Below are 141,415 nucleotides of genomic sequence, written 5' to 3'. Positions count from 1 at the left end.
TCCTTTAAGGCTTTTATGTGGATGATTTACTTTTATGTGGATGGAATTATTTTATGTGGATGATTTCAGTGGACCTTTGGAACTTTGATACTTTCAAATAAAGTCCATTTGGGAACATCGTCACTCCACAGAGTTTTTTTGGTTTTCTCTAAATTTTTTTCTTTGTGGATATTTCGGGGTCAATTCGTTTTGTTTTTTTACAAAATGCTATCAACAATGTACAAGGTCAATGAACGTTTCACAACACCAGTGTGTCATGAAGACCAGAATTTGTGTCAAGGGATCATCAGGAAGCTGTTCTCTCCTCTTCAACCAAGGTGGCAATAGTGGTGTCAACAGGCTAATAGGAGTTCAGCAGAGGTCACTGTTGCACCAACCCTAGCAGCAGTAGAGAATGTGTGCTGCGGCTTCAAAAAGTTTGCGACACACTGTAATCAACACTTATTTTCCTGCTCATCAACTGCACAGTTTAGGTTGTCTTATGCACCCTCATCTGAAAGATAATCCAATTACCTTTCAGGATAATGTGAAAACATAAGGAGCTAAATCTTTGGGAAGGGTGTAAGAAAGCCAGACTGAAATGGAACGCTCTATTTGTGATGTACACTTCTCCCTCCGTATTCGCTGTGATAGGGGATTAACAGAACCACAAATACAGAAAAACCGCAAATAACTTTTTCATATGTTATTCGCTGTTTTCTATTAAAAACCATCGTGAATATGGTGAAACCGCGAATAACCTAGTGGGAGACCTGGCCTGTTCCTGAAGGAGGGGCAAAACACGGTGAAGAAAGTGCCGGGAGTCGGCGATTTTCTCTGCAAACGCTTGGAATCAGCGATTTCTCTATGCAAGCCGATGTAATTTGGGGGGAGGAGCCAGCAAGCTAAAAACCGTGAATAATCGAAACCGCGAATGCTGAAACCGCAAATACGGAGGGAAAAGTGTATAAACAGTTGTACAGAATGTTATCCCTTTATATTTTAATAAAAAAGATTTAAATATAAAATCATATGGGGCTCAACATTGAAATGGAGACGTCTAAAATCCCGCCTAAATCGGAATCCCTATTTCCCTCTCATTACTCCCCTTCCCTTTATCTTTATTTATCATGGTAATTAAAAGGGTGGTTGACCGCTGGAATAATCTTCCACAACAGGTAATTGAGGCCAGCAGCGTGCCAGATTTTAAGAAAAGATGGGATTGGCATGTGGGATCTCTTCATGGAGGTAGTTAGGGGGGTGGGCCATTAGGGTGGGCAGACTGGATGGGCCGTGGCCCTTATCTGCCGTCATGTTCTATGTTTCTATTTGGCATGTGGGATCTCTTCATGGAGGTAGTTAGGGGGTGGGCTATTAGGGTGGGCAGACTGGATGGGCCGTGGCCCTTTTCTGCCGTCATGTTCTATGTTTCTATTTGGCATGTGGGATCTCTTCATGGAGGTAGTTAGGGAGGTGGGCCATTAGGGTGGGCAGACTGGATGGGCCGTGGCCCTTTTCTGCCGTCATGTTCTATGTTTCTATTTGGCATGTGGGATCTCTACATGGAGGTAGTTAGGGGGTGGGCTATTAGGGTGGGCAGACTGGATGGGCCGTGGCCCTTTTCTGCCGTCATGTTCTATGTTTCTATTTGGCATGTGGGATCTCTTCATGGAAGTAGTTAGGGGGGTGGGCCATTAGGGTGGGCAGACTGGATGGGCCGTGGCCCTTTTCTGTCGTCATGTTCTATGTTTCTATTTGGCATGTGGGATCTCTTCATGGAGGTAGTTAGGGGGTGGGCTATTAGGGTGGGCAGACTAGATGGGCCGTGGCCCTTTTCTACCGTCATGTTCTATGTTTCTACGTTTCTATCCCCCAAAATCTCTCGTTTCCAATCAGTCCTAATTTGTCATAGTTTTAGGTTTATTTTACCCCACCTAAATCAAAAATGGCGTTTTAGGAGGAGTGGCGAGGGCGGGATTTGGGTGGGATGTGGGCTGACCTAGACTTAGATCCTGCTTTACAAAGCCATGCGGCATCAGCTCCCATGCCCTTTAAATCTCTATGGGTTTCGGGGCCGTTACCGCCCAGCAGCCGCTAGTGCGGCTTTGTAAAACAGGCCTTTAGTCGTACTGCAAGTATAACTGAAAGTTTAATGAGGCTGCCTGGATGGAACTTGTACGTTGTGATTTAGGCCAGTGTTCTTCAACCAGTGCCGGTCCACAGAAATGTCCTGCCGGTCCACAAGGCCAGCACGTGCATCGGGCCCAAAACAGTGTTCGTCAACTGCTGGTCCACGGTGCGATCGATGCGGCGTTATCTTCGAGCCAGCTCCCTCTTCCTAACTGATTCAGTGCACAAAGCCACGGGCAGCGGCTTCTACGGGCATCCTGCGCCTGAACTGGAAGCCTTCTCTCTGACGTTGCAACGTCAGAGAGAAGGCTTCCAGATGAGGCACGGGACGTGCAAGGTGCAATTAGTACTATTATGGGGGCGGGGTCTGGGGTGGAGATTGGGTAGAGATGGGCGGGGTCTGGCTCACAACTTAGTCCCGCGTTCTTCAACCGCCGGTCCACGGACCGATGCCAGTCCACAGAATGATTCTTTTATTTCTGCCGGTCCATAGGTGTAAAAAGGTTGAAAACCACTGACTTAGGCCATGTGAAACCAGGTCTAAGTGCCCAGAAGGTATGCAAAGTGACCAGATAACCACTGCAGATACAAAGTACAGACCCCCACACACTGCCCCAGTGATCACTGATTCCGCCACAACAACCTAAAAATCGGAATAAAAACGTGCATGTCTGCCAACAGAACATAAGCACCTGACATAGGAAAGCCTAGTAAAGCAGCACAGAGGTGGCTTAAGTAGTCTGAGGCTATTGGGGTTTTAGACAGGTGGGTCTAGTAGGTTTTGGGGAGCTCACCATGACCTATTCTGGTGAGATGTTTATATGACACCCTTTTTGTGAAGTTCACAGCAGTGCCCACTAAGGTGCCCCACTACTGTGTTGCCATGTCTGGGTGTCCAGTCCATCACTTTGCTGGCCCCTCCCACATCCAATAGGTCTTGTTCTAGGCGTTTTTGACTTGGACAAATTTTGGGATGAGAATGGGGTATAGAGAGAGAGACGACTTAGCGGTCTGGCTGAACAAATGGCTGGACGTAGACTTAGACGATTTTTGAAGACAAAAAATATTTTTTGGGAATGGACTTTAGACCAGGGGTGCCCAACGCGTCGATCGCGATCGACCAGTAGCTCAGGAAGGCAACGCGAGTCGATCGCGGAGCCTATCCCGGGCTCTGTGAGAGACTCGTGTTGCCGTCCTGATCTACGGGCCGATCAGCCTTCCTCTCCAGTGTTCTTTCTCCCTAGGGCCTTTTAGCTGGGCGATCCACCCAGCTGTCATCTGCCGCTGCTGAACAAAAAACCGGCTTGGAGATTTCAGCCCGTAGCGAACTTATGCTCCGGGCTCTAACGTGTGCGTGCCGGCTTCTCTTCTCTTCCCTCCGAAACCGGAAGTTATGTCCGGGGGGGGGAGGGGAGAAGGGAAGCCGGCGCGCACATGTTGAGAGCCCTGAAGCAAGTGTTCGCTACGGGCTAATGCGGGAGACAGGTTAGTGAAGCATTTGTTCTTGTTCCTGCCGGGTCCTGCCTACTTTCTGTTTCCGCGAAGGCAGGACCCGGCAGCATTTCCCCCAATAGGTTGATCATGATCTTGGGCTGATCAGCCTTCCTCTTCCCGACGGAAGAATTGACATCGGGGAGAGGAATGCTGGTTGGCCGAAGCAGGGAGAGCTTGGGGCCTGTTATTGGTGGCGTTTGGGTCCTGGTCCCCGATGGTAATGGCAGTGGCAGTGGCTTGGGGGAGGGCAGGGAGAAAGAAAGAAAAAGGGCAGGCAGGGAGACAGAAGGAAAGAAGAGAAACAGAAAAAAATGAAAAGGAGGCAGAGAGAAAGAAAGGTCAGGGAAGAGGAAGGAAAAGTTGGGGGAAGGAATGAGGTCTGGAGGAAAAGAAGCATACAGGCTAAAAGAAGGGAAGAAAGATTGTATGCACAGTCAGAATAAGAAAGTGCAACCAGAGACTCAGGAAATCACCAGACAAGGTAGGGAAAATGATTTTATTTTAAATTTAGTGATCAAAATGTGTCTGAATTTATATCTGCTGTCTATATTTTACACTAAGGTCCCCTTTTACTAAACCGCAATAGAGGTTTTTAGCGCAGGGAGCCTAGGAGTGTCGAGAGCAGCGCTGGGCATTCAGCGCAGCTCCCTGCACTAAAAACTGCTAACGTGGTTTAGTAAAAAGGGAGGGGGGTATATTTGTCTATTTTTGTATGGTTGTTACTGAGGTGATAGTGCTTAGAGTCATCTGCTTTGACCTCTTTGAAAACCCTGGAATAGGAATGATGATTAACATTTTCTATGCGTACAGTGTGCGTTGTGTTTTTTTAAAATTTTATTGTTGGTAGATCATTTTGACTTGGTCATTTAAAAAGTAGCTCGCAAGCCCAAAAAGTGTGGGCACCCCTGCTTTAGACACTGCCGACTTTGCGCGACTAGCGATTTAGGCCCCAAACGGACTTAGATGCTTTTTTTGATTATGCCCCTCTAAAAGGCTTGTGCAAATGAGGAGTGAGTCTATGGGGATGGGGACAATGTCCCCATATCATTCTCTGAGTATGCGTCAGCTCCAGTTGCCCTGTAGGACCAACGCTATTGAACAATAGTGAATACATAGGAAAAAAACATCCCTATTATCCAAAGCCATCAGTCCTATTTTGAACAGGTTCCCCACGCTATCTTTTTCCTCACCTTGTTATTAGAAATAAAATAAAACTCGGTGTTTGAAAAGCAAAAGGAAAAAGAAATCCCTGGCAGTATAATGCCAATATTTACGTCTAGCAGGAAAGACTGGCGAGTGGTTATAAAACATTTTGACTTTTATATCTGCTCCTGATGAATTCTCAGTGCTACCCATGGACTCTTTGACAGAGCTGAGCATTTTGGGCAGAAATAATTATACAATAAATAAATAAAGATTTTCTGAATTGGCAAGTAATCCCAATGCAGTTCAGTCAGCAATGAGGCTTTATTCCAAGTTATTAGAACATAAGAATTGCCAGACTGAAGGTCCATCAAGCCCAGTGTCCTGTTCCCAAGAGTGGCCAACCCAGGTCCCATGTATCTAGTTAGATCCCAAGTAGTAAAACAGATTTTTATGCTGTTTATCCTAGGATTTCCCCAAGCCATCACAATAATGGCTTATGGACTTCTCTTTTAGGAAATTAGCCAAACCTTTTTAAAACCCTGCTAAGCTAACTGATTTCACCACATTCTCCAGCAACAAATTCCAGAGCTTAATTGCACATATGAAGAAATATTTTCTCCGGTTTCTTAGTAGCTTCATCGCATGTCCCCTATTTCTAATATTTCTGGAAAGAGTAAACAAGCAATTCACAATTATCCTTTCCACTCCACTCATATTTTATAGACCTCTATCATATCACCCCTGAGCCGTCTCTTCTCCAAGCTGAAAAGCCCTAGCTGCTTTAGCCTCTCCTCATAGGGAAGTCATCCCATCCCTTTTATCCTTTTAATGGCCCTTCTTTGTACCTTTTCTAATTCCGCTATATCTTTTTTGAGAAACAGTGACCGGAATTGCATATACACTTCTCCCTCGGTATTCGCCGGGGTTAGGGGCAGAGCCGAACCGCGAAGTGTGAAAAATCGCAAATAACTTTGTGCTGGCTCTGACCCACCCCCGGACCTTACCTGGTGGTCTCTGCCTCCGATCGCCTCCTTCCGTGCGTGTTTGCAGGGGCCAGTGCGGGTGCTTCAGTCTCCTCTTTCCCCGCTTCGGTGTCGGGCTGGGCAGAGTGAAGACTAAGACGGGAGCTCACGGCAGCCATTTCCTATTGGCGATCGGCACAGGGCAGGAGCGTAGGAAGATTGCTCCTGCCCCAAAAGCCTGCTAGACCACCAGGTAAGGCCGGGATGCCGGGGGAAGGCGGAAGGGAGATGGGGAAGCTTCTTTCCCCCCCCCCTAAAAAAAAAAAAATCGCAACTAACCGAATCTGCGGATGCTGAAACCGTGGATTTGGAGGGGAAAGTGTAGTATTCAAGGTGTGGCTGTACCATAGAACACAATACAAGGGCATTATAACATTTTCCTCTTTGTTTTCCATTCCTTTCCTGATAATTCCCAGCATTCTATTTGCTTTCTTCGCTGCCGCCACACATTGAGCTGAGGGTTTCAATGTATCCTCAACAGAGAATCATTAGGAGGGGGAGGTTTTTGAGCTCACAAATATAGCCTGCTTGAAAGCTAATGAGCAACGGCAGGGGCCTGAGGCTCTTTCCTCCCTCCCTCAAGATATTCTTTGACCTGAATGAAAACCTTAGTAAAAAATTAGATTCCTTTTGCGTAGGGAACAAGTGAATATATACCCTGGGTTTGGGGAGTGTTAAAGTCACTTAATCCCTCATTTCCCCAGGTAGAGTGTGAGCCCCCCGGCACAGATAGGGAAAAATGCTTGAGTTCCTTAGGCTTTAAGTAGCATATAATAGAAATACTAAAAATAAAATTAATGCACACTTACTGCCTCTAAATCCTCCCCAGGGCCAGCTCAAGAGATTATGGTGCCCTGGCCCATGCCATGCCCCCAGTTCTCTCCTCTGATGCTACTGCCTGGTCCTGGCAGGATGCAGCTTCATGGGCCAGCATCAGGGTCAAGCAGTAGCGTCGGAGGAGGGAGGATGGAAATACTGCTTTCCTCTCCTCTGATGCAGGCCCTTCCCCTCACAGAAGCAGGCCTTTGAAGCAGCACCCTCCTGGAACCGGGCAGCAGAGTCTAGGTAGCTTTCAATCATTATCTCTACTCCTCTGCCCTCCAACCCAACCAGCTGATTAACCGTTCCCCTGAACTGTGTCCATGACATCCTGTTTGTCTGTCTTGGCTGTTTAGATTGTAAGCTCTTTGGAGCAGGGACGGTCTTCTTTGTGACTCTGTACAGCGCTGCGTGCGTCTGGTAGCGCTATAGAAATAATTCATAGTAGTCTTTGGGAAGCAGAGCTGAGATTGTGATGTCATAATGCCTCATTCTACCAATAAGAGCCAACTTCATCAGTGATGTCACAATGGCTTGATTGTCCTGTACTCCCCTCTGCCCTCCAACCCAACCAGCTGATTAACCCTTCCCCTTAACTGGATCCATGACATCTTGTTTGTCTGTCTTGGCTGCTTAGATTGTAAGCTCTTTGGAGCAGGGACTGTCTTCTTTGCGACTCTGTACAGTGCTGCGTACGTCTGGTAGCACTATAGAAATAATTAATAGTGGTAGTAGCAGTAGTGATATCATGGCCCTGGGCATTTGGCATCCTTTAGTGCTTGCAACCGCTCACCTGATCCATAGGTTGTCCTCCCATTTCATCTCTGCGTAATCCAGTTAACATGTACTAATCATAACATGTCAGCTGGATAACACAGGAATACCTACTGTACACACACTCCTGCAAAAAAAAAAAAAATTATATATATATATATATATATATATATATACACACACACACACACACACACACAAAAAAAAAAAAATTGGTAACTCTAAGGTTACTGCATGAAAACAGGCAAAATACCACAAAACACTAACGGCCTTTTTTACAAAGGCGCGTTAGCGGCTGCATTGTGCTAATGGCCCCGAAGCCCAAAGAGATTTAAAGGGCTTCGGGGCTGTTGCCTCACGGCTTTATAAAGGAGGCCGTAACTAGGGAATGCACTAAACTTGCCGATCGTCGCTCAACCAGTTTGATTGGTTTGCAATCGATCGTGTTTCCCGACCTTGTGCACAAAACTGCTGGCCGTGTGTTTCTCCGAGCGATCACTCATTCTCCGATCCAAGCATGCAAATAAGGGGATTAGTACCGAAATGTCATGCGATCGATGCACAAAATGGCTTCTGCCAGCAGAGGAAATAGCGATCGGGTTTACTGATCCAAAAAAGAGAGATCGGTGAAGACCAACCACTCACGACTCTTGACGACTCTTCAGCCCTGAAAGTAACAGAATCTGTATCAAAGTTCTACTATAAAAACAAATTTAGATGGACAGAAAAGTATAAATGCCGTCTCACTGCTCGCTTTTAGAACAGCGCCATCCAACACCGCCTTTGAACGCCTTTCAACAGCTCTGTCCAATAGCTTCAAACAGCTACTTCCAACCGCTCCCAAAAGAAGGGAAATCTCTGCCGGCATTCTTTACATTGCCAGCATTCCTTATATTGCATTTTTACAATGCTTTGCGGCTGATGCCTTCGACGCATGCCGATGACGTGTGCAAATAAACCAGACCTATGACTGACATACAACAGGCGCGTGCGTTCATTGCAACACGAACCAACAGGAATATTCTGCGCATGCCTTTAAATCGCCCTCACAGCGATTGATCAGATGAGATTAGGGAGAGCCTCCGCTCAAATCATTTGCATATCAACTCGGTCGTGCACCAATCGGCCAACAGCGATCTAGTCGGTATTAGCGATTATCTTTAGTGCAGGGCTGCCCAAGTCCGGTCCTCAAAATCTACTGGCAGGCCAGGTTTTCCAGGATATCCACAATGAATATGCATGAGAGAGATTTGCATACCAAGAAGGCAGTGCAGGCAAATCTCTCTCATGCATATTCATTGTGGATATCCTGAAAAGCTGGCCTGCCAGTCGATCTCGAGGACCGGACTTGGGCAGCCCTGCTTTAGTGAATCCAGGCCTTAGTTAGCTGGGTAAAATAATTTGAAAAAGTGTCCTCCCAAATAGAAAACACTGGAAGTATATCATGGTAGATGACAAGAGGAAAAAGGTTCATAGACAACAACGCGGAAGACAAAGGTGCGCGCCGACAACTGAGCGCAAGACGGAGGCGCACGCCGAAGAAAATTACTGTTTTTAGGGGCTCCGACAGGGGGTTTTGTTGGGGAGCACCCCCAGTTTACTTAATACAAATCGTGCCGGCATTGTGGGAGGTTTGGGGGGTTGTAACCCCCCACATTTTACTGTAAACTTAACTTTTTCCCTAAAAACAGGGAAAAAGTGAAGTTTTCAGTAAAATGTGGGGGGTTTCAACCCCCCAAACCCCCCCACAACGCGGTGCAATCTGTATTAAGTAAAGTGGGAAGGTTCCCCCCCCATGCCCCCCCCGTCGGAGCCCTAAAAACAGTAATTTTCTTCGGCGCGTGCCTCCGCGCTGCGCTCAATTGTCTGCTCGCGCCTTTGTCCCGGCGCGCTTTTGACCTGACAGCAGGAAAAAAGTTCATCACATCTACAAAAAAAGAGAGATGATTTATTTTGAAATCATTTTTATTAAAGTGTGATTAATATCAACAGTATGATTTAGAAATTCTTAAAACATACCCCACTTGCCAGGCTTTGCTCAGACTGTTGAAGCCCAGGATCTTGGCAAATTTTATTACAGAAATAAACTTTGCAGTCTTCAAAGAGATTGTCACATCAGATATCTAATTACCCTAGTGGTGCAAAACACAATAAAATACAAAACCTTGCATTTTCTTGATTCTAACATTCAAACTTAATGTAACAGTAAAAATTAAAATCCACCCTTCCCTTCATCAAAGGGGGTGAAAATCACATATATACATGTTTTCTGCCAGCAGAAAAAGAAATTTTCCTAAAAAGGCAAATGTCCATTTCTTTTTTTTTTTTTTCAGGCAAAGGCCGAACAGTCAATTTTGGTTGATGGTGTGTAAAACAAATGCTGGTCCACCTCACAAGCCTTTTTAAGCGTGGATTCAGAGTAATGTACATAGCAGAACATTTAAAGACTCCAGATTAGAGAATGACAGGGGGGACAAATTTTTCCCCATCCCCGCGGGAACTCATTTTCCTGTCCTGTCAAGTTCTTTTCCTGTCCCTGCTCCATTCCTGTAAGCTCTGTCCTCATCTGCACAAGCCTCAAACCCTTTAAAATCCTAAGTAGCAACATTCTAGAGCTCAGATTGTGATGTCATAATGCCTCATTCCACCAATGCCTAAGCTCCATCCTCATCTGCACAAGCCTCAAACCCTTTAAAATCCTAAGTAGCAACATTCTAGAGCTCAGATTGTGATGTCATAATGCCTCATTCCACCAATGCCTAAGCTCCATCCTCATCTGCACAAGCCTCAAACCCTTTAAAATCCTAAGTAGCAACATTCTAGAGCTCAGATTGTGATGTCATAATGCCTCATTCCACCAATGCCTAAGCTCCATCCTCATCTGCACAAGCCTCAAACACTTTAAAATCCTAAGTAGCAACATTCTAGAGCTCAGATTGTGATGTCATAATGCCTCATTCCACCAATGCCTAAGCTCCGTCCTCATCTGCACAAGCCTCAAACACTTTAAAATCCTAAGTAGCAACATTCTAGAGCTCAGATTGTGATGTCATAATGCCTCATTCCACCAATGCCTAAGCTCCGTCCTCATCTGCACAAGCCTCAGACACTTTAAAATCATAAGTGTTCGAGGCTTGTGTGGTTAAGACAGAGATTAAAGCAGGAGGGCCGCTATCCAGTTGGGTTTTCAGGATTTCCCCAATGAATATGCATGAGATCTATTAGCATACAATGAAAGCAGTGCATGCAAATAGATCTCATGTATGTTCATTGGGGAAATCCTGAAAACCCGACCGGATTGCGGCCCTCGAGGAGGGACTTTGACACCCCTGGCTTAGAGGAATGGGGCAGGGACAGCGACAAAACTCGCAGGAACGAGACGGGGAAATTTGAATCCTTGTGGGGACGAGAACAAATTTGCATTTCTCTTTAAGACAGTGTGCAATCGAGGCCTTTAACCAAATGTACAAACATCCAGGGTCAGCAAATGCTTCCTGTGTTACTAGATGGAAAGCCCATTTCTTATGTGAAATCTGAACAAGATCCATTGTTTATAGATAAGATCTTATCTAAAAGTGGAGGAATTTGCTGGTGTCACGGTGGGCTCCTCTGGCAAATCTGCCGCTTGTCCACCGTTCAACAGCTGATACTGGTTCCAGATTTCGCTGGAGGCATTAGGAAAATATAGGGGCAGGAAAGGCTCACATTGGGTCTTCAAAAGTCAGACACTCAGATCTGTAATGCAGATCATTAGGAAAAATGGGGAAAAAGCCCCCCTTAGTATGTACTAAACTTATAAACTACGGAATGAAGGGCGATTTATACCTTATATTTAACTCAGACACAACTCCACATAGAACAAACGAACATGCTCAGCAACGCTAAAAGGCTTAAACACACACTCATACAGCCAACCACAGCAAGGGAATAACAAAACAAACCAAAAAAACAAAAGAAGTGGAGAAAAAAACATTTGTGATTGATGAAGTGGTGGGTGTACTAGAGGAGCACCGAAGGATCCGTGTACATGCAGATGAAGCCGTGTTGATACCCCTGACGCAGCAAGAACTGGCGAAACGGGAGATTCCTCGTTGGGTTCACGAGCTGCTGTGTTGTTGAGAGTGGATTGAGATATATCCGAAGAACGAGAGCAGCTAAGTGTTTTTTCTTTGGCCTAATGCTATGATTTCGGATCGTTGTGCCTTTGGGCCCTTTTTTTCCACATTTTTTCACCTCGGGTGCATTTGAACATTGACTCTGCAAGCTATTATAGTGCTTTTTTCACTCTACAGGTCTGTCTGCGTGGGAGTGTTTGTGAAGTGGAGTTTTTTTGCCAAATGAAGCAGAACTGAGGCTTTTTTTCCACTTCTTTTGTTTTTTTGGTTTGGTTTGTTATTCCCTTGCTGTGGTTGGCTGTATGAGTGTGTGTTTAAGTCTTTTAGTGTTGCTGAGCATGTTCGTTTGTTCTATGTGGGGTTGTGTCTGAGTTAAATATAAGGAAAAAGCCCCCTCCCAGATCTCACATCACTTATTATTACCAATGAAATGCAAATGAAAGCAATGAAATCCGAATCAAGAAAATGAAATCTTTTAGAAGTGTTTGTTCTGAAAGCCGGCAATGTAACTGGTTTTAAGAAACAATTTGGACAATTTCCTGGAGGAAAAGTCCATAGTCTGTTATTGAGAAAGACATGGGGGAAACCACTGCTTGCCCTGGATCGGTAGCATGGAATGTTGCTACTCCTTGGGATTCCGGAATCTTGCTATTCTTTCAGATGCTGGAATGTTGCTACTCCTTGGGTTTTGGCCAGTTACTAGGGACCTGGATTGGCCACCGTGAGAACGGGCTTCTTGAAACTGGAAGAACTGCGATTGTTTAAATTCTTCGTTTTGGTGTGCAAGTCTTTGCTCTAGTTATAGACTTGAAAGAATAAATGCTGAGAATTTGGAGCATGGTAATATATTTAAGATGATATGGGGGCCCATTGGCATCATATGTTACCTCTTTATAATTGATTGTTGACTGTGAGTCAGATTTTGTTTAATTTGGTACATATCCAGGGAAGGGTGGGAGGGGGTTATTTATGTCATAAATTGATTTTTGAATATTTACACTTGGGATGGGTGGGAGGATATCATTATTTAGTTTAGAGTAAGATATTTATGGATGGGTGGGGGGGAGGGGGGAAATGGTCGATTATGAACATGTGAAGGCTGAATGTGCTTTTATTGTATCATTATACACTGCATTTGTTGTGTTGCACTGTTGAAGTTTTGAAAATTAATAAAGAATTTAAAAAAACCCCAAAAAACACAAGGTCAAGAAAGCATAGGACAGGCGTGAAAATATAGAGGAAGCCCTAATTTCCATAAATGGATAATTTAGCTTTGGGCACATGTACCTAAATAGCATTTGTTCCCAGCTCTTCAGGATGTAGGTAGGCCAGGGGTGTCAAAGTCGCTCCTCGAGGGCCGCAATCCAGTCGGGTTTTCAGGATTTCCCCAATGAATATGCATGAAAGCAGTGCATGCAAATAGATCTCATGCATATTCATTGTGGGAAAGCTTGAAAACCCGACTGGATTGCGGTCCTCGAGGAGGGACTTTGACACCCCTGATGTAGGCCAAGGACTTCAAGGCTTCCTGCTGTCCATTTCTCTGATTCACGGCAATTCATTCTCTTCTGCTACCATCCATTCAGGAAACTGGCTGCACCCCAAATGCAACACACAGCCCTAGCGGGAGGGCAGTCTAATTCTTTGCCCCTCTCCACAACCTGATCAGCACAGGCTTCTGCGATTCATTTATTTTAAAAATTTCTATACCGTTTATAGCTAAACAGTCAACAAAGTGTACATACATAGGGCACTTTTTACAAAGCCACGCTAGGCTAATTTGCCACGTGCGCTAGCCGTTACCGCCTCCTTTTGAGCAGGCGGTAGATTTTCGGCTGGCGCGCTAATCCGGTGCGTGCATTAAAACCGCTAGCGTGGCTTAGTAAAAGGAGCCCATAATCTTAAAACAGGTTAAAAGACATACAAAAGTCTTAAAATTCATATTTAAAAAATACTAACATAGCATTACATAAAACACAAATCTTAAAACAAGTAAAGATTAATATCGTGACTACAGATCACAAACAGCTCATCATATTTATCAAATAAAAGAATATGACTTAAAGAAAGCGTCAACAAATGAACTGTGTTTGGAGTAGTTTCCTAAATATACCCCCTCTCACAACAGTTCCGCATCTGTCCTACCAGAAAATGCCAAATCTTAACTCCTGCACAGCAGAGATCCCTTTTGCCAGTGCTGACCAACCTTGGGTTCACGGTCGTCTTCAGCAGAGCCAAATTCTCAGAACGCAAGGATCGGTTTGGAACATCACTAGATAAGAACATAAGAACTGCCACTGCTGGGTCAGACCGGTGGTCCATCGTGCCCAGCAGTCCGCTCACGCGGCGGCCCTCTGGTCAAAGACCAATGCCCTGAGACTAGCCCTACCTGCGTACGTTCTGGTTCAGCAGGAACTTGTCTAACTTTGTCTTGAATCCCTGGAGGGTGTTTTCCCCTATAACAGCCTCCGGAAGAGCGTTCCAGTTTTCCACCATTCTCTGGGTGAAGAAGAACTTCCTTACATTCGTACGGAATCTATCCCCTTTCAATTTTAGAGAATGTCCTCTCGTTCTCCCTACCTTGGAGAGGGTGATCAACCTGTCTTTTTCTACTTTGTCTTGAATCCCTGAAGGGTGTTTTCCCCTACAACAGACTATGGAAGAGCGTTTCAGTTTTCCACCACTCTCTGAGTGAAGAAGAAGTTCCTTACATTCGTACGGAATCTATCCCCTTTCAATTTTAGAGAATGTCCTCTCGTTCTCCCTACCTTGGAGAGGGTGAACAATCTATCTTTATCTACTTTGTCTTGAATCCCTTGAGGGTGTTTTCCCCTATAACAGCCTCCGGAAGAGCGTTCCAGTTTTCCACCATTCTCTGAGTGAAGAAGAAGTTCCTTACATTCGTACGGAATCTATCCCCTTTCAATTTTAGAGAATGTCCTCTTGTTCTCCCTACCTTGGAGAGGGTGATCAACCTGTCTTTTTCTACTTTGTCTTGAATCCCTGAAGGGTGTTTTCCCCTACAACAGACTATGGAAGAGCGTTCCAGTTTTTCACCACTCTCTGGGTGAAGAAGAACTTCCTTATATTAGTACGGAATCTGTCCCCTTTTAACTTTAGAGAGTGCCCTCTCGTTCTCCCTACCTTGGAGAGGGTGAACAACCTGTCCTTATCTACTAAGTCTATTCCCTTCAGTACCTTGAATGTTTCGATCATGTCCCCTCTCGATCTCCTCTGTTCGAGGGAGGAGAGGCCCAGTTTCTCTAATCTTTCGCTGTATGGAAACTCCTCCAGTCGCCCTTCTCTGGACCCTTTCGAGTAGTACCGTGTCCTTCTTCATGTTATGCTTAATCAGTTCTGGTACCCAATTCGCTCTCAAGGCTGGTGGTGTTAAGGAGGCCTTTACTTTAGGATTCCCCCCACCCCACACACACACACACTTTTTCCTAGAGCAGAGCATACATTGAAGCTGCTAAGAGACGGAGCACTCTTGAATAGTGAGTTTTCCATAGTTTTTATCTGCTTCAACAAAGCCAGACTGTATTCTTAAAAGTAATACCCAGTTTAATGTGAGCCACAGCAGATGGTTTGAAATCCTTTGAGTCGTATAAGAAAAAAAAAATAAAAAATCCCTACATCCTTGCCTGGAAAGCTGTGCTACAGAATTTCAGGGCACAGCCACCCATGTCAAAATATGAAGTGTAAAGATGAACAGATGCTTTCCTGGCCCGAGGCAAGAGCGCTCATTTTGGAACTAATGTCTACATGCCAAAAAGTGCCAAACAATGTCTCCCTGCTCAAAAGGCAGGATTCAAACAAAGGATTAGGTTGGATTCAATAAAATTATACACCACGAAATGACACTGTTGGCTTCAATGCCGGCAACATTTTTCATTTCTTTATTCAAGGTAAACTCAAGTTGGGGAAAGTAGTTTCGGCATCAGCCTGCTACAGTCTGATCGGTGACAGGTCAAAAACGCGCAAGACAATTGCGCGCAGACAAAATCGCGCAGACAAATAAGCGCTAATTGTCTTGCGCTCAATTGTCTTGCGCTCAGTTGTCTTGCGCTCACATGTCTTCACGCTCAGTTGTCTTGCGCTCAGTTGTCTCGCGCTCGGTTGTCTGCGCGATTTTGTCCGCGCGCGAAATTGTCTTGCGCGCAATTGTCTATGAACCAGTCTGATCACCCATACCCTGCTATATAACCACATTTTCTTTTGGGAGGCACCAACTTCCACATTGTAATACTTGTTTGAAGTTTGGGGGGGTACTTATTTTGTTTAATGAGTGGTACAAAAGGAAAAGTGAAAACGAGCTCTTGGATTCTGTGGCACAGTGGTTAGAACTACGGCCTCCGCACCCTGAGGTTGTGGGTTCAAATCCCACGCTGCTCCTTGTGACCCTGGGCAAGTCATTTAATCCCCCACTGCCCCAGATACATTAGATAGCGTGTGAACCCCCTGGGACAGATAGAGAAAAATGCTTGAGTAATTGTAATCATCCACGTGGGCTATAAGTGGTAAAGCGTAAAAATAAAGGCTTCTGCCCTAGTGAATCTTCTTTCCTGCCTGTAAACTTGAGCAGCTATGGGGTAAAACATGCAAAATACGGCTTTTTGCATATTTTATGGAAGCTGTACTGAGACAATGCTATTTATCACCAGCAATCCAAGCAAGAGCAAATTTGATATCCACTGCACAAATATTATTAAGAACTACAACTTATCCTCAGAAGAAATTGTTCATGGCAAGAGAACACCAATACAAATGGATCCATTCTTTCCCAAGAGACCAAGGTTGCAATTTGAGAAAACAACTCACTTAGAAAACAATTTTGAGGAAAAGTAAAAATGGAACGAAAAATGAGACGGCGTGTACATGCTATCCTCAAGGCAAGTATTTCACATGTATGTGTTTTGAAAAAAGGGGGGCAGGGGTGTAGAGTTTATTAGGATCTTGCCCTGAGCAAGGTTAATACTATGGGCCCGATATTCAAATTGGTACTGAAAAATATCCATGCTTAGCGCCATTCTATAAATCGCATCCAGAGTTAGCTGCGATTTGCAGAATATGTGTAGCATCCATTAGGCATGCCAACAAGGCATAAAGGCCTGCATGTAAATTGTGCACAGAGGGGGGGGGCGTATTTGATAACAGTGCATCTAAGTTTTAGGAACACCCATGACCCGCTCCTGACCACGCCCCCTTTTGAGATCTGCGCAGTAGAAATTGTGTATTAACCACTTTAGAGGACACACTCCGAAAATTGTGTGAGACTTCTAATAACTGGCAATTATCGGCACAGATTGGTTCATTAACTAAGCTGCGCGTGCAAATCTGTGCACCTTGCCGATTTCCACACACAACTTTAATTGTAGTATATAGAAACCAGGGAATAAGGCTAGATTCAGTAAATGGTGCCCAAAAATTGACACTGAAAAACATTTTGAGCGCCATCTATAGACTCCAAGGGGTAATTCATTAGAATAATATATAAAAGCACATAGGTTTGGAATTTCATACCTGAATGCCAAAATTCTACCTATGCATTATTTTGTAACTATGCACATGTTTTTCCTGGGTATACATAGGTGGAGTCAGTGCATAGTAAGTGAGGTAGACCACCCTGGGTGTCGTCTTGGTGGGGGCACTGGCCCCTCTCCGCTCCCCCATGCCACACTTGCGCCCTTTCTTTCTCAGCACCTTTTTAAAATCTTTGCCAGGGTGAGTGAACTACTCTAGCCTGTTTCTCACACCAGCCTGGCTCCCTCTGAAATCACTTCTGGGTCACGGAGCCAGGAAGTGACATCAGAGGGAAAACCAATGCGAGCAGCAGGCTGGAGAAGCTGCTTGCGCTGGCGAAGATTTAAAGAGCTACGGGTGTGGCAAGGGAGGGCACGAGTGTGGCATGGGGGCACGGAAGGAGTAGGGGATGGCAAGGGGTGTGTGTGTGTGGGGGGGGGGGGTAATGTGGCAGGAGCTGGACAGCGTAGAAGAGATCATGGGACACCACTGCCCAGGGCGCCTCCTATCCTCACTATGCCACTGGGTGAAGTCTAGGTGGGACTCGCATTTAAGAACAGCCTTACTGGGTCAGACCAATGGTCCATCAAGTCCAGTAGCCCGTTTTCATGGTGGCCAATCCAGGTCCCTAGTACCTGACCAAAACCCATAGAGTAGCAACATTCCATACAGAATGCCAAGAAGTAGCATGATTCTAGAATCCCAAAGAGTAGCAACATTCCATGCTACCAATCCAGGACAAGCAGAGGCTTAATAACAGACTATGGATTTTTCCTCCAGGAACTTGTCCAAACCCTTCTTAAAACCAGCTACGCTATCCGCTCTTACCACATCCTCTGCGTAAACCCCCCCCCCAAAAAACTGGCAATTAGGTGTGAGCACCTACACCATCTCTAAGTGTTCATGCCCAAAATACAGGGTCGTTACATTAATATATTAGAAAGAAAAGTAGGTGCCTAGCCTACATTCCTTCATAGAACAGGCTCTTACCAGGTTCCCTCTGGCTGCTAGTTATAGACACACAGATATAGAATTGCAGTGGTACCTCGGTTTACGAGTGCACCGGTTTGCGAGTGTTTTGCAAGACGAGCAAAACATTCGCAAAATCGGCGCCTTGGAAACCGAGCGCTCTTCGATTTGCGAGCGCTCCCCCTGCGAACTGGCACCCTCCCCCCCGCGATCCGGCACCCCCCTGCCACCATCGGGCCCCCCCGCCGCCATCGGGCACCCCCCCCCACGCCGCGACCTGAGGTCCCCCCAACCCACCCGAACCCTCTTCTTACTTTTCTGTAGCCTCTGCAGCGGTACCGGCACCAGCATGTCCTGTGCGTGGTACCGGTGCCTGAAGATCTACTTCCTGTGCTGGGCCTTGAGCATGTGCGCATGCTCAAGGCCTGAGAGTTCACGTCGAACGTGAACTCTCAAGGCCCAGCACAGGAAGCAGATCTTCAGACACCGGCACCGTGCCGCTGCGGAGGCTACAGAAAAGTAAGAAGAGGGTTCGGGTGAGTTGGGGGGACCTCAGGTCGCAGCGGGGGGGTGCCCGATGGCGGCAGGGGGGATGCCCGATGGTGGCGGGGGATTGCGGATCGCGGGGGGGATGGTGCCAGTTCGCGGGGGGGCCTTTGGGGGGAGCAATGCAGGTTCTCGTGGGGGGGAGGGAGCAGCGCTGCTGGCCTCAGGGGGGGGAACCTATCAAAACGAGTTTCCATTATTTCCTATGGGGAAATTCGCTTTGATAAACGAGCATTTTGGATTACGAGCATGCTCCTGGAACGGATTATGCTCGTAATCCAAGGTACCACTGTACTTCCTAAACGTATAAATCTGTTAGCTGTGGATTTTCAATGACATTATTAGGATACAGTTGTTGCGCAAACTGTCTAAACACCATGACACTATTGAAACGGAGCTGGGACCAAGTTAGGCCGCGATATCCGTTTTAAGTTAGACCTACAAAAATGCAATCCTAGATGAAACTACTTAGCTTTACATTTAGGGCTCCTTTTACAAAAGGCACGCCAGCGGTTTTAGCGCGTGCTAAAATGCCGCGTGCACTAGCCGCTACCGCCTCCTTTTAAGCAGGCGGTAGTTTTTTTTTGGCTAGCGCGCTAATCGTGTGCGTGCGCTAAAAACGCTAGCGCACCTTCGTAAAAGGAGCCCTTAGCTATCTGGCGACAGTAACCGCGTCATAAATATATTTGGCACCACTGCCTAGCTCTAGCGCAGTGGTCTCCAACTCTTTGCAGGGCCACATTTTGGATTTGTAGGTTCTTGGAGGGCCTTAGAAAAAAAAAAAGAGTTAATGTCTTATTAAAGAAATGACAATTTTGCATGAGGTAAAACTCTTTATAGTTTAAGAACATAAGCAATGCCTCCGCTGGGTCAGACCTGAGGTCCATCGTGCCCAACAGTCCGCTCACGCGGCGGCCCAACAGATTCAGGACCTGTACATTAATCTTCTATCTATACCCCTCTATCCCCTTTTCCAGCAGGAAATTGTCCAATCCTTTCTTAAACCCCAGTTTATAAATCTTTCCTTTTGGCCAAGTCTTAATAATTTTATTGTCATTTATAGCTAAAGAAACATATGATCAAGAAACTGTTTTATTTTACTTTTGTGATTACGAAAAACATACCGAGGGCCTCAAAATAGTACCTGGCAGGCCGCATGTTGTCCCCGGGCTGCGGGTTTGAGCCCACTGCTCTAGTGCTTAGCATTGGGGCCCGCTCTGTGGTTGCTGGAGCACCCCCAATAATAAGCAGACACTTTTTCTGAAAGAGCCAATTTTTCTGAAAGATTGATTCTTCTGTGGACAAAGTGAAACATAAGAAACGCCTTCACCGGATCAGACCGAGGTCCATCGCGTGTGCGGATCACCGGACTAGATGGACCTCGGTCTGATCCGGTGAAGGCGTTTCTTATGTTTCACTTTGTCCACAGAAGGATCAATCTTTCAGAAAAATTGGCTCTTACGATGCCGGTTATAATGCATTTATTTTTTTTTTGGTTACAATACCACAGCTGGCTTTACAAATTGACCCATAGATTCTTACTTAGTTAATTAGAGGGGGGAGGGTAGAATGCTTTAAACCTGGAACAAAGTATTAAAGGAAACAGCTTTGCCACAAGCCCTGCAGGCTGTAGGGGTGGTTTTGCTATGATTTTCTTACTCATGCCAAGAAGGGCTATATTGAACATTCCTTCAAGCTGCCCTACCCAAGAAAGAGATTTTTAAGTACTCTTAATAGTCTCAGTCCATCTCTACAAAGGGAGGTGGGAGAACAGTGAAGCCACACTAACACGGCTAAACAGCGCCCCCTACTGGCCTCCTGCTTCACACCGATAGGCAGCAGAAGATAATTTATTCATCTAAGTTTGCATCTAAGGATCTCTCCTTAGAAGTTCCGACATGAAAAATACCAGATCGGATAAAACCGGGTTTCATTCGCCCGATCTTCCTGACCCGTTGACGCAAAACGCTTTTCAAACTCCAGAACCACTCTGCACATAACTGAATTTATGCTGCGAATACAAAGTGCAGGGCAGCCCACTGGGATCTGTTAAGCGAAGGCAACATTTCAAAGGCACTTTTGAGAAACACAAAATTCAAAATGATGAGCTTACCTAATAAAGAAATGGCTTGAAGGTAAAGAATTGCAAAGTTTCATGCATACTGGTGCATGCTGCAGAATAAAAATTATTATCCATGCTGAGCTACATCAAATGGTTCAGCACACTTTTTTTTTTCCTTAAAACAAAGAGGAAAAGCTAGCTGCTAGTTGGTCCTAAAATATGATCACAGTAAACCACTATCCATTACCGTACTAGACAGAACTTCTGGCCGTAGAAAAACAGAGCCAGAATTCATTGGATGGAAGAAATAGATTTTTTAAAGTAATGAAAATTCTAAAAATTCAAGTATTTATTAACCTGTACACTCATAAATAAATTAGACAGTTTTTATATATAAAAAAGGCACACTTTAGGCCAATGCAGTCCATTGTGTTAAGAGAAGTATGCACACATCAATTTCTCCAGTATTTATCAGAGGATGTAGGGTGCGGTTACAAATCCATGCTCATCGTGACAGCTCAGGACTTCCTTTTTGCTCCTTCCAGTCAGTCTGTGAAACTGGCCTTCCCTCACCGTCTTCAAACAGTGTATATTCTTTCCCCAGGAGATGCTTCTTACAGAAGGCAAGTGAGTCAGAACATCTTTAGATAAGGACGTTAAACTGGTATGAGACAAATTAAGCTCTTGTAAGGAGTTCAAACCCAAGAACACATCAGAACTCAGTGATTTCAGGCTAGGATTGTTTGATAAATCCAGTACCTGGAGAGTTGGCAGTTCTCTGAAGCTATAAGGGGAGATCTCGGTTAACTGAGTTAGATTGTTCAGAGACAAATGCATCAAACCTTTTAGCCCTGTAAAATCATGCTTTTCTATTCTAGAAATAGGGTTTCCATCAATATTAAGGTATCGAAGGGGTATTCCTTGAAGATTTGGCACAGTGTTTAGTCTGTTTCCAGATAATGTCAAACTTTGAATGTTAGGAATTCTCTTCTCTGGGTTTCTTGAAACCACACTAATCAGATTGTTAGAAAGATCCACAATCATTGGCTTGCCTTGACCTTTCGATACAAACACATCCAATTTAATTTCTAGAAGCTTGTTGTTACTTAAATCTACTTCTCCAAGTGGTGAATTGGAGAAGCATTCCTCTGGTAGGACTTCCAAATCGTTGTGACTTAGATCCAAAGCCTCCAAGTATCTGAGTCGAGAAAAGGTCGTGGCAGATAATTTTGTGATCTTATTGTAGCTCAAGTCAAGGTTAATCAAGGTGGTGTATCCAGGTCCTGAAAGGACAGACTCGTTGATCAGTTGCAGCTGGTTTGACGACAGATCTAAGTAGGAGGTATCCAGTGGAATATGAACCGGAACGATATCAGACCCAACTCCACTGCAGTCAACTTTGGTGAGGCTAAAGCTGTCGAAAAGACCAAAACTTTCCACTTCACAGTGACATCCAGGAAAACACATCTTGGTGGTACCAATTAAAGGAAGTAGAAGCAGGAGATACGCCCAAATTAATGAAGGCATTGTTAGCACTGTAAAAAAAAAAAAAAAGAATAAAACATTTTGATTTTAGTACAAATAATTTTAAAATACTTAAAAAATCCATTGGTCAAAGGCCATACTAAGACAAATACCTAATTTTCATCTGGGTCCTATAGGCACAAGATACTAAAAACACTTTTACCTAAATGTCACAAGGAGTTAAAAGGGGTGGCAAGTCAAAAGCGCGCAGGATAAAAGCACGTGGACAATTGCGCAAAGACAACTGAGCGCAAGACAATTGAGTGTAGTTCCTTCCTATTTCTCCTACTGTAAACCGCATCGAGCTCTACGAACGTGGAGATGATGCGGTATACAAACCTAAGGATTAGATTAGATTAAACGCAAGACAATTGCGCGCAACGCATTTGACTACGAACCGTTAAAAGGCAGACGGGAACTTTCTCTGGTGTTACATCCAGAAGTTCGCCCCAAATTAGGAAGTGTTCCCATCGCTGGGTCACTGCCCCTTCCATAACAACATGGAAGTTACTGAATTTATAAAGTCTTTAAACACATTTCATAAACAGCGTATTAATTTATCGAAATGGCCCGACAGAATAGCGCTTGGCAGACTAACAAACAGATGCTATTAACTTACTTTTTATTTTTAGTTCAAATATATTTATTAAAGTTTATCCCAAAAGTACAACAAAGGCAAAGAATAGCACAAAGGGCTCCTTTTACAAAGCTGCGATAGCGGTTTTAGCGTGCGATAAATTGCCGTGCCCGCTAGACGCTAACGCCGGCACTGAGCTGGCATTAGTTCTAGCCACGTAGCGTGGGTTTAGTGCGCGCCAAAATCCTGTGTGCGCTAAAAAACGCTATCGCAGCTTTGTAAAAGGAGCCCAAAGATGGTAGTAAGAACGACGACGTAACACTGCATCATTCATTAACACAAAAGTAGAGAAAAGATGCATAATTGGTCATTCTAAATGTAAGGTACGTCACTCATCAGTGATAAAGCGACATTGAGGAGAGAGATAGCGTCAAGATCATACAATAGCATAGTAAACACAGAAGAATATTATCAAACTAGTCTTATAGCCCGTTACATTAACGGGTGCTAGAATATATGTGTGTGTGTGTCTGTCTTTTTTATTTTTTCTTTCTCCTTAGCCGCTTTCTGTATTTCTGCCTGTCTTTTTTTTTTTTTTTTTTTTCCTTGGCTGTCCACTACCACCCCTTGCCTGCTCCCCCTGTCCATTCTCCCTTCCTTTTACCTCCCCTGTGTCCTCCACCACCCCATCACTGCTCACCTTATCCAGCAGAAGCCCTTCTCCCTTTGTTTTACCTCCCCCTGTCCATCATCTGTCCAGCAGTAGGCCTGTCTTCATTTTTCTGCCCCCCCTCCCTGTTCATCAGCACCTCTTCCCCTGTCCATCAACCCCTTTTCTGCCCCTCCATTTCCGTGTGTTGCAGCATTTCCCTCCCACCCCACTTCCCTGTGCAGTATTTTCCTCTCCCCCATACCTTCCTCCTGAACTCCATGCCCTACTTATGTCGACATCCGCCTCGAGGGGGGGGAGGAAGAGAGAGAGAGAGCTTCGGGTGGCCAGCAGCCGCTGCGGCCGACATCCACCTCGGCGGGGGGGGGGGGGGGGGAAGGAAGAAGACCGTAAGCCACGCATGCGCACTTCCTAGCTACAGCTCACGTAAAAGGGATGCACGCATAGGAACTGCGCATGCGCGGCTTACCGTTTTATTATATTAAGATGTTATTAGCCGTGTCAAGGAACCAACGAGATATCCATCAATTGCAGAATTTGTACAGTGGATCTCAAGTTTTTGTAAAGGAGTGGAGTGACTTGTGTTTGACGGCAATTACGCTTTCGTGTTTAGCTGTCAGCTTTTTGAAAATGGCTCAGCATTATTTTTTTTTTAAGAATCCACCTGAGGGCTCATTTCAATGTTGAAGAACCCATTGGCGATAATCCTTTTCGATAATCCGCCGCTAAACTGGGTACAGGCTAAACCGCCAGAAAACAGTTTCGTGACGGCGTTAAAACTTTTGAGAAACTTGCCCCTAGTGATAAGATCCACCTCCTCCTCTTAGCATGCATGGTGTTTTTCGGACGTTGATGTTTGCATCACACAAGGGATCTGCTAAACAGGTAACATTCAGTGCCAGTTTTGTGCTTTGGAAAGCCAGCCCAACTGCTATTTCTTAGGAGGTGAAAAAAAATTCACACTTAAATGTTAGATGATTCATTTCTGCACAACTGACCTTTTACATAGATAAAGTTTTCTTAAAAACCAGAAATTCCCGTTCCCCTGTTCTGAAGAACATTTTTTTCTAATGTTTTTCCGTGCTTGATTATTTTTAAGCAGAAACATACCAGGGTTAACAGACTGGGATTTTCAGTTTCAGCTGAAACTAGATCTGGCTAGATTGGACTGAAATTGAAACCAGTAAGGCACCCCACCATCCTTAGCTAAAAGTGAGCCACATAATCCCTCTAGATCAGTGGTCTCAAACTGAAACCCTTTTCAGGGCCACATTTTGGATTTGTAGGTACTTGGAGGGCCTCAGAAAAAAAATAGTTAATGTCTTATTAAAGAAACTAGTGTTTAAGCCCGTTAGATTAACGGGTGCTAGATGTCTCCTGCTTTTGAACTTGGGCAGGGGCAGAGGCAGAGCCGGGGCGGGAGGGAGTGACGGTGGGAGAGCAATTTCAAAGCCTCAGCAGCGGCGGCTCCTTGACCAATCCGCGCTTACGTCCCCACACTTGCGGTCTGGCTGGCTCCCCCACCAAAGCCCTTCGCAGCGGCAGCCCCTCCCGCATCCGTCCCCACGTCCCAAGCCTCTCCGAAGACCGGCTCCCACGAAAATGGTACCCCTCTGTCCAAAGCCGTGGCAGCAGCCTCCCTCAAGACACATTTCAAATCTGACATATTGTAATCACAAAACAGAAAATAAAATTATTTTTCTTACCTTTTGTTGTCTGGTCATTATTCATATCATGTAGGGGTCCCAGGCTATGGTTGGCTTTTGATAACTCGCTTGCCAGGGCCCCTTCTTTCTTCTTCCCTCCCTCCATCCCGGCAGCTGAAGACAGGCACCTCCCCCCAGTGGTCCGAGACAGGAGGGAGCAGTTAGGAGAGGGTCTGAGGGCAAAGAGGGGCTCAACAGCGCACAACCACCTTTCCTTCCCTCCCTCCATCAAGTGCAGTGCAGCTCCACCAATGTTAAAAGGAGCCGCGTCGAAATCGGAGGCCTGCCACTGCCGTAGCACATTCCCTTCTACCTTGGTCCCGCTCCTTCTCTGACATATGGGACCGCGGCAAAGGGAACGTGTTACGATGGCGGCAGGGCTCCAATTTCAAAGCAGCTCCTTTTAACATAGGCGGAGCTGAACTGAAGGGAAGGAACGGTGGGGCCGGGTGAGGAAGGCCGCCTGCTAGGTAGGGGGATAACAATGGCGCTTATGCTCAAGCCCCCGCCGCAGCTCCTCTCTCGATCCTGGTGCGGTTCGAGAGAGGAGTCGTGGCGGCGGCTTGAACATAAGCGCGATTGCTGTCCCCCTACCTAGCCGCGAGGCTGCGGCGGGGTTTCCATGGCAACCCGATTGCGGATCTCAGTGTAGGGCCGGGTCTGGCGGCGCCGTGTAGGGCGGAGGCGGGACCTCAGCACTGTACCTGTGGAGGGGATTGACTGGTGACGTACAACCCGCGCATGCGCACTAAAAAAAAACGGGACAGCTCAGGGAACACGATTTTTTTAGTGCGCATGCGCGTCTACCATTTTATTATATTAGATGACAATTTTGCATGAGGTAAAACTCTTTATACATATAATTCTTTCCTTTTGGCTAAGTCTTAATAATATTGTAATTTATAGCTAAAGAGACATATGATCAAGAAACTGTTTTATTTTACTTTTGTGATTATGATAAACATACCAAGGGCCTCAAAATAGTACCTGGAGGGCCACATGTGGCCCCCGAGCTGCAAGTTTGAGACCACTGCTCTAGACCCCTAAGAGAAAGGTAGACTTAGGGAAGGCCCAAGGGTGATGGGAAGGTGGTACTTTTGGTCAAAGGGACCAAAGGTTATATTGTATGCATATGAAAAACGAATGGAAGAAATCGCATTGCAATTAGTACTATTATTATGGGGGTGGAGTCAGGGGCGGAGCTTGGGCTTGGGGTACTCGATTGATATTTGTTAGACTTAGGGGTACTTGGCTTGAAGAAGTTGAGAAACTCTGCCTTAGGTTATGTGATCTTCGAGTGGTTAAGTCCTAGTGCTGCTTCAGCAAAGAAGTCAGTGGACTTTTCTAGCCCAGGGGTAGGCAATTCCGGTCCTCGAGAGCCACAGACAGGTCAGGTTTTCAGGATATCCACAATGAATACGTATGAGATGGGTTTGCACGCACTACCTCCTTGCGACGCAAATCTCTCTCATGCATATTTATGGTGGATATCCTGAAAACCTGACCTGCCTGTGGATCTCGAAGACCAGAATTGCCTAGCCCTGTTCTAGTCCGCTGACAAGGTATCCCTTGGGTGTGAACTGAGCATATATGAGAAGAGCCTTGATGGGCTGCCGACTTCTTTGCCGAGGCAGCACTGGAACTTAACCACTTGAAGATCACATATCTTAGGATATCCTCTTCAGCAATAGTAGATTACCAGTATTAATGAGGTGGGGGATGGAGTAGTAAAAAAAAGCATATTTTTTACTTTCGCAAATTAGAATCAAGCTCATTTTGTATTAAGAACCTATTAGGGCTAGTAAAGTAACTTCTAAAAATAAAATAAAAACTCACCCAATATACCATATGGATATTAATATTTTGCCATCACTATTACATTTTATATTTTTACTAGTCTTTATGCCCGTTCCATTAACGGGTGCTAGAATAGATGTGGCTGTCTGTCTTTCTTTGTCTCGCTCTCTCATTGGCCGCTGTCTTTCTTTCTGTCTCTCTCTCTCTCTCCTTGGCTTCTGTCTGCCTGTCTTTCTGTCTCTCCCTCTCTCCTTGGCCGCTGTTTGTCTTTCTGTGTGTCTGTCTGTCTTTCAGTCTCTCTCTCCTTGGTCGCTGTCTGTCTGTCTCCTTGGCCGCTGTCTGTGTGTCTGTCTGTCTTTCTATCTCTTTCTCTCTTTCTCGTTGGCAGCTGTGTGTCTGTCTGTCTCTTTCTTTCTCTCCTTGGCCGCTCTCTGTGTATGTTTCTGCCTCTTTCTCGCTCTTTCTCCTTGGCCACTGTTTATGTGCCTTTCTGTCTCTTCCTCTCTCTCATTGGCCGCTGTCTCTATCTTCTTGGCCACTGTCTGTGTGTCTGTCTGTCTTTCTATCTCTTTCTCTCCTTGGCTGCTGTCTGTGTATGTTTCTGCCTTTCTCTCTCTCTTTCTCCTTGGCTGCTGTTTATGTGCCTTTCTGTCTCTTTCTCTCTCTCATTGGCCGCTGTGTGTCTGTCTTTCTGTCTCTTTCTTTCTCTCTCTCTCTCTCTCTCTTTGGCCGCTGTCTGTGTATGTTTCTGTCTCTTTCTCCTTGGCCACTGTTTATGTGCCTTTCTGTCTCTTTCTCATTGACCGCTGTGTGTCTGTCTGTCTTTCTGAATCTTTCTCTCTCGTTGGCTGCTGTCTGTCTTTCTATCTCCTTGGCCGCTGTGTGTCTGACTTTCTGTCTCTTTCTCTCTCTCTCTTTCCTTGGCCGCTGCCTGTGTGTCTTTCTGTCTCTCTCTCTCTTTGACCGCTGCCTGTCTTTCTATCTCTTTCTCTCTCTCACTCCTTGGCCGCTGTCTTATCTGTCTCTTTCCTTCCCTCTGTCCCATTCCCTGCCTGCGCCCCGCTCCCCCTTCCTTTGACTGCCCCCCCCCCAAACATCCCACCCCCTCTGCGGTAGCGCCATCAGCCTCCTACAAATCCTCATCCTCGACCCGGAAATTCACCCAGAGGGGAGTGTGGAGGCAGAGGAGAAGGCTGTGCAGTAGTTGTGGCCTTCCCTCCCCTAGCTCCGTAGCTCGGTCGATGCCGCCGCCTCCTTCTCTCCCCGATGTCGGCTCCCAATGTGCGCATGCGCCACACTCTGCAACATTTCTCTGCCGACCACAGAGCGACGGACGCATGGAGCCACAAAAATTGAAGTGCGCATGTGCGCTAAGGGTATTATTATCTTAGATATACGTGAAGGGAATGTTTTCCATTACTCTCCTTCCCATATTGTCTAAAGCACGAGTGAAAAGCCTGAAAACTAGAATTCAACTGGAGATTTGGAAGGTGTGGAGGGGCATTTTTGATAGGATGGCCAAGTCCTACTTTGGACATTTTGAGAAAAAACATCCAAAAATCGGGTGGAGAGAGTGTTCATTTTCAAACCTGCAAAGCATCTATCTTTTTTTTTTTTTTAATGGCCTAGCTAGCTAGACATCTAATTTGTTTTGCCATTAATCGGGAGGGGGGGGGGGAAAGTCCAAAATAAGCTGTTTGCATGTAGGAGGGGCCAGCATTTTTAATGGCCCGGCCACACAGACAAGCCAGCAGAGCAGTGGGGCACTGCTGTGAACTTCACATTAAGAGTGCTAGATACACATCGCATCCTAACCCTCGTACATTATATGATGAGCCCTACAAAACCTACCGTACCCATCTTTCTACCATCCCAATAGCCCTTATGCCTGCAGGTGTCATCTGTATGGCAGCACAATGGATTTTTGGAGGGCCCACACTTTCCACCACAAGTGTACTAGTTAGGGTGGCATATGGGCCTAGGGCCCAGATTCTCAAAAATTTTAACGCGGTCGCTAAACTGGTTTCTGACAGCGTAGCCCATACGCATTTTAGCGGCGGATTATTATCAAAACGGCTCATCTCTGTCTTTAACGAGCTTTCTACCAGTGCCATTGCCATGCAAATGAGCTCTTCAACATTAAAATGAGCACTCCGGCGAATTATTGAAAATCGCGGAGCCATTTTCTAAGAGCGGCATTGGCTTTTGGCAACAAAAATCAGTGAATGGTCCAGGGGTGCCGGTGCAGTGACAGCACTGTTTAAAACCTGGCAGCGGGACAGATGCCTAAGCTACATTTTTACCCTAGATCAGGGGTGTCATATGTCAGTCCTCGAGGGCCGCAATCCAGTCGGGTTTTCAGGATTTCCCCAATGAATATGCATGAGATCTATTTGCATGCACTGCTTTCATTGTATGCTAATAGATCTCATGCATATTCATTGGGGAAATCCTGAAAACCCGACTGGATTGCGGCCCTCGAGGACCGACATTGGACACCCCTGCCCTAGACCCTCTACCCCAGGGGTGTTAAAGTCCCTCCTCGAGGGCCGAAATCCGGTCGGGTTTTCAGGATTTCCCCAATGAATATGCATGAGATCTATTTGCATGCACTGCTTTCATTGTATGCTAATAGATCTCATGCATATTAATTGGGGAAATCCTGAAACCCCGACTGGATTGCGGCCCTCGAGGACCGACATTTGACACCCCTGCCCTAGACCCTCTACTCCCATGAGCTGGTCAGGATCTGGGAAAGAATTGAGACTGCACTTCTGAAAAGAGCCCTTGCACATGGAATTCGGCCAAGGGTCATCACTGCAGTGGCTGGACTAGATCAAGATTGGGGGAGGGGGGGGGGAAACGAATCAAAGTGGCTGCAAAGGAAGTATCATGCCTTCGGATCCCAGTCCTGTTCCCCACTGAACTGGAAGCTTAGACTGCCAAGCCAGAAAAATAACCAGCAGAGGGCAGTCTGAGCTAGCTTCCATGAAAGAACAAAAGGAAGAGGACAAAAAGGTTTTCATCCTATAGAAAAGGAAAGAAAAAGCAGGGGAGAGAGAAACTGTACTTCTGCTTGGAGGAAGAGTAAAGCTATTTCGGGTACGGACCCCAAGGAGCTCATTAAAAGTCACGCTCAAGGGAAGGGAAAGCAAACGGTCATCTTTGGACAGAGTCACAGGAAAAGCACAACCCACAAGAGTCTAGGCAGGTTCCCCTTCCTAGGCTCTGGATATCTTCACTATTCAGCATTGGTGGTGGGGGGGAACTTGGGCCGATGCCAGACCTGTACATTCCGTGTCCTGGAAATGGCAAGAGACAGGTTAAACTTTGGCAGCTCCAGGGTTGTAAATCATTTAAATATTTTTCACAAGCTGCAAGCGAATTGATCTTGACTGCTAGGTTGACGACGGTTATTTAATTTCTGTATAACCTTCTTAAAACCTAAGTGTCTCTCAATAAAACATGCATAATAATAGAAACAAACATAACCATAATATTCTCCGTGTTTTGGTGCTTATATGGATGGCATGGGTGGCTGGGGGCCGACACATCGTGGTGGGCGCGGCTCTGGTCACCTTTTTGGACAGACTGGATGGACCATGCGGGCCTTTATCCGATGTCATTTACTGCATTACTGCGTATATGTATCTGAAAACACCCAGAAGAGCCAACAAAAATTCTTGTTTGGAACAAAGAGTCCAGAACATTCAACAAATAGTCACCTCCTGGGGGCCAGAGCCACGTCTGCACGGTGGAATGAACATCTGGTGACAGTGCTCTCGTGTATAAATAAAGAAAAGCCAAAACGGACGGCCTAAGCTGCGGTTTTAACACTAGCTCTCATCCGGGGTTCCTCCCTCTAAAAAAAAAAATCCAACGGAACTGAATCTGCGCATGCTCAAGGCCTTCTGGCTCTCGTTCTCTCGGAGAGAACGAGATCCAGAAGGCCTTGAGCATGCGCAGATGCTCAAGGCCCAGCCCAGGCAAGAGGTGGGAGCTTTCTTTCACTCGCACAAACAGCAGATGGGGTAAGAAGCATGTTTGGGAGGGAGGGCGGGCCGATGCCGCTTTCAGCACAGGGGTGCGATGCGGTTCTCACGGGGGGGGAGGAGTTGCGATGCCGGTTCGGGGGGTGCGATGCCGGTTAGAGCGGGGGGAGGTGCTCGTGTATCGGAACATGCTCGGTTTGCGAGACAAAAGTTTGCCGAGTGTTTTGCTCATCTTGCACAACTGAGCCGATGGTTCTTCTCTCTCTGAAGCTGCGGGAGTGTAGTGACTGTTTTAAACAACTAAAGTCTTGCAATACGAGTACATACAGTATACACGCGTCACATCATCACAACTGAGCCGATGGTTCTTCTCTCTCTGACACTGCAAGAGTGTAGTGACTGCTCTAAACGAGCAAAGTCTTGCAATACGAGTACATACGGTATACACGCGTCACATCATCACAGCTGAGCCGATGGTTCTTCTCTCTCTGACGCTGCGGGAGTGTAGTGACTGTTCCAAACGAGCGAGGTCTTGCGATACAAGTACGTATAGTATGTTGTATTAAAGTTTTTGGGTTGTGGAACGAATCGTCTGCGTTTCCATTATTTCCTATATGGAAATTTGCTTTGCTCTACGAGTGCTTTGGATTACAAGCAAGATTCTGGAACGAATTATGCTCGCAAACCAAGGTTTGACCGTACTACGAAACAGTCTGATGCTCCTGGGATGAAGAAACAACAGTGCTAGCGAAGTTGATTGTACAGCAGGGGTGACTAACTGCAGGTTTAGTCACTCCCATGGTAAATGAAGCTGCGGTTAAAAGCCTGACCTTAAATAACTACCCTTTAAATATTTGCAGATTACATGTCTGGGAAAGTCCAAGCTAGTACTGATGGGTACTTAAAATCATCAAAAAGCCTTGTGGTTAGGCAGGTAAATGTTGAATGCTAAAGGGAACTAAGGGGGGGGGGGAGGGGTTAAGTTCTTATAAAAAAAAAGGGGAGATCTGGGGAAATTCTACAAAGCGGGCTCCAACCTTTAAGGTGCAATTATGCAAGAAAAACGTTTAGAAAAATGGCAGTAAATGGTGTTGAAAATAGGTTCCAGGAAAAATAAACACTCCAGGACGAGCAATTTATACCGTAGTGCAGGGGTGTCGAAGTCCCTCCTCGAGGGCCGCAATCCAGTCGGGTTTTCAGGATTTCCCCAATGAATATGCATGAGATCTATGTGCATGCACTGCTTTCAATGCATATTCATTGGGGAAATCCTGAAAACCCGACTGGATTGCGGCCCTTGAGGAGGGACTTTGACACCTCTGCCGTAGCGCCTAGCGGGGATTCTCACGCCCAGCTTTGGATTGAGTGCTGTACAACAGCTGAAACCTGGCGCAAATTCTGGCACGCATCCTTCAAATTCTAGAGCACTGCACATAATTCCTTGGAATGCCCCTCCCAAGGCCAAGCCCCCATTTGGGCTGCACGTGAGAGGATTTGGAGGCTGATCATTAGAGAATCGCACTAGGACAGATCCGCGGGCCAATCCAACTTAGCGCCAAGTAACATCAATAATTGTTAGCAGGCAATTTTGGGGTTGTTAACTAATTTATTTGCACACATCTCAGGGGACCTCCAGTGGCAGGAGGGAGAAGACATTCCTCCTGCCTTTTTTTTTGGGGGGGGGGGGAGAGTAGGGGATGTTTAGGGGAGTGCCTGGTGTGGGCGTGGGCCTTTGGTGGCAGGAGGGAGTGGGCATCATTTCTGCTGTTTCGCTGCCGCCGGGGAGGGGGGTTTTCGGCATAGCAGGAGGGAATGGGCATCCCTTCTGTCGATTTTCATTAGGGCAGGGGAAGGATTCCTGGTGCCGCGTTTATCGGGGGTCATCGGGGAGGGCCGTCATTGATGGGGACGGCTTTTTTCTTTTTTTTTTAATGGGGCAGATATTATGCATGTGTAACAAGTACAGCATCTGTGCCCCATTTAAAAAAAAAATAAATAAAAGGATTTCCTGCCCTGAACAGCCGAGTGGCAGGGGGCTGCTGCCTGCCGCCTCTGCACATGTGTAAGAGTTGCTCTCACAGCCATCAATCATTCGGGAGAGACGAGGATACTTTTTGGAGAAATTCAAATCTAAACTTAAAACATTCTTATTCAAAAGACACTTTTTAGCATTTGACACTGGACATTCCAGCTGAGGATGACAAACTTTTTTCCAAGAAGCGATTCCCACCCTATTGTGATTTTCCATTTCCCTTACTTTTTTTAATTTATTATCTCGATGTAATTATGTTTTCCATTCCCCCATTTCCTCTTGGTTTCATGTTAGTCTCCCTTTATTTTTAACTAGAGCTGTTTTTATACTGTTAATCTTACTGTAAACCGTTTAGATATTTGTGATAGACCAGGGGTCTCAAAGTCACTCCTTGAGGGCCGCAATCCAGTCGGGTTTTCAGGATTTCCACAATGAATATGCACAAGATCTGGGCAAATTGCAGCTCTACTCTCTAGAGGAGCGCAGGGAAAGGGGTGACATGATTGAGACTTTTAAGTACGTCACAGGACGTGTCGAGGTGGAAAACGATATATTCCTTCCCAAGGGACCCTCAGTCACAAGGGGGCACCCGCTCAAACTCAGAGGAGGGAAATTTAGTGGTGACACCAGGAAGTATTTCTTCACAGAAAGGGTGGTAGATCACTGGAACAAACTTCCGGTGCAGGTAATCAAGGCCACAAGCGTGCTCGACTTTAAGAATAAATGGGACATCCACGTGGGATCCCTACGTGGGTCGAGCAGCACTCAGACTTAATGGGGTGGGTCAGTAGAGTGGGCAGACTTGATGGGCTGTAGCCCTTTTCTGCCGTCACCTTTCTATGTTTCTATTTCAATGGGGAAATCCTGAAAACCCGACTGGATTGCGGCCCTCAAGGAGGGACTTTGAGATACCTGTGATAGACGGTATCTCAAGTAACTAATAAACTTGAATCATTTCCATGCAAACCTTTTAGTACATCAATAGCTCTTTTTGAATCGCCGCAGACCCGCGCAGTCTTATCGATCGTCTTTAGTGCATCTAGGTCCTAGTCGCTAGGACACGAACACAAGTCGATGACATCTAACTCACTAGGGACAGAGAAAGTATCTAGTTGGGTGCCGTCGACTCGTGGTTGAGTCCTCGTGACTTGATAAATTACAGATCTAAAAAGAAATCAGTTTTGTGCTAGTCGGGAAAGGTCCTCCAGCGTCAACCCTATGGTTGTTTTCAACACGTCCAGCCATCTAATCGCAGGCCGCCCTCTTCGTCTGGTTCCTTCGATCTTCCCAAACGGTGATCTCTCTCCTTCTGATGGTGTGATCAGAATAGGACTGTCGTAACTTCATCATTTGGACTTCGAGTGACATAGCCAAGTTTTATATCTTCCAGAATTGATCCGTTAGCTCTTCTGGCGGTCTGCGGCGCGCCTAAAATCCTTCTCCAGCACCAAAGCTCAAAATCTTTCAGTTTTGTTTCCGTAACGTCCAGCTTTCGCGTCCACAACGGACCACTGAGAAAATGAATGCGCGGACAAAACGCTCCAAAATGAAGATCAACCCTGTCCTTCTTATCCGCACGGACAATCAGGTTGCGATGTATTACATAAACAAACAAGGAGGCATGGGGTCTTTCCGTCTTTGTCAGGGGGGGGTCCAGAAGATTTGGACCTAGGCTATTGCTCGCAATATATTCCTGAAAGCAACATAGATTCAAGGGGAACAGAATTCTCTTGCAGACAAGACTCAGAAGGTTTCTTCAACCACACAGGTGGACCCTCAGTTCTTCTCTCAGTGGGGGGCTCCTTTTCTTTGAATACTTTGTTAAGAACCTTCATTGAAAGTATCTGCATATACGGTAATAAAGGTAAACCAGTTTGATTTTACCACAGAAAAACAGTATATCAAATCCTATTATCCTTTAATGTTCGATGTTTTAGATTGTCTACTTAGAGGCAGCCCCATCCCAAATAAAGTACACTCCTCCCGGTTTCAGCAATCGCGGTTTCAGTTATTTGCGGGTTTTAGCTTGCTGGCTCCTCCCCCCAAATTACATCAGCTTGCATAGAGAAATCGCCGATTCCAAGCGTTTACAGATAAAATTGCTGATTCCCGGCACTTTCTTCACCGTGTTTTTTTGCCTCTCCGTCGGGAACAGGCCAGGTCTCCCACCGTGCTATTTGCGGTTTCACAAAAAAGTTATTTGCAGTTTTTCTGTATTTGCGAGTCTGTTAATCCCCTATCACAGCGAATACGGAGGGAGAAGTGTACTCCCCTCTATCTAAGGATGACGGATAACCATGCGGAAATAAACTGACCCTGTACCACAGTCTCCAGCTCTGTGGGTGCCAAGCACATCCCTCCCCCCATATTGAGCAAGTTCCATTATATCCAAGAAGGAGTAATTTGTATTCTTTTTAGCCCCCTCCCCAAATCATTTTGAAACCTTGATGCCTTACCCTGAACTCCTTTGAGCAGGCAGGATGGAAGCTAGTGAAGTCCTAGTGCCAGGAGGCTACATAGAAATGAATCTCTAAAAAGATCTTTAAAAAAAAAAGAGTATTTATGGACCAAAATATGCACTATTATAAAGAATTAGAGGGATATTACATTACATTAGTGACTTCTATTCCGATTGTACCTTGCAGTAGCGAATGACACGGTGACAAAATTCATCACCGTTCCCGTCCCCACGGATAATCGCGGGAAACCATCTTCATGTCATTCTTTAAGGAAAGAGGGAAGAATCAGAGTATGAATGGCCACAACCACTGACCCGTAAGCTTTGCTTTGAAGAATGCTGGTGTAGAAGGACCGAGGTTGAAATAGACACTAGAAAATGACATGGGATTATTTCCCGCGGTTATCCACAGGGATGAGAACGGTGATGAATTTTGTCACCGTGTCATTCTCTACCTTGCAGTTCTAGGCGGATTACAAAAGAAGCTAACTGGACATTTCCAGGAAAAACTACAGTTTAGGAAATAGGATTACAAAGAAGTTAACTGGACATTTCCAGGAGAATTGCAATTTAGGGAGCTGTATACACGGTTGATACTTTGGAGAGAAGAAATTACAAGAGAGGGTGAGACTTTGGGGGGGGGGGATTTACAAGGGAGGGGAGAGGACAGGGGAAGAGTTAAGATATCTGGATACATTTTTTGAATAGCAGGGTTTTGATTCCCTTTCGAAATGATTTAAAGTCGCTCGTTGTTGTCAGCAAGTTGGAGATGGAGTGGTCAAGTTTCGCTGAACACCTCAATGGACTGGAAAGGAGTAGACTTACAAATTGTGTGTGTGAAAATATTTCTTCAATGAAAGTGTTGTGAATGCCCAGGAAAGGCTTCCAGAGGAGACCCAGTGGAGGCGGGTACAAAACTGAACACAAGGCAGCCGGAGATAAGCACAGAAGATCCCCCAGGGAGGAGGAAGAAGCACAGAAAAATGCCAGAGATTGGCTGGAGTCTTTGGCGCTGTGCCAGGAGGTAATCTGGGCAGATTAAAAGGTTTTTATCTTCATCTGCTGTCAGTTTTTAAATACAGACAGTGAGAAGACTTCAATGAGTTTCTGTCCCAGCCTATATTTAGACGGAAAGGTAAATTACTGAATGAAGCCTTTAGTCTACATCTGTGTCAGCTTGCCCGAGCTCCTGAATAGCCACTTGGCACTGAGCCACACAAAAAAAACAATACACATACAATCACCCTGGCAGCTCTAGGCAGGCTTGTACAAAGGTGCACTGCCAAGCGGTGCATGCCAAACACCGCACCACCCATAGGAACAGGATGTGGGGACTCAGCATTCAGAATGCGCCGTTTGGAAGCTCATAAATCTGGTTTCTGAATGGCCCAAGAGTCTGTTCTCCTTTGGCTCCCGTCTCATTTAATTCACAAGAAATCTCTAATTCTAGGAGCTCTCAGAAATATAAACTTGGCTTTCCCACTGTTAAAGAACTAAAAACTATGGCCAATCATTTTCTTTTTTTTATTCGTAAAAGTTTGGAATGACCTTCCTTCTATAATTAGAGTTCTCTCTCATCTACCCACTTTTCGTAAAGTACTGAAGACACATTTATTTCAGAAATTTACTAATGTTACTTCTTTTTCAAATACCGTATTTTCACGAACCGAGTATAATCATGCGCGTTATACAAATTTTTTTTTTCAGTGCGATCCGGCATCCCCCCTGCGAACCGGCATCCTCCCCCCCGCTCGCGTCACCCCCCCTCCCCCGCGATCCTACATCCCCCCCCAGCACCGCAAAGACATCGGTCGCTTACCCAATTGGGCACCAGCACCAGCACCAATGCACAGGACATGCCAGTGCCCGAAGATCCTCCCTCGTTGGGCTGGGCTGGGCGGTGCGAGGGAGATCCTCCCTCGCACCGCCCAGCCCAGCCCAGCCCAACGAGGGAGGATCTTCGGGCACTCGCATCGGCACGTCCTGTGCATTGGTGCTGGTGCCCAATCGGGTAAGCGACCGATGTTTTTGCGGTACTGGGGGGGGATGTAGGATCACGGGGGAGGGGGGTGACGCGAGCGGGGGGGAGGATGCCGGTTCGCAGCCCAGAAGAGGGAGTAAGCGGGAGTGGCGGGAGGAGGTTATAGCAGCATACGCGGTATACGCGTGTACGTGCTATATAAAAAAATTTTTTTACACAAATGGTTTGGACCCGCGCGCTATACGCGTATGCGTGTTATATATGTATGCGCGTTATATGCGTGAAAATACGGTAATCAATCATAAAAGTTAAATTCTAGCCAAAAAGATTTAATTTCTGTTCTAATCTCTTGCATAATTTTATTAATATTTTGTTAACCGAGGCGAGCCTTCCTGTTGGGATGAATCGGTATAAAAAAAAATTGAAAGATTAGATTAGAAATGCTCAAAAGGCAACAACTGAAACCCCTCCCCCTCAAAACTACAAACAAACCCCACCCAAATTTATCACCATTCCTGCCGCGTCCCCGTAAGTTAGTTCCTGTACCGTCCCCGCGAGCTCAGTCCCCGGCCTGCAAACTGTCAGATCCCACTCACACAAGCCTCGAATATGATTTTATGCTGAACTTATTTTATTAAAGTATAAAAAGAGACTAGTCTGTATAATTGTAATTTTATAAACACAGAGCAAGGTTCAACAAAACCCATCTCCCCTCCCTTTCACAAATATCTCCTTCACTATTGTGAAAACTGAACAAACCAAATTACTACAGAATGCTACATAGAAAAATCAAGCTAGCAGAATACTTTAGTCACAAATGGCAGGAATAGTGTTAGGGGAGAGCAACTAGGGCAACTGCCCCCTGGCACAGAGAGAGACTTAAGCCAGCTGGAAGCTAAAGAAGCACAGCCTGGACTTTGCGGTCCCCAGTTATGTCTAATACCAGCTCTAGCAGGATATATATTTCAAATCTGAAATATTCTGGTAATTTTATTTTTCAAATCACATTGGTCGCAGGCTTTGGTTTTGGGTTCCTTCTGTCTTCATCGTGGCATGGCTGGCTCCTGAAGGTAAAACAGGCACAAGAAGAGCTGGGGAGGACATGCCGAGTCTGACACGGGCGCAATTTTTTTAACAAAGGAGCAAGACTTTTCACCGCTCCCACGGGGCGGTGAAAGATCTTGTCCCCATTCCTGTGAGATGGTGAAAGATCTTGTCCCCATTCCTGCGGTAAAACAGTTGCAAATGTCCCCATTATTGCGGATTTACTGCGGTGACCACAGTTTATTGCGGTAAACGGTCCCCGTGTCATTCTCTACTCATAATATCATCTCATCTGCACAGTGCTAGAACATCTTTCATTGGTATTAATTCTCAATCTCCCTTCTTTCTTGTTCTACTAGAACTTTAGATATAAAAATATGCTCTGAAATCTCTCCTTTCCTCCAAGTATGGCGGTCAGCTCATTGAGTTGTTATTTGGCTTCATATTGCTTTAGAGCAGTGGTCTCAAACTTGCGGCCAGCCAGGTACTCAGTATGTTACTATTATTCTGGAACATGGCCCGCCTCACTGCTGTAACCTCACGCAAGTGCTTTCCTGCGTCTGTACGCGATTGTGAGGTGGAGTGGAGAGGACAGTCGCGTACAGACGCAGGAAAGCGCTTGCGTGAGGTTACAGCACTGAGGCGGGCAACGTTCCAGAACGTAAGGTAACCGTTGGAGGCAGTGCAGCTTGTGCGCGTGCACGTCATCTCGTGAACTCTCGCGAAATTCGGCTCCTCTCCTGGCGGTGACTGCTTGATGTAAGATGGCAGTTGTGTCCGGTGCTGGAGGAGGTGAGAGCTGAAGGCGGTTGCGGACGCGACCACCGGACACTTATGGCACAAGTCGGATATTGATTCTCCCCCAGAGGACTCCACCAAAATCTTGTCTCTTGCAGTTGATACTTTAGAATCTAAATCACAATTTTGCATGAGGTAAAAACTCTTTATAGTTTATAAATCTTTTTGCTTAATTGCTTCTGATCATTTCAGCTATACTCCGCTGAAAACAGTGCAACATGCAGAAAGTGAAGTTTCGATAGTTCTTCATTGCTTTCAGCGGTGTATAGCTGAAATTATCAGAATTAAGGAAAGATTTATCAACTATAACGAGTTTTACTTCATGCAAAGTTGTCATTTCTTTCATAAGACATTAACTATTTTTTTCTGCGGCCCTTCAAGTACCTACAAATCCAAAATGTAGCCCTGCAAAGGGTTTGAGTTTGAGACCACATTGCTTTAGTCAGTAAAATCTCCTGTTTCCTTCAACATTTCCCTTTTATAAAAAATGCTCTGAGAGAAAAACAAAAAAAAAATGGAGGCGTGCCCAGGAGTTACTGTAAAAAGGTGCCAATTTAAGATTGTTTCATCCTTGCTACCATCCGGGCTCCTCCTTGCAGCTCCGTTTTAAATGTCTTCCGCTGGAAAGAAATGCAGTAGCCGAACCAAAAAGTAAAGGAATGGGCAGAATATAGAGCTCCTGAAAAAGAAGAAACGAGAGGGAGAGAAAATGTATACCACCCCATGCTATATATACGGTACAATTATACACTGTCGATCCTCCACCTGGCTCTGGTTCCCTTGGAGAAAGAAACCAACACACCAGTGTTAAATTTTCATTAGATTCCCCCTTGTGCTTTCTGTTTGAACTGGGCCAAGAACTGGGCCTAAAGGAGGGATGTGGGTGCAGATCCCAGGGCTGGGTGAGTCACTAATCCCAGGCCTTCCACCCCATGCAGACACTGTGTAATTATATCAACAAACAGGAGACCAGAGCTACAGCACCGACTGCCAAAAACTACATTTAAATACACGGTCTTCAGCTGTATCAGCTAGATGGGGCTATTTTTTATTTTTCACCCACAATTACCTCGTATCTTTTCATTGGTGGTTTCAGACGAGATGCATGCGGATGCAGAAAATGCCTCCCTGTCCCTAGAGTGCTTACAGCAGTGGTTGAGTAACCTGGTCCTGGAGGCACCCTGGTCTGTCAGGTTTTCAGGATATCCACAATGAATATTCATGAGATGGATGCATTACACGCATCTCTCTCTCTCAACTATTCACTGTAGATATCCTGAAAACCTCACAGGGGGGGGCTAGATTCTCAAAACTTTGTGTTAAATAAACGATGGGCCGCCGTCGCAGCCCTTATTGTAGTGATTTTTTAAAAAAATGATTCAGTCTCCCAAAAATGCGCATGCAAATGAGGTTGCTGGAGAGTAGCAAAGGTTCGCAAAATTTGCAGGTGACCATCGTTGGTGATAGCAATCGGCACATGCGCAGAATAAACGCACAAAATCCCCCCCCCCAAAAGATCGGCAGGAGGACCACTTCCTCCCGCTGCCAATCAACACCCCCGACACCGCCCGGCAGCGGGAGACATGCCTACTCCCTCTGGTTGCCAAGCAATGCCTCCCACAACACCTCCTTGCAGCAGAATTGATGCCTACATCCCCCTTCTCCCCCCTTACCTTGCTTACGATAGCTGGCTGGAGGGAAGCTACTCATTAAGCTTATAAGGGTCCCGTATAAGACCTGTATAAGCTTAATGAGTGTGAACAAAGGCACATTTTCATGTTAGATACTGTAGAACCACGGGGGCTGAATGCAGAAATTGAGTGGACTTCACTCATTGGATGAGGTTGGGCCAATGGGATTTAGGGGGAGGTGATTTCGATTGGTAGGAGGGATATTTAAATTTTAAGATTGAGATGCCGCGGCCATCTTACATTCTTACATTTGAATAGTCGGATGACACGGGCGGTCATGGTGAGTACTTAAGATATTGCGAGTTGAGAAGTTTTTTGAAGGGGGAGAGGGGGCGGTTTTGAGTAGTTTGTAACAGCCCGTTTTCCTCTTATTATTTTAGGGAGACCCTTGATAAAGCACTTTTTAGTGCGAAACATGGCATGTCAGGTTTGACTCCCAGACGTTGGCTCAGCATTAAAAAAAAGCTAAGTACATTAGTATAGTAAAATATTTATTTAAAAATTAAGAAAGTTTTTTAAAAAAATAAGTAAATTTCATTAAAAAATTAGTACAATCAGCCAATGATGAGCTCTCACGTAATTCTTCCCGCAATGGTAAATTAACACAGCGGTGGAGTGGTGGGGCTGAGGCTATTGTTTAAGACTAAAAAAACAGCTTGTGGAATGTATATACAGCTTGGGTCTTAGATTTATACGTGTTGTATTGACCAAAGCTAAAACAACTAATAAAAATAAGCCATATTTTGAAAGTTTCTGAAGAGGGAGCAGCCAAGGATTACTCCTGCTCCTCACCCCCACTGAAAGGACTCCTTGGATAGGTACCAGGGGATGGGAGTAACAATATATCATTTTATGCAGCCACCTTTGCCACATTTCAAGTATCTCTGGGAGCCGTGGCTTGCACATTCGCAGACCTGTACTCCTGAGAAAAGTTGAGAGCATCTCCTGAAATGTTCATTTTCACTAAAAGGCAGCTTGGTGAAGTTTACCACAAGCTACCTTATTACGTTGCATAATGAGCTGTTTTGCTGATCATTGCTCTTTTAACATGTTATTTACTAAATAGGCATCTTTAGTCTGTCGCCCAGGCAAGGAATGACTTGCCCTAGGTCACAAGCAGCATCACAGCGATGCGAGATTTGACCCTTGACTTCTCCAATTCTCCCTCTACAGCTCTAGCCTAGGGCCCCAATATTATTCAGCGGCTCCTATCTGGGAGACTGCTCCTCCTTTGGGCCAGATTTTCAGAGCATTATCTAGACCAGGGGTAGGCAATTCCGGTCCTCGAGAGCTGGAGCCAAGTCAGGTTTTCAGGATATCCACAATGACTATGTATGAGATGGATTTGCATGCACTGCCTCCTTGAGATGCAAATCTATCTCATGCATATCCTGAAAACCTGACCTGGCTCCATCTCTCGAGGACCGGAATTGTCTACGCCTGTTCTAGGCCCACATCAAGATAAACTCTCTCGACAAGTTTGTTGTCCTAAGTGGTTTGGATAGTTATCTAGGTGCCAGGGCTGTGGAGTCGGTACAAAAGAAGCCTTCGACATCTCCTTCTGCATTTTTCTGCTAACTCCAGCTCCTTCTGATATTAGACTTTAAAATGTTTTGTTCTGGATCTAAAGTATTTGTAAATATAACTTTAGATCCAGGAAAAAAGATAAGTATACAATTTACCATATATTATAATTTTAAAACACATTTTTAGAGCTGGAGTCGGTACATTTTTTTCAGGCATCTGATAATATCATCTTTCTGCAGCACAACCAAAGCAGTTTGCATAATGCATACAGATGCTTTCTCTGTCCCTAGTGGGCTCACAGTCTAAAAACAAAAACAAAAAAACCCACCTTAGACTCTAAGGTGTTTTTTCTATTTTTGCTTTAATACCTAGAGCAATGGAGAGTTAAGTGATTTGCTCAGGGTCACAAGAGGGGACTACCGGGCTTTGCCTCTTCAACTGCCATTTCTAATCTGGGCACTCTCTCTTGGAAGTTCATTTAGGACAGGTTCCTGAAAAAGGATTATGTCCAAAACTGAATCAGTTGACCCATCTATGTTTCCTGGAGTACAGCTTCTGCAATTGGACCCCTTGTGAAACTCGTTTGGGGAGCTCCTGCTTTTTGCAGGCCGTGCAGTTAAGTCTACCTTGTTGTCAGTTAATTTGTCACTGTAACTTAATTTAATTTTGTATGATTTATCACGAGTGTTTTTGTGCACTGTTATTTTGATTCACTACAGACGAGTAAGATTCTATGATGGTGTGATGTGCTGGGTTGTCACACGGATTGAAGGATTGAATGGTTTCCGTTCATTTGACTTGACCAATCCACACTGAGATCTTCTCACTACAAAATTTTTTTTATTACTGATATTAGTGTTACATACATATATATAGTGTTGCAGTACACATTTTTTCTGCCTCAAGCTAATAGCATCTAGAACTTTTCTGTTCACTTACTTATATACTGGCAGTTGTCAACATTTGCTTATTTCTGATCTGAGGAAGGTGGTTACCTTTTGAAAACTAATCAAACAATCCAAACAAGGTATTACCTTGTTTTATTTTATATCTATTTAATTCTATATACTATCTCAAACACTGGACCATACTATTTTACTCAACATTGTAATCATAGAAGGGAAGTACATTGGTACCTCGGAATCCGAACGCCCCAGAACTCGAACGTTTTGGAATCCGACCTTTTTTTTGTAGTAATTTTTGTCTTGGAATCCGAACGCCCTGCACATTGTATGTGTGTGTTTGTGCCCCAGAATCTGAATGCTGCTTTGGAATATTTGTTAACATTTTACCTTAAAACCTAGTGTATTTTCTGTTAAAATTTGAGTTTCTGGGACCTAGGAACGGATTAATTCAGTTTCTATTCTTTTCAATGGGAAAAAACTCAAACGTTTTGGAACTCGAACGGGGTTCTGGAACGGATTAAATTCGGATTCCAAGGTATCACTGTATATCAAATCCCATCCCTTTTGCCTTTCCAAAGGAACTGGAAATCCAAAGGGGTGGAAAGAAAACCACCAAGTGCCACACTGTACCTTCCACTGATCCAGGTACGAACTTACCCCATCTTTTACTAAGGAGCGCCAGACGTTTTAGCATGCGCTTCACGCTAACACGTCCATAGAATATAATGGACGCGTTAGTGTTTAGCGCGTACTAAATCGGCTAGCGCCTTACGGCCTCTTTTACAAAGCCCCGCTAGAGGCTGCCACACGGCAACAGCCCCAAAGCCCTTTAAATCTCAATGGGCTTCGGGGCCGTTAGTGCAGCGCAGCCACTAGTGCGGCTTTGTAAAAGAAGCTAGTAAAAGGACCCCTTAGTAAGCTCTCGGGCAACAGGAGAATACTTTGCATACCTGGACACTGACTAACCTTGCACAACTAATGAAAATATGAGCTAAAGCTTTAAAAAACATACCACCACCACCACCAAATCCCGAACTTCATACAGGTACTGCTTTTTTTCAATACGAGGCACCAGGCTTACTCTCGCTGCATCTCTGCAGTCAAACGAAACACAAAAGGTCACAAAATGGAATGCAAGAACACTGCAATTACCGTAGCTGCATTTCACTCCCACCATTTCTAATTGTCTTACGCTCTCATCTGAAAGAAAGTTATACATCCCGTGTTGCACACAGCATTCTGAAAAGTACACACAGCGAGGTACATTACCCACCCTCTATCAAGTAACCATTTTAATTCTGACACATTGTTCTTTATGTGCTGAACATCTAAAAATAAAGCGTTCCGTGCCCAGCGATGGTTTTAGTTTAACTCCAAACTAAAGAACTTAAATTCTATATAATATGAAAATCAGAGAAACATAGAAACATGATGGCAGATAAAGGCCAAATGGGCCCATCCAGTCTCCCATCTGCAGCATCCACTGTCTCCTTCTCTCCCTATTGGCTAAGGCTCTTAACATTTGCATCTCCTCTTCCTATAGGCTAAGGCTCTGTGCACCTGCATTGTGAGGTCATAGAGATTTATGGTTATACAAACATTGTAACATGATGGCAGATAAAGGCCAAATGGCCCATCCAGTCTACCCATCCGCAGTAACCATTATATCCTCCTCTCCCTATTGGCTAAGGCTCTTAACATTTGCATCTCCTCTTCCTATAGGCTAAGGCTCTGTGCACCTGCATTGTGAGGTCATAGAGCTTTATGGTTATAGAAACATGATGGCAGATAAAGGCCAAATGACCCATCTGCAGCATCCACTATCTCTTCCTCTCCCTATTGGCTAAGGCTCTTAACATTTGCATCTGCTCTTCCTATAGGCTAAGGCTCTGTACACCTGCATTGTGAGGTCATAGAGCTTTATGGTTATAGAAACATAGAAACATGACGACAGATAAAGGTCAAATGGCCCATCCTCAGCATCCACTATCTCTTCCTCTCCCTATTGGCTAAGGCTCTTAACATTTGCATCTCCTCTTCCTATAGGCTAAGGCTCTTTACACCTGCATTGTGATGTCATAGAACTTTATGGTTAGAAACACAGGAGTATGATGGCAGATAAAGGCCAAATGGCCCATCTGCAGCATCCACTGTTTCCTTCTCTCCCTATTGGCTAAGGCTCTTAACATTTGCATCTCCTCTTCCTATAGGCTAAGGCTCTGTGCACCTGCATTGTGAGGTCATAGAGCTGCCCATCTGCAGTAACCATTATCTCTTTCTCTCTCCGAGAGATCCCACGTGCCTATCTCAGGCCCTCTTGAATCCAGACACAGTCTCTGTCTCCACTACCTCTTCCGGGAGATTATTCCACGCATCTACCACCCTTTCTGTAAAAAAAGAGCCTATCACATAGAAACATAGAGTATGATGGCAGAAAAGGGCTGGCGGCCCAACAAGTCTGCCCACTCAAGAACCCTCCCTCCCTCGAGAATCCAACTTTTAAGCATTCCTCTGGAGCGACCCCACCTGTCTGTCCCATCGTCCCTTGAAGTCGAGCGTGGTACTGGCCTCGATTACCTGACGCAGAAGACCATTCCATGGATCAATTACCCTTTCAGTGAAGAAGTATTTCCTGGTGTTCCCATGAAATCTTCCCCCACTGAGATTTAGCGGATGCCCTCTTGTAGCTGTGGGACCCATAAGAAAAAAAGATTTCTTCCTCCACTTCAATGCGACCCGTGATGTATTTGAATGTTTCTATCATGTCCCCCCTTTCTCTGCGCTCTTCGAGAGAATATAAGCGCAGCCTGCTGAAACGTTCTTCATATGGGAGATCTTTAAGTCCTGAGACCATCCTGGTGGCCATTCGCTGAATCGACTCCATTCTCTTCACATCCTTTTGATAATGTGGCATCCAAAACTGAACACAGTACTCCTATGCCCTCTCATTCCAGAGTTTCCTTTCAAATGAAAGAGACCCGACTCATGCACATTTACATCACGTAGGTATTTAAATGTCTCTATCCTATCTCCCCTCTCCCGCCTTTCCTCCAAAGTATACAGATTGAGATCTTTAAGTGTGTCCCCATACGCCTTATGACGAAGACCTTCCTCTGGACCAACACCATCCTTTTTATTTCTTTTTTGAAGGTGAGGCCTCTAGAATTGTACAGAATATTCTAAATGAGGTCTCACCAAAGTCTTATAAAGAGGCATCAATACCTCCTTTTTCCTACTGGCCATATCTCTCCCTAAGCAACCCATGTCCTGGGGTCTGGATGGGTTTTCAAAACCCGGTACTTGGTCTGGGTTTTGAAAAGCTTCCTCAAAATCGCGTCGGGCAGGAGGGCATCCGCGCATACCCACCTGCCTGACGAGAGCAGGCAGCAGAAGCAGGGCTAGGACAGGTCTAGGGCGGAACTGGGGCATAGCGGAGCGGGGATGGGTGGAACTGTGCCGGCCTGGGGGCGGGTCTGGGGGGGGACTGGATTTTACTAAAGTAAAATCTGGTAGCCCTACCCAGGGCCACAAGGAGGAGGGCTGGGATTTGATCCTACCACTTCAGGGTGCTGCGGCAGCTTTACCACTAGGCCACACCTCATCACACTCCTTTCCTTGTTTCCATGTAACACAGGCCAAAGAGGCGCCTGGCTTTGAGCAGGCTGTGAAGAATATTGCAAGTCAGATTGCCTGCTGAAAATTAGAACCTGAAGCTCTCCCAATAGTACTTCAGTAATTACCTTTTAAAATAATAATTTGTATTCATTGCACGGGAGGATCTTATAATAAAATCAGAACACCTTCCTGTTAAAATACAAAAAATGCTTTTCAGCTAAACAAGGGGTAGGCAATTCCGGTCCTCGAGAGCCGGAGCCAGGTCAGGTTTTCAGGATATCCACAATAAATATGCATGAGATAGATTTGCTTCTCAAGGAGGCAGCGCATGCAAATCCATCTCATACATATTCATTTTGGATATCCTGAAAACCTGACCTGGCTCCGGCTCTCGAGGACCAGAATTACCCACCCCTGAGCTAAGCCAAACTTACAAGTAAAGTCGCTACAACCTGAAATGGTCTTAAAAAGGTGTAATAAATATTCACAATTTCATTTAAAATTTACAATCACGCACTTATCTTGCAGGCGGCATTTTGAACTTATTTTCAACGTTCTGTCACTCCCCAGAAGCCCTTTTATTCCCCCTCCCCCTTTATGGTAAAGGCAAAACTGTACTTTACACTTCTTTTTTTTTTTTTTTTTTTTTTTTTTTTTTAGTTCAATAAATTTTTATTGAGTATTTTGGAAAAATACAATGAGCAATTCAAATACATATAACATTTTGTATATATATGATCTATAAATATGCAATTAACTATATAGGACCATAATATTAAGAAAAGCTCAGAATAATGAAATTATTTGTGAAGATTGTATGAGAAAAGAAAATGAGATAGAATAGAATAAAAATTAAAAGAGAAAGGAAATAAAGAGAAAAAAGTGAAGAATAGGTAGGGGAAGACAGAAGTGTCTACAAAGTAGAGCGAACATATGAATCTAAGAATGACCAGGGTGATTTTTTATTTTTCATATTCATGGATATTCGGAGCGAAACTCTATTTTCATATGCATATGATTCATATCTATGGTACATACAAAGAGAGTTCCACCAAAACGTATAATTTAATGACGAAGATAGTTTCCAATTTTTTAAAATATGCATGAGAGCAGTCACGATCATGGTATCAATAAGTTTAGGAGGGCAATTTGATTGTGTGAAACAGGGATGTTGAGATCGAAGGATTATAATGTCCATAGAAATCTCTTCCGAGCAGTTAGTGATAGATTGTATGGTGTTCCAGACTTGGTTCCAAAAAGAGCGGACCAAAGTACAATGGAGAAACATATGATCTAGAGTTCCCTCTTCTTTCAAACAGTTCCAGCAAACGGAATCTTGTTTTAGTTTGGCTTTCCACATGCGAAATGGGGTCCATATTGCATTCCACATAACAAAGAGCATTGACTGTGAAACTCTAGAAGATAAAAGTGGGCGGTTTGTTGAAGACCAAAAGAGTTCCCAGTCAATGTCCGAGAGCGGAATGGTTAATATATTATCCCAGTGTTTCATAGTATGATATGAAAAAGTAAAGGATTGATCTCTTAGAATATTATAGAAAAAAGATATAGCTTTTCCTTTTGATAGAGACTACGAAGACCAGTGGTATATAGTATTTTTGGAAGTCATAAAGTCATATTGTATATACACAGAAGATAGTATTTCACTGAGTAAAATCCATTGTGAATAAGCAGAGGATGGTAGCAGGTATGTGGAACAAAGTATATCAAAAGGAATTGTCGTATTAAGAGTAAATAGTTGATGAACAAACCATATACCTGCCCGCTGCCACCGTTTCCATGAAAGGGATTTGCCTTGGTTTTGTATTTTGGGATTATTCCAAAGGGATATGAGTGGGCTAACCCTAACTGAGATTTCGGCTATATCATCTAAGTGATGGAGAGCATGCTGCGTTGAAATGAAAAGAGGATATTTTCTCAAGTGTCTGGGTATTGATATCGTTAGTAAGCAAGAGATGTGAAGAGGTTTGCATAGAAAACATTCCATTTCAAACCAAGTAGGAGGGTCTTGAGAAAAGGAGTCATTAACCCAGTAGGCTCCATATTTAGCTAATGAAGCAATATAATAGTGGTAGAAATCAGGGAAGTTAAGACCACCGTTAATTTTAGAGGCCTTCAGCTTGGCTAGAGCAATTCGAGGTTTTTTCTTGTTCCATATAAATTCAGATAGCTTCCTATTTAGCCAATGGAAAAATGATTTCTGGCATAAAAGAGGGAGCATTGAGAGAATGTAATTAATTTTAGGTGCTAGGGTCATTTTGATGGATGATATCCTGCCCCACCAAGACAAGTATAGTGGAGACCACCGAGATGTAGTGTTAAGAACTAAGTTTTTGATTTTGGATATATTAAGATTTTGAGCAAGGACTGGATCTTTGTGTATTAAAATCCCCAAATATTTCACAGCTTCATTTGACCATGTGAATGGAAAGTTAGTCAAGTCTGATTGGAGAATGTTATTGTTCAGAGGAAAGATTTCTGATTTCTCCCAATTGACAGAGTATCCTGAGAAGCAGGAGTATTGTTTGATGATGTGTATAAGATGAGGAAGAGAAGATTGAGGGTTCCTAAGAAAAATTAATACATCATCAGCATAGGCTGCTAATTTGAAGTCTCGGTTTAAGGAGGGGATACCGTTAATTAGTGGGCTTTGTCTAATAGCAGAAAGAAGAGGTTCCAACACTAAATTGAAAAGTAGTGGTGAGAGAGGACAGCCCTGCCTAGTGCCTCTGTGAAGGGGAAATTTATTGGATAAAGAATTGTTAATTAGAATACGAGCGGTAGGACTGTGATAGAATGTTTCTATCCATTTCGTGAAAAATGAGCCAAAATTATACCATTTTAGGACATAGAAAAGAAAAGTAAATTGTTCCTTGCTAGCCAAGGTGACCAGCTGGCTCTGTTTCAGCAGCTGCTCCAGTCACCCCCAAGAAAACAAGTCCATGCGATGTGTTGTCCACAGGTGTTTTCTGTCAAATTTGCATTTAATTATATAACATAGTAACGTAGTAGATGACGGCAGATAAAGACCCGAATGGTCCATCCAGTCTGCCCAACCTGATTCAATATAAATTTTTTTTTTTTTTTTTTTCTTCTTAGCTATTTCTGGGCGAGAATCCAAAGCTTTACCCGGTACTGTGCTTGGGTTCCAACTGCCAAAATCTCTGTTAAGACTTACTCCAGCCCATCTACACCCTCCCAGCCATTGAAGCCCTCCCCTGCCCATCCTCCACCAAACGGCCATATACAGACAATTGAGCGCAGGACAAAAGCAGTTATAAACTCTACACAAATATTGCAGGGACATGTGTCTAGGTGTATTCGTACTCATGAATTACATTCCAGTTGGATTTATGCCCAGTGGTTCCATCCACCAGTAAAATTAGACTGGTTTCCTCACGACAGCATGTTCGCCTACCTTTGGCATTTAGAAACAGAAAAGCCTATTTAATCAGTTCATTACCAGAACTTAAGCCAGTTATAATTGTCACAGTTTCTTAATTATCAGCACTTAAGAATTATCTGTATAGTTAGGTTTTTAGAAAAAAAAATTGATGTTAATTTTAGTTAGAAGCTGATCTTTTAACAATATGGATTATTTGATAATGTGGTCGAATGAGCTGTTATATATAATTGTTTTGTGCTGTTTTACCACTTAGTTTTGCAGTAAATCGGAACAGCTGAAACTGCTAAATACTGGAAGTCATTAACCAAAATTCGGGTTCAGGCTGAAAATGCCTGAGCATTTTTGGTCAGAACTGAAAATTATGGCCCTGCCCCCCACTGCAAGACTGCCCTCCACCCTGCTCCACGTCTCCTGCTTATGCCATTCCCAATTCCAAAATGGTGGTGGTTGTGACCTGTGCAGGAAGTCACGGCTGCCATTTTGAACACAGAGCCACAGGGGCAGGAGCCATGTGGTGAAGGCACTAGACCAGCAGGGCATTTAGAAGGTAGGCCCGGGGAGGGCCTAAGGAGAGATGGAAGGTGGGTGGAACTGTTGGGCAGGCTAGTTCTCTTGGGGGGGGGAGGGGGGGAGGGTTGTAAGGTTTGGCAGGGCTTCATTTTTAATTTCAAGCTCATAATTGGAAAAAAAAATAATTAATTGGATGATAGGTCTTCTTAGGTGTGATTCTACAAAAGGAGTAATCATCAGTGCAGACATGAAAACTGCCAATCAAGTGGAGAAGGCTTCATCTAAGGCAAGACAGATATTGGGTTGTATCAATAGAAGTTTCGTCAGCCGAAAGCCTGAAGTCATAATGCCGTTGTTCAGGGCCATGGTGAGACCTCATCTGGAGTACTGTGTGCAATTCTGGAGGCCACATTATAGTAAAGATGTGCGCAGAATTGAATCGGTTCAGCGGACGGCCACCAGGATGATCTCGGGGCTCAAGGGTCTCTCGTACGAAGAGAGACTGAACAAATTGCACAGGTCCTGGACCTGTTGGGCCGCCGCGTGAGCGGACTGCTGGGCATGATGGACCTCAGGTCTGACCCAGCAGAGGCATTGCTTATGTTCTTATGTTCTTATGTACACTCTCGAGGAACATAGGGAGAGGGGAGACATGATCGAAACATTTAAGTACCTCACAGGACGTGCCGAAGTGGAAGATGATATTTTCTTTCTCAAGGGACCCTCGGCCACAAGAGGGCACCCACTCAAACTCAAGGGCGGAAAATTTCATGGCGACACCAGAAAGTATTTCTTCACAGAGAGAGTGGTTGATCATTGGAACAAGCTTCCAGTGCAGGTGATCGAGGCAGACAGCGTGCCAGACTTTAAGAATAAATGGGATACCCATGTGGGATCCCTACGAGGGTCAAGATAAGGAAATTGGGTCATTAGGGCATAGACAGGGGGTGGGTAAGCAGAGTGGGCAGACTTGATGGGCTGTAGCCCTTTTCTGCCGTCATCTTCTATGTTTCTATCGCATGGTACCTAAGCCAAAGTAGGTGTATTTAGGGGAGGGCGAAGGACTTAAGTGCGATTTTCTAAAGGACTTAGGAACCTACAGTATAATATAGGCCTATAAAAAAAACCCTGGCCAACATTACAGGCACCTAAGTTTTAAGTCAGATGCCGAAAGGTGTCTTTTACAGAATCGCACCTTAGTGTGAGTGATACACGATAGGCGCCTACATTATGGTGACCCGTCAAAAGCGCGCCGGACTTTGGCACACCGACAACTGCGTGCATGACGTATGTGTGCTGCCGGTCCCGCCGCTTTAAACCCTTATTGTTAGTGCTGTGAGGGGGCGTGGGGGGAACCCCCACTACATGTACAAGTCCTCGCACTCCCGTAGGGTGTGTGTGTGTGTGGGGGGGAGGAACTTCCCCACTACACTGAAAAATTGCCGACCACTGAAAACTGAAAGGAAAACAGAAGTTTTCAGTGTACTTTTGGGGGGGGGAGGTTCCCCCAAACCACCCCCAATAGGAGTGTGAGAACTTGTACATGTAGTGGGGGGTTCCCCTTTACACACACCCCCTCACAGCGCTAACGATAAGGGTTTAGAGCGGCGGGACCGGCGGTGTGCATACATCTTGCGTGCCTTTGTCGGAGCGCTTTTGTCCTGCGCTCAATTGTTATGATACCCTACATTATAGGTGCCTATCGTTTTTGGACGCCATTTACAGAATTTCCCCCTACACAACTGAGCCATGAAAAACCTTAATCCTTTTTTTTTTTTTAAGACAGATCAAAAACTATTTAAAAATAAATACCCTTGATTATGTAGTTCCCCCCCACCCAGTCTGGAGGGGGAAGAATGGGACCCTAGAAATGGCCGGCCTCTCTCCTAGAGCCACAACTTTAACCCAGGCTTCCTTGGAGGCCAACAGAAGTCTGAAGAGGATAAAGGCCAAAAAAATTATTCGATGCGATATCAAAAATTTCCCACAGGCTTTTTTTCAAAGACTTCTTACGCCAGGAAGCTTCTAGTGTCAGCCAGCTCTGGACACAGGGATGACTCGCATTCCCCCACCTCTTGGTAAAATTATAAGGTACCGACACCCTTCTGTGCAATAATCTGCACACAGCTCGGACCATTAAAAAGTGTCAGATTCCCGACTAAGGGCTATGTTCACTAAGCAAACCGATCGTGTACCGATCGGTTTGCGACTCGATTTCCCTCTGACCCGATTCACCAATCTGTGTACCGATCATCCTCCGATCCGCGTATGCAAATGAGGGGGTGGGGGTGACGGCATTCAAATGATGGCAGGCAGCGATTCACAAACAAAAACCGTGCAACACCGACTGGGCTAGCCAATCACAAAAAAACGACTGCTGAGGACCAGTCGTTCAGGACCTTTATGACTGCCCTGCCTTCTGCCCTGTTTTTCTGCTCTCTGCCACGAACTCCTGCTTTCAGCCCCGATCTCCCGCCTGCCCCGAACTCCTGCAGTCCCGATTCTCCCGCCTGCCCCGACTCTCCCACCCTTTCCCACAGTGCAAGCCTGTGGTTTTAACCCGTGGGCTTAAAACGGTTTAAAACCACGGGCTCGCAAAAAAATTTAAAACAGTTAAAAAAAAAAAATGTTTCTCCGCCGGGTTCGGAGGGCCAGCGCATGCGCAGACCATCTACAGATGGTCTGTGCATGCGTTGGGATCGTTATAGAGCAGCGGTCTCAAACACACGGCCCGCGGGCCGCATGTGGCTCTCCAGGTGCTATTTTGCGGCCCGCAGTCTGGACGTGATGATCAACTGTAAAGCGGCGGCGGCTCCTCGCACATTTCTCTTCCCCCTTCCCTTGTGCAGCAGCAGCGTGTCTGGCCGGCTCAAGTCGATCGATCCGTACAAAGCTGCGGGTGGCAGCTCTTTGCGCTATCCACTCCTGCATCGGAAGCCTCTCTGACGTCACAACATCAGAGAGGCTTCTGACGCGGGTGGCGGATCTCGCGAGGAGCCGCCACCCGCGGCTTTGAATGGAACGATCGATTGGGAGCCGGCCAGACATGCTGCTGCTACACAAGGAAGGGAACCGAAGGGGAGGGGAAAGAAAAATGCTCTGCTGCATATGGAAAGGAGGACCCTAGGGAAATGCTGCTGCTGCTGCACAGGGAGAGGGAGGGAAGGGGGAAGAGAAATGCCTCTCCTGCACAGGAAAGAGGGGAGGGAAATGCTGCTTCTGCTGCTGCTGCATAGGGAAAGAGAGAGGGAGGGAAGGGGAAGAGAAATGCCTCTCCTGCACAGGAAAGGGGGAAGGGAAATGCTGCTTTTGTTGCTGCTGCACCCAATTGGGGAAAGAGAGGGAAGGAAGGAGAAGGAAGACAAGGGAGAGGAGAGGAGCAAGAGATGCCAAGTTCATGGGAGGGAGGGAAGGAAAGGAGATATCAGACCATAGAGGGGAAGGGAGAGATGCCAGGGCAAGGGGGGAGGGAAGGAGACAGATGCAAGACCAGGGAAAAGGAAAGAAGGAGGGAGGGAGAAAAGGAAGGAGAGATGTCAGACCATGGAAATAGGGTTGGAAGAAGAGAGAGAAAGAAGAAAAGGTAAGACATGGAAAAGTAGATTTTGAAAAGAAAGCAGAAAAATTGAATATTAAGTTAATGCCAAAGATGGATGCAAGGCAGAAAGTGAAGACGGAGAGAAAAACAATCAAAGGACAAGAAGGCCCTGGAAACATAGTTGAAAGCACAGAAAAATAAAGTCACCAGCCAACAAAGGTAGGGAAAATGATTTTATTTTCAATATAGTGATTGAAATGTGCCAGTTTTGAGAAAGAAAGGATATTAAACTTTAAATGTGAGGGTTGCAGAAAAAATAGAGTACTTGGAGGGCCGCAGAAAAAATAGTTAATGTCTTATTAAAGAAATGACAATTTTGCATAAGGTAAAACTCTTTATAGTTTATATATCTTTCCTTTTAACTGTTAAAGGAAAGTTTTATAAACTATAAAGAGTTTTACCTCCTGCAAAGTTGTCATTTCTTTAATAAGACATTAACTATTTTTTCTGCGGCCCTCCAAGTACCTACAAATCCAAAATGTGGCCCCGCAAAGGGTTTGAGTTTGAGACCACTGCTATAGAGCGATCCGGGCAGGCGGTTGGGTCCATGATTCCGATCGCCCTCATTTGCATGAGGGCAATTTGTAAATCAGTCCCCTGGACACGGATCGGATCCGTGCCCTTAGTGAATCTAGCAGGAGTTCATGGCAGAGAGCAGAAAAACAGGGCAGAAGGCAAGGCAGTCAGCTCTGCAAGTCCTGCAAAATCCAGCGACTTAATGCAAGAAGCAAAGAGGGGAAGGGAAAAGTACAGAAACCAGAAAAATAGGTCCGAGCTGTCCATATATTTCTGCTGGGAAGAAACCCCAAAAAAACTGGAAACGTGCAACATTCTGTGGAGAACGCTTTAGGATACTCCAAGGTTTCTCTATAGTTTTTCCTCTTTTCAGCAAACCCATAGCCATGGAGATGAAGTCTGCAAAATGGAACCACCTCGCTTTTGCGGCGGAAATAATTTGCACACACCTCGGTACACAAGCAGCTTGCGACTGTGTGCGCAAAGCCCCCCCGGGCTTCTAGGAACTTTGCCACTTTTCACAGAGTGTATACACGAAAGTCTACTAATCTCCGAGAGTAAACAAGGGGTGGCCTCCAGCCCAGGAAACCCTGACTAAATCTGAGAAACATGCCATGACTCGGGGGAAAGAAGCCAAGTTATAACAGTGAATCCATGAACAGAAGGTCTCACATAGGGAGGCTGAAATAACCGAGCTCAGAGGAATGCTGCTGGCAGTATGGGGGGGGAAGGGGCGCCTCTACTTGGGATACTAATCCCCTCATTCTATAAGCTTGGGTGCTCAAATTTCTGACTTGCATGCAAAATTTGCATGCACAAGTTACAGAATAATTCTGGTTATGTGTGGAACTTAAACTCCAATTAACAGTCAATTATTGGCTATAAAAAGGGTAAAGGAGATGGAACTTGATAAGACTTTTTCTGCGTGTGGTCACAATCAAAGTGGCTTACATTTTGTTTTGTTTTTTGTTTTTTTTTAGGCAAGTGCTTATTTTGTACTTGGGGCAATGAAGTGACTTGCCCAGAGGTCACATGACGCTGCTGTGGGAATTTAACTCACAACTCAGGGTGCGGAGGCAGCCGCTCTAACCACTAGGCCACGCCTCCACTTCAAATAAGTGGCCTTCTCTGGCACCAAGAACCAGTTACGCACATAACTGCCCTTCGTCACTACTTATGCGTTGCATAAAATTCAAGGGGGCACGGACAGGCAGTTATGAATGCGTGTTATAGCTAGTATTTATTTTATTTATGTAAAAGGTTTCTCAACCGCCTATTACTAGGCAGCTTTACAAATCGTAACATACATAGAATAAAGCAAACAGGACTTATACAAACACCAAAGATTACAGATCATTCAATGTCGATCGTTAGTTCACAGCTCTCTATAATACATTAAATTAATCTGAAACGCCCCTGCCCTGTCCCCGCGAGCTCAGTCCCTGTCTTTGCTCTGTCCCCGCGAGCTCAGCTCCTGTCCCTGCCCTGTCCCCGCGAGCTCAGTCCCTGTCCTGCAAACTGTCAGATTCCATTCGCATAAGCCTCGAATAGTTATGATTTTATTATAATAATAATAATTTTATTTTTATATACTGCCCTACCATAGAGTTCTAGGCGGTTCACATTCAGTACTAAAAATATACAAACAGTAAATAAAAGTACAAAACCTAAAAATGACTAAAATTATACAATAATTAAATAAAATGCATTCGCGAAAATAGATAGATATTCCTTAAAAAGTACAACTATAAAATCAGTGTGCAAATTTCCAGTCAGTATTCTGAAACATAAATTTACAAACTATTCAAATAAATCAGTTTTCAATAGTTTCCGAAAGGACATGTGTGAATGGGCCTGAGAAATAATAGAACTTAGCCATGAATCCATTTTACCTGCCTGAAAACCAAGCAATTTATCAAAGAATCTCTTGTAGCGACAAGGCTTAATAATCGGAAAACAAATAGGTATTGCCCTCGAGTTGTTCTTTTAGGTCTGTATCTCTCGAAACACAAAGACAAGTAAATACTGAACTTATTTTATTAAAGTATAAAAAGAGACAATACTGTATTCTGTATAATTGTCATTTTATAAACACAAATACAGAGCAAGGTTCAACAAAACCCCTGTCTCCCCTCCCTTTCACAAATATTCCCTTCACTATTGTGAAAACTGAACAAACCAAATTACTACAGAATGCTACATAGAAAAATCAAGCTAACAAAATACTTCAGTCACACATGGCAGGAATAGTGTTAGGGGAGAGCGACTAGGGCAACTGCCCCCTGGCACAGAGAGAGACTTAAGCCAGCTGGAAGCTAAAGAAGCACAGTCTGGGCTTTGCGGTCCCCAGTTATGTCTAATACCAGCTCTAGCAGGATACATATTTCAAATCTGAAATATTCTAATCACAAAATATAAAATCAATTTTTTTTCTACCTTTTGTTGTCTGGTAATTTTATTCTTCAAATCACATTGGTCTCAGGCTTTGGTTTTGGGTTCCTTCTGTCTTTGTCGTGGCATGGCTGGCTCCTGAAGGTAAAATAGGCGAAAGAGGAGCTGGGGAGAAGATGCTGAGTCTGACACGGGCGCAATTTTTTTTACCACAGGAGCAAGACTTTTTTCACTGCTCCCATGGGGCGGTGAAAGGTCTTGTCCCCATTCCTGCGGTAAACCAGTTGCAAATGTCTCAATTCCTGCGGATTTACTGCAGTGACCCGCGGTTTACCGCGGTAAACGGTCCCCATGTCATTCTTTATTCTGAATATCAGACAGAGGCTCTTTGCGGCCCTACCACAATCAAATTAGCTCACTGGTAAGAACAGGTTAAGATTAATTAGATCACTGTCCGCGTTTCTCGTTAAATCATCACTAAACATCTTAATACATTCCCTAGTCATTTCTAAAATTGACTATTGCAACTCCCTATACAAAGGGTCTACCTTAAAAGAAATACGTAGACTACAAATTCTCCAAAGCAATAAAAATTATCATGAAAAGAAAAAAATTTGATCATGTAACCCCACTGTTAAAAGAAAATCATTGGTTACCGGTAAACCATAGAATTACTTACAAAATAGCTTTACTCAAACATAAAATATTAGTAAATAAAGCCCCAGCATTTTTAGAAAGATTTCTAATTCCATACACCCCTGTAAAATCTCTAAGATCAGAAGAAAAATCTCTGTTAGTAATTCCCTCCTTAAAAATCATCTATTCAAGGAGGGATATGATCTTTTCTGTTACAGCTCCTCAAATTTGGAACTCGCTTCCTTTCAACATAAGAGAAGAAAAATTACTTAACAAGTTGAAAGACCTACTAAAAAGTTGGCTGTTTAAGGACGCCTTTAATTGACCCAATTAAAATCACATGACCTCACTCTGGAATATATCTGGACAAGGAACACACTTAAGTAGAAATTAAGTGGGTAAAGTTCCCTAACCTTTTGTCTCTTTACCCATCCTTTTTCACTTATTTTGGAATTGTATTTACTCCAATTTTTTTTTTAACCCCCCCCCCCCCTTCAACTGCATCTTTATGTTATAATTGTTTTTAGTGTCCTGTTGGGAGTTTTTATTTTATTTTTTTTAATCTTTGTAAATCGCATTGGATTTGGATATTGCGATCATATCAAATATTTTAAATAAACTTGAAACTTGTGATCCACTTTGGGGGAATCTCTTCATGAAAAAACAGTTAAATCAGACTGCATAAACTTAGGTGGTTAAGCGCTGAATAATTGGCACTTAACCACATAAGTGCCAACTGAGCTCCTGGAGTTTCGACCAAAGAGCCAGCGTTGAGTTTCACTGTCTGCGGTAATATTGAGCAGCATTGACCGAATGCCACCAAATATCTGCAAATAGTCCTGAACAAGCAATTTAATCAGCCAGTCCTGTTTTTGTTATTATTATTTATGACAGATTGTCAGGTTAAAGCCCACATTGAAAGCATTTGACTTTAGAACAGTGGTACAATGGTTAGTTTAAGCAAGGTTAGATTTTCCAATGCATTTTTTATTTGGGGCTATATGACGTGCTAAACTGCACGCTCTGAAGGCAGTATTCTCTCTAAGGATTGGCCGGGTGTGTGCAAATATTTTCTTATGCACGCAACATTCTAAAAAAAAAAAAAAAAAAATTTTTTCGCTTGAGCAATGAGGTCTAAAAACCAAACAATTTTCCAGATTTGCAAGTATTTTTGTGAGCAACCATGTAAAATCTACGAGCGACACTCCTAGACTACGGGCTCCTTTTACTAAGGTACGCTAGCATTTTTTTTTTTTTAGCATTCCCGCACGCATGAACCCCGCGCTACATGCTAAGAACTAATGCCAGCTCAATGCTGGCGTTAGTGTCTAGCACGCGGCGGTGGCGAAAAGGGCGACCAGAATGCTAGGAATGATAAAGAAGGGGATCACGAACAGATCAGAGAAGGTTATCATGCCGCTGTACCGGGCCATGGTGCGCCCTCACCTGGAGTACTGCGTCCAGCACTGGTCGCCGAACATGAAGAAGGACACGGTACTACTCGAAAGGGCCCAGAGAAGAACGACTAAGATGGTTAAGGGGTTGGAGGAGCTGCCGTACAGCATAAGATTAGAGAATCTGGGCCTCTTCTCCCTCGAACAGAGGAGATTGAGAGGGGACATGATCGAAACATTCAAGGTACTGAAGGGAATAGACTTAGTAGATAGAGGCAGGTTGTTCTGCCTTTCCAAGGTAGGGAGAACGAGAGGGCACTCTCTAAAGTTGAAAGGGGATAGATTCCGTACCAACGTAAGGAAGTTCTTCTTCACCAAGAGAGTGGTGGAAAACTGGAACGCTCTTCCGGAGTCTGTTATAGGGGAAAACACCCTCCAGGGATTCAAATAGTGGAAAACACCCTCCAGGGATTCAAGACAAAGTTAGACAAGTTCCTGCTGAACAAGAACGTGTGCAGGTAAGGCTAGTCTCAGTTAGGGCACCGGTCTTTGACCAAAGGGAGAACAAGAGGGCACTCTCTAAAGTTAAAAGGGGACAGATTCCATACGAACGTAAGGAAGTTCTTCTTCACCCAGAGAGTGGATGCTCTTCCGGAGTCTGTTATAGGGGAAAACACCCTCCAGGGATTCAAGACAAAGTTAGACAAGTTCCTGGTGAACCAGAACGTATGCAGGTAGGGCTAGTCTCAGTTAGGGTGCTGGTCTTTGACCAGAGGACCGCCGCGTGAGCGGACTGCTGGGCATGATGGACCACTGGTCTGACCCAGCAGCGGAAATTCTTATGTTCTTATGAACCCTATGTGAGCAATTGCTCACCTGCTCAGCTAAGAGGACACAGTCTTCAGACAATTCAAAAAACACTGTAGCGTGTATAACTAGTCATAGGTAGATTTCAACACGATGTCAGTGCCGAAGCAACTGAACTGCTTACCTGAGCAATATCGTATAAAGTACAAAAAGTGTTATGTTTAATCTTTCAAAGTTTACATTTTACTGTGACTCAATATTTTAAAAACTATTATACAGTTTTATGTTGCTAAAAGATCTTTGTGAATTAATGATAAAAACAAAGGGCCAGATTCTACAAAAGCTGGCAAACGGTAGGCGGCGGTAACTGCCCTACCGCTGTCTAACATAATTGGGTTTAAGTGGCGCAATAATTGGTCATGCCATTAAAACCCTCGTTTAATTTAAAAAAAATATCCGCCACTATGTGGCTTTTGAGACCAACGCATAGGCGCCTGATGGTTAGCGGAGCATAGCGACGCTAAAGCCTGAAAGTGGGCGTGGTTAGGGAAGGTGGGGCTGGGCTTTGGTGACACTATGTACCGATGTCCACGTTTCAGGAAGGACACCGGGCGCTGTAAAAACCTGGCCCACATTTCCGCGCCGAGCTGCAATTCTGGAAGCGGCGCCTGTCGGTGATTGACACGCCCAGCAGGGACCCATTTTGTGGGCGCCTGGCACCACTTACTGAAAATCAGAGCTAAGGTGGCTGGAGCGGATGTGCGACAGATTTGTCGCTCTGTGACTGTTTCAAAGTTCCCTTTCCAATTATGGGACCTCAATTAGGGCGTGCTCCTCCTGGGCCATTGCGATGTTGTGTCTATCTCCAACAGTTGTTTAAACAAAACAAAAAAAACTTTTAAAAGACCTTTTTTTTAAATGCGGGCTTTTATGACTGAATGAAGGAGAATTTATTAGTTTGGTGGCGATGTGGAAGAATTTCTAGTTATTGTAATTTTAAGAACTGAAGAGTACATTTTGCTGGATTGAATCATTTTAATATTTTGTGGATGTACTTCTTAGTTGTGGGCGAGTTATCAATGCAAAAAATTAGGAAATAAATAGCTTTGATTATCCAACTTCTACTTATCTCGTTGATCATACAGTGGGGTGGCGGGAGGGGTTAATTCTATAAAACAGGAACTCATACACATGCCTTTCATATGGGTAAATGTTTCGAACTATGATGTGAACCTAAATGCCAAAATTCAATCTATGTGCTATTCTGCAAATAAGTACATAAATTACACAGCACAAGGGCTTAATTTGTAGTAAAAAAAAAAAAAAGCGGAACTCTGCAGCTGGGGACAGAAGCAACAAAGGAGGGGTTGGAACGACAGCTCCATAAGAACATAAGAATAGACTTACTGGGTCAGACCAATGGTCCATCAAGCCCAGTAGCCTGTTCTCACGGTGGCCAATCCAGGTCCCTAGTACCTGGCCAAAACCCAAAGAGTAGCAACATTCCAGCATCTCAAAGAAGAGCAAGATTCCGGAACCCCAATGAGAGCAACATTCCAGAGCTGAGATTGTGATGTCATAATGCCTCAGAGCTAACTTCAGCAGTGATCTTACAATGGCTTGATTGTCCTATACTTGGCACACATTGGAACATAAGAATAGCCTTACTGGGTCAGACCAATGGTCCATCAAGCCCAGTAGCCCGTTCTCACTGTGGCCAATCCAGGTCCCTAGTACCTGGCCAAAACCCAAGGAGTAGCAACATTCCATGCTACCGATCCAGGACAAGCAGTGGCTTCCCCCATGTCTTTTTCAATAACAGACTATGGACTTTTCCTCCAGGAACTTGTCCAAACATTTCTTAAAACCAGCTATGCTCTCCGCTCTTACCACATCCTAATGCAACGCATTCCAGAGCTTAACTATTCTCTGAGAGAAAAAAAAAATTCCTCCTATTGGTGTCCCCTAGTCTTTGTAATTTTTGACTGAGTGAAAAATCGATCCACTTGTACCCGTTCTGCTCCACTCAGGATTTTGTAGACTTCAATCATATCTCCCCTCAGCCATCTCTTTTCCAAGCTGAAGAGCCCTAACCGTTTTAGTCTTTCTTCATACGAGAGGAGTTCCATCCCCTTTATCATCTTGGTTGCTCTTCTTTGAAGCTTTTCTAGCGCCACTATATCTTTCTTGAGATAAGGAGACAGAATTGAACGCAATACTCCAGATGAGGTCGCACCATGGAGAGATACAGGGGCATTATAACATTCTTAGTCTTATTAACCATCCCTTTTTATATAATTCCTAACATCCTGTTTGATTTTTTTGGCCGCTGCCGCACATTGGGCGGAAGGTTTAATCGTACTGTACCCAGATCCTTTTCTTGGGCGCTAACCTGCTGGCTGGAGGGAGTGGGTATCCCTCCTGCCATCCTTCAAATTAAAGATATTGGATGAGGAGGCGGAGATGGGTTGTCGGAGGGGGGGATGGGGGACCCTGGCGGCAGGAGGGAGTACCCATCCCTCCTTTTGAAATTTTTTTTAGGTACTGGGGACGGGGGTGGGGTGGGGGGGAGGCATTGAATGGATCTGTGGGAAGGAGGTACCAGGTTTTTTTGTGTGTTTTTTAATTTGTGGGCAGGATGGGATTTTTTCTGGTGGGGTCTGAGCCATCAAGCCTTACTTTCCTGTCAGTGCCTGAGCCAATCAATGGACATCCCTCCTGCCATTCTTCAATTTAAAGGTGGGGGGGGGGGTAGACGGCCATCGGGGAGTTATCGGACCCCAGCGACAGGAGGGAGTAGGCATCTCTCCTGTCAATTTTTTTCAAAGTATTGAACTACGTGGGGGGGGGGGGTCTTTTTTTTAATTTGTGGGCAGGAGGGATTTTTTTTGTGGTGTCAAGCCTTCAGTACCAGGCTCAATCAGTGCTCAGACCCTGCCAGAAAATTTTGCCCCTGAAAAGTGGGCAAACGGTTTAGAGAACCACCCAGAGTGCTTGTTTCATTATTAATGACCTCGTTGTACTACATTTGCATAGTTCAATCAGAGGCTGCTAGAAAGCCTGGAAAAAAACAGCACAGTGAGCTGTTCCGAGAATCGGCAGGCAAAATACTTGGGCAGTAAACCAACTAGGACTGGTAATTACTTTATTTCATTTATTTTATTTATTGTTTTCTCAGGTACTTTAGCTAGATTGTGAGCCTTCGGGACAGCCATTTTTATTTATTTTAATGTATTTTTAATCTATCTTCATTGTAAACCGCTTTGAACCTCACGGTATAGCGGTATATAAGAAATAAAATAATAATAATAATAATGCATTGCGAGTTTTGAGAACCTGGCCCTAGGATAATAAGAGTAAGAGGGTTTTTGCTGGGGACCAGGAAGAGAAAGCAGAGAGTCGAGCCCAGTTGGGAGGGGAGGAAGGGAGTCAAAGCCTAAGAATGAAGAATGTTTCTTTTCTTTTTTTAATCTCTTGGTATCTGCTTAGTTCTAGGTGACTAGGCAGAGGCTAGAAAGGCGCTCAAAGTATTTTTCCATCCAATCTTATCGTGCATAAGACAAAACCACTGAACAGTCTGCATGTCAAAAAGAACGGAGAGCAATAAAACGATTGAGCGCACACATTACCAGGAGACACGCGTCGCCATTATTCCTTCGGATGTAGGACAGTCAGGCAGTACCTCGCCTGGCATTCAGGAAGAAAAACCAGGAGGCTTGCTCCGACACGTTTAGGAAGGAAAATGAGAACTTCCAGCAAATCTGCTACAGAGCAGCCTCAGGGACCCTGTGTTACGTGGATGTTTGAAACCGTTCCCTCTATTTAAAACAGGATTATGTGTTCTATGAATTATGAATATGGTTTAAGGTGCGGTACAGCAAAAAAAATGACATTGAAAATGACACAGACAAATGGCACATCTATGACGCATCTTTGGAAACAAAAAGTATGAAGCAATGCTGAACTACCCACTTCCAGGCTGGAGATTTGGGGAAATTCCTGGATTTCAGATCACCCTATCCTGATGCATTTTGGAACTTACAGCACCGATTTCAATGGGCAGGATCAGGTCACTGGCATAGCTCGGGGGTCCTTGGGGATCCTGCCCTCCTCCAACACTTTGGGGTTAGGCCCCCCTCCAAACCCACCAGCCCAAAGAGACTCCTCCTTTATCCCCCCTCTGTGTGCCTGTCATAATTAGATTAAGAACATAAGAACATAAGAAGTTGCCTCCATTGGGTCAGACCAGAGGTCCATCTTGCCCAGCGGTTCGCTCCCGTGGCGGCCCATCAGGTCTGTGACCTGTGAAGTAGTTTCTGACCATTTCTATAACCTACCTCTAGTTCTATCTGTACCCCTCAATCCCCTTATCCTCCAGGAACCTATCCAAACCTTCCTTGAACCCCTGTAAAGTGCTCTGGCCTATCACATCCTCCGGAAGCGCGTTCCATGTGTCCACCACCCTCTGGGTAAAGAAGTACTTCCTAGCATTTGTTCTAAACCTGTCCTAGGAAGTACTTCTTTACCCAGAGGGTGGTGGACACATGGAACGCGCTTCCGGAGGATGTGATAGGCCAGAGCACTTTACAGGGGTTCAAGGAAGGTTTGGATAGGTTCCTGGAGGATAAGGGGAGATTGTAAGCTCTTCTGAGTATGGACTGTCTCTTGCATGTACAATGTACTGCACTGCATGCAGCAAATCTCTTTACACCTCTCAAAATATTCTCTGTGTGCCAACACACTCCCAACTCCTATGCTGCCCTCTGCAGGCTAGGCTAATGCATATCAGTCACTCAGACGTCCTCTATATGCTGGGTTTGAGGGGTGAGTGGAACGCTCTGGCTTGCCAGCCCACTACAGGCTGGGTTGCGCTGTTAATCAAAATCAGATGGAACATATATGGTACGGGGGTGGGGGCTAATTCTACATTTGGCACTCAAAAACTGTCACTGGGAAAAAACAAAAACCACTTAGCACTAACCTATAGAGGGCGCTCTGGGATGAGCACCCTTAATAGCCCAGGTGTCAAACACAAGGCCCGCAGGCCGAATCCGGCCCGCCTGGCTGTTTTATGCGGTCCGAGTTGTGATGCGGCGTTTTTATTGCCGCACCTGGGTGTTTTATCTTCTGGCCGACTCCCTCCTCCTCATTTCCGCAGTGTGCTCAAAGCTACAGGCGGCAGCTCCTCGCGCGTCCCGCACCTCATCCAAAAGCATTCCCTCTGACGTTGCGACATCAGAGAGAAGGCTTCCGGTTCATGCGCAGGATGCACTTAGGAGCCGCCGCCCGCGGCTTTGAGCACACTGTGGAAATGAGAAGGAGGGAGCCGGCCAGAATATATACTGCTTGAAAGCTATGGAAGGATTTTCCAGCACAGGAGAACAAGCTGTCAAAGCCTGAATGGGAACGAGAGCTTCTGGCTGGCCTGATCAACTCCGGACCTACTCTCAGAACTTACTTCATCTCCCAAGGCTGCATTGACACAGAAGACATAAGAGCACAGGTACCTGGGGAAGACCCTCATTCTTCTAACGAAGCCCCTCTTCCCTTCCCCTCAGTTTTGAACACGTGGAACATTTCACGACTCATAGCCTAATCCTGATTAAAGAGCGGAGAAAGCAGGTGTGTAGTCGTGATGGGAGACAGATTCTAATGAAGTACAGAAAAGATTATGCCAAGCCTGCGCCTGGGTAGTTTAACCTTTTCCTATCGTAATAAATTTTACGTTACGCTGGTTCCAATCGTAATTATCGCTACATTTTCTGCATCAAAGTCCGAATCATTATCCAACTCAGACTCCGAACTATGTACTTGGTAATAAATAGATGGGACAAATGATAGGCAGAAGGTGTACTGTATGTCCCATGCCATGGGACATACGATGGCAACGACATTTTTGGAACGTCCCGTCATCCGAGACACACGACAGGAAAAGGTTAATTTTGTGGTCAACCATTTTGAGTTGCTAATAAGATTATATTGTATGTATATATGAAAAATGAAAGGAAAAAATAGTGTTACAATTAGTTCTATTATGAGGGTGGGCTCTGGGGCGGAGTCTGGGCGGGGTCTGGCCCGCGACTTAGCCTGTGTTTTAGATTTCGGCCCCTTAATGCGATTGAGTTTGACACCCCTGCTTTATAGAATATCATAGTACTTAAGGCTGATTCCTGCGCTCACGGTTGAGTGCTGGTATTTACGCCATCTGAACCCTGCCTCCTCTTACTAAGGTGCGCAGACCGATTAGCGAGTGCGAATCGAATTAGCGCGCGCACTAAACGCGTCCATAGACTAACATGCACGCGTTAGCGTTTAGCGTGTGCTAAATCGATTCGTGCTCGCTAATCGGTCTGCGCACCTTAGTAAAAGAGGGCCCTGGTTAAATGCTGGCGTCCAACTCAGCAGCTAAGAGTTTGCTTTTAGCAGAATCGTGCAATGGAACAGAACTATTTTTTAAAAAATTTATTTTAGTATTTATATTCTGCTTATAGACTAAGCAGTGGCCTAATGGAGTGGCCTAGTGGTTAGAGCCACAGCCTCAGCACCCTGAGGTTGTGGGTTCAAATCCCGCACTGCTCCTTGTGACTCTGGGCAAGTCACGCAATCCTCCTTTGTCCCAGATACATTAGATAGATTGTGAACCCACTGGGACAGACAGGGCAAATGCTTGAGTACCTGATTTTAAACTGCTTAGATATCTTTGATAGGCAGTATTATAAATACTGAAATAAATATTCAGGTACTCAAGCATTTTCCCTATCTCTCACAGTCTATGTAATATACCTGGAGCAGTGGAGGTCACAAGGAGAGCAGAGAGTTTGAACCCACAACCTCAGGGTGCTGAAGCTGTAACGTAGTGAATCACAAACTGTGTGCCGCGGCGAGATTCTGGGTGTGTCGCCAGGGACTGAAGGCCACATGAGTGTCACTTCTGGCGTCGGTGCCTCTCCTCCCCCACACGAACCTCATTTCGTTTTCCCCGCTCGCACGCTTGGAGGCTTCCAGACACGGTGGGGCTGGGATCGGACCCGCAGCCTTAGGTTGCTAAGGCAGCAGCTCTAGCCACGCCTCTATAAAATGGTATGTAAATTTTCAGAACAGCCCCTAACCTGCTCATGCCCCCACCCTTTTTGAATTTTGCGCTAATGGATTTAGGTTTCCGGTGTTACAGAATAACACGCAAGCAGATGCATGCGCAAACCAAATTAGTGTCAATTAACTTCAATAATTAAGGTCAATTAATTGACAGTTAACAGCTCATTTAACCAATTTGCTTTCATGCGCATTACGTGCTGAAATTTCAGCACTCTGGGTCCCTTTGATAAAGGTGCGTTAGGACTTTAACGCGCGGAATAGCGCGGGCTAGCCGCTACCGCCTCCTTTTAAACAGGCGGTAATTTTCCGGCTAGCGTGCGCTAAAAACGCTAGGGCACCTTAGTAAAAGGAGCCCTCTGTATAGGCAGGTATTTCCTACGGATGTAAACGGACAAAAAAGTTTGGTTTGTGCTCGTTTAAAATGATTTTTTTTGTCCTTTTAAATTTGCCCTATTTGGTTTGTTAATCGGGTGCTGTATCTGCACAAGAATAAGCCCAATCGATTGCACATATGTTAATTCACAGTAGAGAATGACACGGTGACAAAATTCATCACCGTCCCCGTCCCCGCGGATAACCGCGGGAAACCATCTTCATGTCATTCTTTAAGGAGAGAGGGAAGAATCAGAGTATGAATGGCCACAACCACTGACCCACAAGCTTTGCTTTGAAGAATGCTGGTGTCGAAGGACTGAGGTTGAAACAGACACTACAGAATGACAGTCTGTGGTATCCAGAGCAGATGTTGTGATGTCATAATGCCTCATTCCACCAGTGCCTAAGCCAATCACATCAGTGATGTCACAATGGCTTCATTATCCTTGGCTCCCATAAGAATCAGAGTATGAATGGCCACAACCACTGACCCGCAAGCTTTGCTCTGAAGAATGCTGGTGTAGAAGGACTGAGGTTGAAATAGACACTAGAAAATGATATGGGACTATTTCCCGTGGTTATCTGCGGGACGGGAACAGTGATGAATTTTGTCACCGTGTGATTCTCTAATTCACAGGTATACATGAATATCCGCCCCCTTTACTAAACTAAACTAAAACTTAGGCTCTCTTTCACTAAGGTTAGCGCACCTTAGTAAGAGGGGGCTAGCTTTATATACCGGGTCTTCAACCAGAGGAAGCGCGACACGGTTAACAATAAATTAATAAAAATGCTAAAATACATGGAGATTCATTTTCAAAGTGTTTAGCAAATAGGAAAGTTTTCAAAGATTTACGGAAAGATTGGAAGGAGCTGGGACACCTCAAAATTAAAGGAAGATCATTCCATAATTGGGGAAATTTAAAAGCCAGAGAAAGGCTGAAATTCTCGACTCCTTGAATTCCTTTCCTAGAAGGGAGGGAAAGTTTAAATCGTCGAGTGCCTCTCGCATATGAAAATCTAAAAACGTTCCGTAGAAGAGGAATAAAAATACCATATAAAATTTTAAAAATAATACATATACAGTCAAACCTCAGTTTACGAGTGCACCGGTTTGCGAGTGTTTTGCAAGACGAGCAAAACATTTGCAAAATCGGCGCCTCGGAAACCGAGTTTGACTCGATTTAAGAGTGCCATCCCCCGTGATCGGCATCCCTCCCCCCCGCTCGCGTCATCCCCCCGAGCACCGAAACGAAATCCCTTACCCTGATTGGGCACCGGCACCAGCACCAATGCATAGGACATGCCAGTGCCCAAAGACCCTCCCTCTTCTGGGCTGGGCAGTACGTCGGAGATCCTCCCTCTTGCCTGTGCTGGGCTGGACTGGGCCTTGAGCATTTGCGCATGCTCAAGGCCTTCTGGTCTCACTCTCTCCGAGATTCTGAATCTGAGAATCTCGGAGAGAGCGAGACCAGAAGGCCTTGAGCTTGTCCAGCCCAGCCCAGGCAAGAGGGAGGATCTCCGACGCACCGCCCAGCCCAGAAGAGGGAGGATCTTCAGGCACCGGCACCGGAATGTCCTATGCGTTGGTGCTGGTCCCAATCGGGGTAAGGGATTTTGTTTCGGTGCTCGGGGGGATGTAGAATCGCGGGGGAGGGGGGGGCGACATGAGCAGGGGGGAGGATGCCGGTTCGCAGGGGGAGATGCCGGATCGCGGGAGGGGGGGTATGGAGCAGCATAGGTGGCCTCAAGGGGGGGGGGGGAATGGAGCAGCGCCGGTAGCCTCGGGGAGGGGGGGGAGGAGGTGGAACGGATCAAAGTGAATTTCCCTTACTTCCTCTGGGGAAACTCGCTTTGATATACGAGCAATTTGGTTTACGAGCATACTTCTGGAACGAAATATGCTCATAAACCAAGGTTCCACTGTACATTTAAACTGAATTCTGAGATAAACCGGAAGCCAACGAAGGCTCAAAAGCAAAGGAGTCACATGGTCGAATTTCCTTTTTCCATAAATCAACTTCGCAGCGGTATTCTGAATCAATTGTAGTCTTTGAAGACAGATCTTTGTGATGCCAAGATAAATAGCATTACAGTAATCTAGCCGAGATAGTAAATGATTGGACCAGGACAGAAAAATGACGTTGATGGAAAAGAGATCTAACCTTCCTCAGCATTCGTAAACTGTAGCGCAATTTAGCACGCCGGCCCCAGCGGTAACAGCTCCGACGCTCAGTTTTGTAAAAAGAGGGGTGGGGATAATATGAGATGTGTGTGCACTTTAAAATTTTAGCTCTCCAAACCAGCCAGATTTGCGCTCATGAATACACACCCTACAGAGGCAAAAATGGAACTTCAGAGCCGGCCTTAGAGTTCTAGAAGGAAACCCAATCTAAAGCCACTTCGTTTCTTTGGCAATAATAAGGCATCGTGCCAAAGCCCAGGATCTGCAGCTCCCCAAAATTCGCACACCCTCCCTCAAGGAGTAAGCTGGCGAGCACAAAGGCAGGCCTGTGCCCAAACGTCAGTGCCAGCATATCAATGGCACCAGGCACTCCGCTTTGCAGCCAGCTGCCTGAATTAACGCTGCCAGCCGGTCCGTGCGATCAGCATGCCTCCTCCCCTCCCTCATCCTAGGAAACCTGGGCTCTGAAAGAGACTTGAATGGCTCAGCCTACAGCACCCCAAAAGCCATCCACCCTAGCTTTGAGAGTCTTTGGTTGCAAGATCTTAAATCTGAGCTTTAGAGAACAGAAAAAAAAACAAAAACTCCACACCACAAAACCTCAGTACTATTTGCTTCACAAACCAGTCTCTGTTCTAGGGGGTAAATGTTGCGTCTATATCCTCACAGCACTCTAAAATAATTTGTTAGGCATATAAGGAAAGCAGAGAGAGCCCTATGGGGAGGTGGAACTCACTGGTAGAGCTTGCTGCCTCTCCACCCTGAGGTTGTTAGATCAAATCCCAGTGCTGCTCCTTGTGACCCTGGGCAAGTCACTTAATCCACCAGTGCCCATCGCTTTGAAATGCCAAAGCCAGTATACAAGTCCCCATTCCCTTTCATCAAACCCTGTTTCCAACAGTGGCCAACCCAGGTCCCAAGTACCTGGCAGAAACCCAAAGAGAAGCAACATTCCAGAGCTGAGGTTGTGATGTCATAATGCCTCATTCCACCAATGCCTAAGAGCCAACCTCAGCAGTGATGTCACAATGGCTTGATTGTCCTATACTCGGCTTACATAAGAATTGCCACACTGGGACAGACTGAAGGTGTGGCTCACTGGTAGAGCTGCTGCTTCTACACCCAGAGGTTGTGAGATCAAATCCCACTGCTGCTCCTTGTGACCCTGGGCAAGTCACTTAATCCACCAGTGCCCATCGCTTTGAAATGCCAAAGCCAGTATACAAGTCCCCATTCCCTTTCATCAAACCCTGTTTCCAACAGTGGCCAACCCAGGTCCCAAGTACCTGGCAGAAACCCAAAGAGAAGCAACATTCCAGAGCTGAGGTTGTGATGTCATAATGCCTCATTCCACCAATGCCTAAGAGCCAACCTCAGCAGTGATGTCACAATGGCTTGATTGTCCTATACTCAACTCACATAAGAATTGCCAAACTGGGACAGACTGAAGGTGTGGCTCACTGGTAGAGCTGCTGCTTCTACACCCAGAGGTTGTGAGATCAAATCCCACTGCTGCTCCTTGTGACCCTGGGAAAGTCACTTAATCCTCCAGTGCCACTGCTCTGAATGTCAAAGCCATAAAAAGGCAGTATACAAGTCCCCATTCCCCTTTGTGGAAAACCACACTGAACAGTGTGTGCGCTCCCTTTCACATCCAAGTAGGAGGGGCTAAAATTAGGATGGAAGAAAGGCAAAAAGAGGGGAAGCTTTTAAAACTGGGACGCACAGGCTACATAGTACCCTCAGCTCAGAATACATAGAACAGTCTCTTTAATGATACCCGTGTAACATAGGAGCAATCTCTCCTGCAGCACCGCAGATGCCTTGTTCAACCATGCAGAAACTGAGCTCTCGGCAGGTTTGGGAAACAGGACAGATCCAAAGGCCATGTGTCCCTCAGCTTGAGGAAATATGGGTCCCACCTTCATTAGCTAGACCGCGACTGAATTATCTAAAGGTGCCCAAATGGACAGCAGGTAGGGCTTCCCTCGACAAATGGCACTGCTGCTCCAAAGTTTCACCCCTAAATAAGAACATAAGACTGGCCACACTGGGACAAGCCAACAGTGCCTCAAGCCCAGTATCCTGTTTCCAGCAGTGGGCCACCCAGGTCACAAGTACCTGGCAAGATCCCAAAGAGTAAAACATATTTTCTGCTGCTTATCCTAGGAATAAGCAGTGGATTTAACTAAGCCCATCTTAATGGCTTATAGACTTTTAGGAAATCTAGCTAAACCTTTTTTAAACCTTGCTAAGCTAACTGCTTCCACTAAATTCTCTGGCAACGAATTCGAGTTTAATTACTCGTTGACTGAAGAAAGTTTCTCCAGTTTGTTTTAAAATGTGCTATAATGTGCCAATTCAACCCTCCCACCATTTGCCCAATATCCCCCCGATTCTACAAAAGATTTCCCAAAGTTGGGCGCAATCCAGAGATGTGTGCACAACACAATTTGTTAACGAACCAATTACAGTCACTAATTGGATGCCAACAATTATTTAACTACACCATATACACCAGTGGTCTCTAACTCAAAACCTTTGCAGGGCCACATTTGCGATTTGTAGGGACTTGGAGGGCCTCAGAAAAAAAAGTTAATGTCTTATTAAAGAAATGACAATTTTGCATGAGGTAAAACGCTTTATAGTTTATAAATCTTTCCTTTTGGCTAAGTCTTAATAATAATATGGTCATTTCTAGCTAAAGAGACATATGATCAGGAAACGGTTTTATTTTACTTTTGTGATTATGATAAACATACCGAGGGCCTCAAAATAGGACCTGGCAAGACGCATGTGGCCCCCGGGCTGCGAGTTTGAGACCACTGGTATAGGCTAAGGCTCTTTGCATCTGCATTGTGATGTCATAGAACTTTATGGTTATAGAAACACTGAAACATGATGGCAGATAAAGGCCAAATGGCCCATCCACTATCTCCTCCTCTCCCTATTGGCTAAGGCTCTTAACAATTGCATCTCCTCTTCTTATAGGCTAAGGCTCTTTGCACATGCATTGTGATGTCATAGAGCTTTATGGTTATAGAAACACAGTAACATGATGGCAGATAAAGGCCAAATGGCCCATCCACTATCTCCTCCTCTCCCTATTGGTAAGGCTCTTAACATTTGCATCTCCTCTTCCTATACGCCAGTGGTCTCCAACTCCAACCCTTTGCAGGGCCACATTGTGGATTTGGAGGTACTTGGAGGGCCTCAGAAAAAAAAGTTAATGTCTTATTAAAGAAATGACAATTTTGCATGAGGTAAAACTCTTTCCTTTTGGCTAAGTCTTAATAATAATATTGTCATTTATAGCTAAAGAGACATGATCAAGAAACTGTGATTATGATAAACATTCCGAGGGCCTCAAAATAGTACCTGGCGGGCCGCGAGTTTGAGACCACCGATATACACCAACTAGAACTCTTAGGTCATTCCAAGATAGATTAGTTCTCCCTTCAGTAAAAAGGGCAAAATGGGAATCGATTAGAAATACAGCTTTTTATTTTGTGGCGCCGACATTATAGAATCGACTCCCACATGGAATTGGGAATGGATGGGAATTTTAAGGCTTTTAAAACTATGCTAAAAACTTTTCTTTCAAGAGGTATTTGGGGAAAATTTTTATTGCGGCAGAAATAATTCATATAAATATATGAAGTTAGGTTCTTTCTTTATTGATATCCTGTAAAAATTAACATAGTAGACATTTACACCCTCCCCCCGCCTTTTTACAAAACCGTAGCGCCATTTGTAGCGCCAGCTGCGGTGGTAACAGCTCCGACGCTCATAGGAATTCTATGAGCATCAGAGCTGTTACCACTGTGGCCAGTGTTAAAAACACACAATGGTTTTGTAAAGGCGGGGGTTTAATAGGATTAGGTGGTGGTGGCTTTTTTGAGTATATAATATGGAATGTTGCTACTCTTTGGGTTTTTGCCAGGTACTAGTGACCTGGATTGGCCACCATGAGAACGGGCTACTGGGCTTGATGGACCATTGGTCTGACCCAGTGAGGCTATTCTTATGTTTTTACATGAGCCAAGTATAGGACAATCAAGCCATTGTGACATCACTGCTGAGGTTGGCTCTGAGGTATTATGACATCACAATCTCAGCTCTGGAATGTTGCTACTCTTTGGGTTTTGGCCACCGTGAGAACGGGCTACTGGGCTTGATGGACCATTGGTCTGACCCAGTAAGGCTAATCTTATGTTCATACGTGAGCCAAGTATAGGACAATCAAGCCATTGTGACATCACTGCTAAGGTTGGCTCTGAGGCTCTGTGGAATGAGGCATTATGACATCACAATCTCAGCTCTGGAATGTTGCTCTCATTGGGGTTCCAGAATCTTGCTAGTCTTTGAGATGCTGTAATTTGCTACTCTTTGGGTTTTGGCCAGGCACTAGGGACCTGGATTGGCCACCGTGAGAACGGGCTACTGGGCTTGATGGACCATTGGTCTGACCCAGTAAGGCTAACTTATGTTCTTACGTGAGCCAAGTATAGGACAATCAAGCCATTGTGACATTACTGCTAAGGTTGGCTCTGAGGCTCTGTGGAATGAGGCATTATGACATCACAATCTCAGCTCTGGAATGTTGCTCTCATTGGGGTTCCAGAATCTTGCTAGTCTTTGAGATGCTGTAATTTGCTACTCTTTGGGTTTTGGCCAGGCACTAGGGACCTGGATTGGCCACCGTGAGAACGGGCTACTGGGCTTGATGGACCATTGGTCTGACCCAGTAAGGCTAATCTTATGTTCTTACGTGAGCCAAGTATAGGACAATCAAGCCATTGTGACATCACTGCTAAGGTTGGCTCTGAGGCTCTGTGGAATGAGGCATTATGACATCACAATCTCAGCTCTGGAATGTTGCTCTCATTGGGGTTCCAGAATCTTGCTAGTCTTTGAGATGCTGTAATTTGCTACTCTTTGGGTTTTGGCCAGGCACTAGGGACCTGGATTGGCCACCGTGAGAACGGGCTACTGGGCTTGATGGACCATTGGTCTGACCCAGTAAGGCTAATCTTATGTTCTTACGTGAGCCAAGTATAGGACAATCAAGCCATTGTGACATCACTGCTAAGGTTGGCTCTGAGGCTCTGTGGAATGAGGCATTATGACATCACAATCTCAGCTCTGGAATGTTGCTCTCATTGGGGTTCCAGAATCTTGCTAGTCTTTGAGATGCTGTAATTTGCTACTCTTTGGGTTTTGGCCAGGCACTAGGGACCTGGATTGGCCACCGTGAGAACGGGCTACTGGGCTTGATGGACCATTGGTCTGACCCAGTAAGGCTAATCTTATGTTCTTACGTGAGCCAAGTATAGGACAATCAAGCCATTGTGACATCACTGCTAAGGTTGGCTCTGAGGCTCTGTGGAATGAGGCATTATGACATCACAATCTCAGCTCTGGAATGTTGCTCTCATTGGGGTTCCAGAATCTTGCTAGTCTTTGAGATGCTGTAATTTGCTACTCTTTGGGTTTTGGCCAGGCACTAGGGACCTGGATTGGCCACCGTGAGAACGGGCTACTGGGCTTGATGGACCATTGGTCTGACCCAGTAAGGCTAATCTTATGTTCTTACGTGAGCCAAGTATAGGACAATCAAGCCATTGTGACATCACTGCTAAGGTTGGCTCTGAGGCTCTGTGGAATGAGGCATTATGACATCACAATCTCAGCTCTGGAATGTTGCTCTCATTGGGGTTCCAGAATCTTGCTAGTCTTTGAGATGCTGTAATTTGCTACTCTTTGGGTTTTGGCCAGGCACTAGGGACCTGGATTGGCCACCGTGAGAACGGGCTACTGGGCTTGATGGACCATTGGTCTGACCCAGTAATGCTATTCTTATGTATCAATGAGTACCGTATTTTTCACTCCATAAGGCACACTTTTTCCCCCCAGAAAAGTGGGTGGAAATAAAAGTGCGTCTTATGGAGCGAATATAACCCCCCCCCCCTGGGTACCTTTAAATTCCGGCGGTCCAGCACTATATCGGAAGGAGCTTTCCACTCTCCTGTCCCTCCCTCACCGAACAGCTGCCTCCTCATCTTTTGCGGCCAGCGGCGCACAAGGCAGGAGCGAGCTTTTCGCGCTCCTGCCTGGCCCCGCGCTGCTCCCTGAATGGCTGCCATCAGTTCTCACGAGTCCCACTTCGGGTGCAACCACACCCGCGGCTAGCATTGTGCAACCTTAGCTATCCCTACCCATCTCCCTAGACCCGCGACAAATGCCTTGGGGCGGGTTTTTTTCTAAAAACGTGCATCCCGATTGGCTGTCAGACGGCAGTATGACGTCTACCGCTGCCTACAATCGGGACATCCGTTTGTAGAATCAGCCCCTAAATATACAAGTTCGCTGGAACTAAAAATGTGGCCTAAGATGGACGAGCAGATCAGACACACAGGTCTTCTGCACAGACTGGCACCTGGGCTTACATTCAGTGCACATCTGCGTTTCTCTGCTAAGATTTTGCAGTACCAATGTTTGTACATAGAGATACATTCAAGCACATGTGTAAGACGCGCATGCCACTTGGGTGCCGCTATAATCTTTTGCGCATATTCTTATTTGCGCATATTCTTATTGGGCCAGTAAAAAGGCTGCAGGTCATTATGCTCACAGGAGTCCTTTTACTAAATCTGCAGTAAGCATTAGCGTGCGAGGATATGCTCTGGCAACCCATAGTAATGGGGCACTTTAGCACGTGCATAGCGCGTGGAAAAAATAATTTAATTTTTAGCAAGGGGGCATAATCGAAACATTTAAGTACCTCACGGGACGTGTCGAAGTGGAAGATGATATTTTCTTTCTCAAGGGACCCTCGGCCACAAGAGGGCACCCGCTCAAACTCAGGGGCGGAAAATTTCATGGCGACACCAGAAAGTATTTCTTCACAGAGAGAGTGGTTGATCATTGGAACAAGCTTCCAGTGCAGGTGATCGAGGCAGACAGCGTGCCAGACTTTAAGAATAAATGGGATACCCATGTGGGATCCCTACGAGGGTCAAGATAAGGAAATTGGGTCATTAGAGCATAGACAGGGGGTGGGTAAGCAGAGTGGGCAGACTTGATGGGCTGTAGCCCTTTTCTGCCGTCATCTTCTATGTTTCTATGATGGGTCATTTGGCCTTTATCTGCCATCATGTTTCTATAATGAGAAAGTTCTATGACATCACAATGCAGGTGTAAAGAGCCTTAGCCTATAGGAAGAGGAGATGCAAATGTTAAGAGCCTTAGCCAATAGGGAGAGGAGGAGAGAGTGGCTGCTGCAGACACTAGAAAGTATTTCTTCACAGAGAGAGTGGTTGATCATTGGAACAAGCTTCCAGTGCAGGTGATCGAGGCAGACAGCGTGCCAGACTTTAAGAATAAATGGGATACCCGTGTGGGATCCCTACGAGGGTCAAGATAAGGAAATTGGGTCATTAGGACATAGACAGGGGGTGGGTAAGCAGAGTGGGCAGACTTGATGGGCTGTAGCCCTTTTCTGCCGTCATCTTCTATGTTTCATCTTCTATGTTAACTGGGGGAGGGGGTGGCAGAGAACAGGCATGTCAGAACGAATCAGTTAGCGCAAGGGGCGTGGCAGTGTGCCAACTGATTAGCGCAGGGTTATCAACGGGTCCTTACCGCCTACAAAATAGGAGGCAGTCGAGACTCAAGCGCTATTTTTTTTTTTTTTGGATATGCGCTAATACAGAAATTAACGCTTGGCCATTAATTGAGGCAATCGGCCATTTTCTAGCCGAGGGAAAAGTGGCTCTAGCGTGCGGGAAGGACCATCACCTCAGGCCCGGCATTAAAACCATGGCCTCACGCTCAGCCATTTGGTCTCTGAATCTACACCAGCAGTCTCAAACCCTCTACAGGGCCACATTTTGGATTTGGAGGCATTTGGAGGGCCGCAGAAAAAAGTTTATATCTTACTAGTCATTAAGCCCGTTACATTAACGGGTGCTAGTATATGTCTATCTGTCTTTCTTTCTTTCTATGTCTCTCTCTGCCCCTCTCTCTTTCTTCCTTTCTTTGTCTCTCTCCCTCCCATTGTCTGTCTGTCTTTCTTTCTGTCTGTCTCTCTCCCTGGCCCCCTTTGTCTGTCTGTGTTTATTTCTTTCTGTCTCTCTCCCTGCCTGCTGTCTTTCAATCTCGTGCGCTGCCTGCCTGGCCCTCTTTTGTCTCCCCCCCAAAGCAACCAAGATTGCTCCCTGGCCCCCTTTCCCTTCCCCCTCCCCCACTTCCATATGCAGCAACAGCAGCATTCCCCTCCTTCTCTGTGTAGCAGCAACAGCATTCCCCCCCTTCCCTGTGCAGCAGCATCCCCCCTTCCCAGTACAGCAACATTCCCCCACACTTCCCTGTACAGAAACAGCATTCTCTCCTTCCCTGAGCAGCAACAGCATTCCCCCCCTTCCCTGTGCACCCACCCCTTGCCTGCTCCCCCTGTTCCCTACCCTCGTCCATCAACATTTATTTCCTGCATACACTCTACTTGCCTCAAAGAAAAGCCCTGCACCGCGCTGTTGCTGGCCTCGGTGTCTTCTCTACACTGCGGCCAACCCTAGCAGAAACAGGAAATTGTGAGAGGGCGGGCCGCAGTGGAGAGAAGATAGTGAGGCCAGTGGTTAAACGCTGAGGCGAGATGGAGGAGGGGGAAAAATAGATGGCGGCAGGGGAGTTTTGAGATCAGGGCGCGTGCGGCAAGCCGCCGCTCGCGTCTGAAGATTTTAAAAGGCGCTTGGCAATGGGGTGCGTGCGGCAAGCCACCGCTCGCGCCTGAAGATTTTAAAAGCTCCCATGGATCAGTCTGCCCAGCTCCTTACCTTAGTTGAAAGACGCGGTGGCGGCGCCTCTTCGCAGCAGCAGGGCAGACCGTAGAACAGCACGGCCGACAGCTGCCGCGTACGACATCCGCCTCGGGGGAGGAGAGAGTGTTTCGCGCATATGCACACTCCTATCTGAGATGCCCTACAGCGCACGGAAAACGGAACACGCGATGGGAGTGCGCATGCGCGTCTTAGCCTTTTATTATATTAGATGAAAGAAATGACAACTTTGCATGAGGTAAAACTCGTTATAATTGATAAATCTTTCCTTAATTGCTTCTGATCATTTCAGCTATACACTGCTGAAAGCAATGAAAAACTATCTAAACTTCACTTTCTGTATGTTGCACTGTTTTCAGCGGTGTATAGCTGAAATGATCAGAAGCAATTAAGGAAAGATTTATCAACTCCAACCTCCCATTTGTCTCCAAACTCCTTGAACGAATTGTGCTCCACCGACTTCACCCTTTCATTGAAGAACAAGCTGCTCTATCCCCTGTCCAGTCCGGCTTCCGAAAAGGCCACAGCACAGAGTCAGTACTCCTTGATTTCATTGATGACAGCTGGGCAATACTCGACAAAGGCAGTGATGCCCTACTAGTCCTACTTGACCTCAGCGCTGCCTTTGACACAGTCGACCACCACCTCCTCACATCCAGACTCTATGACCTCGGAATCAAGGACACAGCCCTCCAATGGATCACCTCCTTCCTCCATCAAAGGACCCAGACTGTCCTACTAGGAACACACAAATCTCGCCCCAAGCCTATCAAATATGGTGTTCCTCAAGGCGCCCTTCTATCCCCCCTCCTATTCAACCTCTACATCAGGCCTGTCATTGATATAGTGCAGAAATATAGCATTAAAATCCACTCTTATGCAGATGACATCCAGCTGCTCCTCCCACTAGGCGAGAACCGATCGTCCCAAATTACTAACCTCCAACATTGCCTCTCTGATATGAAAACTTGGATGTCAAACAACAAACTTCAACTAAACGCCTCTAAAACAGAACTCTTATGGATCAGGAAAAAAAGCACCAAATTCACACGTCCTACCCTAGCATGGGACTCCACTCTACTAACGGCAACAGGTCAGGTACGCAGCCTAGGAGTAACCTTAGATGGACACCTATCCCTATCTGCCCACATATCCCAAGTAATCTCCACCTCCTTCTACTACCTCCGCCAACTGAAAAGGATCAAACCCTACATCTCCACACCTGACCTCGCCCAACTCCTCTACGCATATGTCCTCTCCAGAATGGATTACTGTAACTCCCTATTTAATGGAATAACCAAAAATAATCTCAAACGCGCTGAACACTGGCTCCCAATTAGCCAGCGCTGTGCTTTCAAGGCCCTAGCAGTAGCCCACAAGAGAATTTATGCCACCACCCCCTCCTACATAAAATCCAAGCTTCCCATCTACACCCCCACTCGCAACCTCTGCTCAAAATCGGAAATACGCCTATGCATTCCCCCTGGAAGGTCCCTCCTCTCAGAAACTGCCCGCAAACGATCCTACAGCCACTTCATCCCACATCTCTGGAATCAACTCCCCCCCCCCCCAACTCAGGCAACAGAACTCTTTATTGACATTCCGTAAAATGGTAAAGACTCTCCTCTTCAACTAAAGGTCTCCCTCAGTCTACACCCCCCCTTAAACCCCACCTCTCTCTTCTCTCCCCTATTTAACTTCTCCCTAAATTTCAGTATAGTCCTCTCTTAGTCTGTACTCTGATAAATTGTTTGTACTCTGATAAATACTGCACAATCTTGTATGTCCAAGCATCTAAACCTATTGTACATCTTATTTCTCTAATTACTTCTACTGTGTATGTTTACTTGTAGACTGTTCTGAGCTACTGGGAGGACAGGATATAAATCTAAATAAATAAATAAAATATAAAGAGTTTTTACCTCATGCAAAAAACTGTGATTTAGATTTTAAAGTATCAACTGCAAGAGACAAGATTTTGATGGAGTCCTCTGGGGGGAGAATCAATATCCGACTTGTGCCATAAGTGTCCGGTGGTCGCGTCCGCAACCGCCTTCAGCTCTCACCTCCTCCAGCACCGGACACAACCGCCATCTTACATCAAGCAGTCACCGCCAGGAGAGGAGTCGAATTTCGCGAGAGTTCACGAGATGACGTGCACGCGCCCAAGCTGCACTGCCTCCAACGGTTTACCTTACGTTCTGGAACGTGGCCCGCCTCACTGCTGTAACCTCACGCAAGCGCTTTCCTGCGTCTGTACGCGACTGTCCTCTCCACTCCACCTCACAATCACGTACAGACAGACGCAGGAAAGCGCTTGCGTGAGGTTACAGCAGTGAGGCGGGCCATGTTCCAGAATAATAGTAACATACCGAGGGCCTCAAAATAGTACCTGGCGGGCCGAATTTGAGACCACTGATCTATACCGAGGAGCCTCATTACCACAGATTTAAAATTTTGCAGTCTGCTGGTGTGTGTGCTAGGCTATGCAGTTAGCTCATGCAAAAAAAAAACCAAAACATTTTTGCAGAGGACACAAGAAAAAACTAACTGATGCACGACACCCGGTTCACTTTTCTGCATCGGCCCCCTGCCTTTGCCATAACCTGTCCTGCCAGAAATCTGCTTCATACCCGGCCAAGCAGAGGAGACTCCCAGATCTTTGAGCTGCAAGCCTGCTTTCACTGCAATTACACTGTATACTACTTAATAAATTAAGTCTTAATGCACAGGGCTCCCTGCCAGCAAAAGACAATTAGGGGTTGCCTTCACTATCTGTGAAATGTTCCCAAGCTGTTTTGTTTTCATGACTTGCAGGAGTTTGCCAGAAGGGGTTAGTACGATCTGCTCTGCTCCGCTTTGATTTCAATTACTCACCCATGTCAGATCACTTTAATTAGCTTATGTAATCCGACATTTTCCAAGGGCAACGTATATATAATAGTGCTACAGGAATAAGTAACAGGATTTTAGGTTTTTGTTGCTACTGGAGTGAAGTAAACCTTGTACTGGTGGTGTGGGGGGCAGGAAGGGAGTTTCAATGGTCAGAGAACAGGACACCCCATTACTTCTGACTCTCTATTAACATGGGTCTGATATTTCTCTGTTCCTGTGTATACAATAGTGCTGCCTGAGTCAGGGAAAAGATTCTCAATTCGATTCGGCCTATTGAATTAATTTTTCGATTCGATTCACTTTTCCCGCTCAATAGGGTGTTTTTTTGTCAAACGTCCTGGCGGGTTTATTTTGAAGCCTCTTCACCCACCCCTGCCCCCTTTGCCCTCTCCAACCCCACGCCTGTGCTATGGTGTAAACAAAACAAAAAAAAGACTTTTCCTCTCTCTTGTAGGTCGTAGTTCATGCTTGCTGTCTAACACCAGCTATGGCAGGATACACATTTCAAACCTGACATATTGTAATCACAAAATAGAAAATATTTCTGTTGTCTGGTCATCGTATTTAAATCACGTTGGTCCCCAGGCTCTGGTTTCTGTTTGTCTTCTATTAACTCGCTCACCAGGGTCTCCTGGTGACATTTTCTTCTTTCTCTGTGCTCACCATCCATCTTCCATCTCTGTACCTTCCTTTCCACTGCCATATCCAACATCTCTTTTCCACTGTCTACCATGTCCCTCTCTGCCTTGTGCCCTGGGTCAAGCCTCTCTATTCCCCTCCATGCAGCATCTCTCCCTTCCTCCCCTCCATTATCATGTGCACCATTTCTTTCTCCACGTGCACCATCTCTCCCTGCCCTCTACCCTACATCCAACATTTCTCCTTCTCTCTTCTCCATGCATCTCTCCTTACCCTCCACCATATGCAGGATAGCTCCCTCTCACCACTTTCTACCTCAGTTGCATCTCTTCCTTCTTCTCCTCCATCCCATCTCCACCAATCCTTCCTCTCCCCCCCCTGTGAAGAAGCTCCCGACCTTCCACCCCCTTTCGGGCCTCCTAAAGCAGCAGCAGTGGCAGTGACCAGCTTTGCAAAGGCAGCGTGGTGAACAGGCTTCTCACAGCCTGCCCATCAGGGCTTCCCTCTGCCACATCATCAGCGATGTCATAAGTGACACGGCAGAGGGAAGGCCAGGAGAAGGCCTGTTCACTGTCACAGCCACTGCTGCTGCCACTTAAGAGGCCTGGAGGTATGTCTGGAGTCAGGACTCGCTGAATCATGGAGTCCAATTTTTTAAAATAGTGAATCGATTCAAATCGAACAGCACTAGTATACAAGCCAGTAAGAAAACACTTAAAAGCAACCCTATCACTTAGATAGTCCTCAAACTACCTGCTTGTTTCTGGAGTCCAAAGGGGTTTTTTTTAAAAATTCTTTATGACCCAATATTCCAGCTGGGTTTACACTTTGTTACAAATGAAGGAGTCCTTTTATTAAGCTGTGCTAAAAACGTGGCTCGCGCTATCCCCATGTCCTCTTTTTAGAGGACTGTCCGGGTGCCTGGACGGATTTCCAAAAATCTGGCAGTTTTGGAACGCTGCGTCTGGAGAGCCACCGAGCATGCGCGGAGGCGACGCGATGATGTCACATGCACGCACGCGACGTCGTCATCACGTTGCATGCTCAGAGGCCCTCCAGACGCAGCTCAGACTCGGGCAAGATGGTAGAAGCACTGATAAAGGACAGCATCTGTGAGCACATCGAAAAAAATGGGCTGATGAAAGCGAGCCAACATGGCTTCTGCAAGGGAAGATTGTGCCAAACAAACTTACTGCACTTCTTTGAGGGGGTGAACAGCCAGTTGGACAAAGGGGAACCCGTAAACATCATTTACCTGGACTTCCAAAAGGCCTTTGACAAGGTACCCCATGAGCGGCTACTTAGGAAGCTGTGGAACCACGGGGTGGAAGGGGACGTACACAGATGGGTCAAACACTGGTTGGCAGGCAGAAGACAGAGGGTTGGAATGAAGGGTCACTACTCGGACTGGAGGAAGTCATGAGCGGAGTTCTGCAGGGGTCTGTACTCGGACCGCTGCTGTTCAATGTATTTATCAATGACCTGGAAACGGGGACGAAGTGTGAAGTTATCAAATTTGTGGATGACACTAAACTCTGTAGAAGGGCGGAAGAGTGTGAGGACCTACAAAGGGACCTAAACAAACTGGAGGAGTGGGCAAATAAATGGCAGATGGACTTCAATGTAGGGAAATGCAAGGTCATGCATATAGGGAGAAAGAACCCGATGTTCAGATACCAAATGGGGGGGAGGGGTTAGTATTAATGGGAAGTAACCTTGAAAGAGATTTGGGTGTACTGGTGGACACAACAATGAAGTCAACGGCACAATGCGCAGCAGCCGTGAAGAGGGCAAACAGAATATTGGGTATCATTAAGAAGGGTATTACTACCAGAACGAAGGAAGTCATCCTGCCGTTGTATCAGGCAATGGTGAGCCCGCACCTGGAGTACTGTGTCCAGTATTGGTCACCGTACCTTAAGAAAGATATGGCAATACTTGAGAGGGTCCAGAGGAGAGCGACACGAATGATTAAGGGCATGGAAAACCTTTCATACACTGAAAGATTGGAGAGACTGGGGCTCTTCTCCCTGGAAAAGCGGAGACTCAGAGGAGACATAATAGAGACTTATATGATCATGAAGGGCATAGAGAGAGTAGAGAGGGACAGATTCTTCAAACTTTCAGAACATAAAAGTTTCGGAAAAGTTGCATTCGGAAAAGTTTTTTTTAATTTTTTTATTATTTATTTATAAAATTTTACAATATTTTCAAGCGTATACATCTTGTACAGTAAAGTGAGATCAAACAACATATTAAACTAAAATTGCAAAATTAATATTACTACAAGGAAATACTAATCTAGCTAATCTCACACTAGTCCTCAATTTTATTGGATCCATAATTAAGAGTAGAACATATATAATTCAAATTGATGATTTTCTCCGACGCCTACAACGGGAACAAGAAGGGTCGGGTGCTAGCTCGTTGGGGACACCGCCGGAGAGTAGTGCGGTGGGTTCCCCTGAGCATGATATCACTCTTAGCCCCGACGTTAGGACGCCACCCCTCCAACCGACGCCGCAAGCTGCCAGCTCCCCACGGGACCAGAATCCACCTGAGGAGGTGGTTTCTTCTTTGTCCACAGAGGCTAGTATGGAGGGCTCGCCGAATATGACAACGGGACTTGCGACCGGGACAACAGAGGTTGCATTCGGAAAAGTTGAAAGGGGACAGCTTCAAAACAAATGCTAGGAAGATTTTCTTCACCCAACGTGTGGTGGACACCTGGAATGCGTTTCCAGAGGGCGTAATAGGGCAGAGCACGGTACTGGGGTTCAAGAAAGGATTGGACAATTTCCTGCTGGTAAAAGGGATAGAGGGGTATAGATAGAGGATTACTGCACAGGTCCTGGACCTGTTGGGCCAATTCGTGAGCGGACTGCTGGGCACGATGGACCTCAGGTCTGACCCAGTGGAGGCATTGCTTATGTTCTTATGTAAGAGACGAGGTTTGTGTGGGGGCGGGGCCAAGCATTCTCTTTTTTTTTGCGTGAACAAATCCAGTAACCCTAGTAAAATGGTCCCCATTTTTTCATATTAACGACCGTGCACTTATTTCCCCACTAGCGTGTAGATCAGGGGCGGGCAACTCCAGTCCGCGAGGGCCGGAATCCAGCTGGGTTTTCAGGATTTCCCCAATGAACATGCATGAGATCTAGTTGCATACAATGGAGGCAGCGCATGCCAATAGATCTCGTGCATATTCATTGGGGAAATCCTGAAAACCCGACCGGATTGCGGCCCCCGAGGAGGGACTTTGACACCCCTGGAGTAGAGGGTCTAGGCCAAGGGTGTCAAATGTAGGTCCTCGAGGGCCGCAATCCAGTCGGGGTTTCAGGATTTCCCCAATGAATATGTATGAGATCTATTAGCATACAATGAAAGCAGTGCACGCAAATAGATCTCATGCATATTCATTGAGGAAATCCTGAAAACCCGACTGGATTCCGGCCCTCGAGGATCGGAGTTGCCCACCCCTGATGTAGATCATTACTTTTTTGTGAGATGTTAAGGCAATGTCCCCCGACCTTTTCAGCTCAGCAGCACATTAAACTCGGTGCCCGAGCTGGAAGGCTCCTGGAAGTGCCCGGATGTCGCTGCGATGACATCACACGCATATGTGACATCATCACGTCAACATCCGCGCACGGGCGGAGGCCCTCTGGCCGTGACCCTGAACCTGTCGCTTCGCCGGTGGGGGACCCTGGAGGAGGGGAGGGGCTGGGAGAGGGGAGTCGTTGGTGCCTCTTGTCCTGTAGGCAGTCAGCCGGCGCCTCTCCTCCTTACTGGCATCTTGTCGGAGCACACCTGGAATCTGTCGCAGCACGCAGTTTGTGATACACTGGGTTAAGGGATCACACACTAACCATGCGCTATTCGGTTACCATGAAGCAATGTTGGTGGCAGTAACCAATCAGCACAAAAAAGTGACGGGACAAAAGCGCGCGAGACTTCAGTGCGCCGCCTAAAAAGTGACTTTTAAAGAACTCCGACTGGGGGTGGAGGGGAACCCCCCCACACTTTACTTCAGACTGTCCGCGCTGCCGTTGGGGGGAGGTGCGGGGGGTGCAACCCCCCACATTATAGAGAAAACTTAACTTTTTCCTAAACATTCGGGAAAAAGTTAAGTTTCCTCTATAATGGAGGGTTCCAACCCCCCCAATCCCCACCAACAGCAGCGCTAAGAGTATGAAGTAAACTGAGGGGGGGGGGGGGGGTTCACCACTCACACCCCGCGTCAGAGCTCTTTAAAAGTCACTTTTTAGGCGGCGCGCTGGTGTCTTGCGCTGAATTGTCGGCGCGCTGAAGTTTCACACGCGAATGACTATGAAACACACAAAACACATCTACTCTCCACCCCAGTGCAAAAAAAAAAAAAAAAATCTATTCTTTTAACCAGGGCTGTGGAGTCGGAGTCGAGGAGTTGGAGTCGGAGTTGGAACATTTATCTACCGACTCCACAGCCCTGCTTTTAACGTGTGGTAGTGCACACTGATCCCAAAATTACCGTGGGGATGACAGAGTGCGCCCCGCCTTAGCTTAGAAACCCCCAACCCCCCTGAAATGTTTACAAACATTAAAGACACTCAAACCATTTTTTTTTTTAAGTCTTCATTTTAAAATCCACTGTTTATGCAATAACCACATGGGTTGCAGTGTGGAACTTTTTCTCCACCCCGTCTCCGATTTATGTAGATTCATGGACATGGCTAGGCAGGAGGAACTCTCCAAAAACTGGAGCAGGCACGCCTCCAAAACAGAAAGGGGATTCTGGAGGATTTAGTTCAGGGATCTCAAAGTCCCTCCTTGAGGGCCGCAATCCAGTCGGGTTTTCAGGATTTCCCCAATGAATCTGCACTGAAAGCAGTACATGCACATAGATCTCATGCATATTCATTGGGGAAATCCTGAAAACCCGACTGCATTGCGGCCCTCAAGGAGGGACTTTGAGATCCCTGATTTAGTTGGATCAAGTGCCAACGGAACTATTCTTACAAACCGCCTCACTTCTCGCCTAGGAATGAATCAGCTGCCGACACCACCTTGAAGAGGCTGAGCCACCAATGACAAAAAAAAAGTCCATGCTCGTTTTGCTGTTTCTCTCCCTTTTGAGTGTGTGCGAACATGCCCGTTTCAGAGAGTTTTACAACTTCTCCCAAATTTTATCACCCCCCAGAAATTCTCTGCCACAGAACCTTCTTCACCTGGGTGTACGTTCGTTTCAAGATCAGACCGGTTCATAGACAACCCCGCGAAAGACAAAGGCGTGCGCCGACAACTGAGCGCAAGACAGAGGCGCGCGCCAAAGAAAATTACAGTTTTTAGGGGCTCCGACGGTGGGTTTTGTTGGGGAGCCCCCCTCCCAGTTTACTTAATAGAGATCGCGCCAGCGTTGTGGGGGGTTTGGGGGGTTGTAACCCTCCACATTTTACTGTAAACTTAACTTTTTCCCTAAGCCGTAAAAACAATAATTTTCTGCGGCGTGCGCCTCCGCACTGCGCTCAATTGTCTACGCGCGCCTTTGTCCCGGCGCACTTTTGACCTGACACCGATCAGACCAACAAGGTTATATCATTTGATCAATACAAACAAAACGTACCCTTATTAGCCCTGAACCATCCAGCTGCGTCCATCCCCCCCCCCCCTTTCTCAGGTTGCTCTGAGCAGCTCAGATGGATCAGGAGAAGGAAGAGGTAAAACGCGGACCTCGCGGATCCAGAACTTCATGTCCTTAACAATCTGAGGTCCGTGCCACTTGTAGTCTCTGACAGACCTCTATGACAATTTGGCTCTGACGGATCCTAATGCTTTTCCCTCCCTATGCTGAGACTGAAGTCTGTGCCACTTTGCAAAGGGAGGGAAAAGCATTAATAATAATAATAATAATAACTTTATTCTTCTATACCGCCATTGTCGAGAGACTTCTAGGCGGTTTACATTCGAAGAAGGCTGGACAATCAGCGAATTACAGGAGGCAAGAATGAGGGTTACATAAGAAATAGAAAGAGGATATCAAATTGCATCGTGAAAGATAGGGAATATATCCTTGAGTGGAGAGGCTTTTGTTTAGGAGATGAATTTGTCAAATAGAGCGGTTTTAATTGATTTTCAGAATGCGCCGTAAGTCAGATTGGTTTTATTTATAGAGTTATTCAGTCAGGATCCGTCAGCGCTAAAATGTCATAGAGGTCAGAGCCATAACCTATGCTGAGATTAAAAGTGGCGCGGACCTCAGATTTTTAAGGACGTGCAGTTCAGATCCGTGAGGTCAGATGCACCGCAGACCCTTGCACACTCCCCCCCCCCTACAGCTATTTGCCATCCAGTATCATATCGCGGGGGTTCTCAGAATCAGCGCAGAGGGAGAGATCTGGAGGAAGGGACGATCGGGCTAATTAGCAAAAGCTACGGTGCGCCTCCTCCCTCCTTAGCCGTTAGGGAAGGCAGAGCCGGGGGCCAGAGCGCGCGCGCAGGGAAAGCGGTGGATTAAGCTAAAAGGCGGACTTGTCAATAAACGCCGGAAGGTTTTTAATTGTCATTGAGGTCTGTCAGAGCCAGAGACTAAAAGTGGCGCGGACCTCAGATTTTTAAGGACGTGCGGTTTTAGATCCGCGAGGTCCGCGTTTCACCCCTTCCCATCAGGAGATGCTACTCGTGTACTGGTTTCGCGACTGCCCATATTTGGATTGTTTCGTTTTAACGCATGCGAAAACTGTGCGCGCCTATTAGAATTACGGTGCACTAAACAACATAAGAACAAAAGAACATAAGAAGCGCCATCTCCGGATCAGACCTTCGGTCCATCAAGTCCGGTGTTCCGCGCACGCGGAGGCCCAGCCAGGTGTACACCTGGCGTAATTTGTAGTCACCCATATCCTTCTATGCGTCTCGTAAGGAGATGTGCATCTAGTTTGATTTTGAATCCTAGGACGGTCGATTCCGCAAAAATCTCCTCTGGGAGAGCATTCCTTATTGTATTGCCAAATAACATGCCCATTTCTTTTTAAAATATGCTAATTTTATGGCTAAAATGAGATGGCACGAAATTAACCAAACCACGGCGGATGGAGCCTTATTGGAAAATATGGAATAGTTATGTAACCTGACGGGCGTCTTCATGCCACTCTGGGCTTGAGCTGGGTTAGTTGGGGGCTGGGAAGGGAGGGGGGATTTAGGAGGGGGGCAGTGTTACGCTGACTCTGGGGGGAGGGGGGTGGCGATGATGGTTCCTTCTAAGGCAAGGGTTACGAAAGGTCAATAACCCTCCTAGTGTGAGCGGATCGCTGGGCACGATGGACCACTGGTCAGACCCAACAGCGGCAATTTTTATGCTCTTATTTTGAAAAGAATTCCTTCTTACGTACATCACACTAGGAGGGTTATCGGTCTTTTTATATTTTGAGGATTAGATGGGTTCTGGAAGGTTCCGCGACTGTGGACTCCTTTTACGAAGGTGCGCTAGCGTTTTTAGGGCACGCACAAGACTAGCGTGCGCCAGCCGAAAAACTACCGCCTGCTTAAAAGGAGGCGGTAGTGGTTAGAGCACGCGGCATTTTAGCGTGCGCTAAAACCGCTGGCGCATCTTTGTAAAAGGAGCCCTGTGTCTTGTCATTGAATATTGCATTTTAATATGTATTACCGTTTGTGTTTTCGATTACAAAACTTTAATAAACACTTTATAAAAAAAAAAAAAAAAAAAAGAGGGGGGTACTGAACCAGAGGAAAGGAGCAAATTTTGCCTACATTCCCCCTTTATAAAGACAAAGGGAAGACAAATACAGTAGTTTTAAAAGGAATGGCTGGGGGGAGGGGGTCACACACACTTGATCACGCTGTAGATTTTATGCTGTCTATAAAAAAATCTTATTATAAATTTTTTAAAAATCTGGGGCCCGTTGATGCCGCTTCCTGCGAGGGATTTTAGGAGTCCAGACTAGTGAAAATGCCATCCTCTGTCCAACTTCTTAACAGATTCCTTATGGCTCACTGCAAACAAGCCTTTGCACATCCCGGGGGGGAAGGGAGGGAGAGAGCCAGGAAGGAAGAGAGAGGGAAATCAAAGCCCGGGAGCTCCGGCCGCCGGGCAGTAGGAGGTCCGGCACTGACCGAAGTTGGAGCAGGACCAGATCCCCATCATGCGATCAAGACATTGACTCTTCAACCCCCTTACGAAACATCAAATTCTGCACTGCCCCCCCCCCCCCCTGAACGCCCCAAGCATCGCTTGGCCATCTTAACAGCGGACCGAGCATAAATTCCAATCCCGGTCCCAAAGTTTCGGCTAGTCCCCGGGATCCGAACCCTTCGGTCGGAGCGCAAGCACTTTCCCACTCTGAATACAGCGCTGCATCGCGTATAACGCCCAGAAGCAGCCAGCGAAGTGACCCGCAGTCCCCCCCCCCCAAAAAAAAAACAAACTTCCGATCAGAAACTAAACAGCGCCTAAGCCGGCTCAGCCCCGCGCAGACGGACAGGCGTCGCTGCCGGAGAGAGATCGGGCCAGCGGGACGGGCAAGGAGGCTACCTGGAAGGCGATCCTGCGGAGAGGAGCCGCTTCTTGCCCCAGCCATGGGATCCAGCCGCTCTGCTGCTCTCCTGCGCCTCTCGGCGGCCTCTTATAGCCCTCCTCTTGCTCCCCCTCCCTAGGCGTCCTTTTGTCTCGTCTCCTCGTGGTCACTGGGCCACCAGTGGCTGCCTCCGATTTGCATCCGAGTGCTTCAGTCGCTCTGCATTCCTCAGCCCAGCCCGGCCCAGGGAGCGTCGGAAAACGCGGCGCCTTTCCCCGCCCCTGCCTGCTAAGGCACCGTCTGCCAAGTGCCCGGACCTAGGGGGGAATGGCAGTAGCCCAGCTGGCAAGAGGGCGAAAAGAAGGAGGAGATTAACCGGGGTCTCCGTGGACCTAAAAAATAAATTGGGCAGATTCAGATCGATCTAGAAAAAGAGAGAGAGAATGTGGTTTTTAAAAATTATTATTATTCTTTATATATTTTATTCACATTTGTTCCATCAATAAGAAAAATCAGGGAAAGCAAGAACAACATTTCAAAGAAACAACTTAAAATTCAAAATTAAGACTTAGGCCAAGTCCACATTAAGAGCTCAATCCAGAAAGTAAAAAAATTAATTTAGGAAACTATATGAAATCAGCCTTAACATGCAAAATGACCAAATCCAATATGTCCTTCAATAATTCCATTAGTGGCGGAAACTTTCAGTGAAACCTTATCAATCAAAAAATTCTGGATCCACAAAAACAAATTTATCTGCTTTATAGTTTCACTTGCAAGGGAATTTTTAAAAACAAAAGTAGCTCCCACAGCTATAACTTTAGGTTTTTAAGCTGTAGAAACGGTTTTCTCCTATGTTGTGTTTGTCTGGACACATCAGGAAAAATCATTAGTTGCTGTCTGCAAAACAAGGGGGAAGGGGTAAAACGCGGACCTTACGGACCTCGCGGATCTAAAACCGCACGTCCTTAAAAATCCGAGGTCCGTGCATTGACAAGTCCGCCTTCGCTCTCCCTGCAGCTCAGCTCAGGCCCCCGGCTCCTTCACAGATCTCACGGATCTGAACTGCACGTCACATCCTTAAAAATCCGAGGTTCGCGCCACTTTTGAGGTCCGCGCCACTTTTAGTCTCTGGCTCTGACAGAGCTCTATGACAATTTAACTCTGACGGATCCTAGCATAGGGAGGGAAAAGCATTAGGATCCGTCAGAGTTAAATTGTCATAGAGCTCTGTCAGAGCCAGAGACTAAAAGTGGCGCAGACCTCGGATTTTTAAGGATGTGACGTGCCGTTCAGATCCGTGAGGGCCGCGAGGGAGCCGGGGGCCTGAACTGAGCTGCAGGGAAAGCGAAGGCGGACTTGTCAATACACGGACCTTGGATTTTTAAGGACGTGCGGTTTTAGATCCGTATGGTCCGTGAGGTCTGCGTTTTACCCCTTCCCAAAACAAGGCTTGTTTATTCATAAAATACAATTTAAGTATAAGTTGTTTCTCAATTTCTGTTTTAAATATCACCAACAAGGTTGTTCGTTGAGTTATCGCATCCTTAGAAGATTCTAGAAACTGGGAAATGTTTAAACTATCTGGAGACAGGGCAGGATTAATTCATCAAGGGCCCCTAGGCTCCCAAGTAGGCCCCCCCGCCCCGCCCCACCATGCGCCCAGGCGGAAACAGGAAGTTGTGTCAGAGGGAAGCTTTGGGCAAGCAACACCGCTTGCAAAATGACAGTTCCCGTTGCCTTTCTTACCCGCGTTGCTTGCTTGTCTTACTTTCCGTCGAGGAGGGGGGCCGCGTTGCCAATCAGGGTGAGGCCCGCATTGCCAATTGGGGGGGTGGGGGCTCACGTTGCCAATCGATGCTGGAGGGGCCCATCGCCGTTTGGAAAAAACAATGTTGATGCCCTCCTTCATCGGGCCCCCCTGACCATTTCAGGCCCTAGTCATGTGCCTACTGGGCCTATTGGTTAATCCTGCCCTGTCTGCAGACACAATCCTATCCAATTCTCCTTCTTCAGAGAAAATTAATAAAGAGTCTATGATACTCGATTTTGGGAAATCAATATGGGGACAAATTAATAGGATATTGGTAACATCGATTCCGTTGTCCTGTGACGTGATCATTTCGGGGACACTAAAACTCCATTAGACAGACTCCTTCTAATGATGACAGGGATCGCCATGCGAATGATTACTAGCGGCCTCTTCTCCAAAGCCGCGCAGCAACAGCCCCGAAGCCCATTAAGGGCTCCTTTTACGAAGGCGCGCTAGCATTTTTAGTGCACCCATGCGATTAGCGCGCGTTAGCCCATAAAACTACTGCCTGCTTAAAAGGAGGTGGTAGCGGCTAGCGCGCAGGGCATTTTAGTGCACGCTAAGTGCGCACTAAAACTGCTAGCGCCTCTTTGTATAAAGAGCCCTAAATCTCTAAGGGCTTCGGGGCCATTAGCGCAACCAGTAGCGCAGCTTTGTAAAAGAAGCCGTAAGAATTGGAAAAACTGGGACAGGCTAAATTTTTCCTTTCGGTGGGAAACTTTAGATCTATGTTATAGATATGAAAAAATGAAATCAGAAATATTGGGTCATTATAAACTATTTAAAACAACATGGGGGTCCATTAACGAATTTGATTAACTCTGATTAGTTCGATAATGCCATTATTTCCTATTTGATTTGCACACACATCCAGGGAGGGGGGGGGAAATAAATTTTGTATTATTCTTTCATCGAATGTAGTGCTGGTCATGATATTAATTGTATGTAAAATTTATTGCACTTTGTACTCATTGAAAATCAATAAAGAATTAAAAAAAAAAAAAGATTCACAATACCTGTTTATTTTACTCGTTAACTCCCTTTCACCCTCCTTAGGTCATGACAACTGCAGCACTCAAAATACCAGACCGCTTGAATTTTAACAGCTTCACGCTTTTTGGAATAAATTATAGAAGGTCCGTTCCCCCCCCCCCTCGAGAACCCTTTCGAAAACTGCAGGCTGAGCTACAACCAGTCAAACTTCCACGGCAAGCTTTTGGGCATCTTCCCCCAGTGGCGCGGTAAGGGGCTGCGGTCCGCCCCAGGCGCAGTCTTCCTTGCCACATGCACCCCCATGCCTTCCCCTGTACTTTTTGTACTTCCCGGGCGCTCTGTCCGACGTCACTTCCAGGATCCGCACCTAGGAAGTGACATCAGAGGGCGAGCGGATGCTAACGTGGGCGTGCTGCTCACCCCCGGAAAAGTTAAAAAGGTACGGGGAAAGGAAAGGGGGCGCGGGCGGCAGGTGGGGTGGGAAAGCGGACGGGGGAAGGGTGCTACCGCCCTAGGCGCTGCTCGTCCTTACTGCTCCACTGAATTCCCCCTAATGTTTTAGTGTTATGGGTTTTTTAAATTTCTGGAGCAGATCGCTCCAATTTGTTTGTTTTGGGGTTTAAAAAAAAAAAAATAATAATAATTTCATGGCACCTGTCCATGACATTTCTTACTAATGAAGGCCCCCTTTTATCAAGCTGTGTTAGGGTTTTTTTAAAAAAAATCACGAATCACTGCGGTAAAAGCTCCGACGCTCATAGGAATTCTATGAGCATCGGAGCTTTTACCGCAGCGGGCTGCAATTAAAAAAAAAAACACCCAACCCTAATGCAGCTTGATAAAAGGGGGCCAAAGTAAGGAAATAGCCACTCAGAAATATGGCCAGCAGAGGGAGACATAAAGCAAAGAGAATAAAACCAAAGGTGAGTTGAGTTCAAGTGAGAAATTGCAACTGAACATAAGAACATAAGCAATGCCTCTGCTGGCTCAGACATGAGGTCCATCGTGCACAGCAGTCCAGCTTTCTACATCTACAAGAAGTGAACAAATTAGGACAGTGTTTTTCAACTTTTTACACCTATGGACCGGCAGAAATAAAAGAATTATTCTGTGGACCGCCATCGGTCCGTGGACCGGCGGTTGAAGAACACTGGGCTAAGTCGTGGGCCAGACCCCGCCCATCTCCACCCCAGACCCCGCCCTCATAATAGTACTAATTGCACCTTGCACGTCCCGCGCCTCATCTGGAAGCCTTCCCTCTGATGTTGCAACGTCAGAGAGAAGGCTTCCGGTTCAGGCGCAGGACGCGCATAGGAGCCACTGCCCGTGACTTTGTGCACTGAATCAGTGAGGAAGAGGGTGCCGGATCGACGATAACGCCGCATCGATCACACCGTGGACCGGCGGTTGAAGAACACTGAATTAGGAGATGTGGACATGGCAGCTGGTGATTATTTCTCATCAAAATTTGTTTATTTCTGTAGCACATTAAAGGTTTTTCTAAAAAGAGGTCAGAAGTTCAGATTTCACTTGCCCCATGTATTAATTCATTTACTCCCACCCCTCCCCTTTTACAAAACCGCGCTATTTGTAGCGCTGGCCGTGGCGGTAACAGCACCAATGCTCATAGAATTCCTATGAGCGGCCAGCGCTAGAAACGCTAGCGTGGCTTTGTAAAAGGGGAGGTTACTGTTTACCGTGTGTATTAGAGAATGACACGGGAAAAAAAATCTGTCCTCTTCACCGCCCCGTCCCCGAACTCGCCGTCCCTTTCACCGCTCCGTCCCCGCATCCGCCATCCCCTTCACCGCCCTGTCCCCGCAGCATCCACCCTCCCCTCTCACCACCTCACCGCCCTTCAGCGGCCCGAGAATCTCCCTCCCTCCCCCTTACCTTCGCGGCGTAAAGAAACTTAAGGGGGAAGGCACACGGTCACTGATTGCGCGCACGGCCCCTTCCCTCCCTCCGGTGAAATCTATCTCCCTTCTTCCCTCCTCCTTCGCAGCGTTTTGGAAAATAAACTGATGCCAGCGAAGCCTGCCTGTGCCGCCCTGCAGTCGCATGTGTGTGTGGGCGGAAGCTTCTCCTCTGACGCAACCGTGATACTTAGGGCTGCTTTTACAAAGGTGCACTAGGGGCTTAACGCCGCATCACTGATGACATCAGAGGGAAGCCCTGGTGGGCAGGCGGGAGGGCTGGTGCAGAGTGGGCAGAGGGAAGCCCTGGTGAGCAGAGGGAGGTGCCCTGATGGGCAGAGGGAAGCCCTGGTGGGCACCATTGCTGGGGTTTTAGGAGGCCCAAAACCTGAGGTGTCACAGGGGGGAGGGAGGGTGTCGATTGGGAAGTGCTGCACTGTAGGCAGAAATCCCACCCATCCCTGCAAGGAATCTCCTCTGTCTCTGCCCGTCCCCACCCTAAAAGTTACCTGTCCCCATAAAAAGCAGCAATTACTTCTGACACTTTTGATTTTTTTAAAGTCTTAGTTTATTTAAACCAACAACAATGAACAGAAATAAGAGATGCATACCTCACCAGAAAGAATTAGAATAGACAGGTCATGTGACTGTAGGGTCGACCATTTCTTGTTAAAAGAGTTGGAATTTTTGACAATATAAAGCTCATAGCTGTAGAGCAAACAAATCTGGCTCCACCCTCTGGCATAGGCACTTGTGAGATGTCTTTCCATGATCCACAAATGGTTTTTAATGCAGCAACAAGTAAAGAATCAAACAATACAGCATCAAAATCATTTAAAGCCGAATTGAGAGAGGCACTTTTCAGGACAATGGTTGCATCAGAAAAATGTGCCCAAACTGGACTGGAAACCCCAAAATGAACTCAGCAATATTTCATTTTGTACTAAACACAATTGGTGGCATAACCATGAGAGGGGGCTGGGCCTCCCCACTTTGAGCTTAGCCCCCCTCAAAATGAACATCTCCCTTGCTGTAGCTGGTGGGACATTTTGTTTTTCCACCATCCTGATCCCAGTTTCTGCTTTTGTCTATCTTCTACTAATTCTCTTTTCAGGCCTCGGGAACCCCGGTTTCATCCTCGTGGGAGTTCGAGCCTGGAGGGACTCCCCACAGGAATTCTGCAGACCTGGGGGAGTCCCCGCAGGAGTCCCAAGAGACCCGCAGGATTCCCACAATCCCCATTCCCGTGCAGACCTCTACTGCACAGGGGGATAGGAGAATCTCGCCATGCCAGCCGTGTCAACATTGAATCTTACTGTGTCACAGTATTGGCAGCAATTCCCACACAATGTCTGCCACTGATCTGTAAGTCTCTCCTCGTCAGAGGGGAGACTTCTTGGTTAGCGGCAGGCAGCATGTGAGAGTCACTGCTAATACCTTGACCAGAAGAAGCAAACCTTGGAGTACAGGGAAGGAGAGGAAGGAAAGCTGATGGCACAGGGGGAGGGGAGGGCAACATGCATTGTGAGGGGAGAGGATAAAATTGCACATATTGGAGGGGAGGAAGGGAGAGATGGTGCATGGAGCGGCGATAGGGCACAAGGTAGGGAGAGACAGGGGGGTTGTTGGGCATGGGTGTAGATGAGAGGGAGAGAGATACACAGGAGGTGGAAGGGGAGAAGGAGGGAGATGTTGGATCCAGGAGTAGAATGGAGAGATGCTTGGAAATATGAGTGAAGGAAGAGTGTGCGAGAGTGCAGTCAGGCTATGAGGGTGAAGAGGAGATGCTGGGCTATAAGGGTGGAGGAAGGAAGATGCTGAGAATGGTAGAACGCTGAGGGAGCGGGGAGGATAGATATGACAGAGGGTAGAAATATGGTAAGGGAGGTACATTGAAGATGAAAGGGAATGAGGGCTGAGGAAGGAATGAAATGGGAAATGGGAGAGAAGATGGAAAGTGGAAAAGAGAGAAATAGGAATCATCAATATGTCTAAGGCAGGTGTAGTGAGAGAATAGACAGGGGAGAGTAGAAAAAGACAAATGGATAGCAGCCACTAGAAGGAGAATTAGCAGATGACAGGAAAGCTGGAAAGAGAAACTGGAACCAACATGATGGAAAAACAAAACATTCAGACAACAAAGGTAGAAGAAAACCATTTTATTTTAAAAGATATCTGGAGCCCATTGGATTTGTTTGTTAGAGACCATTAGAGCTGTGGATAGCTTCATATTATTTTATCTATTATTTTGATACTCTTCGTGCACATCCAGGATGAGGTGGGAGGGATCTTCTCGCTTACACACTGCACACTTTCATCTCTTGATCTTTCTTCCAGCATTGTCCCATACACTCCATCACGAATGATCGTCAACTCCACGCCCACATCCTTCAACAGCAGGGCATGCGTCCAAATCATCCTCTGCCTTCTCCTTTATAGCACCCTCTCTCTGGAATTCTGCCTAAACACCTGCGTCTTGAACTCTCTTACCCTAAATTTAAATCAGGGCTAAAGACCCATCTGTTTGCCGTGGCATTCACCATCTGACTTCTGCTCTACTTGTCTTTAGTTTGCCTCTACACATCACAGCATCTGGTTCGACCTTTGACTTGGCTTTCGACCTTAGACTTGTTACTTTCCTATCGAAATGATTGTAGTTCCTTTCTATTTTCTGATTTACAATATTTTATTTTAACCACTTTGATACTTTGTAAACGCTTTTTAAGTGGCTACGAAGCAGCGACTGAAGGAAGTTTCAAGTTTTTATTAAAATTTGATTGATCATTTCTCCAATTTCTAAGCAAATTTACAGGATAAAAAAACAAGGAAAACTCAAACGAAAACATGATAAAAAATAAAACAATGCCTTTGACATTAACAGGGAAAGTACAATTAAAAGAAACATCATCTAATGAATGGCATAATGAGGGGGGGGACAATGTCATGGACAAACGTGAGACAAAAGGGAAAAGGGTTGGAACTACAAATTTGATAGGAACAGAAGCCAAATAAGGGAAAAAACAAAAGGAAAGGGAGCAATACTACTTGTTTCTGAGAAGGAATTGGAAAGAAACTGAGGAATTAAATCAAGTGTTGAAAGCTTCTTTGAACAGATGACTCTTAAGTAGGCCTTTGAAATGCATAAGGTTAAACTTCCTTCTTTACGGGAGCTGGTAGGGTAGTCCAGAGTTGTGGGGCTACAACTGAGAAAATGTTGTGCCTCTTGGTTCCAATTATTCGAAGGGACCGTAAGCAATTTACGGTCAGATGATCTAAGGATGCGGGATGGCTCATAAGGAATAAGATATTTTTCAATAAATTGGAGTAATTTGGAATGAATTGTTTTCAACGTTATTAAAGCGATTTGTAAGAAATTCTTTGATCGATTGATCGGTAGCCAACGGGCATTCCGAAGCATGGACATATTTCATAGATTTTGTTATTAATTTCATTGCAGCATTTTGAATAATTTGGAGGTGTCTCAATTCCTTCTGGGTTATAGACTGTTACAATAATCTAGTTTTGCAATGATTAATGAATAAATCATTATATTAATAGATTTTGGTTCTAAAAATTTAGAAATTGACCGGATCATCCTTAATGGATATTGTTTTGTTTTATACTGTTTTTGGTATATTTACCTTAGAATTTATTTGTGTAATCTGCTTAGTTATAAGCGGGATATAAGTTTGGTTGTTTATTTTTTGTTTTTTTTATAAATATACTGTATAAAGAATAATAAACCATATATTCTTTTGTACTATATCTAAAGTACTGGTAAATATAACATATTTAATTTAGATCTAAGACAAAAAAATATGTAAGTACAAAATGATACATTTACCATATAATGGAAAGTAAACTTTTATTTTGAAGCTGGAGTGGGAGTCGGTACGTTGTTTCCAACACTGACTCCACCACCCTGGCAGGAGAGGCCAAGCTTTAAGTACAAGTTTCTGTCAGAAAGAGAATGAGATTTGCTGATCACCTCAAAAGCACTGGTAGCCAAATAGTTAATCTATTACTAAAATGTTCAATGAAGGGCAAAAGAGAGGAAAGCAAAGAACAGTGTGTGACATAGATTTATAAAAGAGATCAAGATATAGAAACACATGTGAAGTAGGGAACAGGCTTATTTCCTTGAAATTCCTCTTCTACATTCCATAATTACAACTAGGCTTGAACAAGGTCAAGTTCCTGAGAGCTGGAAGCAGGCGGGCATCTGCCCATACTTGAAAACGGCTAATATTGACATAAGAACATTCTTTAAGAACTGCATACTGGGTTAGGTGAAAGGTCCATTAAGCCAAGTATCCTGTGGCCAACCCAGGTCCCAAGTACCTGGCAGAAACCCCAAGAGCAGCAACATTCCAGAGCTGAGATTGTGATGTCATAATGCCTCAATCCACCAATGCCTAAGAACCAACCTCAGCAGTGATGTCACAATGGCTTGATTGTCCTACACTCAGCTCACATAAGAACATATGAATTGCCATCCTGGGACAGACCGAAGGTGTGGCTCATTGGCAGAGCTGCTGCCTCTGTTGTACCCAGAGGTTGTGAGATTAAATCCCAGTTCTGTTCCTTGTGACCCTGGGCAAGTCGCTTCATCTTCAAAGCCACAAAAAGGTGGTATGCAAGTCCCCTTACTATAAGAACATAAGATCAAGTCCCACATTCCATCTTCCATTTATTTTTATTTTGGATTTCTATGCCCCCTCACGCATAATTCAGCTTTTTTTTTTTTTTTTTTGCATGAAACTATTGCCAAACATTTGACCGTTTCTCAAATTGCCCTAGATCACATCTCGTTCTCGAGATGCAAAAGCAAAAGCCAACTCTTCTTTTTGGAGGTCATAACTTTGAATGTGGAAAAACAATCTGCTGCCTCAGGCCAACTGATGCTGTTTCAGTGTCCTGCACCCCCACGTCCTGATGAACTATTTCCTTTGCTTCAGGGTTTTAACATTAAAGAAAAATAATAATAGAAAAAAAGAGCAAAGTTCCTATTTTAACCTTTTACCAACCTGAAAAGTGTACTTGGCCCTAGTGTTTAATTGGGTTTGGGGTTTTTCTTTAGCTAATTGTTAATCTATCGGTGAGAAAAGTTCACATTTAGGCATGCTATGTACAGTGTAATCCAAAAACTTGAGTACATATTTACCAGAAGGGTATCCCATGCTAAACCTTTGTGAACTGGTGCAAAATGAACTGTGGATACTGCATTAAGGCATGGCCCGGACTGCCAATGGCTTGAGCACCTTGGGCAATGGACTGCGAAGAGAGCTAAGTGTTAGTTTGAAATTTACTGCACAGCCTGATTTGCGTTGGATTTATTGTTTTACATAAAGCACATTGATGTTGATATAATATGAACATTTATACCTTTAAATGCATAACATATGGTAAATAGAATACTGGAGGAAGCCCTGGATCGGTAGCATGGAATGTTGCTACTCTTTCGGGTTCTAGAATCTTGTTATTCCTTAGGATTGAAGGGGCGCAATTCAGTGAGGCCTCCTCCCTGTCCGTGATCCACTGGCACATCTCCCTGCTCCTGTGCCTGCGGCGACGACGTAAGTGGACAATCCAGTGCATCCATTTCATCGCAGCCGAGCTGAAACGGCCCGCGGCAAAACGGCCGCGATGAATCGTCCCATTCCAATGTGGAGTGGGTTTTACAGAACAGGAAATGCAAGGTCACCATTGTATAAGACTCCAAAATTCCATCCCACGTAGAAGAGTTTACTGAATGATACCGACAAATATATTTTTTAAACTGTGTCTTTATTGAATTTTATATTTCATCAACTTAAACTAGTTATGGGATTTCGTTAGGAGTAAAATGCCATTGCAAACTTTTGTAATGTTTTCTATAATAAGAGGGCGGGGAGGGGCGGGGGTGGTGTTGAAATGCCGCCTCTGGCTTGCCCTATCAACCAGGCTGGCCTCCACCCCACCCCCCTGCCTCTGCCCAGCCCACAGGTCTCAAATATATTTTCAAGAACTTGTTTTGACACTTTGCATAGTCTGTAAAGAACCGTTTCCTTTCTGAACTGTTAATCTGCGAATGACTACAATGGGTTAACTCTAGAACAAGACCGCCAAAGAGTGATAGCATTACCGCGAGTCAAAGTACTCATTTTCATTCCTGTGTCTTTAGTAATTCCCAGTTCTGAAACCGCAGCGACAATGTCGGAATGCCAGAGGCATGGCACCATCCCCCCCCCCCTCTGTTGAGCTCCATATCCTACAGCTGGATTTTCGAGTTTGGCCTAGCTCGCAAAATATTGTACAAACCGCACAAACTTTCTGAAACGGACGCATCTACAGACTGGAAGGGGGCTGAGGGATGCTCCAGAGATAAGTGCACAACATCATTTGCAGGGCAGATGGCCAAAATTACGCAATTCCCTCAAACTTCTTTGCCAGGAGGAAACACAGGCAGTTAAACTCGCCTGATAGTGAGTTTATTCTGGTTAATTATTCTTAATAGTCAGGCACAGTAAATTCAAAAGGCAAACAGTGGCTGGGAGACCGTTTTGGAGGGGGTAATATTCAGTTTGTGGTGGTCAGCAGTTTTTAAGCTGCCGACAGCCATGAGCCGAATCAAGCCTGGTTGTTCAATGCTGAGCTGATATATCTAGGGCAGGGGTCTCAAAGTCCCTCCTTGAGGGCCGTAATCCAGTCGGGTTTTCAGGATTTCCCCAATGAATCTGCATGAGATCTAAGTGCATGCATTGCTTTCAATGCATATTCATTGGGGAAATCCTGAAAACCCGACTGGAATACGGCTCTCGAGGACCGGAGTTCCCTACCCCTGGTTTAGGTCTTTATCTGCCATCATTTACTATGTTGCTAATATCAGCACCTAATGCAGGGGTCTCAAAGTCCCTCCTTGAGGGCCGCAATCCAGTCGGGTTTTCAGGATTTCCCCAATGAATACGCATGAGATCTATGTGCTTTGCACTGATTTAGACCTAAACGGTTTACATAACTTTACATACATTATTCAGTAAAACAAAAAAGATCGCACAGACTTAAACAAATAATCCTCAGAAGATCGACTATAACAGAATGAATGCCACACCGGGCTTATACAAGGCATCATGTGAAAATTCTTCAGCACAAAACAATCATAAGGGATCAGTATCTAGAAAAAATGCATTTACAAATAACTGCGTTTTGGGTCATTTTAAAAAAACTGCCCTTTTCACAGCATTTTCGGAACTGGCTGACAAGTGATTTCCACAGTTTAACCCCCGTACAGAAGGTCATTTTACTGGTCTGAACATAGTTTGGATTAGCGCTTGTTTTACATAAGGCTAAGGGCTTCATTAACAAAGCAAACCCATTGGTTTGCGACCCCTTTGCGACCAGGTTTCCCCTCCGGCCCGATTCACTAACCTCTCCTGCGATCCGCTTCCAATCCGTGCATGCAAATGAGGGGAAACGCATGCAAAGCAGACAGGGACGCGATTCACCACAGAAATTTTTGAAACCGACTGGCCGATCAACCCAAGTAAGCGACTGCTGGCGACCAGTCGAAAACGTCTTTTTGACTGTGCAGCTCCATTGAAGCCCTGCTCTCTGCTGCCCCAAATCTCTCCTGCCCTGCCCCACACTGCAAGCCCCTGGTTTTAACCATGGGTTTAAAGCAGGTTAAAATCATGGGCTCGCTGGGCTACAAAAAAGTACAAAAAAGTTACATTTAAAAAAAAAAAAAAGTCGTGGCTCAAAGGGGTCTTGACGCATGCGCAGACCATCTACAGATGGTCTGCGCTTGCGTGGGATCACACCCTAGCAATCTGTGTCAACTAGATGAGGGTGTTCCTCCGATTGCCCTCATTTGAATTTTTTCAATTTGTGAATTCGTCGGGCCTGCTGTGATCGGCCACGGATCGGCCACGGAAGACAGGTTAGTGAATCTAGCCCTAAGTTTTCAGAACGCAGAAATCTATTTGGTAAATAATTGGTCACCTTGCTCTTAACCCTTTCAGGACCATAAGGATCGTAGGCCAATTTTTGTGGTTTTGACGACATTTTTATGGTAAAAAGGGCTTGCAGATGCCAAAAAATTGATTTTTTTTTGTGAAATATCATTATTTTTTTTTAAAAAAAATCACACTTCTGGCTTATGGACAGTGTGGCAAGTGAATCTTCTCGTCAATCTGGCAACGACGCTAATGAATGAATGTCGGAACCAGTTTGTTTACATAAAGGCAGTATCATATGGAATCCGTACTTATCAAATTTAGAACTGTAGACTATCCCAATCAAAATTTATAGGATTTTAAAGTTATGGGACAAATATGTCCCTTGGTCCTGAAAGGGCTACATAATTCAGGTATAACACCGTACAAGAATTGATGACAAATCATTACTGCTTTATACTGAGCTCTGAAAACAACAGACTTGTATTTGTATTTTTATTGTGACGAGCGAGTAAAAATCATCTTTCGGGACATCGACAGTTTTGTTCTTTTTAATCTTCATATTTCGATACTTCCATTATCAATCTCGCGGCTGCGTTTTGCATAACTTGCAATGCCTTGCGCCTTGTCTTAGTTATTCCAAGGTACAAGGCATTGCAATAATCAAGCCTTGACCATAAACCATTGCCTGAACAAGAAGGACGGAATGAGACATCCGGGTCTTACTTCCATTGAAATAAAGCCCAGATGTCTCTATCGGTCCTCCTTACTTCCATTGCGTTCAATAGAAGTAAAACCTGGATGTCTCAATCCGTCCTTCTTTTCCTGGTAACCCTAGGTCAGGGCTGCCCAATTCCGGTCCTCAAGATCTACTGGCAGGCCAGGTTTTTAGGATATCCACAATGAACATGCATGAGAGATTTGCATACCAAGAAGGAAGTGCAAGCAAATCTCATTTATTTATTCAATTTTCTATACCATTCTCCCAAGGGAGCTCGAAACAGTTTACATTAATTTATTCAGGTACTCAAGCATTTTTCCCTGTCTGTCCCGGCAGACTCACAATTTACCTGGGGTAATGGGGGGGATTAAGTGACTTGCCCAGGGTCACAAGGAACAGCATGGGTTTGAACCCACAACCCCAGGGTGCTGAGGCTGTAGCTTTAACCACTGTGCCACACTCTCGTGCATATTCAGTGTGGATATCCTGAAAACCTGGCCAGCCAGTAGATCTCGAGGACCGGAATAGGGCAGCCCTGCCCTAGGTGTATCCAGGTCAGTGCGGTCACCCAAAGACACCAGCTGATATTCAGACCGGTGCCTGATTAGCTTCGCAGATAAAGTTAGGACAACCATTTTACTCTCCTAAAATTTTACTTAACCGGTTAGTGAACTAAATATCACTGCTGATTGGTTAAATATTGACTCCACCCAAGCTCCGGCCCTGCATTGCCTGGGTGCCACAAGGCGAGTTAGGGTCAATATTTGGCAGCATTGACTGACTGAGTGCCGCTGCCGAATATGAGAGGGTCCTGAAAAGTTCTCAGCCCAATCGCGAAGGGAATGACGTGGAGCCATGAAACTTACAAGTTATTCCACCCTTTTCATTTCAATGAGGCAAATGCATCTAGCAAATGACCACAAGTATAGAGAAACCAAGCCATTGTGACATCACCGATGAGGCATTGGTGAAATGAGGCATTATGACATCACAATATGAGGGGCCGCTGTAAAGTTCTCAGCCCAACCAAGAAGGGAATGACGTGCAGCCATGAAACTTACAAGTTATTCCACATATTCATCCCTAAGTTCAACATTGTGTCTGAAGCTTCTGTGACTCTTCCCAAAAATACTATGATGTCTGGTCACTGAAATACTGGTCACCTCCAAATCACTCGAAAATGGTCACCCTTTCAAACACTTTTTTAGGTCTGGAAAGAGAATGTAGTCAGATGGAGCAAGATCTAGTAAGTAGGGTGGATGGTCTATGCACTGAAACCCCAACTGTGTCAAAACATCCATCGTTTTGCCAGCCTTGTGAGCAGGTGCATTGTTCTAAAAAAAAGAGAACTTCTTTCCGCAGCTTCCCTCTACATTTTTCTTTAAATGCCTCCTTTAATCGGCACAGCAAGTTGCAGTAATATTCGGCATTCATTGTTTGGCCTCTTGGAAGATAGTCAATCATTGCAACACCTTCCTGATCCCAAAACACTGTGGCCATGACCTTTCCTGCTGACTTTTGGATTTTGAATTTCCTTGGCCTTTGAAAACCTAAGTGCCACCATTGCATGGACTATTGATTTGTCTCAGGATCATAGTGATATAACCATGTTTTATCAGCAGTAACTAGTTGTTCCAAGAGGTTGGCACCAGCTTGCTAAAAATGCAGCAAAATCAACTTGGAAGCGTCCACTTGATTTTGATTCTCGTCAACATTCAAACCTTTGGGCACCCACTTGACTGACAGATTCTGCATATCCAGCTGCTCAGGGATTACCGTATACATCCGACACGTTCCCTAGATATCTGTAGTGTCTCAGCAATTGTTTTAGCTGATATTCACCAATTGGCCAAGGTCAACAATTTCAGGAGTTGACACCATTTGAGGCCTTGCCACATCTTCGGTCTCAAAATCTCCACTCTGAAAGTTTACACACCTCTTCTTTTTAAAAAAAAAAAATATTTATTGATTTTCCAAATATCAACAGTGCAAGAAAAGCACATTCATCTTACAGACATACACGAGCAACCATTTTGTCCCACCCTCCCACCCAATAACTAATCATGAAAAACACAAATGCATAGATTCTTTCAATAACCTTTCCCAATTTAAAATAGTAGTGTATTCCCATCCTGGATGTGTATATTCAAAGGGCTACATTTAAGATCGATTATCATTCCTTACAGAATTTTGTCAATGGTTTCCAAACATCCATAAATCTAATATAATAAAATGCTAGGCTGCGCATGCGCACTCTAAAGTCGTGTTCCCTGATCCGTCGCGGACATGAGAGTGCGCATGCGCGCTTACTACGTCACTACAGCCTCCCTGCTCTCCACCTTACGCCGCTGCAGGTCCCACACTCGCAACTCGCCTTCGTTCAGGAGCCGCCAAAGAAGAGCGAAGGAAGCCTCACTGACCCATGAGGGAGAAGGGGGAGCAGCGGAGAGGGGGGGGCGGCCAAATTGCTGCTACCGGTACTGGGAAGCAAGTTAACCTGCCAACCAACACACACAAACACACACATCCGCTGCAGCCTAGCAATTCCAACCACAACCTTCCCCCCTCAACCGCCTATGCCGGCTCAGGCTCCCGCCGCAGTGGAGGGAGGATAAAGCCTATGACCCCCCTCTTTCCTTCCCTCTCTTCAAGGTTTGTCTCCAGCGCCTCTTCTTTGCTCTCCACTCACCTCTCTTCCGTTGACTCTGAGAGGGCCACAGTGCGGCCGTGTGGAAGGAGGGTGGGGGGAGCGAATGGTACGGTCGGATGGGAAGGGAAGCACTTTAGTCCATGGGTGGCGAAGGGAGCGACACTCTGCGGTTTGACCGGGCAGGTTGGTTGGCGTGTACGGGAGGGGTGGGGGAGGGCTGGCCAGGGACTTCTGCTAACGGGGAGTTGAATGAGAGACGCGGACAGGGCAAACACTAAAGAGAATGAGCAGTTGGCTCCCGTCCCTGCAGGCTCACAGGCGCGAGCGTAGTGTGCTGTGTTTGTTTTTGTTTTTTTTTGCGTGAAGGATGTTGCAAATAGGAGCCAGGCTGTGCATGCTGAGCACCTGACTAACGCGCGAGTGGGGTTCCCCCCCCCTCACACACACACACTGTGGGGAGGGCCTGTTAATGCCATTTACGCAGACAGAGGGGGCAGTAAAAGGGAGGCGTACTTCTGGACAGGGGGAGCAGGAAAGAGGGGTTGATGGAAAGGGGAAGAGGTGCTGATGGACAGGGGGGGGCAGAAAAAGGAAGGGAGCCATGGTTAGGGGGCAGGTAAAACAAAGGGAGAAGGGCTGCTGCTGGATAAGGGGAGCAGTGAAGGGGTGGAGGTGGACACAGGGGAGGTAAAAGGAAGGGAGAATGGACAGGGGGAGCAGGCAAGAGATGGTGGTGGACAGCCAAGGAAAAAGAAAGAAAGACAGAAATACAGAAAGCAGCTAAGGAGAGAGAGAGAAAGAAAGAAATAAAGACAGACAGACACACATATATTCTAGCACCCGTTAATGTAACGGGCTATAAGACTAGTTTTCTATAATGTCCCAGTTGTATGGCCATCATACGTTCCAGTTTCCAAGTGTGGCATAAAGATTCCCACCAGAAATTATAATTTAACCGATCCCAATTTTTCCAGTTCTTCAAAATGAGTTGTATGGCAACCCCTGTCATAATAAAGAGAAGTTATTGGGCTTTTAGCCCTCATTAACGTGCCAAATAGCACTGGATTTTCCAGCATTCTATTGACTTGACCCCAAATGGATCACCAAAATCTAAGTATTAAGGGACAAAAGAAGAGCAGATGATCCATTGTCTCTATATCGAGCATCTATTAGATTTAGAACTGTCTAACTTTTGTAACCTAACAGGGGTCCAAAAACTTCTATGTAACAAAAAAAGCCCAAGTTTGCCTCATAGATGCCGATGCCGTACATATCATCACCCAAGTCCAAATTCGTGACCATTGAGACGCAGAAATCTGCTGCTTTATCTCAATGCTCCAAATGTCTCTAAGATTAGTTTTTGGTTTCTTATTCACATAGCCAGATATTAATTTATACCACTTGGCGGCCTGATATCCTAGGAACACCTCTTCTTCATTCTGGAGTATGCTAGGCATTTGTCACTCAATGTTTTCTTCTGTAGGAATAGGAACGTCATGATGGCTCAGAGTTCCACACTTGAAAACTCCACACTTTTCGTTGACATGGTTCAATCAATGATCTGAGACAATGTCAAAACATAGGAGACCTTAAACAACCTGGGCCAATCAGAGCCTTAAGCTCCTCCCCGGTGCGCTCTCTGACCCTGACTCTCCTACTCTCTCTGCCCCGAGCGCTGCCCTGCTTCTGCCCTGGTTAAAACCACGGGCTCGCTGGACTCACAAAAGTTAAAAAAGTAAATGTAAAAAAGGATTTAAAGAAAAGGACGCTGCCCTTTAAATATGCGCAGACCATCTACAGATGGTCTGCACATGTGTCGGGATCGCTATAGAGTGATCCGGGCGCTTGGTTGGCGGCATGATTCCGATAGACCTCATTTGCATGAGGGCAATTTGTGAATCAGCCCCCCCAGACATGGATAGGATCCGATCCCTCATGGATCGGATCCGATCATAAGAACATAAGAACATAAGCAATGCCTCTGCTGGGTCAGACCTGGGGTCCATCGCGCCCAGCAGTCCGCTCACGCGGCAGCCCAACAAGTCCAGGACCTGTGCAGTAATCCTCTATCTATATCCCTCTATCCCTTTTTCCAACAGGAACTTGTCCAATCCTTTCTTAAACTCCAGTACCGTACTCTGCCCTATTATGTCCTCTGGAAGCGCATTCCAGGTGTCCACCACACGTTGGGTAAAGAAGAACTTCCTAGCATTCGTTTTGAATCTGTTCCCTTTCAACTTTTCCGAATGCCCTCTTGTTCTTTTATTTTTCGAAAGTTTGAAGAATCTGTCCCTCTCTACTCTCTCTATGCCCTTCATGATCTTGTAAGTCTCTATCATATTCCCTCTAAGTCTTCTCTTCTCCAGGGAAAAGAGTCCCAGTTTCTCCAATCTCTCAGTGTGTGAAAGGTTTTCATACCTTTTATCAGACGTGTCGCTCTTCTCTGAACCCTCTCGAGTAACGCCATATCCTTCTTAAGGTACGGCGACCAATATTGGATGCAGTACTCCAGATGCAGACGCACCATCGTCCGATACAACGGCAGGATAACTTCTTTTGTTCTGGTTGTAATACCCTTCTTGATTATACCTAGCATTCTATTCGCCTTCTTAGCGGCCGCTGCGCACTGTACCGTCGGCTTCATTGTAATGTCCACCATTACCCCCAAGTCCCTTTCTTGGGTACTCTCATTCAATAATATCCCTCTCATCGTATAGCTGTACCTTGAGTTTCTGCTTCCCACATGTAATACTTTACATTTCTCAACGTTGAACTTCATCTGCCATCTCGTCGCCCACTCCCCTAGTTTGTTCAAATCCCTTTGCAATTCTTCGCAGTCCTCTTTAGTCCGAGCTCCACTAAATAGTTTGGTGTCATCCGCAAATTTTATTATTTCACACTTTGTCCCTGTTTCTAGATCATTTATGAATATATTAAATAGCAGTGGCCCGAGCACCAAGCTCTGCGGAACACCACTCGTGACCCTCCTCCAGTCCAAGTAGTGGCCCTTCACTCCTACCCTCTGTTTCCTACCCTCCAACCAGTTTCTGATCCATCTATGTACGTCTCCTTCTACCCCATGGTTCTTCAGTTTCCGGAGTAGACGTTCAAGGGTACCTTGTCAAAGGCTTTTTGGAAATCTAGATATATGATGTCTATGGGGTCTCCCCTGTCCATCCGTTTGTTAATTCCTTTGAAGAAGTGCAATAAGTTCGTTAGGCACGATCTCCCCTTGCAGAAACCATGTTGCCTGGTTATCAGAAGTATGTTTCTTTCAAAATGTTCATCAATGTTGTCTTTTATCAGTGCTTCCGCCATTTTCCCCAGAACGGAGGTCAGACTCACCGGTCTGTAGTTTCCTGGGTCACCTCTTGACCCCTTTTAAAAGATGGGCGTAACGTTAGCTATCTTCCAATCCTCCGGGATCACGCCTGTTTTCAGGGATAGATTGCAAATTTGCTGCAGTAGTTCCGCTATCTCCTCCGTGCCCTTAGTGAATCTAGGCCATAGTGACATCCCTAAATCAGTGGGCTCCAAATTGCTTCTATCAAGTCTGTCAACGTCAAGTCTACCTATCGCACTCTGATGAAATGTAGCTATTCTGGATTTAAAAAAAAAAAGGAACAATTATTGTCAAGTAATTACTCTGTGGTATGTTAAAAAAAATAGCTGACTTCAAAGCTATTGTAAAGCACTTCTTACCTCAGGAGCAACTATCACCATTTGAATAGAAGTAATTGTTCAATGTTTGCAACTACAGCTGTTAATTAGTTCTGTTAACAACTTTCCCAAGCATTGTGGGGGGAGGGGGGAGAGGATTTTGGTAAGCCATCAAAGAAAGAAGGTTTTCTTTTTCTTGAGAATGAGCCAGCTTACTTACAAAGCCTTGTGTGGGATGGCTGTCATTGTGTTTTAAGTAATAACTTTATTTACCAAACAGGAGACTTTAATCGTCTCGTTTTGTCCAGGGACCAAATCGTCTCGTGCCCTTCGTTGTGGTTGAGTGGTGAGGCACAAACCCCCTTCTTCCACTACACCAGTGGTCTCTCGAACTTTCTCGAGGCACACTAAAGCTAGCGGCCGCGGCTCGAGGCACCCGGAAGTGCGCGGATGTCGCCATGATGACATCATGCACACGCACAGAGGCCCTGAGATGCCGGTTGGGGATGCCAGCCAGGGAAGAGGGCCCAGAGAGAAGGAGAAGCGCTGGCGCCAGCTGATTGCCTACAGCGGGGTTTCTCAACTACTTCAAGCTACGTACCCCCTAAATCAGTGCATCGCAAACTGGTGTGTCTCCTGGGATTCCAAGTGTGCCGCGCGGCACACTGAGGAGGAAGAGAGGCGCCTGTCAGCTGACTTGCCTGCTCGGTACGGCGCCAGTGCTGCATAGTGCTGCCAGATTCACCGGGTTCGCCAATTCGGTGACCAACCCTCCTTCCCAGGACAGGCTGTTCGTTGCCAGAGCGCTGCTGCTCGTGCTTTAGGAGGTCCGAAGATACGGGGAGAAGGGTTGGTCACCGAATCAGCGAGCCCAAATTTTTTTTTTTTTTAAAAACGAATTAGAGAATCAGGCAACACTAGGCAGCGCTGGCCCTGTACCGGGGAGGCAAGTCAGCTGGCAGGCGTATCTCTTCCTCCTCCTGTATCTTCCTGCTCTCCATTGTCCTCCCTACCCTCTGCTAACCCCTTCCTCTGTAATGTCGCCCAGAGCAGTGTTTTTCAACCTTTTTACACCTATGGACCGGCAGAAATAAAAAACTTATTCTGTGGACCGGCATCGGTCCGTGGACCGGCAGTTGAAGAACACTGGGCTAAGTTGTGGGCCAGACCCCGCCCATCTCTACCTAATTTCCACCCCAGACCCCGCCCCCATAATAATACTAATTGCATCTTGCACGTCCCTTGCCTCATCTGGAAGCCTTCCCTCTGACGTTGCAACATCAGAGAGAAGGCTTCTGGTTCAGGCGCAGGATGCCCGTAGGAGCCATGGCCCGTGGCTTTGTGCACTGAATCAGTGAGGAAGAGGGAGCTGGCTCGAAGATAACGCCGCATCGATCGCACCGTGGACCGGCGGTTGAAGAACACTGTTTTGGGCCTGATGCATGTGCTGGCCCTGTGAACCGGCAGGAAATTTCTGTGGACCGGCACTGGTCCATGGATCGGTGGTTGAAGAACACTGGCCTAGAGTTTGTATGGGTAAGTGCGACGCACAAATGGAATAAATAAATAAAATTAAAGGAGGCATTGAAAGAAAAAAGAACTCTGTACATTATACGTGCTCCCCCCCCCCCCCCTTTGCAAATGCATACTATATAATCCGAGTTACTTAGAAGTTACCACAGGCAAAATACATTTAGAAACAGGTTGGTCTGGTGAAATATAAAGTGACTCATGATTTGGAAAGGGAGCTGATGACTTTTCAATATCGAAGCAAATTACAGTTCTGGAAAACATTAGTTCCTCAATTAGCCCCACCCAGGGTTTGTTATGATTCTACCACTGGGAAGTCTGCATGATCTGGACATATAGTCAACCCTGTGTTACAGAAAGCGTTTGCAGAAAACATCCCCCTTCCAGCTCATCATGCTCGCCTCAAGCAGCTGCTCTCGTTTTTAGGGAAATCCCTTCCCTTCTGTATGATTTACCTCTGCAGACTTTAGTGGCATCAGACCGATGAATACAGGAAATGGTCTATGTTCTTCTCTTGAATTGATTAGTTGTCCTGTCCTTGTGACAAGGTCGCGACTTGTCAGGATCCCTTATCTGCAAAATACATTGGCACTTTTCTAACGTTACAGTTTTTCTTTTCTCGGGTGTTTTTTTTTTCGTTTTAATTGGATTCAGTTTTCACTGTTTTCGGTAGTAGCTGGAGGTGGATTATGATCAGGTACAACAGGTATTCTTTTTAAAGGGAAAGGAATTGGGACTTGTATACCCTCTTTTATGTACTTATACAACCACACTCAAAGTGGTTCACAATCCCAGCTCTGGTTATCAAAGGCTGAAACTTTTCACACTATTTATTTATTCAATTTTCTACTGTTCTTCCAGTAGGATAGAGATAGATGGTCTATGCAATGAAACCCCAACTCCATCAAAACATCCATCGTTTTGTCAACCTTGTGAACAGGTGCATTGTCTAGCAAAAAAAGAATTTCTTTCAGGAGCTTCCCTCTTCTTTTTTTCGGTACAACACGTTACAGTAATATTCTGCATTAACTGTTTGGCCCCTTGGAAGATAGTCAGACATTAGAGCACCTTCCTGATCCTCAAACACTGTGGCATGGCCTGCTGATTTTTGGGTCTTGAATTTCCTTGGTCTTGGAGAACCTGAATGCCACCATTGCATGGGCTGTTGTTTTATCTCAGGATCATAGTAGTGTAACCATGTTTCATCAACAGTAACGAGTTGTTCCATAAAGCTGGCACCAGCTTGCTGAAAATGCTGCGACATCAACTTGGAAGTGTCCACTCGATATCGTTTCTTGCCAGCATTCAAACGTTTGGATACCCACTTGACTGACAGCTTCTGCCTCCTCAGCTGCTCGTGGATTATACACCCAACACATTCCCTGGATATCTGTAGTGTCTCACCCACCTGCCAAAGTCAGGTCATGGATGTGGTCAACAGTTTCAGGAGCCAGGCCTCCCATACCTTGCTGCATCTTCGGTCTCGAAATCTCCAGAATGAAAGCTTGCACATCACTTCTTCAATGTGGAGAATGATGGGCATTTGTCACTTATTGTTTGCATCATGCATTCACGGATGTCCTTTGGAGCTTTCTTCTGCAGAAATAGGAACTTCGTGACAGCTCAGAGTTCCACACTTGAAAAGGCCACCTTTTTCATTGACACGGTTCAATCAATGATTTGAAACCACGTCAAAACATAACATTACGATTCTGCAAATTGGCACTTTGCAAAATAAAATAACACTTTTTTTCAGCTACAATGGTGAAATAATGGTCAGAATTTAGGAAGCTGGTTGTGTTGAGAACTTTTCAGTACAACCCCTGTAAGTCTCTTCAAATAGGATGGAAAATAAAAAAAAACCAATAAAGGATAAGTCTTAAGTGCACACAAAGCCCCAGTCTCTACCTTAGGTCTCTTAGAAGTATACAGAAGCACTGAAGTGTAAAAGACAAATAAAGCCATGAATAGCATGCCATCTAATTATCTTCTAGGTCCCAACTTAATCTGGCTTGTCAGGTTAACAAATATTTTTTAAAAACGGATTCTCAATGGTATTTGATCCATTCAATTCATCGGTGCCTTAAAAAAGGTTGAATGACTAAGCACTCTTAAGATGCCTCACTGCTAAAAGTGTAATAGTGTGTACCAGGCCCAGATGTATTGTGCTAATTCATCATTTGAAAAGAAAAAAGACGGAAGGAAACAAACAAAAACGTGTTTAGCTTTTGATCGGAGTAAGTTAATACGTTCTTCATCATCTAACTCCCTCAAATTAGAAAAAAAAAAATATATTAAGTTCAATCAATAAAAAGGCGACACCCGTGTTTTCCAACAAACGGAAAGTTGAAAGACCAAAATAGGCAACCATAGAGAAGACCGGCCTCGTTGCTCACACTACTTCAAAAATATCACGAAGTGGAGAATATAAGAACATAAGAAATGCCTTCGCCGGATCAGACCGAGGTCCATCTTGTCCGGCAATCTGCGCACGCGGTGGCCCATTTAAGTACACCTTTTTGGAGACCCGGATTTCCCGTATCCCTCAATATGGTTTTCAAGAAGATGTGCATCCAACTTGCGCTCGAAACTCGGAACAGTAGTCTCCGCCACAACCTCCTCCGGGAGAGCGTTCCAAGCGCCAACACTCGCTGTGTGAAACAGAACTTCCTGACGTTTGTCCTGAACCTGCTGCCACTCAGTTTCAGGCTATGACCCCGTGTTCGTGTCACCTCCGAAAATGTTAGTAATGCTGTTTCCTGGTCTATTTTATCAAATCCTTTTAATATTTTAAAAGTCTCTATCAAATCCCCTCGCAATCTTCTCTTCTCGAGGGTGAACAGTCCCAGTTTTCTGAGGCGTTCCTTGTAGCTCAAATTTTCCATACCTTTGACTAGTTTCGTGGCTCGCCTCTGCACCCTCTCCAGCAGAGTTATATCCTTCTTAAGGTATGGAGACCAGTGTTGGACACAGTATTCCACGTGAGGTCTGACCATTGCTCTGTAAAGTGGCATTATGACCTCTTCCGATCTACTCATGATCCCCTTCTTAATCATGCCCAATATCCTGTTTGCTTTCTTTGCCGCCGAGAGAAAAAGACCTCAGTTAGTCTTCAAAGGTCTAAAAAAAAAAAATCTCCACTTCATTATCTCAAATCATTATAATGGAAATGTTAAAAGGCCCCATATGACTGTTCCCCCGAATATCCCTTTGTAGGTACCCCAGTCTTCATAGGACTTTTCAGGACTAACTGAAGCAATTCCTAGTGGTCCAGTGCAGAGGTAAGTAATTCTGGTCCTCGAGAGCCGGAGCCAGGTCAGGTTTTCAGGATATCCACAATGAATATGTATGAGATGCAAATCTATCTCATGCATATTTATTGTGGATATCCTGAAAACCTGACTTGGCTCTGGCTCTCGAGGACCAGAATTGCCTACCCCTGGTCCAGTGGAATGAGGTATGATCAATCCCAGTTCTCCTACCCCTTATGCCTATGGGTTAATAAAAAAATAGTGCCAAAAACCTAGTTCCACTGTTTGGTAAGGGTGCCAGTAAATTGTTTCCCGTGTTCTCTGTTTCAAATGTATTTTTATGCAGCATATCTTTCAATTATTTTGTTCTTCAAAAGGTAATCGAAAGAGAAGTTTGAAAACATTTTTAAGAACTGGCCTACGAGGGTGGTTTGAAAAGTTTGGCAACAAGGCAAGTTAAACAATGTAGTCTCCATTGAGAGCTATATACTTAATCCAATGAGTTTCCAGGGGGTTTTTTTTGGGTTTTTTTTTCATTCTGTCGGAAAAATAGGTTTTGTCAAATTCTGCAAAATACTTATTAATGGATTTAATGAACTGTGGCACCATCCCATGGAAAATTTACCAAACTTTTCAAACCACCCTCGTATTTAGCAAAACATGTCACTTATTCTTTAAAATTGCTTTCTTTCTGCATCTTGTGTAACTCTGGGTTTGTGTAATCACCTAGGTCAGAGGTAGGGAACTCCGGTCCTCGAGAGCCATATTCCAGTCGGGTTTTCAGGATTTCCCCAATGAATATGCATTGAAAGCAGTGCATGAACATAGATCTCATGCATATTCATTGGGGAAATCCTGAAAACCCGACTGGAATACGGCTCTCGGGGACCAGAGTTCCCTACCCCTGACCTAGGTGGACACCTAGGCCCTAATTCTAGAAAGACTGCCTAAAGCTGGGTGCCCATGATAGAATCATGCTCAGAATTGCCTATGCATGCTTAGGTGGTGGTCAGCATTCTAACATTTAGGCGTTCCAAGTTCTATGTCTATATTACCGTATTTCCCCACATATAGGCCGCCCCTCTGCATAGGTCGCAGAAAAGGGCAGCCTATGTTAAAAAAACGGAAGATAAGTCGCCCCATGGTATTAGCCGTGGCTTATCTTCCGGTACCTCCCCTGCCTTTTATATTCATCCCCCCCATCCCGGGTACCTTTTTAGGAAGCTCCCTCGCTAGCGCGTGGCTCGGGTCTCCAGCGGTGCAGGGCAGCTGTGATCTCTTCGGCATCCGGCCTGCCCCCGCACCAGCCGCTGAATGGCCGATGTCAGCTCTCGCGAGACTCTTGGGACTCATGAAAACTGACCTCAACCACTCAGCAAGTGGCTGCCCTGCAAAATTGGAGACCAGGGCCAGCGAGGGGGCTTCCTAAAAAGGTACCGGAGGTATGGGGGGGGAATTATTTCAAGGTTTTATATAAGCCGCCCCATATAACTAGGCTGCGCCCCATACACGATTTGTTCCCTGAGATCAGCAAATCTTACTGGAGGTTTTGATGCCTTCGAAAGGTGGAATGGTTATTATCAAACATAAGAGCATAAGAACAGCCATACTGGGTCAGACCAATGGTCCATCAAGCTCAGTAGCCCGTTCTCATGGTGGCCAATCCAGGTCACTAGTACCTGGCCAAAACCCAAAGAGTAGCAACATTCCACACAGAAACCTCAAAGAATAGAAAGATTCCGGAATCCCAAAGAGTAACAAGGTTCTAGAATCCCAAAGAGTAGCAACATTCCATGCTATGTATTGGCCGCAGCCTATATTTGGGGAAATGCGGTAGGCACCGATATCAGAGCCTAATGGCACCTGATTCACGGAAGCGCATAACTCAAGAACACGCCTATGATCCACGCCATAACCACGCCCACTTTTAGTGTAGGCACTTTGAACTAGGCGCCTACTTTTTATAGAATAAAGATTTTTGAGGTAGGTGCCTAACTTCCTATTAAGTCCAGTTGTGAAGTGTTCAGTGCCAATATCAGCACTGATTAAGCCTAGTGCTCAATTAAAGTAGGTGCCGATATTGGCACCTACATTAAGGCGGTCTTTATAGAATCAGGGCCCTAATATATGCCCTGAGTGGTAGGAGCCAGGTGCATAAATAAATGTATTGATTGTCTGGACCAGGGATGGGGAATGTGGGCCTCAATCCATTTGGTTTTCAGGATTTCCTCAACGAATATGCACAAGATCTATTTGCATGCGCTGCCTCCATTGTATGCAACTAGATCTCATGCATATTCATTGGGGAAATCCTGAAAACCCGACTGGATTGCGGCCCCTGTTTCCCACTTCTGGCTTCTGGACCACGACTCAGATGCACTAAACTCTCCAATCGTCTAATGAGCGTCGCTAAACCAGTTGAACTGGGTTAACAATGACCTAATTGCCGACCCGATGTACAGAATGGCTCACTGCATGCTTTTCTGTACCTTCCTAAACTCTCCGACTCTGTCATGTAGATGATCTCATTACTATTAAAATTAGGTTATTAAAAATAAAATGAGCCCTCCAATTGATGCCAATAACATCGCTAGGGTATGCCTTAAATCTACCCCCCAGCTGCTAAGGGCCCATAATTGCCAACAGGTCTAGGTGGTAACTGTGTTACCAAGAGATCTGCCTTTTTTTTTTTTCATGGGCACAGATGTGTGTGTGAGGGCTCAGATGCCTAAGGCCCCTCCCCTGGGATAAGCTATAACTCCAAGTAGGCTCCAAATGCTGAGACCTGTATTATTAATGCTTGCCTTGAAGGCTCTCCTTTAATAGCAAAGGTCTGGAACTTAAGCCATGGTTGCAAGATTAGTCCTGGTTTAGTCACAGGAGGGTGTTTCTGCTGCCACTAATTCCATCCATTGATTACCGAAACCCCCTCTGCCTTTTCAGTTTCGGTCTGAATTTGTCTCTTTATGGAAAAAGACAAAACAACAAAATCCAAATAGCACCGAAAGGTTCCACTACGGAAACGAAGCAGCAAAACAACAAAAAGATTGCGGAACGGAAGATCGGATGAACCGGTTTGTAGTTTAATAAGTGTCAAAAAAACTTAAAAAGTCATCTTAAAAACAATCCACGAAGGATGTATTCAGTCACAAGGCCTTTATTACGTAGATAGTGGGCGGGGTTTATTCCTGCATGTCATTGGTGGCAGAGCACAAGCGAACTCAAAAGAAAGGGGGAGGGGTGGCTGCAGTTCACACAGCCAGTGGCGTAGTAAGAGGGGGAGGTCCACCACGGGCGCTTTCTTGATGGGGGCGCCAACACCTGTCCTCTCTGCCCCCCTCGCTCCCCTCCAGTACCTATTGCCATGCACTCCTTCCCTCTTTAATGTTCGTGGCGCGAGCAGCAACCCTCAACCTGCCCCTCGGGCCGGCGTCGGCTCTTCCTCTGATGTCATTTCCTGGACCTGCGCCTAGGAGGTGACGTCGGAGGAAGAGCCGACGTCGGTGTGAGCAGCAGGTTGGGGGTTGATGCATGCACTGCGAACGGTAAAGAGTTACGGGCGTGTGTGGCAGGAGGGGGATGGGGAAGGAGTGGATGGGGGTGGGTGCGGGGGAGGGGCGCCACTGCTTACTGCTGAACTCTTAAAGGCCCTACACTTGTAACAAGGTATACAGTGTTCCCCTGCGAATTCGCGGTTCACGCATCGCGGACTCGCTCATTCGCGCTCTGCTCCGACCGCCTCTTCCTGTAGTAAAGCTGGGCTACACCAATCGGGAGCTGCGCGTCAAAGCAGCTCCCGATTGGTGTAGCCCGACTTTACTACAGGAAGAGGCGGTTGGAGCAGACCGAGAGGGATTTTCTTCACCCGCCAGCGCTCCAGCTGCCCTCTCCTGTCTCCCCTGCTTTTTGACAGGCGAAAAAACGTATTTGCGGTTTTTCAAAATTCGCGGGGGTTCCTGGAACAGAACCCCCGCAAATTTCGGAGGAGTACTGTATTTTATTATTCAGTGGCATCGAACCTTTGTTTTGACTTTTTAACAAAGAAGTAGGAATGAGCTGCTGTTTCCAATGCACGGGAAATATCATCTTTTCCTTTATATTTGCATGACATTTTGTGTGTGGGGGGGGGTTTCTATGCCAATAATAATGCAAATAGTGTCCTGTCTATTGCCTTCCCTGCTTGGCACTCGGAGAAATTAAAAGGGGGCAGATTTAGAACAAACACTAGGAAGTTCTTTTTTACCTAGAGGGTGGTGGACACATGGAACGTGCTTCCGGAGGCTGTGATAGGCCAGAGCACGTTACAGGGCTTCAAAGAAGGTTTGGATAGGTTCCTAGAAGATAAGGGAATTGAGGGGTACAGATAGGAGTAGAAGTAGGTTATAGGAATAGTCAGGGACCACTGCACAGATGATAGGCCTGATGGGCCGCCGCGGGAGCGGACCACTGTGCGGGATGGACCTCTGGTCTGACCCAGCGGAGGCAACTTCTTATGTTCTTAGTACATACTACAGATTACAGGCTGCAGATACAAAGCCTTCCTGGACAGAACCTTTAAGTTCCAAGCGAACAGACAGCAAATCTGGCTGAAAAACCACATAAACGAACCCAATGTAACTTATAATGCATTCCGCAAAACAATCAAAACTGCCCTATTCGCAAAATTCATTGACTAAAACGGTCCCCAGCACCACCAGGTCTCCCCTCCCCATTAAACGCATTTTCTCTCTCTCAACAAACCCCTCATACTTTGATCTCCTCGAACCCAGAACTCCAACTCATGGTTGTTCTAAATCCCTCAGACACTCATTACCCTTAGATCACCAATCAATTAATACGTAACTTTCGCATCTAAACTATTGTATTGCATTTAGACTCTTTGTACGGTATTGTATTTAGACTTAATGTATAGTATTGTATTTAGACTTAATGTATAGTATTGTTATTCAGACTCACGGTATTGTATAGTATCGTATTGTTTGTGGATCTATTGTTTTGTATTGTTTTAAGACCTTTAATATTCGCTGAATGTCCAGCCTTCTTACTATGTAAACCGCCTAGAAGTCGTCTGACTGTGGCGGTATAGAAAAATAAAGTTATTATTATTATTATTATTATTATTTTTAAAGAAGGCAAGTACCGTAAACACAAACCACCACACCTGTGTAAACCATCGTGAATAAATGCACACTATCAGGATAGGTCGTCCCTTCTTTCAGAAAGAGTGCTTACTGTTTTCAAAGAGGGCGCACTCTCTCCAAGAGTGGATATATAACGCAAACCGTCCTACACGTGCGAACCGTCAGGAAACACTGTGCGCTATTTGCAAAACGGACGCACCTGACAGGACTGTCTCAAACTGGAAGTGTGCCCCCGTGTGACACACCCCTGAGAGCTCCTATCCTGCCTGCTGCGTGGCAGCCAAGCAGGGAAGGCAATGGACAGGGCACAGTTTTGAAGCCCCCAAACTCCATCGCATCCTGCGTGGCCGCACTGCCCGCAAATATCTCACCATGGCCTCAGAATCTGATCCCATTGCTCCAATAGTGATGAAGTGGCCACGAAACCTGAATATAACAAAAATTCCCATAAACGACACAAAGCAAAAATTTTCTGGCTGCCCCACTCCTACAAAGAAGTGTAGACCAGCAAAAAACTACTACCACTATTATTTATTATTTCTAAAGCATTGAAAGGCGTACACAGCGCTGTACATTTTAACATACAATAGACGGTCCCTGCTCAGAAGAGCTTACAATCTAATTTAGACAGGACATTTCGGAGTTGGGGAGATTATGGTAGAGGAAATGATACAGTGGGTCTGGGTATCTGACATTTTAACATACGATAGACAGTCCCTGCTCAGAAGAGCTTACAGTCTAATTTAGACAGGACATTTCGGGGTTGGGGACATTAAGGTAGAGGAAAAAGGAAATGATACAGTGGGTCTAGGTATCTGACAGCAGTGAGTGGGAGTTAAGAGTTGAAAACAGATTCAAAAAAGTGGGCTTTTAGTTTGGGAGGGCATCCCACAAAGATTCCAATAGTCATTAAGGCCCGAATTCTATATATGACAGCGTCATCAGCGGCCACCTTAAAAATGGCCGCCAATCACGTGTCAATCGTGCGACAGGGAAGGTAGGCGTTGGAGATGTAGGCCAGGGTTTTCGAGGCCTACATTTCTGGCGCCTACCTATGACGTGAATTGTGCCTACGGAGGCGTTTTACGATGCCTAACGCCACTTCCAGCGTTAGCCACGCCTACATTGGTTTTAAAAGGTGCGTTCCACTTAAGTTAGGTGCAGGTAAGGCACCTACCAGCGCTAACTTAATGCGCCATTTATAGAATCCAGGCCTAAATGATTAACTGCCTGGATATAAAAAAAAAATGTGAGTTAGGTTATATAAGAGCCATTATTACTAGTATTCAAAACTGCCTAAGTGCCATTAAGAGACTAGGGAACACCTCTGTACCTTTTAAGACACATTAATAAATGCAGATGTGCTGGTTTAAGCAATCAATTCACTGCAGGGAGTCTGAGAGCTAACAAACTCACTTAGGGCTAGATTCACTAAGCAAACCGATCGTGTACCAATCGGTTTGCGAGCCCTTTGCGACCCGATTCACTAACCTGCGTACCGATCCGATCCCGATCCGCGCGTACCAATGAGGGTGAGCGGCATTCAAATATAGGCAGGGACACTGACTGGGCTGACTGATCCAAAAATAAGCGATTGCTGAGGGCCAGTCGCCGACTCGCTCCGGTCCTTTCCGACAGCTCTGCCTTCTGCCGCCCTGCTCTCTGCCCTGATCTCCTGCTTTCAGCCCCCGACTTTCCAGCTCTGTCTCGCTACCCCGCTCAGCCCCGATCTCCTGCCCTGTTCAGCCCCAACTCGCCTGCCCTTCCCTGCAGTGCCAGCCCGCGGTTGTAACCCGCGGGTTTAAAGCGGGTTAAAACCGCGGGCTCACGAAGTAGAAAAAACAATCAGAGTAAAAAAAAAAAAAAAGGTAAAAAAGCTCTGCTGGGCACGAAGGTGCCCGCGCACATGCAGACCATCTACAGTCAAGGAAGATGGTCTGTGCATGGTCAAGGATCGCTCTCCAGCGATCCGTGCGGTCTGAGGGGAGCATGCCAACGATCGCCTCCATTTGCATGCAGGCCTTTAGTGAATTCGTCGGCCTGCATGCAATCGCCCAAGGATCGGGCACGGAGAGGCAGGTTAACCTAAATAAAAACGTGGGGAGGGAGAAGGGGAAAAGATTAACGGAATTCCTTTCTGTCTTTCGATTGTAGATTGTTCGCCGCTTTGATCTATGGAACTGCAGTATAGATAGTACCAAACAAATAATATAATTTCCTCCCTCCTCCACCAGTCAACACAAAATCTTTTCCAGAGAAAGGACAATGGTAAAACCAGAGGACATAATATAAGGTTGAGGGGTGGTAGATTCGGGGGCAATGTTAGGAAATTCTACTTTACGGAGAGGGTGGTGGATGCCTGGAATGCGCTCCCGAGAGAGGTGGTGGAGAGGAAAACGGTGACGGAGTTCAAAGAAGCGTGGGATGAACACAGAGGATCTAGAATCAGAAAATAAGATTAAATATTGAACTAAGGCCAGTACTGGGCAGACTTGTACGGTCTGTGTCTATGTATAGCCGTTTGGTGGAGGATGGGCTGGGGAGGGCTTCAATGGCTGGGAGGGTGTAGATGGGCTGGAGTAGGTTTTAACGGAGATTTCGGCAGTAGGAACCCAAGCACAGTACCGGGTAGAGCTTTGGATTCTTGCCCAGAAATAGCTAAGAAGAAAAAATGTAAAAAATTTAAATTGAATCAGGTTGGGCAGACTGGATGGACCATTCGGGTCTTTATCTGCCGTCATCTACTATGTTACTATGTTAATAACGGTCTCTAGGTTTGCCCTATTGGGAAAAATAGCATGTGTGACCGATGAATTGACCTTGTTGTCCTCTATAAGCTAACTTCAAGCTCGTTATCCTTTTAACAGCTCATTAATATTCTCCTTCCATAATTCTCCACTTGCTGACATTATTAAAGTAATAGCTGCCATCCATCGACATTAGTAGATTAAACCATCATTTGGTGTAAGCCCAACTATCGATTTCTGGAAATGAATCAGTAAATAATTTCAACCCCAATGATGAGAATCAGATAAGAGTCATGTGATCTTTGTGTTTGAAGCCACCACATTTCATACTGACTTTACTCTTTCCAGACCGAAAAAAAGAAAGAATCGATTACTTGCAAATCACTTCCTCTATTGGCAAATTCAATACTAGGAGACAAAAAAGCGGGGAAGGGATGGAAATTTATTCTGAACAGTGCCCTCTCCTTCCCCTCCCCACCACACCATTAGCATACAAAATAGTTTTGTTAGGTACCGTATGGCATTGAACTAACATGGTTCAGATAAGGAATGAATCATGTTAATTGCATTGTAAGTGTTTACAAATTGGTTTACCAAGGAGGCAACGAGAGGCTTAAATCATTCAAGGTTTATTAAGGTTTCAAGGTTTATTAAATATTTGATGAATCGCTATATCTTTATACAAAGCGATGTACATAATACTAAAATACAATTGAGTTAAAAAACATACAGTATATATAAACAATAGAAATACAACATGACCAACAACAATTGGGAAGGAAGGGGGGTTAAAGTTACATCTATTGTGTTGAGAAATACATTTAAGGAAAAAAACATTGGGGAATAAGGGAATTTTAAAAGCAAAATTGATCATGTTTTGTTCCCTGAGATCAGCAAGTCTTACTGGAGGTTTTGATGCCTTCGAAAGGTGGAATGGTTATTATCAAACATAAGGGCATAAGAACAGCCATACTGGGTCAGACCAATGGTCCATCAAGCTCAGTAGCCCGTTCTCATGGTGGCCAATCCAGGTCTCTAGTACCTGGCCAAAACCCAAAGAGTAGCAACATTCTATACAGAACCTCAAAGAATAGAAAGATTCCAGAATCCCAAAGAGTAACAAGGTTCTTGAATCCCAAAGAGTAGCAACATTCCATGCTACCAATCCAGAGCAAGCAGAGGCTTCCCCCATGTCTTAATAACACTTTATGGACTTTTCCTCCAGGAATTTGTCCAAACCTTTCTTAAAACCAGCTACGCTATGTGCTTTTACCACAAACTCTGGTGAGTGAAAAAATATTTCCTCCTATTGGTTTTAAAAGCATTTTCCTTCAGTTTCATCGAGTGTCCCCTAGTCTTTCTATTCTACGCATGAGCTGCTAAACAAACTGATCCACAGTTGAGTGTTAGCAAATATTAATTACTGAAGGCAAATTCTCTCTTGCTGGAGCTTTTCTAACTTTACCCTTCCAGAAAGAAATCATGCAATATGCAACTGCCAGTGGCCTTCTTAGGAACTCACTCACAGATAGGCTATGCCAAACCTAAGACTACTTCTACTTCAGGATGCAAGGCAACACTTTGACTCTTCTCCCAAGCCTAACTAGCCAGTCACGTCACTGTTCTGCTCCTGGCAGCCTTATACTAGTTTTTATGGTATAGCTTTAAAATGTGTTTAATTCAAGACTCACGTTTTAGAATTTTAGTATTGCCATCATTTCCTGCCATGACATCATTTCCTGTCTTGATATATACTGCAGCCACCCCTGCTTACTTGTACAGTACGTTCTCGCTATTCGTGGCAGTACGGTTCCCCAAAATCTTTGTGAACCGCAAATTCATGAATAAAGAAACAGTGCATCTATGGGAAAATAGCTGTTAGATTCCAGCCATTCCTCAAAGCCGCAGAAAGTGAATAATGGATCCTATAGGAAAAACTGGGTTAGGTTCTATTGCAAACGCAAGCAGTGTCTCACTTTCGGCTCACCACACAATTGTTTCCCACGTATTCACCTTTATAGGACCCCCAGGGACCCCTGAAGAAGACTTTTTGTCGAAACGCGGACCGTGTTGGGTCCTGTATCCCTAGCGGACTAGGTCCTTTAAGGCTTTTATGTGGATGATTTATTTTTATGTGGATGAATTTATTTTATGTGGATGATTTCAGTGGACCTTTGGAACTTTGACACTTTCAAATAAAGTCCATTTTTGGGTTTTCTTAGGTTCCTGCAAGGTACAGCACTTGATAGAAACCATATAGATAGGGATGCCAGATGTCCGGAAAAACCCGGACATGTCATCTTTTTGGAGGACTGTCCGGGTTCCTGGATGGAATTTCCAAAACCCGCACTTTGTCCGGGTTTTGGAGAGCCCCGAGCTCTGGCTGCATCTGGACTCTGGAGGGCCTTCAACAAGCAAGCACAGATGATGTCACTTGCATTTGCGCATGCTGGAGGCCCTGGAGGCGGCCTGGAGGCTGGGAAAAAATGAGATGAGGCGTAATGGGGCAGGCTGAAGACGAAACAAGGTGGGGCTCAGGGCGGAACAAGGCGGAGCTATGCAACTGCATTTGTTCATCATTAAATATGGTAAATATGGCAAACATTTTTAAAAAAATTTGCAGTACCACTTATAGAATTAGCAGTTTATATGTGAATATGTTTCTAAACTTGTGGTTTTTAACCTTTCTTCTGTTGTGACACACCTGACAGTGTTTATGCGTGTGGTACTCTAAGGGCTCCTTTTACGAAGGCACGTTAGCGGTTTAATGCGCATAATAGCGTGCACTAAATAGCCGGCCGCACTAGCCGCTACCACCTCCTCTTGAGCGGGCGCTAGTTTTTCGGCTAGCGCAGGGGTTAGGGCGTGATTAAAAGTCGCGCCCACTAACGCTCCTTAGTAAAAGGAGCCCTAAGAGTCACTGAGGAGATCTAAGAAGATAGTTTGTGGGATTATTTGGAGATAATCCTCAAATATACATAGAAATCCCACTACCGGGAGTTGCCAAGAAAATGGAGGATAAGGGGTCTCAGAAAACAACTTGGCTAAGGAATTACACCCAATACCAAGTCTCAATGGTTCATAGTTTCCATCACTGACCCTCTGACCTCCTATTTTTATCAACTTCTTTCTAACTGATTTCTTAAATTATTAATATTTTTTATTATCAGCCAGAAATCACTTATCTTAAAGATGCAGAGTTGCTGACAAGTCCGACGGGGACCCTTTTCGCCACTCACGTGGCTTTTTCAAGGGTTCTCAGGACGCTTTGCCAATTTCGTTAAGCATCCTGCCATACCTTGGGGCCAGCATACTGCAGTTAGAAAGAAGTTGATAAAAATAGGAGGAGGTCAGAGGGTCAGTGATAGAAACTATGAACCATTGAAACTTAGTATTGGGTGTACTCTAAGGGCCCCCACGGGCCACAAACATGAAAATTCACAGCTGAACAACAAACCCTCCTAAATATTTCACTGTTAAAAATGATGAAAGGGAAATCCTATATAATAAAACCCTAGCCGTGCATGCGCACTCCTATCTGCGTGCTTCCATGATCCGTAGGTCTGTGGCCGCAGGAGTACGCATGCACGAGTCCCCAGCCTTACACCTACCTACACTCGCCGGCAGGACTCGCCGCCAATGCTGGATTCCCTGCTCTACAAAGACAGGGGTCGTAGGAGGCCCGAAATCGCCCGAACTCACAGCCACATACCGGCACAAACCTCCCTCCAGGGTTGGCAGCTGCAGCACGCTAAACAGGCTGCTTCGTGGCTTTCTCCTACCAGTGAGTCTCCTGCTGGTGACGTCATCAGTGACGCGACAGAGGGACTCAACTGCTGGAGAAAGCTGCGGAACAGCCTGTTTAGCGTGCTGCGGCTGCCAACCCTGGAGGGAGGTTTGTTAAGGTCATGTCGCATGGGAGGGAGACATAAGAGAGTCACCGGGGGATGGGCTGGGAGGGTAGAGAAGTGTCTGCCTCGGGTGCTTCAGGCAGCAGCAGCGTTTACAATTCGCTGCTGTTGCCGGCTTCAGGCCTTCCTTTCTGGCGGGTCCTGCCTAAGGACCCGCCAGAGAGGAAGACCTGAAGCTGGCAAAAGCAATGAATTGTGAATGCTGCTGCTGCCTGATGAAGTTCAAGGAGGAAAGGGAGCAGAGGGGGAGAGAATGGCTTGGAGGGAAGAAGACATGGCAGGGCATGGAGGGAAGGAGGAAGGTATGCCAGACCAAGGGAAAAGGAAGGGGGAAAGGAAGGAGGAGATGCCATATGGAACAGAGAGAGAGAGAGGGCGGACACTGGATGGAAAGAGAAGAGAGAGCAGTGAATGGAAGGGGCAAGACAGAGGGTGAACAGTAGATGGAAGGGGTAGAGAGAGGGAGACAGACACTGAATGGAAGTGTGGGGGACAGGGGGAGCAGACATTGGAAGGAAGTGGAGAGGAGAAAGAAAAAAGGGCACATGCAGGATTGAGGGAAGAGGATAGAGTTAGAAATAAAGATAGAGAGACAGGGGGCCAGGGAGAGACACAGACAGAAAGAATGACAGACAGACAGCATCCAAGGAGAGAGACAAAAAAAAAAAAAAAGACAGACAGACATCTACTCTAGCACCCGTTAATGTAACGGGCTAAAACACTAATATAGAAATATACGTATAAAATATTCTTAAATAGAATTTACTTTAATTTAAACAATTTACAAGACAAAGAGTTACGAAACGAAAGGGAAGGTGAGGTGATGAATTCAGAAGGTGGGCAATGGGGTCTAGAACAATGCAGGGGTTTGAGATGGAAAAAGAGATTGGGGAAAGTCAGTATCAGAAGGAGAAAGTGGGCTGGAGCCACGGAAATGGAACGTCTTGTAGGCTCCGTGCATCGCCTTAAGATTTTGCCTTATTGAGCTGCCTCGACGTAATCATCAGTTTCCGCAAATATGGTCAAATCTACGTATAACATCCACTTCATTTAGTAAACATTCCGATGTTTAGCCATCAACAGAATTATGCCATAACGGCCCTGAAAATAAACAATAACATAAGTATCGTCCACTGCTGTTTCTGCTCTGCCATCAGACGCTCCAACTTGTTGCCAGAGCGTGTGGTAACTTCGGTTAGCGTACCTGGGTTTAAAAAAAGGTTTGGACAAGTCTCTGGAGGAAAAGCACAGAGCGTAGTATTGAGAACATCTTGGGGGACGTCACAGCTTGCCCTGGATCAGTGGCAAGGAATGTCGCTACTATTTGGGTTTTTGCCCGTTACTTGTGTCTTGGATTGGCCACTGTTACAAGATGGACCCTTAGTCTGACCTAGTATGGCTATTCTTATGTTCTTAGAATCAGTGGTATAGTAAGGATAAGAAGCACCTGGGATGGTAACCCCCCCACCCCGGTGTCCCCCTGCACCCCCTCGCTCCCACTCCTTCCGTGCCACTGTTCCAGCCCCCCCCATTCCACACTTGAACTCTCCCTCCTTCCGTACCTCTTAATCTTTGCCAGTGCTAGTGGGTTCTGCATGCATGCTCATGGTGCCAGCGTTGGATTTCCCTCTGATGTCACTTCCTGGCCCCATGACCCGGAAGTGATTCAGAGGGGAACCAGGCTGGCGCGAGCAACAGGCAGAAAGTGCTCGGGCTAGCGAAGATAATACGGAGGTATGGGGTGGGATGGCGCGAGGGTGGCATGGTGTGGCAGGGCGGGGCGGAGAGGTGCCAGCGCCCCCACTGACTTGGCGCCCGGGGAGGTCTGCAGTCCCCGCATCTCTTACTATGCCACTGCTTAGAGTATCCTCTGGTGCCTGATTCCACAGCAGTTTATAGTAATCTTGTCTCATGGCCTTGGGTTACTCCATTTCTCCAGGAACAAGTGGATCAACCACACATTAACCGCCATTACCAAATATATGGCAGAGCAAGGCAGCAACTTAAGATGTTGCTTAGTGTTTCCATGTTATGTCTGACAAGTCCGAGGGTCCCTAATGTTCACTATATATTTTTTGCATATATGTCTTGTTACTTTGAGATTGTTTTGTGATTAAAGAGAACCCGTGGTTTTCACTCCTTTGGAACGCAACATTGGCTGGGTTCTGCCTAGTCATGCAATGCAGATCCACCAGGTCATGTGTTGGATGGCCTATGGATGATATCGTTTGTGGTTGTAGTCCAAAGGGTTTCAGGAAGAAGAGAACATTAATAGAGCCGTGGTCCCTCCAGAGCTGCAGAGCCAAGGGCACATCCCACCCTCCTGTGCAGAATGGTTACAGATAGCCTCCAATCACATCTCACTAGGGAAGTCTATGACTTTCTGACTGTATGTCCCATACCTGCTTGACCGGTATCTGCATGAAAACAATACACACCTATTTTTCTAACAATGAAGGGATTTATCAAAGTATTTTGCAGCCAATATTCTGACAATATTTATGAGTCTTGGTTACCTGTTGTGATGAATTCAAAATTGCACCCTATGCTTCTATAAGGGGAAGTTAGCAGCATCGGAGGTCAGAGAAGGGAAGGCTGAAGAATCAACATCAGAGTAGAGGGGAGGGGGCTGGAGGAACCGCACGGAGAGAGAGAGGGAGGGTGGGTTGCAATAGCATTATGGAAAAGAGACAGAGTTGGAGAAAAGAGCGTGGAGCAGGGTAGTGCTGGATGGGAGGGGGAGAGACAGAAACAGAAGGAGAGGAGGTTAGAAGAAGAGTGAGAGAAGGAAGAAAGAAAGAAGCACCCACAGGAAAGGGGGGTTGGAAGGAGACAGAGAATGAAGCAACCATGGAGGAGGAGGGAGAGAAATTATGAGGTAGGGTATCCACCCAGCTGTTGTGCCCCCAAACATTACCAGTCCTGTCAAAAAGACAATTAATAAAACTTGTTTTGTCCACTTTTCTGTAGACACTTCTTTATGTCGATGCCCCTGTGTAAGATTCTGATGAGACCTCATTTAGAATACTGTGTACAATTTTGGAAAAGATATAAACAGGAAGGAGTTGGTCAAAGGCTACTAAAATGGTTGGCATTTCCTGGAGAAATGGAGTAACCCAAGGCCATGAGACAAGATTACTATAAACTGCTGTGGAATCAGGCACCAGAGGCATATGGGGATAGACTTAAATATCTCAGTATGTATACTTTGGAAGAAAGGTGGGAGAGGGAAGATATAACAGAGATGTTTAAATTCCTAGGTGGTTTAGCTACTCATCATGAGGAAAGTCTCTTTCAATTAAAAGGATACTCCAGAGTGAGGGCATAGAATGAGGTTAAGAAGTGATAGACTTGGGAGTAATCTAAGGAAATAATTTTACAGAAAGGGTGGTGGATGCGTAGAACAGTGGAAGAGGTGGTAGAGACAGACTGTGTCTGAATTCAAGAAAGCGTGGGACAGGCATGCGGGATCACTTAGAGAGAGGAGGAGATAGTGGATGCTGTGGATGGCCATTTGGCATTTATCTGCCATCATGTTTCTATGTTTCTATAACTATAAAGCTCTATGACCTCACAATGCAGGTGTAAAGAGCCCTAGCCTATAGGAAGAGGAGACGCAAATGTTAAGAGCCTTAGCCAATAGGGAGAGGAGGACATAATGGATGCTGTGGATGGGCCATTTGGCATTTATCTGCCATCATGTGTCTATGTTTATATAACCATAAAGCTCTATGACCTCACAATGCAGGTGGAAAGAGCCTTAGCCTATAGGAAGAGGAGATGCAAATGTTAAGAGCCTTAGCCAATAGGGAGAGGAGGATGGTGGATGCTGCGGATGGGCCATTTGGCCTTTATCTGCCATCATGTTTCTATGATATACACTTGCTCTGACCACCATGCCCTTTTTCCCCATGGCTGGTAGGAGGAAAGCAGAACTTACATTTTATACCAGGATCTGTATACTCTGTTGGCTGGTTTAGGTCTACCAGTTTGAACTATGGTGCATTAATTTTCCTCCCTGGAGCATTAGACTACTTAACACGCAGCTAACAGGCGAGGCTGCCATTAAATTCTGCTTGCACTCCATCTCTGAAAACAGATGTGACCCTCCCTCCAGTCATGCCCTCCATCCCCTATGGCCTAAGAACATAACAAACAAAAGGAGCAAAAAAGAGTTCCACGGGATTTCAACAAATGAACAAACAAAGTTGAACACTTTGATGTCCAAATCACCTTTAACAAAGCATGAAATAGTCCAAATAATAAGAAGTTGCTGTCTGGGAGAACAGCCTTAATTGAAAGCAGTCTTTTAATCTCGATACGGCCGTGTTTCGGCTGGTGGGCCTTCATCAGGAGAAGGAAAACACGCCTTACGAACTCACCGGTCCAGATGATATCAACCGATGTTTGGAACCCAGTTTGAAAAGAGAACTAATCACGGTGCCATTTTTGCCCCTTAGCGGAAACAAAAAAAGGAGAGCAAAAACATAACATAAGAACTGCCCATACTGTTTCCAGCAGAGCTGGTTTTACGAAAGGTTTGGACAAGTTCCTGGAGGAAAAGTCCATAGTCTGTTATTGAGAAAGACATGAGGGAAGTCACTGCTTGCCCTGGATCAGTAGCATGGAATGTTGCTACTCCTTGGGTTTTGGCCAGGTACTAGTGACCTGGATTGGCCACCATGAGAATGGGCTTGATGGACCATTGGTATGACCCAGTATGGCTGTTCGTATGCTCTTATGTGTGCCAAGTACAGGACAATCAATCCATTGTAACATCACTGATGAGGTTGGCTCTGAGGCATTATGAGATCACAATCTCAGCTCTGGAATGTGGCTCTCATTGGGGTTACAGAATCTTGCTGTTCTTTGAGATGCTGGAATGTTGCTACTCTTTGGGTTTTGGCCAGGTACTAGGGACCTGGATTGGCCACCGTGAGAACAGGCTACTGGGCTTGATGGACCATTGGTCCGACCCAGTAAGGCTATTCTTATGTTCTTATGTTCTAACAGTGGCCAATCCAGGTCCCAAAAGGTAGCAAAAGTCTATGACACCAGAGATAAGCAGTGGCTTTCCCAGGTCTATCTTTCTAACGCTTTATAGACTTGCCTCCAGGAACTAAGCCAAATCATTTTGAAACCAAGCTACACTAACTGCTTTTAACATATCATCTGCCAACAAGTTCTAGAGCTTAACTATTTTTTTTTTTTTTTAAATATTACTGTGTAACTTCATGGCATGTCTCATAGCCATTATACTTGCAAAATAATTGATTCACGTTTCCCCATTGGACTCCATCCTGGATTTTGTAGGCTTCTATCATATACTATACTAAGATTATTCTACAAACTAATATTCTGCATATGCAACCCTCGCTAGTCAATCTCTTCACTCCCTCACCAAAAGGCTTTCTCTTTTAATCAAGACCTCCCACCCTTACCCTCCTGAAGGCATTACTTATCCCCCAAACACCTTTACGGCAGCTTCAACCCCTAGTGGTAATAGCATGGCATTGCTAGTAGGGGGTCAGCTGACCCCATTTTCAACCTTGTGCCAGAAAAGAAAAGGCTGTGAGGGTCACTCTTGCTCTATTTTACCCTAGATACTAAGGAACCTCCCTTCCAGAGGTCTTTAGAGGGTAAATCATGCTGGTGGGGTTGGAGTACTTGACTAGAGAGGAGTCACATATTCCTTTCGGAAGGTGATGCAGGGGCTTGACTTGTTGGGGGTTGTGTACGCCTTCAGGTGGGTACTGGGCTGGAAATATCATATATGCCTTCGGATGAGGGGAGGGAGGTACAACAATGCCCATCGAAGAGGAACTTAACTCTGATCCCTTTCAGCATGCTGTCCAGAGCGTTGGGCCACATGTTCAGGCCTGATGCTCCAGGCTGATTAACTCAGCTTGTGAAGTTGATTGTAAGTTTTTCTTATACCCTGTTTCCCCGAAAATAAGACCTATCCCAAAAATAAGCCCTAGTTAAGATCGATGCAGAGGGAAGGCCCCTGAGGGGAAGACTGCGTAGCAGCCCCTTCAGAGCGCTGCCACCCCTGCTGTATTTGGAGGCCTCAGAGTGGAGGTATGTCAGTCTCACAGTGGGAGGATCGGTGGGGTTCTGCTGCACAGGGGAATGGGAGGGAGGGATAGAAAGATGCTGCACCATTGGATGGGTGAGAGGGGAGGAAAGATGCTGCACATGGTGGGAGGGGAGAAAGGAAAGGGGAAGAATTGGGGCGGAGAAGAGGAAGGGAGAGATGATTGTTCTAAGTGAAAAAAAATAAGACATCCCCGAAAATAAGACAGTGTCATATTAATTTTGGGTCAAAAAAAGGCATTAGGGCTTATTTTCAGGGAAACACGGTACTTACCTCAGGTTAGTGACTCCATGGTAAACTAACCCCCTCTTTTTTTCGAAACCGCGCTAGTGTTTTTTAGCGCAGAGAGCCGTGCTGAATGGCTCGCGCTGCTCCCGAAGCTCATAGGAACTCATTGAGCATCGGGAGTAGCGCGGGCCATTCAGCGCAGCTCTCTGCGCTAAAAACCGCTAGCGCGGTTTCATAGAAGGGGGGGGGGGTAAGTTTGAGTAAAATGCCAACTTTTACCGCTGCAGCTTCGCAACTTCCCTTTAAATGAGCCATTTCAAGTGGGTAAAAGGACTTGCCGAAGGTTCTTTGAGTTTACAAGGGAGTTGCGCTGGTTGAATTTTGACAGGCAAACTCGAGAACGGGGTCAGGCCGAGTTCTGCCCCTGAAGTGGGACAAGGGGTCGTCAGAGTTCTAATCACTGGAGCAAAGCCAGATTTCAGCAATGCCTTACTTCCTAGGTGTGTCTAGTGCGGTAGCATGATGCTGGTTAAAAGTAAATCTTCATTAGGTAAAGTTTAATCTTAATTAGGTCGTTTTTTTATTGTTTAATCTATTCCTTTTCCCTACAACTCTTCTTAAGAACATAAGAAGTTGCCTCCACTGGGTCAGACCAGAGGTCCATCACGCCCAGCGGTCCGCTCCCGTGGCGGCCCATCAGGTCTATGATCTGTGAATTGGTTCCTGATCTTTTCTATAACCTACCTCTACTTCCATCTGTACCCCTCAATCCCCTTATCCTTTAGGAACCTATCTAAACCTTCCTTGAACCCCTATACTGTGCTCTGGCCTATCACAACCTCCGGAAGCGCATTCCATGTGTCCACCACCCTCTGGGTAAAAAAGAACTTCCTAGCGTTTGTACTTGTGGTTCCCCACAGTCTGAAGAATCTGTCCCCGTCTACCTTCTCTATGCCCTTCAGGATTTTGAAGGTTTCTATCATGTCTCCTCTAAGTCTCCGCTTCTCCAGGGAGAACAGCCCCAGCATTTTCAACCTGTCAGCGTATGAAAAGTTTTCCATACCTTTTATCAGTTTAGTCGCTCTTCTCTGGACCCCCTCAAGTACTGCCATGTCCTGTTGCTTTTTTTTAATCGAATATAGTGCTCCGTTTATTAGCTCTGAGTCTACGGCCCAGAAATATCAAGGAAGAGACAAGTTAATTATGTATTTTTAAATGGGTATAACTTATGGGCAGACAGGCTGGGCCGTTCAGGTCTTTTATTTGCGGTCATTTACTATGTTACTACGAGTCGGTGACAAATCAGTGAATTCATAATTTTTACAATTCAGTCTGTAGATCAATTTCTGGAAACGGTGTAACCTCTGCGTTTTGTGGTGTCTTGAGGACCCTAAAAAAACACCAGGGGAAAGCCTCAGGGGCAGGTGCATATGGGGCTGAAGCAGCTCTTGGCAGGACCCTCCAAGTCTCCACAGGGTTAAGACAGTGCTAAGGTGTTATATGACATATACGTTCAGTATAATCTGAGGCCTAGATTCACCAAACTTACCGATCTGGATTGTTGTTGGGTGATTCGTGGCGGAGTTTTGCCGAGCGACCGATTCACTACAGATTCTACATGCAAATGATCTGATCGGACGCACGCCCTATAGTGATCCCACTGATCGCTGTAAGAGCGATCGAGACGCAGGCGCAGAGTATCCTTGTTGTTTATTGATGCAATTTACGCACGCGCTAGCTCTTCGCCCTTACTACGCAGCTAGTGGGCGGAGTTTATTCCCGCACTTCATTGGTGGCAAAGCACAAGCGAACTCGAAAGAAAGGGGGAGGGGTGGCTGCAGGTTACTTTTGCCGGCCTTACGAGTTGGACATTTTTAAAAAGAAATGATTTGTGACCGACGCAGGGAATTATTTTTGTGTAGCCAGATTATCGAACAGAACACGCTTTAAAGCCGCAGGTTAAAACCACGGCCTCGCAATGCGCTTTTTACAGAATATATAAAAAAGGAATTCTTTATGCATATGTAAAGATATTTTACAGTTTTGTTTTTAATTTTGATGGTTGTTTTATGTGAGGTTGTAACCTCGATACTGATATTTCAGGGGGGAAGAGGGCAGGAGAGTCGGCAAGGATGGTCCTCAGCAGATGCTTCTTTTCGGATCGGCAAACCCAATCGGTGTTTCTACTTCTGCTTAGTGAACCGATCGCTTCCTACTTTTGCCTGCCATTTCCCCTCATTTGCACGGGTGGATCGGATCGGATTGGAGATTGATCGGAAAGCTGTTTAGTGAATCGGGTCAGGGTCGGGGAACGATTGCAAAACCAGTAAAACTGGTTTTGTGATCATAGTTACAGGATCGGTAAGTTTAACGAATCTAGCCCTAAGTCTCTTAGAGTTACTGCTAGTGCTCGTTGTAACTCTTCAATGGTGCCAAAGAAAGCATTCCACTGGAGCTCATATGGTCTGATATCATGGGACGATATGATTTTTAAAAATGTATTTTTGGAAGCAGAGCACAGAAATGATATCAAAATGCTTCTATAACGTATGGTTTTCCAGAAACTTACAAAAATGTGTTACGACACATGGAATCATTAGAGTATACAGTGTTCCCCCGGTCATTCGCGGTCGGCTGTTCGCGGTCCCAGTCATTTTCCGACCACAACCGCCGACCAGAAGAGGACAGCTGGAGAGGCAGGAGAAAGCAGCCGGAGCGCCGGCGAGTGAAGGAAATCACTCGCTGTATGCTCCTACCGCCTCTTCCTGTACTAAAGTCGGGCCTTACCAATCAGGAGCTGCTCTCCCCTGCCTCTCCCACTGCCCTCTCCAAGAGCAAAAAAATTGACCCTATAGGATCCACAGAGAAACCAAAAAACCCACCATGGAATGGTGATGTTCCTGAGGTAGGCTTTATTGATCAATCAACTTAGTAATCCACATAAAAAGCCTCTAGGACCCAGTCCGCTGGGAAAGTTGGAGTCAACATGGGCAAGAATCCAAAGCTTTACCCGGTACTGTGCTTGGGTTCCAACTGCCGAAATCTCTGTTAAGACTTACTCCAGCCCATCTACACCCTCCCAGCCATTGAAGCCCTCCCCTGCCCATCCTCCTCCAAACGGCCATACACAGACACAGACGGTGCAAGTCTGCCCAGTAACTGGCCTAGTTCAATCTTTAATATTATTTTCTGATTCTAGATCGTTGAGGATACGTCGAAACCCTCAGCTTAATGTGCGGCAGCGGCTAAGAAAGCAAATAGAATGTCAAGAATTATCTGGAAAGGAACAGAAAACGAAGATGAAAATGTTACGAAGGCGCGCTATAGTGCGTGCTAGCCAAAAAAACTACCGCCTGCTCAAGAGGAGGCGATAGCGGCTAATGCGCGTGGCATTTTAGCGTGCGCTATTGTGTGCGTTAAGGCCCTAGTGCGCCTTTGTAAGAGGAGCCCTTAATGTATGCACAATTTGTAGGCTTAAAAGAGTTTTGGCATTAACTGTATGGGAAAATGTTGAAAATGTTTCCAATAGTTAGCAAGGAGGTTTTGTCATTTTAGCAGTTGTCACATAGTAACAACTAATGTTATCTAAACACATTGTTTAAATATTAATAATAATTTTATTCTTATATACTGCCATACCGAAAAAGTTCTAGGCGGTTTAGAACAAGGTGAGGTAATACATGAGATCCAGATAAAATACAAATTAGAATAATGGACTTAAAACCAGATAAAGACAGAAAGCATTTACAATATAAGGGCAGGGAAAGAAGTAATACATAGAAGAGATCAAATACATCAAGTTGATTGAAAAAATGAAGCAGAATGCATTATGATACCAGCCTATCACGATTCCAGAATCCCAGAGAGTAACAAGATTCTAGAATCCCAAAGAGTAGCAACATTCCATACAGAATCTCAAAGAATAGCAAGATTCTGGAATCCCAGAGAATAACAAGATTCTAGAATCCCAAAGAGTAGCAACATTCCATACAGAATCTCAAAGAATAGCAAGATTCTGGAATCCCAGAGAGTAACAAGATTCTAGAATCCCAAAGAGTAGCAACATTCCATACAGAATCTCAAAGAATAGCAAGATTCCAGAATCCCAGAGAGTAACAAGATTCTAAAATCCCAAAGAGTAGCAACATTCCATACAGAATCACAAAGAATAGCAAGATTCCGGAATCCCAGAGAGTAAGAAGATTCTAGAATCCCAAAGAGTAGCAACATTCCATACAGAATCTCAAAGAATAGCAAGATTCTGGAATCCAAGAGAGTAACAAGATTCTAGAATCCCAAAGAGTAGCAACATTCCATACAGAATCTCAAAGAATAGCAAGATTCCAGAATCCCAGAGAGTAACAAGATTCTAGAATCCCAAAGAGTAGCAACATTCCATACAGAATCACAAAGAATAGCAAGATTCTGGAATCCCAGAGAATAACAAGATTCTAGAATCCCAAAGAGTAGCAACATTCCATACAGAATCTCAAAGAATAATAATAATTTTATTCTTATATACCGCCATACTGAAAAAGTTCTAGGCAGATCAGAACAAGGTGAGCTAATACATGGGATCCAGATAAAATACAAATTAGAATAATGGACATAAAGACAGAAAGCATTTACAATATAATGGCAGGGAAAGAAGTAATACATAGAACAGATCAAAATCATCAAGTTGAATCTAAGGAACTTGATTGAAAAAATGAAGCAGAATGCATTAAGATACCAGCCTATCAAAGAGTTGAGTCTTTAACAATTTAGGAAGAGACCTCGAACATCATTTTTCCAAGCCATACATTTGATGTAGCGGCTTGAAATGAGAGGGTTCTCTCAAGGAACTTCTTATAAGAACATAAGAAGTTGCCTCCGCTGAGGCAGACCAGTGGTTCATCTCAGCCAGCGGTCCGCTCCCGCAGCGGCCCATCAGGCCTATTGCCTGAGCAGTGGTCCCTGACTATTTCTTTAACCTATCTCTACTCCTATCCCTATAACCTACCTCTACTCCTCTCTGTACCCCTCAATCCCTTTGTCCTCTAGGAACCTATTCAAACCTTCTTTGAAGCCCTGTAACATGCTCCTGCCTACCACAGCCTCCGGAAGCACGTTCCATGTATCCACCACTCTCTGGGTGAAAAAGAACTTCCTAGCGTTTATAACGACAGGATTTTATGGAGGGATATGAAAACAAGTGCACCCAGGTGGGGTCTTTTTTTGACGTGACTCAAAGAAAACTGAGATGCAAGATAACCTGGTAACAAACCCGAAACTGATTTATAACGAATACAAGAAAATTTGAACAGAATTCTCGACTCTATCGGCAGCTAATGGAGTTTCAAACAAAAAAGGAGTGATATGCTCCCATTTTTAAACCAAAAATGAGGTGAACGGCAGTATTCTGAATCACTACAGTGTTTATGTAACCTTTTCTTTACTTATCATGTAGAAACAAGCAGGTGAAGGTTGAATTTGGACTTCCTACTTTTCTTTCAAGCTACATAACTCTGTAGGCATCTCACTAACCAGTGTTTCTCAATCCAGTCCTCCAGGTATTCCCAGCCAGGCAAGTTTTTAGCACCTCCTCAATGAAGAGTGTGGTACAGCGGTTAAAGCTACAGACTCAGTCCCCTGAGGTTGTGGGTTCAAACCCACGCTGCTCCTTGTGACCCTGGGCAAGTTACTTAATCCCCCCATTGCCCCAGGCACATTAGACATTAGAAACATAGAAACATAGAAAGATGACGGCAGAAAAGGGCTACAGCCCATCAAGTCTGCCCACTCTACTGACCCACCCAATTTAGTCTGTGTGCTAATGACCCAATTCTTTAACTTGATCTTCGTAGTGATCCTACGTAGGTGTCCCATTTATTCTTAAAGTCAGGTACGCTGGTGGCCTCAACCACTTGCACCGGAAGCTTGTTCCAGCGATCTATCACTCTTTCCGTGAAGAAGTACTTCCTGGTGTCGCCATTAAATTTCCCTCCTCTGAGTTTGAGCGGATGTCCTCTTGTGGCCGAGGGTCCTTTGGGAAAGAAAATGTCATCTTCCACCTCGACACGTCCTGTGATGTACTTAAATGTCTCAATCATGTCCCCCCTCTCCCTACGTTCCTCAAGAGTGTAGAGCTGCAGTTTGTGCAGTCTCTCTTCGTACGAGAGACCCTTGAGCCCCGAGATCGTCCTAGTGGCCATCCGCTGAACCGACTCGACTCTGAGCACGTCTTTATGGTAATGTGGCCTCCAGAATTGCACACAGTATTCCAGATGAGGTCTCACCATGGCTCTGTATAGTGGCATTATGACTTCAGGTTTCCGGCTGACGAAACTTCTTTTGATACAACCCATCATCTGCCTTGCCTTGGATGAGGCCTTCTCCACTTGTTTGGCAGCCTTCATATCTGCACTGATGATTACTCCTAAATCTCGTTCTACTGAAGTCCTAGCCAATGTTTCTCCATTCAAGGTGTAAGTTCTGCATGGATTACCGCTACCAAGGTGCATGACCTTACATTGTGAACTGACCAGAACAGATAGGAAAAAAAATACTTGAGTACCTGAATAAATTCATGTAAACTGTTCGGAGCTCCCCTGGGAGAACAGTATAGAAAATTTAATAAATAAATATATGAGAGAATATAGAATATGGAAATAGCCTCATGAATTTGCAAATGAAGGCTTTGACTGAACTGGAGACCCAATGAAAGAGGAGGAAGCTGCTTGGTCAACAACAAAGAAAGCTCTGCCTGTGTTTTAAGTCTGACCTTACTAACAATGCAAAAAATGCTCCTTGCTCTGCACATTTTCCTTAAAGAACTGGAGAGCTACCACATAAAAAGAGTACTGGGTTTTGGCCAGGCACTAGTGACCCGGATTTTCCACTGTGAGAACGGGCTACTGGGTTTGATGGACCATTTGGTTTGACCCAGTAAGGCTATTCTTATGTTCTAATTGTATTATTGAGAAAAAAAAGTCAATAAAGCATCCAAGAGACTTATCATACCACTGGAACTGAACTGGATCCTATGTAACAAAGTGGTGGTGGTGGGGGTGGGGGTGGGGGGCTGTTAGCTATAGCATTTTATTCTGAACTAGTCCTAATAAGTGTAAAAGCTATTATTGAGTTGGCGTGCTAGGCAATTAGACTGATAACTAGATCACTATAATCAGTATGAACATCTCTTTTCTCCCAATGAACTGTTGCATGAAATAGCAGCTTTTAGTTAATTAAAAGCTAGCAGTCATGATCATTATTCCATCAGGGAAAAGTAGACAGCATCAGCTCTCCTGTCAATGCGATTCTCTTTTATCCCATGTACCTTTGCTCTTCATCAGAACCTAAGCGACACCACTCAGGGCTCAACAATTCTATTGTCCTAAGCTTTATGTGTCCACTTGTCATCGGTTCTTCCGATCTTTTATATTTTTTAAAATTATTTAACTTATATAGAATCCTTTAACATGTGTCTTGAAGTGTGGGAAATTATAGCCAACCTGTTTCACCTAATGCTTTCTCAAGGCCATTCCCCAGCATTGTCAAGTTTCAAGTTTATTAAAATTTTGATTTACACGCAATATCAAATATTTTCAATGCGTATTACAAAAATTAAAAATTTGGGGAAATAAATTATTTAAACAATAGACATAAAAACATATCCATAGACAATAAAAAGTACATAAGGATTACTAGGATAAAATTACATTTGTTTAAAAAACAAAACAAAACACATTTTTAAGGAGGAACAACATCAGGAGAGGTATAGATAGGGGAAGAAAAGGGAAAAAAAGAAAAGATTATCTAATTGAAGAATCAAATGCATCTCTATAAAGGTAACTTTTTAAATTTTTCTAGAGAGGTTTCAGCGCGTAGAAAGATAGGAAGTTTGTTCCAGAGCTGAGGTCCAAAAATAGAAAAAGTTGTAATTCTTCTAGTGCCTATTATTTTTAGCGTTGGAATGGTTATTAAATTTTGTTCTGCTGATCGAAGAGATCTGGCAGGGGAATAGGGTATTAAGTACCGATATAAAAATATTGGGGTATTAGTTTTCTGAATTTTAAATATACCGGTAAGTAGCGCAATTTTGTATGTTATTCTATATGAAATCGGTAGCCAGTG

General features: G+C 45.4%; 1 protein-coding gene across 1 annotated transcript; it reads right to left on the bottom strand.

The window, feature by feature from the left end:
• Positions 1 to 20,904: 20,904 nt before the first annotated feature.
• TSKU (tsukushi, small leucine rich proteoglycan) lies at positions 20,905 to 90,952 on the bottom strand. The gene is made up of 2 exons (XM_033950511.1): positions 90,726 to 90,952; positions 20,905 to 22,114 (listed from the first exon to the last, which is right to left on the bottom strand). The coding sequence occupies exons 1-2, from the start codon at positions 90,769 to 90,771 to the stop codon at positions 21,051 to 21,053; spliced, it is 1,110 nt and encodes a 369-aa protein (XP_033806402.1). The 5' UTR covers positions 90,772 to 90,952; the 3' UTR covers positions 20,905 to 21,050.
• Positions 90,953 to 141,415: the final 50,463 nt, after the last annotated feature.

The sequence above is a fragment of the Geotrypetes seraphini genome, chromosome 6 (genome assembly GCF_902459505.1).
Source record: "Geotrypetes seraphini chromosome 6, aGeoSer1.1, whole genome shotgun sequence".
Classification (NCBI taxonomy): domain Eukaryota; kingdom Metazoa; phylum Chordata; class Amphibia; order Gymnophiona; family Dermophiidae; genus Geotrypetes; species Geotrypetes seraphini.
The sequence above is the reverse complement of the archived record's forward strand: the minus strand, read 5'-3'. Positions and strand labels throughout refer to the sequence as shown.

Coding starts and splice junctions, on each gene's coding strand:
- TSKU (XM_033950511.1), bottom strand. CDS start 90,771: ATGGCTGGGGCAAGAAGCGGCTCCTCTCCGCAGGATCGCCTTCCAG. Junction 22,115..90,725: donor TCCGCAGGATCGCCTTCCAG/GTAGCCTCCTTG, acceptor TTTTTTTTACAG/TGCTAACAATGCCTTCATTA.